This window comes from Phodopus roborovskii, unplaced genomic scaffold, assembly GCF_943737965.1.
Source record: "Phodopus roborovskii unplaced genomic scaffold, PHOROB, whole genome shotgun sequence".
Classification (NCBI taxonomy): Eukaryota; Metazoa; Chordata; class Mammalia; order Rodentia; family Cricetidae; genus Phodopus; species Phodopus roborovskii.
The window spans coordinates 15,875,952-15,995,614 of NW_026126547.1; the positions used below are offsets into that span (position 1 = coordinate 15,875,952).

At 40.9% G+C, this 119,663-nt stretch overlaps 2 protein-coding genes across 2 annotated transcripts; one reads left to right on the forward strand and one right to left on the reverse strand.

Moving 5' to 3' along the window:
- Nucleotides 1-4,633: 4,633 nt before the first annotated feature.
- Pex13 (peroxisomal biogenesis factor 13) lies at nt 4,634-34,046 on the reverse strand. Its single transcript, XM_051200501.1, has 4 exons — nt 33,817-34,046; nt 19,356-20,050; nt 6,570-6,695; nt 4,634-5,402 (listed from the first exon to the last, which is right to left on the reverse strand). The coding sequence occupies exons 1-4, from the start codon at nt 33,912-33,914 to the stop codon at nt 5,104-5,106; spliced, it is 1,218 nt and encodes a 405-aa protein (XP_051056458.1). The 5' UTR covers nt 33,915-34,046; the 3' UTR covers nt 4,634-5,103.
- A 2,595-nt stretch (nt 34,047-36,641) lies between these two features.
- On the forward strand, nt 36,642-109,313 carry Pus10 (pseudouridine synthase 10). The gene is made up of 17 exons (XM_051200513.1): nt 36,642-36,777; nt 45,401-45,649; nt 46,358-46,444; nt 68,170-68,204; nt 83,302-83,413; nt 85,787-85,848; nt 86,312-86,357; nt 87,891-87,955; nt 90,393-90,478; nt 91,248-91,373; nt 95,884-95,940; nt 96,863-96,939; nt 97,027-97,082; nt 98,651-98,768; nt 102,972-103,114; nt 107,013-107,112; nt 108,870-109,313. Exons 1-17 carry the CDS (start codon nt 36,652-36,654, stop codon nt 108,906-108,908), a joined length of 1,584 nt encoding a protein of 527 aa, XP_051056470.1. The 5' UTR covers nt 36,642-36,651; the 3' UTR covers nt 108,909-109,313.
- Nucleotides 109,314-119,663: the final 10,350 nt, after the last annotated feature.

Consider the following 119,663-nt stretch of genomic DNA (forward strand, 5'->3'; position numbering starts at 1 on the left):
GTTAGTAAAGCACACTCTAGAGATGTTTAGATTTAGAGGTCTCTGATCAAATAAGTGGGTTAGCTCTTTTATGTAGTGAAATATGACGGCATTGGTGGGGGTGAAGATGAGGTGGGCTTACTTTGAGCAGGTAGGTAGTTGGGGCATGCCCTTGGCTCAAGCTTGCCCTGGCCCTGTCCTGCATTTGCTTTACTTTCTGGAGAGGACCCACTCTGCTGCTATGATGGACTGACACTTTTCAAACACTGAGCCGAAACAAGTAAACCTGTAAGAGGTACAGCTTACAGAAAGCTGTCTGTGCTTTCCATCTTTATGTGGCTTTTTTATTACTCTATTTCTTCTGCATCTATTTTTTCATTTTTTGAGACAGGGTTTCTCTGTGTAACTTTTATCTGTCCTGGAATTAACTCTGTATACCAGGTTTACTTTGAAATCACAGAGATCTGCTTGCCTCTGTCCTTCGAGAGCTGGAATTAAAGGCCTGTGCCATGACAGTTGTCTAACAACCTGGTCAGGTTTTGCTATTCTATAGCACAGCCTTCACTTGCCTCTGCCTCCCAAGTGCTGGGACTAAAGGCGCGCACCACCATCACCCGACATGTTTAGTGCACTCTGCATTCTCAATTAACAGGAACCACCTTTATGCTCATGACAAATCCTTTCTCCTCAGGCCCTTATCCTGAACACTTTCTCTGTGAACAGGAGTCCATCCCTTGGAAGAGATGCACTTTGCAAGGGCCTTTCCATGCAGCAATGTCTAAAGCTGTGTTGTGTTAGCTGTCACTTGGAAACCTTTCCCCAGAGTTCTACTATGTATGTTTAAAGCTTGGTCAGTCTCTACAAGTTTTTGATCCAGCACAGGCTCTCTCTGTGTATCCCTTACTGTCCTAGAACTCAGGCTGGCCTTGAACTCACAGGGATCCACCTGCCTCTATCTCTGGAGTGCTATGAATTACCTGGCCCAGGTTCCATTCTTAACCTCAGGAGGATAACCAGCCGTGATGCCTGCAGGGACCCCAAACACAAACCCTCGAATTAGGTTATTTCTGTAAGCTCACCACAGTGAGAGGAAACTAATACACATTCCCAGTAACCAGACAGTGCAGATTAAGGGGAAAAAAATTTACATACATCAGATTTTAAAAAATCCAGTACTGGGGAAATATAAGAGAAATGATAATGCTCATGTCTTGCTGGTGGATGGAAAAACTGGAACAATCTTTCCAGCGAATACAGGTTTATCTTCTAAATTAAATATGCATATGTGAAAGACCTCAATCACTCTAGCACAAATAAACCACGAGGTGAGCAACTAAACTTACGGAAGACAAATCTGCAGACACAGGAATATACTGAATGACAAGGACTTAGAACTAGACAAAAAGGTGAACTATGGTATGTAAACACAATATAGGAACATCTGCTAGCCAAAAGCACACAGATTAGAAAAACCAATTTTATAAAAGTAATAAGCAGAATAAAATTTACGCCCCAATATAATTTATATAAAACTTAAAAACTTCCAAACTTACATGGCCTTTTAAGGAACTAGATACCTAGGAAGACAAACACTGAACACAGGTGGGGGTGTGAAGTAGAGATGAAATTGGTGTCACCAATGATGAATATAATCAATAAATTATGAGCAAAACCCAAAACTTACTTTTTAAAATTTGTTTGTTTTTTGGGACAGGGTTTCTCTGTAGCTTTGGAGCCTGTCCTGGAACTCATCTGTAGACCAGGCTGACCTTGAACTCACAGAGATCCACCTGCCTCTGCCTCTGGAGTGCTGTCATTAAAGGTGTGTGTCACTACCCAGCTGAGCAGAAACACTTAAGTTAAAGACTCACTTTTGAAATGTGATGTACAATACAAAATATTCTTAGTTGTCACATGATTTGTAAGTAATTGATTGACTTTAAACAAAGTTTACTCTCCCGAGAGAAAAACTAAAATAAAAATGACATTTCAAGGCAACACTAAGAAAAGAAAATTTCTTGAGTTTGGTAAATATTCCACTTGTTTTTCACTTTTTGGCTTTTAATTTTTACTTTTTGAGACAGGGTCTCTCTTGTAGTCCTGGCTGTCCTAGAACTCACTAAATAGACCAGGCTGGCCTTGAAAGCAGAGATGTGCCTGCCTCTGCTGAGACTAAAGGTGTGTGCCATCACACTCAGCTTCAACTTGTTAAAAACGTTACGTTTTTCATTATTATGCTCAGCACTAATTTAATTGTTTTACTATTTATATGTATGTTTGCATGCGTGTATGTGCACCACATACATGCAGCACCTGTGGAGGCCAGAAGGGGGCGTTGGCTCCCTTGAAGCTGGAGTTACAGATGGAGGTGGCTGTTGGGAACTGAGCCTAGATCTTCTGCAATAATAAGTATCTGACTGCTGAGTCACTTCTCTAGGCCTAGCTTTACTTCTTAACTAAGTACATCTGAATCCGAGGCTTTAGGATGGTATACTCTGTGACATTTACAAAGGATTTAAGATGTTTAAGTGCATAAGGAAAGCTTAAAAAACATAAAATTGTCACACCATTTTACTTTTTAAAGTCCTTAATAAAGGAAGCTTCAGTAAGAGAGGCAGTTGTGGTAGCTATCTTCAATGCTACCAATGAAGAAACTGAAAAATAACGGAACTTAAAACTCAGTCTGGAATGTAGGTCTTCAAACTCAATTACATTTTTGTTTATTGTGTGTGTATGTTTATGACACAGCATACCTGTGGAGCTTAGAGGGTGGCCTGCTTTTGTCAGTTCACTCTTGCCACATGGGTTCTGGGGACTGAACTCAAGAAGTCAGGCTCCATGCCAAGTACGCTTTTACCCACTGAGTCATTTCACGGGCCCAGGTCACCCAAAATCTAAATTCAAGATTTTTTTATTTAACTCACCTGTAGATAATTTTTCTACAAATGTAAGTCTACTATTTTCTTTAAATAAAAATGTAATAGAACAAAACTCATTGGTTTATAGTAACATAACTATATACAACATCATTAAAAAACCCTGTAGACTATATTAACTCCTATTTGCAAGTTAATATTTATCTTGAAAAAAGAAATCAAGTTTAAAATATTTTTATTTCTCCAGTAAAAGTATTTTTACAGTCTATTAAAAATAAAAAGTTAACTGTAATTTGTTTCTTTTTTCCATTAAAGAAAGCAGAAAATAAACATTGGCTGTGCTCAGGAAGTGAGTAACTGTGATACCCGGACAGACTGGAACAGGGCTCTGAATCAGGGTTAGATCATGACAACTTATTTCTAGTCCTTGTATCATTTGCTTTCCGAGCTGAAAAAACAGTTTAAAAAGTTTGAATTTTATTTTCTTACTGTACCTTCTGATTTCTTTAATTGCAAATGTAGTTTCCTGTGAGGTAGTACTACTTTAAAGAGGCCCCGAAAGTAATATTGGAGCTGTGACCAGGACATTTCATTTCCTCACAAAATTACTTTCAGTCTGCTGTGATTAAAAAGAAAATAGCTGCAGAACTTTTCTGACTTTCTAGTCCTACAGTTGCTTTTCTAAAATTTTACTGCAGAATGGACACAAGTAGCTATCAGGTTAATACTATAATCTAGCATAGTCAGCCAAATAATAAAGACCCTGGAAGAAGCAGTTTTGCATTTGTTTGCCTAAGTTCTCTTTTCTATATAGCTTCTACCAGTCACAAATCCTATCTTAAATCTCATCTTAAAAAAAAAAAAAAAAAAAAAAAAAAAAAAAGTGCTGACTCAACATTTCATTGAGTGGTAGAGTATTTAATCCACTTTCTCAATGGGAAGGCTACTTCCTCAATGTTAGTAAACAGGCCAAAGATGAACTAGTCCATAAGTACTTATCTCTATCTAAAGATAACAGGATATGTTACTTATTATAGTGATTATACTGTCACTTCAAAAGGCATGAAGTCTCTAGTTCCTTTGTGCCTATTATATATTGGGTTAGATATGGCTTAATATGAACCGCTCTAGAGTTACTTATTTGACAAACATATCTGTATGAAAGATATAAATACAAATCACTGTTATCAAAAACACAGCTTTTAGCAGTATCTGTAAATGTATTCTTGTGTATATTTCTGACAGTATTAATTTGTGGTCCATTTACAGCAAGTGTATGAATCTTCCAACTCTGTGGGGACAACTATACTAAACACATTAAAATTCATTAAGACAAAAAAGTTAAATAATATATTTGAAATAGCAAGTGAATTATTTAGTCTTAGTAGTAAAAACTAAATCTACCCAATGTGACACAGTTTCAATGTTTAAAGTATATCGTGATTATAGACTTTATAAAAGTACTTGTCTTATGTAGAAGCAGAAAATTCATGAAGATTAAAAATCATTACTGCCAGAACTGATTGTATCATTAAGTGCAATCTTAAAGGATGTACATTTTAGTTGGAGGAAAAGAAATAAAATCTATTCTGATTTACTTAGGATAAAAACTAGTTATATTGAAAGAGATTAAGGAACTCTTGTTCTAGAATGTTCTCCTTCATAGTACTCCCAGGGACATTTAAACAATAAATCTTTATAAGTACAATAAAAGATAATAGTATCAATTGTTTGCAGGTAGAAACCTCTCACCTAAAGTAAATCCAACACTGGACATATACAGATCAAGAAAATTTTATTATTTAGTTTACTTAAAAGGTTATAAAAAGTCAGCCTTTTTGCCTATTCTTGTAAGTAGATGTTATCACTCACTTTTTGAAGACTTCAAATCAATTAACTCAGAACTTTAAAAAAGCATTAATAATCCCTTCTGAGGCAACTTGTGTACTCTAGTGTTCATCAAATTTACTGTTCCAGTAAGCTTAGGGATTTAGATAAGATGAAACTGACAACAATCTCCATAATCTAAAAGCTAGGTGAAACAAATGTCCTCATGGTCCAATAAATGGTCAGGTGTAGCCCGATCACTAGACCAGCATACTAGTGTGACTAATAACTTCTAGCAGCAAAACGCCTGGGACGGCCATGAGCAAATGCTTTCATTCAACTGCAAATTGATTTCTCTGTAAGAAATAATTTTTAAAAGTAGTCTAAAGTATTATTCACCTGCACACAAACATAAAAGATATCAAAGATCTTGTTTCTCTCCATTATTCCCTGTAGAATCAGGTGCACCTGGAACCTTATTAGTTTCAACAAAAACAGATTCAAAGGCAGCTTCCTGTTCATCCAAAGAGTTGGCAGTAGTGACTCCTTTAATTAACGTTGGGTTGGTAAAAGACTGTTGCTGCTTGGGTATTTTACTCGATTCCATTGTTTTTCTGCCTCTTCTTTTACCCAGAATTTTGACATAATTTGCAGGTATCAGTCCTGTTGTTTGACCATCAAGACTAGCCAGAAGCCAACCACGAACTTTGGGCTGTCGTTCTGAAGAAAGAGAAAGATAGCTTTATAATTATGCTTTGGAGTCTAACAGACTATTAATGATAAAGTATGGTAAACAAAATTCAAGTCTCACAGTGAAATATATAAACAAGTAGTGTGTATATGCACACCCAAAAGCAAACTCTAGCACACTTAACTGTTCTGGATTCATTTTTTTTTTTTTTTTTTTTAAACAAGAGATGGAATCTCACAGTTGCCCAGGCTGGCAATCCTCCCAAGTAGCAGGGACTACAGGTTCCATCCTTAAAGTATAGTGATGTAAAGTAATAAACATACTACGTAGAAAAAAGAAAGTGTTATAATACTTAGCTAAATAGCCCTACCCTGAAGAACATTAAAGTTTTTATCTGTTGGTTCATTCAGTCAGGAAGGAGAATCAGTTCTTTCAAGAGCTGGAAATTAACATCAAAGTTGACCCTGGCACATGCAAGTACTCAGGAGGATGAGGCAGGGGGATGACAAGTTTGAGGTAGCCTGGATTCAGACTTTGCTTGAAGCAAACAAATCAACAAAAATTCATCAATGTCTTTTAGAGTTTGAGTCGGAATCTGAGACATTATTACTTCAATACCATATGCTATGTAGGGATGAGCAGAGCTTGGAATTCAGGAGTTTTGATTTAGAAGAGAAATCTAGAGGAAGTGTCACTGGGACACAGCTACGGGATATGTTCTCTGACTTTACTGGTTTTTGACGAAGGGTCTCATCTACATGATATTAGGAGGGGACTAGTTGGGACAAACAAGGTGGGTAAGCAGGGGTAGGAGGGGACAAGCGGGTAATGGGGAGAGTGGAGGTTAACACGTGTGATTCTAGCCCTTGGAAGGCTGAGGGAGGAGGATGGCTCTAAGTTTTTGGCCAGCCTGGGCTAAATAGTGAGTTCCAGACCAGCCTACAAAAATCAACCAACCAACCAACCAACCAACCACCCACCCACCCAAAACAGCACACAGACACACAGACACACAGACACACCACACACACACACACACACACACACACACACACACACACACACACACACCAGGCAAAAGTGAAACTCTAGTAACTATTTGCAAGTTAACTGGTAAGGTTGTATGTCTGTTTCCAATACTACCTTAACAAGTATTAAAAATTCAAGATAATTACAACTTATTCATGATTTGTTACCTCTGAGAGCTAAATTTAGCATATCTCCAGCACGGAAAGAAATTTCTTCATCAGACATGGCATTAAAATCATACTCTGCTCTAGCAACTACATGGTCATCCTCACCATTCGCCCAGCTGATGTTGTCTATAAACAAAATGAAGATTTAGTTAATAAAGGTTGCAAAATGCAGACAAATAGTCATTGGCTGTGGCTTGTAAACTGCATAAATTTATTTGCCAAGTTGACAGGTCTCCTTTCCAAAGTAAATCTCACAACAAACCCTGAGCTAAGTGAATGTTTACAAACCTTTGCCTTTTCTTAAACTCTTACTTTCAGTCAGGGGTTGACAATTTTTGTTTTCCTTTTCCCTGTAGAAGGTCAGAAGTATACATTTTAGATTTTAAAGGCCAGGAGGGAAGTTTCCTGGATACTATATAACAAGAAAGAAAAAGTTTTAGGTTTTATTTGGGACAAAATTCAAATAAAAAACTTTTTTTTAAACATCAGTACATGTCTACCAACAAGAAAGGAATAATTGGGGAGGGATAATATTTCATTTATTTTGGGTTCAACTGAAACTATTCATCTGTGAATGTAGCTGGTGGTAAGATTTGAGGTACACTTTCATAAGCATCCAAGTTTAATGAAGCATATTCATTTCTTGAGTGAACAGACTATCCAAGTCTCTTGGTTATGATGTGAACCATGTTAGTACACTGCTGACTAATCACTTACAAATGACAAATAATGAGTGGGAGCTCTTCAATTACAGTTAAAGACATTCTGAAATATGGATATTCCCTTTGCATTTGGAAGTCCAAAACTGACTTTGGCATCACGGTTTGCACTTTGAAACCTGTATGGGTGGGGAAATCCCACTTATTTGAACACTTTTATTAGCATATACTAAACACAGATAATAATGAACATCATTATGACATTTTTATAAATTACTTAAATGCATTTTGATCATATATGCCCCTTATCCTTTTGTCCCCTCCCATTCCTGTTGACCCCTCGTTCTTCCAACTAATCCGTCTTCTACTTCCATTATGTACATGAGATCCTGCCAAGTGTTAAAACAAGACAAACTAATGAGACAAAGTCAGGATTTCCGCCATCTACTTAAAAAATCATTTAAAAAGATTATTTATATGTATGTATATGTCTGTGGTGCCAGCAAGGCCAGAGGAGAGCCCCTGTGAGGTACCAAGGTAGGTGCTTGGAAATGAATAGGGTTCTCTGGGACTACTGCATCATCTCTCCTTCCCACTTCAACTTTTGACACAATACAACTGACAATAGTTATATATCATAAAAGTAAATGAAAACTTATTGTTGAAACTACGGCTCAATAGTATCTAATAAATATCCTCTGTTACTGAGTAAAACAATGAATAGTTATACATTTAAATTTGTTTTTGAAAGATTTGAAAATTTGTTTAACTAGACAGTTTTAGACTCCACTACAAATAGTGTAACCCCAGTTGCAATATGTCTTAGTGGAGTCTACCTCGGGTGGTAATAAATTAGTGCTTTCAATTCTAAAAATAGTCATACTGTATAGATTATTCATAATGGCCAACTACATCATTGTCTCAAATTTACCACTGTCTCCTCAAGCAACGGAGAAGTATCAGGTTATCATGAGCCAGAGAAAGCTACACAAATAATTTGTTCCTTTTCTTCTTTTGGGAGGTGGTAAGGTCTGCCACCAGGTCCTTGTGCATGCTAAGCACACGCTCTGACACTAAACCACACATACCACCCTTCATCTGTCTTGTTTATAGTTGACTGTGTCATTCTCAAAGAAACTGTTCTCCTTGTCAGGCTAACAATCACACACAGACTTACTGTCTCTGGATAAATTTCTTTGGCTGTTGCAATAATTATCAATAAAGACTTCCTCTACTGGCTAAAAAAGGAAACCTTGGTTGTAACTTCTATTTCCTTCTTTCTTTTGTAAGAAAACTTTCTGATAAGAGTTCCATCTTCAGTTTTCTATGTGTTTATTGATTTCTGTGAATACTAAAATCAAGTTGGGTATGTGTATTCATTTAACACAGCTATTGTGCCACTACATAATAAACACAGTACTCTATTGGCACGTACTGTACTGTGTCTTTAAAGTGTAACTGTCAAAATCGACTCTTCTTCTATTCTTGCGTGCAATGTATAACATCATGAAATGTAGTATGAGACGTTGCTCAGACGTAGAGTACTAGCCTAGCATTCTTAAGGGTGTAGGTTTAATCCCCCCCCACCACCAAAAGACACTATATTTGTCTTAGTTCTATTGCTGTGAAGAAACACTATGCCTATGGCAACTCTTAAAGGAAAGCCGTACAGTTTCAGAGGTCCAGTCTATCATCAAGACTTGGAATGTGTGGCCACACACAGGCAGACATGGTAACTGACAGTTCTACATCTGGATCTACAGGCAACAAAAAGAGAGCCACTGGGCCTGGCTTGGGCTTTTGAAGACTCAAGGCCCTAATCACTAGATACACTTCCTCCAACAAGGCCACACCTACTCCAAGAAGTTCACACCTCCTAATCCTTTCAAATAGGGCCACTTCCTGGTGGCTATGTTTTCAAATCTATGAGCCTATGGGGGCCATTCTCAACCACTATAATAGTGTAACAATGTATGTGACATTCTATATGCTGCCAAAGTGTAACTGAGTTTGCAGATTTGTAGTATACAGACCAGTGTGAAGTAATTATGGTACTACATAAAGTTTTTATAAGCTATTCTGTTGTTTCAACACAAAGTTAGCCACAGCAATGTATAACTAGGATACATTTCAATACACTAGGCTACATTTCAATACAACTTTATTAATAGATATTGACATCTGAATTTCCTATAATCTTTACATGCCAAAATTATTCAGATTTTTAAAAATGTATGTCATTATGTGTTCATGAGAGAGAGAGAGAGAGAGAGAGAGAGAGAGAGAGAGAGAGAGAGAGAGAGAGAGAGAGTATGCAGGTCAGGGGTTGATGCTGGCTGCCTCCTCTGTAACTGTGGACCTTGTTTTCTGACACTATGCTTCTTACTGAACCTGGGGTCAGGGATCTAGCTGTGTCTGCCCACCCCAGAGCTAGTGCCACACACACAAGGTTTTTACATGGGTGCTGGGAATCCAGACTCAAGCAAGTCTTCCTGTTTGTGCAGCAAGCACTTTACTGACTCAGCCATCTCCCCAGCCTCTCTTCTGATTAAAAAACAAAACAAAACATTCTTTTTTTCTGATTACTGAAAATTATAAACACCAATTTTAAGTTGCATGCCAACAGCAGCAGGAACTGTGCATGACCAACAGAGGCCTGCTTGTGGATGGAGTCTGCTCTAAGTACAGAGAACTGAATATATGAACCAAGTTTCCTTAGTTTTGTTTACCACAAATCCACCCACCCACCCACCCACCCACCCATCTCAGACACCATTCTTCTTTTACCTGGTTCCTGTGCCACATTTTTCTTCTCTTTCCAGTAAAAGGCTTCATTACATAATTCCTCTGCTGATCCCTGTCTATAATCACCCCTTTCCTAGTCCTTCCCTTTTTTTTTTTTTTGAGACTGGGCCTACTTTGTGCTCTGGGTGGCGTGGAACTTGTTATGTATGCTAAGCTGGCCTCAAATTTCTATCAGTCTTCCTGCCTTTCCCCCATGCTGAGATTATGTGGCATGGGCATCACCATGCTGTTTTACCTCTTTCCTTTGGCCTAAAACACCATGAGATCTAACTTCCTTTTGTTTCTTTTTCCCTTTTTTTTTTTTTTTTTTTTTTTGAGACAGGGTCTTACTATGGATCCCTGGCTAGCCTGTAACTAGTTACATAGATCTGCCTGCCTGCCTTTATCTCCAGAGTACTGGGATTAAAGGTGTGTGCCACCGTAGCCCTGGGAGATCTAATTTCTAGACAAAGCAAGGCTAAGAATGCAGCTCAGTCTACATGAGCATGAAAACCAAGAAACAAATACACTGATCCTGTTCTGTTTTTCCCTCTCATATTCACTGCTTACCTTCCCCAACTCAAAAGTTTGTCTTTTCCATGTGTCCAGAAGTACTTCCTGGGGCCCGAGGTGTTCTATTGCCAAATCTGATCTCTACTCGGTCCATTACCTTACTACAGAGCAGCATTTGCCAACCTCCCTGAAGGCTCTCCTCCTCCCCTTAGCTTCTTACAGAAGCAATAGCATGCAGCAACGGCATGGCTCTTCCTGCTCTAGGTGATGTCTATCTTGTCTCTTCTCTTGGTTTCTCTAATACAATGATGACCACTCAATATTTCAACTATTACTTCTATGTGAATGACTCATAAATCTTATTTCCTAAGATGTTGGCTTTCCTTTTTTCTCTCCTTCCACCATGTAGGTAGGTCCCAGATATCAATGTTAAGTTGTCAGGCTTGGAAGCAAGCACTTTTACCTGCTAGCCATCTAAAAGCACTGTCTGTCACCCCCAACCCCACGCTGTGAGTGCGTGCGTGCATGCCTGTGTGTGTGTCTGTGTTGTCCACCCCCATGCTGCTTACCTATGTTAGACACATTGCCACCTTTAAAATTTTACTGTTTCAAACTTTTCTTCGGTAGCTAGAGGGCAATGCTAACCTCTTTCTGGAAGGCCCTTCTTGAATATTGCAGCACTATAACCCCCTCCCCTCTTCTTTCCTCCATGGCTCCCCAACACCCTTCTTGATTATTTCTCTTCCCCACAGCACTTACTATTTTCTGATTTACTGCCTCTCACCAGACTGCCATAAAACATGCTTCATAGCTGTTTTCTACAATTATCATTATCCTGTATGAGGCATTCAGCAAATATTTGTTTAAATAATGAAATATCTATAACAACTCTTTAAAAGTCTATGGCATCTTGATTCCTTCTTTGCTCTTATAAACCACATCTAATCAGCACCTGAATCTACTGTATTTGTCCCTGCTTCCCACAAAGCCTGACTCAGGTTTTCAATCTCTTTCGTCAACTCTAATTGAATTTCTCAATATGCCAAATATGTTACTACATACTGAACATACTCAACCTTTATAGTCTTACCATTATTTATCTGCAATTTGCTTCAATCTGGATTTGTTGCAAACACATTGGACAAATTTTTATTCTCTCGGCAGAAACATCCTGAGTATCAGCCCAGCCTTTGTCCCCTATCGCCAGGCCTTGGCTAGAGGTTGAGTCTGGGACCAATTCGGGTGGACTCTCCCCTATACCCTCCCCCGGGAATTCCCTGGGTTGGCCCCAGACCCCCCTGCCCCTGTGTCCTGTCCCCATCAAGAGCGCTCTTGGAGCTCGGTTACACCCCACTCACCCCCCACCAAGAGCTTGCCCTGTGCCTTACCCTGCACACTGTCCCAAGGCTCTGGTTGAACACTGGGACAAAGGGTGGAACCAACAGTCCAGACACCTTTGGGGAACTTCCTGGAGTGGCTCTGAACACAAGAGACCTGACTATCCATGCGGGACCACCCGTAATTTCTACCTGCCTGGTTTCTGATCCTCACCGCTGGTCCTCTACTGGAGTCCCGGCATCTCCCAGAGATCCGCCTATCTCTGTGGGATCACTCTGAGTTCCCTAGGTAGGATCCTTGACCCCCATCACAGGGAATCTACTAAAGAGGCCTCAGCTGGAGAGTGCCAGGTCCAGGCTAGATCTGCCTATAGGTACAAGGAACATCCTGAGTCCCAGCCTTTGGGATCTTTGACCTCCATCGTTAGCCTTCTGCTGAAGCCTGATCGCTGACCCCCATCCTCCGGCCTCTACCTGTGGAGAGCTTGGACCACCCAGAGCTACAGACATCAAACCTCTGACCAACATAAGCCTACCGGGGAAGTACCACAGAGAGAGGGAGAGACCCCACCAACACCTACTGGAAGAAGCTATGGGAAGACGGCAATACAAGAAAACACCTAACAACAGAAAGACAAGCATGACACCACCAGAATCTAGGGAATCTACACCAACTAGACCGGAATACAACAAAGCAGATGAAGCAGAAGGGAACGACTTAAAAATTATCGTCATAAAAACGATAGAGGCCCTCAAAGACAATGTGAGAAAAATCCCTTAAGGAAATGGAAGAAAAAATAAACAAAAAAAGTGGAAGAAATGAACAAATTTCTTAAGGAAAGTAATGAAAGTACAAAAAGCCAAGAAAAAACAATTAAGCAGGTGAAGGAAATGGTTCAGGACTTAAACTGAAATAGAGAAAATAAAGGCAACACAAACCAAAGGAATGCTGGAAATAGAAAAACTGGGCAAAAGATCAGGAATTACAGATGCAAGCATAACCAACAGAATTTAAGAGATGGAAGAGAGAACTCAGGCGCAGAAGATAAACTAGAAGAAATAGATTCATCGACCAAAGAAAATCTTAAATCCAACAAATCCTTAATACAAAACATCCAGGAAATGTGGGACACCATGAAAAGGCCAAACCTAAGAATAATAGGCATAGAGGAAGGTGAGGAAGCCCAGCTCAAAGGTGCAGAAAACATATTCAACAAAATCATCGAGAAAAACTTTCCAAATCTGAAGAAGGACATGCCCATGAAAGTCGAGGAAGCATACCGAACCCCAAATAGGCTGGACCAAAGAAAAAAGGCCACTAGACACATAATAATCAAAACACCGAGAATACAGAATAAAGAAAGAATATTAAGAGCAGTGAAGGAAAAAGGCCGGGTAACATATAAAGGCAGAACTATCAAAATTACATCTGATTTCTCCATGGAAACCCTCAAGGCCAGAAGGTCCTGGATAGATGTTCTACAAGTACTAAGAGACCATGGATGCCAGCCCAGGCTACTATACCCAGAAAAACTCTCAATCACTATAGATGGAGAAAACAAGATATTTAATGACAAAAACAGATTTTCCCAATACGTATCTACAAATCCAGCCCTACAGAAAGTATTGGAAGGAAAACTCCAACCCAAGGAAGGTAACTACGCCCACAAAGATGTAGGTAACAGATAATCTCACTACACCAGAAACCAAGGGTAAAGCAGGACAAATATATTCACAACACCACTGCCAACAACAAATCTAAAACAAACAAGCATTAACAATCAATGGTCCTTACTCACCCTCAACATTAATGGTCTTAACTCGCCTATAAAAAGACACATGCTAACAGAATGGATACGAAGACAGAATCCATCCTTCTGCTACATACAAGAAACACATCTAAGCTTCAAAGATAGACATTACCTCAGGGTAAAGGGTTGGGAAAAGATTTTCCAATCAAATGGATCCAAGAAGCAAGCAGGGGTGGCTATCCTAATATCAACAAGTTAGACTTCAAACCAAAATTAATCAAAAGAGATGAAGACTGTCATTTCATATTCATCACAGGAGAAATCCATCAACACAAAGTCTCAGTTCTGAACATCTATGCCCCTAATACAAAGTCACCCACATTTGTAAAAGAAATGCTACTAAAACTCAAACCTCACATAAAACCTCACACACTTATAGTGGGGGACTTCAAAACACTACTCTCACCACTAGACAGGACCACAAATCAGAAACTCAACAAAGAAACAAAAGAACTAACAGAAGTTATGTCTCAACTGGGGTTAACAGACATCTATAGAACATTACATCCAAACGCAAAAGAATATACCTTCTTCTCTGCACCACATGGAACCGTCTCTAAAATCGATCATATATTAGGTGACATAATAAACCTCAACAGATACAAGAGAATTGGAATAGTTCCCTCTATCTTATCAGACCACCATGCTTTAAAATTGGAATTCAACAATAACACAAATCGCAGAAAACCTGCAAACTCATGGAAACTGAACCATGTGAAATTGCACCACACCTGGGTCAAAGAAGAAATACAGAAAGAAATTAAGGACTTTCTAAAATTCAACGAGAATGAGGACAAAACACACCTGAACTTAAGGGACACCTTGAAAGCAGTATTACGAGGGAAGTTCATTGCACTAAGTGCACATATGAAGAAAACAGAAGATAGTCACATAAGAGAATTAACAGCACAGCTGAAAGCCTTAGAACAAAAAGAAGCAAATTCACCCCGGAGGAGTAGACGCCAGGAAATAATCAATTTGAGGGCTGAAATCAACAAAATAGAAACCAGGAAAACAAAAAACAAACAAAAAAGAAATCAATGAAACAAAGAGTTGGTTTTTTGAGAAAATCAACAAGATAGACAAACCTTTATCCAAACAAACGAAAAAGCAGAGAAAAAACATGCAAATTAATAAAATCAGAAATGAAAAGGGGAACATAACAACGGACACAGAGGAAATCCAGACAATTTTCAGGTCATACTTTGAAAACCTGTATTCCACAAAAATTGAAAATTCAAAGGATATGGACAAATTTCTGGGTAACTATCACTTACCAAAATTAAATCAAGAACAGACAAACAACTTAAATAGACCCATAACCCGCAATGAAATAGAAGCAGTCATTGAAAGCCTCCCAACTAAAAAAAGCCCAGGGCCACATGGCCTCAATGCTGAATTCTACCAGACATTCAAGGAAGAACTAATACCAATATTCCTCAAATTGTTCCACACACTAGAAACAGAAGGTTCATTGTCAAACTCTTTCTACGAGGTCAAAATAACCTTGGTACCCATGCCTCACAAAGACACAACTAAGAAAGAAAACTACACAACAATATCCCTCATGAACATTGATGCAAAAATACTCAATAAAATACTGGCAAAACGAATCCAAGAATACATCAGAGAAATCATCCACCATGACCAGTAGGCTTCATCCCTGGATTGCAGGGATGGTTTAACATACGAAAATCTATCAACGTGATCCACCATATAAACAAACTGAAAAAGAAAAACCATATGATCATCTCCCTAGATGCCGAAAAAGCCTTCGACAAAATTCAACACCCTTTCATGATAAAGATCTTGGAGAGATCAGGGATAACAGGAACATACCTAAACATAATAAGAATATACAGTAAACCAACAGCCAACACCAAACTGAATGGAGAGGAGCTTAAGGCCATTCCTCTAAAATCAGGAACAAGACAAGGCTGCCGTCTCCATATCTCTTCAATATTGTACTTGAAGTCCTAGCTAAAGCAATAAGACAACAAAAGGAAATCAAGGGGATCCGAATTGCAAAGAAAGAAGTCTAACTTTCTCTATTTGCAGATGATCTGATAGTTTACATATGCGACCCAATAAACTCTACCAGGGAACTCCTACAGCTGATAAACACCTTCAGTAAACTAGCAGGATACAAGATAAACTCAAAAAAAATCAGTAGCCCTACTTTATTTAGTCGACAAAGAGGCTGAGAAAGAAATCAGAGAAACATCACCCTTTATAATAGCCACAAGCAACATAAAGTATCTTGGGGTAACGCTTACCAAACAAGTGAAAGACCTATATAGCAAGAACTTTGTGGCTCTAAAGAAAGAAATTAAAGAAGATACCAGAAAGTGGAAAGATCTCCCATACTCTTGGATAGGTAGGATAAATATAGTAAAAATGGCAATCTTGCCAAAAGCAATCTACAGATTCAATGCAATCCCCATTAAAATCCCACCACAATCCTTCACTGACCTTGAAAGGATAATAATCAACTTTATATGGAAAAACAAAAGACCCAGGATAGCTAAAACAATCTTATACAATAAAAGAACTTCAGGAGGCATCACCATCCCTGACTTTAAGCTCTACTACAGAGCTATAGTTCTGAAAACAGCCTGGTATTGGCATAAAAATAGACAGGTAGACCAATGGAATCGAATTGAATATCCTGATATTAACCCACCCACCTATGAACACCTGATTTTCGACAAAACAGCTAAAAGAATACAATGGGGCGAGGAAAGCATCTTCAACAAATGCTGCTGGCACAATTGGATGAGGGTATGTAGAAGACTGCAGGTAGACCCATGTCTGTCGCCATGCACAAAAGTCAAGTCCAAATGGATCAAAGACCCCAACATCAATCCAGCCACATTGAATCTCTTAGAAGAGAAAGTAGGAGGTACCCTTGAACAAATTGGTATAGGAGACCGCTTCTTGAACATAACTCCAGGGGCACAGACACTGAGAGAAACAATTAATAAATGGGACCTCTTCAAACTTAGAAGTTTCTGTAAGGCAAGACCAAACGGCAGCCCATAGACTGTGAAAAGATTTTCACCAATTCTACATCTGACAAAGGGCCGATCTCCAAAATATACAAAGAACTCAATGAATGAGTCGATAAAACACCAAAAAACCCTATTAAAAAATGGGGTACAAAACTGAAGAAAGAATTCTCAATAGAGGAAATCAAAAAGGCTGAAAGACAATTAAGAAAATGCTCCACATCCTTAGCTATCAGGGAAATGCAAATCAAAACAACTTTGAGATACCATCTTACTCCTGCCAGAAAGGCTAAAATTAGAAACACTAATGACAACTTATGCTGGAGTGGATGTGGAGAAAGGGGCACACTCCTCCACTGCTGGTGGGAGTGCAATTTGTACAGCCATTTTGGAGATCAGTATGGCGGTTCCTCAGGTAAATGGGAATTAGTTTACCACATGACCTGGCAATCCCCCTCTTAGGCATATACCCAAAGGATTCACATCCATGCAACAAAGACTATGTTCATAGCAGCACTATTTGTAATAGCAAGAACCTGGAAGCAACCTAGATGCCCCTCAATTGAAGAATGGTTAATGAAGATGTGGCACATCTACACAATGGAATACTATGCAGAAAAAAATAATGGTATCTTGAAATTCGTAGGCAAGTGGATGGCACTTGAAGAAATCATTCTGAATGAGGTAACCCAGTCACAAAAGGAGGAACATGGTATGCACTCATTCATATATGGATCTTAGACCTAGAGCAAAGGATCACCAGCCTATAATTCACACCACCAGAGGAACTAGGATACAAGGTGTATTCTAAGAGATTCTTATAAAGTCCCTCACAGAAGGGGGAAGGGACAAGTCCCCCAGAGCACATGGGAAGTGGGGGGGGGCATTGAACGGAGAGAGAAGTAGGAGAAAGAGAGGGGGAGGAGAGGAAAGCACGTGCGACTAGGAAGATTGAGTCAGGGTAGGAATAGAAGACAGGAGACAGAGAGAGAGAGAGAGAGAGAGAGAGAGAGAATATAAGAGAGGGAGCCATTATCCACCATCTTGGAGCCCTCATGAAGTACCTGTTGGAAACAGAAGTAAACACCAATCCTAAACACTGAGTCGAAGTAGAATCCAGATGCAGAGGGAGAGGACAAAACCAGGTTGCAGAAACACATAGAGACAGCTGACCAAAACAAGGAGGAGCTAACGGGCCCCCAGAATGATAGCTGAGAATCTAGCATGGGACTGACTGAGGCCCCCCCTGAATATGGTCTCAGCCAGAAGGACTGAGCAGTCTAAGGGACCTCAGATAGTGGAACCAGGATGCATTCCTGGTGCACAAAAGGACCTTGCGGACACATCCCCCATGGAGGATACTGCCTTAACCTAGAGACAGGAGAGAAGTCCTAGTCCCTACTTCAAATGACTTGACAGATCTATAGGACCCCACCAGGATGGGCACTGCCCTACATGTGGAATTGGGGTAGGTGGATGGGAGGGGAGGGTGGTCAGGGTGCATGTGAGGGGACAGAGAGGGTAAGAGGGAGGGAGGAACTGGGATCGACATGTAAAATAATAAATAAAAAAAAAGTATAAAAAATTGTTATTCTCTCTCTGTCTATGTCTCTCTGTCTCTCTCTCATGCTGGGCATCAGACCTAGACCTAGGGCTTTACATATACATGTAAGCAAGCAAACACTTATATCTCCAATCCTCAGTCTGAGCTCTTTAGAAAACTATTTGTTGCAAATACTTAACACAAAAATTACCAATAAAAAAATCACCAATTTCTTACTAAATGAAAGTTGAGTTTCATAACAGCGATTAAGATCTTTCTCTATTAGACTTCAATTTTAATTATCCTTTTATTCTTTGTATAAAGACAACTGTTAGCCAGGTCTTACATTTTTAGCCCATGCAGTTTTGTCCAAACTGTTACACTTGCTTGTATTTGATTGACAGTCCTGTTTTTCTTTTCTTTCTTTTTTTTTTTTTTTTTTTTGGGTGGAACTATAGATTTAACTCTAGGGTTCACAAATGCCAGTGAGGTACATCCCTACAATAATAAAAAGCTAGCAAAAAGCTAACTCAGATGCCATTGCCATTTCTTCCTAGTTATCATGGCCAAAATGTTGGCTTCACTCTTGTGACAGACTATGGGTTTAATAATCAGCTAGTTAGACACAGATTTGCTCCCCCCCCTTTGTCTTATTAAAACCATCTGATACTGTCTTAATGACTCTCCTTCCATACATTTTAAAAAAAATAGGGATTATGCTCTTTGGATCTTTATGTTTCCAAGTTCAGTACTCTGTAAACAAGTTAGGTTAATATGTACTATTAAACATCATAAATAGTCAGCAAGCCTGCCTTTGTAACATAAGTATTCCTCTTCTAGTTTTGGAGCTGCTAACTAAAAGTATAATTGCATTAAAATCATAAATGCAAATGAAAATAAGGAACGTTAACATATTTATTCTTCAAGTCTGAGACTGTTTTTTTTGAAGCTGTTTAATTTGTCTTGTTTTTGTTTTTTGAGACAGGGTTTCTTTGTGTAGTCTTGGTTGTTCTGGAACTTGCTCTGTAGACCAGGCTGGCCTTGAACTCCCAAAGATCTGCTTGCCTCTCCTCCTGAGTGCTAGGATTAAAGGCGTGCACCACCATGCCTGACTTGTTTAATTATTCTTACCTGTTACTTCATCACTGTGTGTAGACAGGAGTTTCCAGATCAGGTAAGGACCGCCAAGGATAACAGCAAAGAACAGAAATATTGGCCAGGATTTTGCAGAGTTGGCTGCTTGATCCTCAGCGCCAAGGCAAGCTACAGTTCTTTCACTCTCTGCCCATAGGTCCTCATTCTCAGAGCCTCTTCTTAAACCCATCATCCACTGCAACCGTCTATACAGGTATCTTATAGTCCTAACTAATGCGAAGGCGGAAAACACCTTTGTGAAGTGTATTTTTAACCGGGAAAAATGATTTGCTACATCCAAAACAGCCCTGAAACTGTTATAGACAGCTGAAAAGGTAGCATCCATCATCATGCTGACAGAGGCGAACGCATGCACAATACTCTCAATGGACTGAAATGCACCTCTACTGCTTTCTTCAGCTTGCTGAACAAATCTACTGGGTGGAAGGTCATCTACACGGAGGCGGTTAAAGCCCAAACCATTATATCCATAACTGTAAGGGCTATAGCTTCCATAAAATGAATTTCCATAGGCTCCGTATCCAGAAGAAAATGAACTGTAAGCAGGTCTGAAAGTGTTTACGCTGCTGCTCCCCGTCTGCTGGGATGGCCTGGGAAGAATAGGTGGGGGCACTCTGGTGAGTGCTGGTTGTCCAGGTCTTGTCAGTAAAGCAGGGCCCAAATCAGCAGATCTAAAACACACACACACACAAAAATTCTGAGTTACATAAGTACAAGCTTTTAATTATGGCTACTGTATTTTTGTTTGTTTTACAATTTCCATTTCTTTTTAATTATATATAACTTGCTGTGAAAATCGTTTTTTTAGAAATGCATTTTTTTTAAATTAAAAAACTGTGTTTACTATATTAAGCTTAATGACTTTTAAAGTCTGCATGCTGGGTGCTGGAGAGATGGCTCAGCAGCTAAGAAGAGCACTGGCTGCTTTTCCACAGAACAGATTTGGTTTCCAACACCCATATGGCAGTTCACAACCATCTATAACTCTAATAACTGGAGTCACAGGGAGTTAACCCTTTTCTCACCTCCATGGGCACCAGGCTTTAACACTTTTTTGTTTGTGACATGCTTAAATGTATCTAGGGTCCACAGCACTTTTTTTTTCCCCCTATTACAACCAGCATAGTAAAGACGACTAAGCAAGCCTATGAGAGAAGGACAAATGGTGTGCTCTCAATGCTGGACTTTCCTCCACTCAATCTTCTTTTGAAAAAAATTAAACAGAAAAAAAAAAAAAAAAAAAAAAACCCCTGGCAGAATACATGCACATTTTTAAGTAGATTCAATAACTACTATGATCTTATATTTACTTTTTCTCTCTTGTTCACAAATTAACTTCTAAACTTGATACATTAACTCTAAATATCTGAGAATACATTACTCAAGAAAAATACACTTCAGACCAAATCATGAAACTAACCCATCACTGAAAACTAAAAGTTTCATATATTTTTCAATTAATATTACAAACTAATCCATTTCCCAGAAATGTTCTAACAACTTTGAAGTAAAACTCAGTTAATTTAAAACTCACTCATTTAATATAAAATTCAATGTTTGTGTTTTTTAAGTACTCCCAGTTATACTATCATTATATTTGATTTAATTTTGTAACACTTTAATTTCCTCCAATGATATCCTAAATTCACAGGGAGGGCAATGAGAATGTGGACAAATTATAACAACACATATGAAAACACTATTCAACCCACTGCGGATCAAGCCAAGTTAGTTTGAAAATATCCTATATTCACTAGTAGCCACTTCCAGTTTCTTTCCCATCTCTAACTTTTGTTAAACACAAATCTACTTTGTCTCTACAACCTTGTCTATCCCAGATATTTCATACAGAGTTGATTTTAGTTATTGAAGTAGTTACATCCTTAAAAGATTACTCCTGGGAGTAATACAAATATATAGGTTCCTGCAGGCTTCAGGTCACTTTGTTTGTTTGAGATAGCTCATTCTGGCCTATTAACAGTCACTGTGTAGTGCTGACCTCTCTAGTATAAGAACTAAATGCATGTGCCACCATGCCTATTGTTCAGGTCATGTTTTCATCAACCAATTAGTACATATACTTGCTTCCTGTGCATTTCTGCTAAAGATATACTGTTAATGCATCCATAACTCACAGCCATCAGCACAATAACAAATCTAATACACACTTTTTCTTTAGTAAAGCCTATCACAGCCATCTTGTACTTTGGAATGTTAGACAGAACTATACTTGGGAGCCACTTTAAACAGTGGAATCAATTTGTTACTGTGAAAACCCCAGAACTAAACAGACTATTAAATGGGCATATGTCCACAGTGTGAGCGCTGAAGTAAGTTTGAAGACTGCTTTACTCCACTTCAGCTGGGATGACAGATCTTCCTGTCTTGTACATGCATACAAATGACCAGGTTATAAATGAACTTTGGTGGGTTGGCAAATGTGAAAACATGCAATCTACAGATAATGAAGGTCTATGGTAGTCTCATAGTACGTGTGTTTTGTGACTTGTTTCTTCCCCTTCAGCATGTCTCCAAGGCTCACTGAATGCAGAATGTATGATGAGACTCATTGACTTGTTGGGAACTGAGGCTGGGTCTGTGATCAATTATGGAACGAATCTTGGCTGAACTTTGGCTGTTTCTTTTGGCTGTACATTTAGAGCCTTCAGTTATATCACAAAGTTTTGGTGATTTAGTAACTAGCCCTATTTACTAAGATCAGCCTAGCACATAACCATTAGCCCCATTACTATAGTAACCTTTCTTATTTGATCTTTCCACCATGCCAACATCCATTCTTTGTGATTTTCTATATTCTGCCTGCAAGATCACCTGGTCTTCAACTATTCTTCTTACATCCCCTGCCCCCTCTCCTATATCCTGCTCTGCTGGCCTATATAAGCTCTGGGTAGAAAAATAAAATTTTCCACTTGATCAGAATCCTATCTTGTGGTCAATCTCCTAGTTTCTTGCCCCCATCTCCCATCCCTTGGGTCTTTGGGTTCTAGGTTGAAGTCTCTCAGGTAGAGGCACTGACCGACTGCAGAATGTATGAGCTCAGGTGAGCACCTCTTCCCCATGCCTCAAGGCAGAGTGCTTCAGATCTGACATTTTGGAACATGTGCATTCATACAGTAAGGTGTCGTAGGGATGGATCCAAGTCAAACATGAATTACACTCGTGTTTTATATGCTTTTATACTCATAATCTGATGGTTTTAGTATGCTTGTAGTTTTCATCTGTATCTGAGACAAATTTTTGCAGTGCTGGATGGCCTAGACCTGGCTATGTAGCCTGGGCTGGCCTTGAACTCATGGCATTCCTCTCATCTGAGCATATCTATTTAATTTGTAATTCATGTATTTTTTTGAGACAAGATCTCACTATTTACTACAGGCTGGCTTAGGACTAGTCTAGGTTGACTTCAAACTCATGACCCCTCTGTTTCAGCCTTCCAAGTGCTTCAATTACAGGTATGTTACATTCAGCTTATCACCTGGCATTATGTCATTACTCATAAAAGTTTCAGATTTACAAACACTCATTATTCATTATAGCCAAGGCATATTTATTCATATATATATCAGTTGGGGACATCTGGGCTGTCTCCATGCTTTGACTATTTTGAGTAATGATAATAATTAAGACTACATACAAGATTTGTAGGACATTTTTGTATCTATTGGGTCTATACTCATAGTGAATTGCTGAGTTGTATATTAAATATTATATTTTATCTTTGCAGGAACTGCCAGACTAGTTTCCAAAGCAATCATACCATAACTTTACATTTCCACCAGCAGTGTTTGAAGGTTAGGGTTCCCCACATTCTTGTTAATGGCATTGTTAAGTAGTTGACTTAGTGACTGAGGAGTGGCATCTCACTGTGGCTCTTTTGTTTGTTCTGAGACGGGGACTCATGTAGCCCAGGCTGGCCTCAAACTTACTACAAAACCAAGGATGATTCTGAACTTCTGATCTTCTTGCTTCAACCTCCTAAGTGCTGAGATTACAGGCATGTGCCACCTCATCCAGTTTCACCCTGGTTCTAATTTGCATTTCTCTGAAGTGTAGTAATATTAAGCATTTTTTTTATGTCCTTTTGGTCACTTTAAAATCTTACCAGTAGAATCAGCTACATACTTGCCTCATTTAACATTTTAACATTGTTTTCTTTGTGTGTGTGTGTGTGTGAATATAGGGAATAGGCACATGCCATGGTGTGCATACGGAGGTCTGAGCCAGCTGTCAGCTTGTAGGCGGTATATTCTCTCTTTTCCCCATGTGGGTCTCAGAATGTGGCTGAAGTCACTGGGCTTGATGACAGGCATTCCATTTTTACCCACTAAGTTACCTCACCAGGTTACTTTCTCCACAATTAAATGTGCTTTTTATCACTGTCTTTTTAGTATTTATCTCCATTAATGAGTTAGAAGAGTTAAAATGTCTTTAAAAAACATTTTTTTTTAATGTCTTGTCTGTGTGTCTGTATATGCATTAGGTGCACTCAGTGCCCATAGAGGCCAGGAAAGGGTGTTTAATCTCTTGGAACGAGAGTTACAGAGGGTTATGACATGCCATATGGTTGCACCAAGTCTGGGTTGGGTCGTCTGCAAAAGTAGTAAGTACTCAAGTGCTGAGCTCTCTCTCCAGCTCCCCTGAAATGTTGAAATGTATGTTTTTTTTTTTTTTGTCTTTTAAAACTGGTTTTGGAATAAAAAATTTAGTTAATTTACAGATTACATTTGACTTGTTCTTTCCAGTCTATTCTAAAGTAGGTCAATCAGGGCTGGCAAGAAAGCTCAGAGTATAAAAATGTTGCCTTGCAAGCCTGATGATGTCAGTTAGATCCCTGGAACCTCAGTGGGGGAAGCAAACTGACTCCCAAAGTGGCACTCTGATCTCCACACATGTGGCTTGGATGTGTATTTCCCCATTCACACTTGATTTTTGTTTATATCAAATATTTCATGTCTAATTACAAAATGGTAACATCTGACATCAGGATAAAGCTTTAACTTAACATTATAAAAAAGTTACTAGAAATCTTACAAATCTTAGGTGGTTACCTAAAACCAAACAAACAAATATACAAACAAACACACAAACAAACAAAAACATGAAGCAACTGAATCCAACATTTTAAAAAGGAAAGAGAACTTGAAAAGGGTCAAATAACAAACTACACATTTAGACTCTAACAAAGCAGTTCTGATCCAAAGTGAAAGAAAGCATAGGGGAAAAGCTGATGTGTTTAGATTTGGTACAGATAAATACACTCAGGAAACAACACAATGTGGTTGGAGGCTGTGTTACAGGCCTACTGACTTCTGGGTCAGGAAACTAGAAGTAACAAAATGAAGTGTTCTACTCAAGTGAGATTGAGAGTCAGGTCCTTGGTGCCAAAAAAGATACTACAGAATTTGCTGTCAACTTTTTTTTTTTTTTTTTTTTTAAAGAAAGTCACATACCTTCCCAGAACAACACAGGTTATTGCCATTATTCTCGGCTGCCTTCCAGAACTAGATAGTAAAATCCTGTTGCTAAAGAGCAGTACATTCTGGTTTCAGACTATGTAGAAATCAAGCTGTAACTCACATGAAAACTGTTCCCTGCTCAATAGCTTCTGTGCCACAAGATGGTATGCAGGTCATGGGGTGGCAGGTGGGGGGGGGGCGACTCATCAGTGGTGGCCCTAGCATGCTACAATACTAACCTGCTAGGCAAAATGCACCCAATAATAAAATAATGGCAAGGGTAATCAAACACTTTTGGATTGGATGAGAGGCCTTAGAGGTCTTCTAGAATTCATGTCTGGTGCTATAAATCTGGGAAAGCCCATGACTAATTAGATCAAAGGCCTGGCAGGGAGCAAACAGACACATACCTGATACTATTGGCTTTGCTAAATAGACACATTGTAAATTACCTTCTAAACACTTGTGTTTACACATAGGGCTGTCCTCCCCTGGCCAGAGAAGCTGGTCTCTGCAGTGGTCAAGAGCAGAGACTCTTAACTGTTCAAAGTGAGAATCAGTGACTATTGATTGCTTAGCCCTAAATGGGACATCTCTATTAACCCCTACTCTACAAACTTAGGAAACACTGGGCAAGAGGCAGGGAGGAGGAATAAAATGAAATGCTGTCCTGTGGACATGACATGGCCATCACAACTCAGGAACTCATTGCAGCTATGGCAACCTGTACAAGGTCAAGCAAACAGTATCGGCCAACATTCCAATAGGCAGTGCTTAGCTGTTTACAAAAAAGATGTGGAGATGGGAGGTGTGTGCTGCAGATGCCTGGGAAGAGTGGGTGGTGCATATGATCAAGATGCATTGTTTATATGTAAGAAAATATAAACACACACACACACACACACACACACACACATACACACACACACACACGCCCAGGAAACAAGTTAACTTTTGCAGTCAACATGTAATATCATTGGTCATGTAATATGGTGTAATCCTCTGCTTTTATATCTGATTTTTCAGTGGGATTGGGTACAAGGGGTACACACAAGTAGAAGCAAGAAAACTACTCTGCAGAGAGAAAAATGTGGACGAAAGTAAAATTCTAAAATTCCTAATTTTAGAGATGCCATATTTGAAAAAAAAAATGAAAAGAAAAACTAAAGACACCAGGTTAACAAAAATCAAAAATCAGTAATAAAAATAAAATTAAAGAAAAAAATTTAATAGCCCCAAACAAAGATTCTAGATATTTAAAATGATCAGTGATACAACAGTCAGATGATACCAGAGATGCACGGATGGTTCAACATATGAAAATCCATCAATGTAATCCACCAATATAAACAAACTAAAAGAAAAAAATGATCATCTCAGTAGATTCTGAAAAAGCCTTCAACAAAATTCAATACCCCTTCATGATAAAGGGAGAGAACAGGGATCCAAGGAACATACCTAAACATAATAAATGCAATATACAGTAAACCAACAGCCACAAACTAAATGGAGAGAAACTCAAAGTAATCCCACTGAAATCAGGAACAAGACAAGGCTGTCCACTCTCTCCATATCTATTCAATATTGTACTCAAAGTTCTAGCTAGAGCAATAAGAAAACAAAAGGAGATCAAGGGATACAAATTGGAAAGGAAGAAATCAAACTTTCATTATTTGTAGACAATATGATAGTTTACATAAGTGACGCCAAAAATTCTACCAGAGAACTCCTACAACTGATAAACACTTTCAGTAATGTAGCAGGATACAAGATTAACTAAAAACAAAACTGTAGCCCTCCTATACAGATGATAAATGGGCTGAGAAAGAAATCAGAGAAACATCACCCTTTACAATAGCCACAAATAACATAAAATATCTTGGGTTAACTCTAACCAAACAAGTGAAAAACCTGTATGACAAGAATATTAAGTCTTTAAAGAAAGAAATGAAAAAAGATATCAGATAATGGAAAGATCTCCCATGCTCTTGGATAGGTAAGATCAACATAGTTAAAATTGCACTCCTACCAAAAGTAATATACAAATTCAATGCAATCTCCATCAAAATCTCAGCACAATTCACAGACTCTGAAAGAACAATATTTTCATATGGATAAACAAAAAAACCAAGGATAGCCAAAATAATCTTGTACAATAAAGGATCATCTGGGGGCATCACCATCCCTGACTTCAAACTCTATTACAGAGCTGTAGTAATGAAAACAACTAAACTTAGTGTTGGCATGAAAATAGACAGGTGAACCAACAGAATCAAATAGAAGACCCTGGTATCAACCCACATACCTATGAACACCTAACTTTTTTTTAAACAAAAATTCCCAAATATTGTTTATAAATGTTTGTTTTCATTTAAATGGGGTTGGTTATAAATGGTTAATGATCACAGCCAATTCTTTTTAAAGGTAAAAGGGGATTATGATATAGATATGAATACTTTGCTTTGGAATGGATTTTCATTTATTGATACTATTTAAGGTCAATTTTGTGATATCTATATTTCTCTTGTTTAGGTATTGTGTTTATATAGCTCAGTTAGAATGTAATGTATAATGTAGTACAGATTATAATTACCTATGATAGTCAAAGCTTAGAGTTTAGTTAGGGTTTTCAAGATACACAGAGATGTATTTGAGATAGATGGGAATTCTTCAAACCTTTCAAAGACCTACAGAATATGGCATTTAAAATGGTTTAGGGTTTTTCTTGACAGTGAGACAAAAATGCTCCTGGCAACACCACCTATGTAAAAAAGAAAGATGGACATCAAAGAAACATGCATGAAGTTTGCTTCCAATATGGCAAGACTAGCCATTTGGACAAGATACAGCTCTTGTCTGGACTGTTTGACTTTATGCTGTATAAACTGGACATGAAGGACCCACAGAGAAGTGACTGCTGATTCAAGATGGACATTACTACAGAGTTCCTGCTTCATGGAAGAGTCTGCCAGACAGTCTGCAAGACACAAAGAAAAGTGACTGACAAACTGCCAATACAAGAAGACAGTTTAAAGTTTCCTCCTTTGCTGAAGAGTCTGCTAGACACACCATAGCCTATGGGCTAAAGATGGAACATTACAGAAGAACTTCAGGTGACTGGCAAGGCAAGATGTCTCTGTCATTTCTAGAGTTTATATACTATCCTTCTGTTGTCTTTGAAAGAGTTGAAGACAAGTAGTTATGGTTATAGTTTTCCTTAGTTAGGCTTAAAGATAAGTTCTATATAGGACTTTAGACTCACAAATATAGGATAGATGATAGAATAGTTTCTTAAATCTTGCTAAATGTTAATGGACTAAATAGTGTTAACTGTGATTCTTATTTGATAACTGTTATATGATATATTTTGCTATGTTAAGGTTAAAACCCTTCTTTTTATTTAGACAGAAAAGAGGAGATGATGGGAGATGCCATTATGTATATATGTTTCTCATACTGGTTAATGAATAAAGCACTGTTGGCCAATAGGAAAGGAAGATAGGAGGGATTAAGAGACAAGGAGAAAAGAGGAAGTAGGAAGGAGTAGTCAAGATGGAGAGACTGGGGAGACAAGATGCCTGCCCCATTCCCCGGTAAGATTAGAGCACGTGGAAGTACTTATATTTAACAGAAATGGGTTAATACTTAAGACAGAGCTAGCCGATAAGAAACAAGTAACTGGCCAACAGCATTATATCAAATACAGAGTCTCAGTGTGTTAATTGGGGCTGGCGCGGTGGCGGGACAAGACCAGCAGCAGGCGAAAAACATACTCCTTACAATAAAATGAACAAAAGAAAGCATATTCAACAAATGGTGCTGGTCTAACTAGCTGCCAACATGTACAAGAATGAAAATAAATCCATACCTACTGCCATGCACAAAACTCAAGTCCAAATGGATCAAAGACCTCAATATAAATTCATCCACACTGAACCTCACAGAAGAGAAAGTGGGAAATACATTTGAACACATAGGCACAGAAGGCCACTTCCTAAATAGAACACCAGTAGCACAGGCTTAGAGCAACAATTAATAAACGGGACCTCCCAAAACTGAGACACTTCTCTAAAGCAAATTAACACAGTCAAGAAGCCAAAACAGCTCCCTACAGAATGGGAAAAGATCTTTACCAACCCCACATCTGACAGAGGGCTGATTTCCAAATTATACAAAGAACTCAAGAAACCAGACATCAAACTACTAAATAATCCAACTAAAAAATGGTATATAAATCTAAACAGAGACTTTTCAACAGAACAATCTCAAATAGTGGAAAGACAGTTAAAGAAATGCTCATCATCCTTAGTCATCAGAGAAATGCAAATTCTTATACCGATCAGAGGGCTAAGATCAAAAATATCACAGAATCAACTGACTCAAGCTAGTGAGAGATCACTGACTTCAGGTCTGACAAATGGGGAATCTGCATGAGACTGAACTACACAACTGGTGACAATGGTGTGTCTGGGACAATATATGAGGCCATTGGCAGTGAGTTCAAGATCTAACACTAATGCACAAACTGACTTAGTGGAGCCCATTCTATATGGAGAGATACCTTGTCCAGACACAGGGGTGTGGGGATGGAGAGATGCCTTGGTCCTGCCTCAATGAGATGATGAGACAAACTTAATAGACTTCCTAGGGAAGGCCTTACCCTCTCTAAAGAGCAGATGGGGAATTGGGGGGTGGGGTGGGAAGAGCAGGAGGAGAGGAGGGAGGGAAACTGGGATTAGAATGTAGAAAATGAATTAATAAAACAATGTTAAAAAGAAAAGTTAAATGAGCCGTGCATGGTGGTGCACACCTTTGATATCAGCACTGGGGAGGCAGAGACTGGTACATCTTTGTGAGTTTGAGGCCAGACAGACAGTCTACACAGCAAGTTCCAGGTCTCCCAAGGCTACATATACACAGTCAGATCTTATTTTAAAAACAAAACAAACAAATGAAATAAAAAACATGTAAAGGTGAAGAAATGTAGGAATTGTAGACATGGCATCACAGTTTGACACAATACCTTACAAGTATGACCCAAGGAGAAAATGAGTTGCTGCATACTGAAGAGAGAGGAAACCTGAGAACTGAAACTAAGGGTTGACTTCATCATCAGAATTAACTAGAAAGCCAGTTGGGGGGTCACAATAGAAAACCATCTTGCTTAAAGCATCAGAGAATGAGGTACTGAAAATTTTAAAGCCAGAAAAGAAGAAAAGAAGAAGAGAAGGAGGAGGAAGAGGAGGAGGAGGAGGAGGAGGAGGAGAAGAATCCAGAGTTTAACATTTTCAGATTTTTGTCTAGGGCCAGTGGCTAATCAAGGAAGGGATGGTTGATGGAAAACAGTTTAGTGCTGTTTAACACAATGCCTAGAGCAAGAACTAAAGGATACAAACTACCGTTCAGAGTCCTAAAGAGGAGTAAAGGATTGGGGCTTTAGAGGACCACATGCTAGAAGGAGAAAACATTGAGAGCAAATAGACCAGCCTTGGTCTAAAGAACATGCTTCAAATCAGCTAGATCCTTGACTGAATTAAGTCAAGATTGCTAGTGTCCTGACCACTGTAAGACTCTAGAGGAAGACAGTTTCTCCATCTCAGTTCATCCTAAATACCTATATGTAAGGTTCAGCTCCCATTTAAAAAATAACCGGCCAGTACAATGACAAAAATATATGTATTTTTTTTTTTTTAAAGAGCAACATCAGACAATACAAATAGTTCCATACTTATAGGGAAACCCAGAAAATGGAGCAGATTTTCAAACTTGAACTACGCTTAGTATATTAAAAACAAAAAAGATAAGGATTTTTCATCAAATCATAGAAGACATAAAGTCAGACCCAAAGGAAATCATAAACAAACCCAAAACGCTTCAATCTATGAACTCCATGACTGATTTAACAGGATACAGGGTCCATCAAAATAAAGGCCTATGGCTGGGGAGATAGATGGCTGTGCAGGTGAAGTCCTTGCTGTGTAAACATGAGGACCTGAGTTTTGATCCTTAGCACTTATGTTCCTGTAATCCCAGAGATGGGGACACAGGAGGTTCCCAGGGTCTTCTGAGCCAGAAGTCTAGCCTAATGGGCTAGCTCCAGGTTCAGTAAGAGACCCTGTCTCAAAAAATAAAGTGAGAGTCATAAAGGAAGACATCTGAGCTTGACCTCTGGCCTCTAGACAGACAGACAGACAGACAGACAGACACACACTCACTCTCTCTCTCTCTCTCTCTCTCTCTCTCTCTCTCTCTCTCTCTCTCTCTCTCACTCACTCATGAGAACCCTGCCTTAGCCAGGTGGGATTGCTAAGCCTATAACCAGTACTTGGGAGGCTGAGGTAAGAGGATCTTGAGTTTGAAGTTAGCCTAGGCAATTAATTTATCAAGACTGTCTCACAAAGACAAAAAGACAAAAAAAACAAAGAGAGGGGAATATGTAAAGAGACAACAAAGCCAGGCGTGGTGGTGCATTCCTTTAACCCTAGCATTCAGGGAGGCAGATGCAGGTGGATCTCTGTGAGTTCAAGGTTAGCCTGGCCTACAAAATGATTTCCATGATACATAGGTCAGTTACACAGAGAAAGCCTGTCTTAAAAAACGCAGAGAGAGGGAAAGGGACAAGAGAAGAGGAAGGGAGGGAGACAGACAGACAACAAGCAGAAGAAATATTCTAAGGAAAAAAAAGATTGAAAATTTTCTGAAATTCATTAAAGGCACCAAACCCAGAATAATACAAAGAAAACCATAGGAGGCCTAAAAACAGTTCACAACTCAAAACAAACAATCAGAAAAACAGTGAAAGCAGACAGCAGGAGGTGGAGGGAGGAAGACATTCTTAGGCAAGAATAAGTCAAGGATGATTGAAATTATCAAAAATAAAGCAAAACAACAACAAAAACCTATCAGAAAGTCAGGAAAAACTTAGGTCTCTTGATGTTAAGACCTACATATCTCTTGGCAATCAAAGAGTAGGTATTTTTTAGAGTTCAAAGCACATTAAGAGTCTGACAGTGGTGGCAGTGGTGCACCCCTTTAATCCCAGCACTAGGGAGGCAGAGGCAGGCAGATCTCTGTGACTTTGAGGCCAGCCTGGTCTACAGAGCCAGTTCTAGGACAGCCAAGGATACACAGAGAAACCCTGTCTCGAAAAACTAAAAACCAAACCAAACCAAACCAACCAACCAACCAAAAACCCCAAAAGATAATGCTTCTTAGTTTAATATAGAGGTTCTCAACCTGTGGACCATTACTCCGTTCCCAAAAAATATTTACATTACAATTCCTAACAGCAGCAAAATGAAATAGCAACGAAAACAATTATGGCTGGAGGTCAGCACAACATAAGGAACAGTATTAAAGGGTCATAGCATTAGGACAATTGAGAACCACTGGTTTAATAGCTGGGATAGTGTTCAAACAATGTAAAAGTTATAACTGTTGCAAACTTTTCTGAGTTGAAGAATACAGAACAAGGTAGTTGCCTGTAAATTCCAACACTTGGGAAGCTAAGGCAGGAGGACCACTTGGACTTCAAGGCCACCAGCCTGGGCTCCATGAGCAAGACACTTGTCTGGAAGAAAGAGATGGAAGCGAGGAAATAAATAAGTGAATTCTTAAACACTCTGGGTACTGAATACAGTAGCTACTGACATGAATGAAAAAAAATACAGGTATATGTGTGTAATTATGTTAAAGAGGACCTAAGTATCATATAAAACCTTCAAGAGAGAACCACCTACCTATAAAGGAATAAAATGGAAAGCTTCCAATAAAAATTTTCTCAATGCAAACTTTTCTCAAGTTATAAAACAGATATAAAGACAAAAAGTATAACTTTTAAAAATAATTCAATTCCACATAGAACAGAAGACCTTAAAATAATATAGAATTCAGGACATTAAAAAAGAGCTAGGCACAGTCACCTAAAAATACAAGATAAATTGGAATAATCTGTATTTGCATACTAAAGGTAAAATATAAATAGGTACAGAAAAGTCAATCATAAAATTTACTGCTTCAACACACACACCCCAAAACCCAAGAGACGAGTTTGATGGGATAACTGTAAAAAGCAAAGAACACACTTACAAGCGTTCTAATGAAAGTACCAGTACAGGTGTTACTCTGGCGTGACACGATAAATACAGTTTGCCAATTAGTTACTGAGTCCAAGTGCTTTAGCCCTTTAAAAGATCACCAGATTTCACAACAGAAGAGAAGCGCTCCAATATACTGAGATTTTCACGTGCCAGGAAAATGTACAAATGTGCCTTGGAATCACCTCTTCTGGATTAAGATATCTACCTACCCAAAAGAAAACACACAGGTTGCTGAAACTCTAGTTCTGCTGTAAACCTTTAAAAGTTGCAGACCCATTTGTTAACGGACTTAAATCAAAGCAAATAAAAACTTTACAGGCCTTAGACACACAAACACGCATAATCTGGCACACAAAGGCCACCCGCAGATTTAGAATTCCTGTTTTAGAGTTGTTCTTTCAATTCTCAACCCGAAACCTTAGCTACTTTGGCCGAAAAAAGAAAGCCAAGGGTACACGCTTGGGTTCTAGGTTGCGTAAAAGTGACCTTTGGGGCGTTCAATCAACTTCTGGAGCGGCTCTAAATAGCTTTCCCAATGACTTTTGCTCCCTATCCTTGTCCGTGCTGGCCCGAGGTCGCGCTGGGCCACTGACCCAGGCTCGAAGCGGCTCAGGCTGTCGCGCTCCCGACGTCCCGCAAATAAAAAGCGGCCGGTTTTCTTTCAGGCACCGCACCGGTGAAGCCGGCAGGGCGCCCCGGGAGAGAGCTCGAGGTGGCACCGCCAGCAGATGTCAGACCCGTAGACCCGCTCGGCGCTCGCCCGGGGCGGGCGATGCTTCCTCTCCCAATAACGGCTTCAACCGCCTCCTGCCGGGTCCCTGCTCTGGCCCAAAACCCGAGTCCCAAAGGTTTCACACTCACTGGAAAGCGGGGCCGGGGCCCGTCCCCGGGCCCGAGCCGGCCCCGGGAATTCGGCGGGTCTCCCAGGGTTTCGGGGGCGGCGGCGGCTGAGACGCCATCTCTCCGCCTGCTCGGCTACGGCTCAGGGCCGCGACTGCGACGGCTAGGTGAAGGAGCGCCTCGCTTGCCAGGCACGATGGGCAGAGCGCCGAGCCCTCCACCCCCGCCCCCGCCCGACATCAGGCCAAGGATTGTGGTCGGCTTGAGCTGAGATTCGCGTGAGGAAGGGGGCATTTAATTCATGCGGGAGGGGCGTTCCTTTTTAGTTTCCCTAGTTTGGGTTTCAAAGAGTCCGGGCTCATCGACATTTCTGGCAGCATCTAATATTCCCTAGATGCCGAGTCCCACGGAGGCTGCTTTGCGGGTCGACCCTTAGGGCTAGCAGTGAAGGCCCTTGCAGTCTTGCGTTCTCGTAGCTAGCCACAGTACAAAACTGCAAGCCCGACAGCCTTACAGATCTCCCTGTAAACAAGAGGGGGACGTTCACGCATTCCTTTCGCGAAAGGCCTGGTACTTTCTTTCTAAAGCTCTCGTTTCCTGGGGGAACAGAATTGTTAGGCGCAGCAGGTGCGCTGTCTTTAGTCTTCCCCATCCCACCTACGGACCAAGGGGGTTAAATCTTGTTGGCTCCAGCATCTCGGGCGAAGGAAGGTAAGGTGAGGTATGAGGTGAGGGGTTAGGGACTGGGTGCCAAAAAGGTGTGGCTGGAATCTTGTTGGTTTGTTAACCAGGAGTGAGTGGGAAGTTTCTACAACCTTAGCAAAGACTGTGAACATTTCCCATGCCTCTCCTCTCTTGTCTCTGAGGAACCACGCTTGCGCATGTGGTAGTGCAGTTAGAAAGAACTTATGGTGTGAAACTCAGACTGTTTCAGGGTTGTTTTAAGCCCCTGTGCTTTAGTCTTTCTTCTTTTTTTCTATTATTTATTTATTTATTTATTTATTTTTTAAAAAGGGGGGGTGTCTTTCCTCTTTTCCTCTCCATTTGATGAAAGTCTTAGCCTGGTTACTTGGCCTGTGGAGAAGGGAATCAGTCCCTGTAGAGATTCTGAGGGGCTTCTGTTGCAACATTTCAGTTCAGACTGTGGAAGAAACAGCAAAAGTCTTAGCAGTGGAAATTTAGTGTGAGAAGTTCAATATCAGATCACAACTCATGACTTTTTACAAAATCCTACCATCTCATCACATCAAGATGAAATAACCATCTTTAAGGTGTATGTAGGTTTAATGTTAACATGCTCGAGGAGTCGCTGGAGTATTGCCGGGTGAGAATGGTACTGAGTCCGTTTACAGCTTCTTTCTTTATTAACACACTCATGAGGGTTTTGTTTGAGCTTTTCGAGACTTCATCCGATCACTCAGGACAGGAGGTTTGGCAATTCTCAACAGGTTTGGTAACTTTGCAGAGTCTGGAGATTGTGGTTGTTATTTATTGGCTTTGCATGATACCTTTAGTCCACTGAGCTATGGAGAATTAGCATTCAGTCTTTAAGCCAAAAGGAAGAGCCTAAATTTGAACATTGTTAAGTGAGTTTAGAGGTAAGGCTTCACTGTGAAGTGCCCTTTTAAAGAGTTTATTGATTTTTTTTTTTTTTTTTTGACGAAGGTGTATTGTTTCTTTTTTGAGTTACAGGTTAATTCTGCATTGAACCAAATGCTTGATGTTAATTAACATTAAAGTTTCTCTGTAGGTGGACTTTTGTGTCTAGTCAGCCTGCTCCCAAATAACCACACACAGACTTATTAATTATAAAAGATCAGCTGATACTTTAAGCTTGTTTTTTAGTTAGCTCTTCTAACTTAAATTAACCTATTTCTATTAATCTGTTATTATTAACATTATTATTTATTATATCATCTTATTTACTACCTATTATATTAATCTGTTATTACTATTATAAATGCTCAGCTGATAGTTCAGGCTTATTTTAGCTAGCTCTTGTATTAAATTAACCTATTTCTATTGCTCTGAATGCTGCCCCAAGGCTCATTTACCTTACGTAAGTACTTCCTATCTTGCTCTTCTACTCTGCCCTTTTTCTCTCCAGCATTCTCTCTGCCTGGAAATCCTGCCGACTCATTAGCCAATCAGTTTTTTTTTTTTTTTTAATTAACAATGAGAGCAACACATCTCAGTGTACAGAAGGATTGTTCCACAGCATTTCTCTGTTAAGGGATTCTCCCTCCCCCTCCTTCTCTCCTTACCTCTCTCCTCTCCACCTCTTTTTCTCCCTCACCAAAGTCTCACTCTGTAGTCCAGGCTGGCTTTGATTCACCATTAATGCCAGGTTGGTCTTGAATTCATGGTGACTGCCTCAGCCTCTTGTGTATTGAAATTACAAGTGTGAGATACCACACCTGGCAAGAGGATGCATTTCACATAATTCCTTTTCAGTCTTTACTTGACATTGACATAGCAGGTTAACTGAGATGGTGGAAGGGATTCAGATACTGAAGTAATACTTGATCACACAGAGTTTTGTGATTTTTTTTTTTTTTAAGCACTTTTGAAGGCTTACACAGGCAACCCTGATGGTCCCCAGGCCTGGTGTCTGAAAGCTCTTACTATCATGTCCAGAATGAGCTTGGCTTCTTTGTTCCTCTCTCCTATATCTCACATACTCACGTAGTCAAGTTTGTAGTTTAGAATATAGATACAACAAGCATTGTTGCAGAGTACGAATAGAATTTTTCAAGTGAAAGCTAGTTTTACTTCTTAAAGTCATATTTGTATGTAGCAGTAAAATACTGAAACTGCCTATTTTGTTTTTCTTTCTTCTACCTATAATTATTCAGTATGTTTCCACTGACTGAGGAAAACAAGCATGTGGCCCGGTTGTTATTCAGTTCTGGTACCTGTCCCAGATGTATCTTCAGATTCTGTGGTGTGGATCTTCATGGACCTTACAAACGCCCATCCAAGGTATTTTCTTTTTAAGTTAAGGGATATCTTTTTATAGTTTAGAATGAATGTCACTAGCTTTGAGTACAGAGGTCCATAACTCCACTAAAGAAGGGAAGTTAATAAAACTATTTCTACTAAGGTAATCTTGGAACTGCAGTTACCTTAAAAATTTGATGTAGGAATATTGTTTTTGTTTTTATTACATTACCATTTAATAGTTAGTGTAGAGAGGGATCTTTGTTGGATTTTTTTGCTATATTCATGTATAGACATTTTATAAAGGGCATTTAAACAAAATATTCAACATAATGAATGTTTCCTACCTGACATTAATGCTATGCAACAGGAGGGGACAGGTCATAGTCCTGATTTCTTTTAAATAGAAAATGAGTTGGTTACTTTTTTAAAAATTAAATTATATATATATACATATATATATGTATGTATATATGAGTATGTACATATTTATGAGTATGGGATGTGTGTGTGTGTCTTTGTGTGTGTATCTTCTCGCTCACACAGATGTATATGTGGAAGTTAGTTCTCTTCCTTCTACCATAGACCTTGGGAAATCAAGCAGTAGGCTTGTGTGCCAAGTGCTTTTATCCAACAGGCTGTGTGGCTTGTCCTGGTTATTTTTCCTGCTGTGTATTACCATATGTATATATGTGTTCATATGAATTTTTCTGGTTCTGGGCATTGAACCCAGGTCTTCACATGTTCCAGTGAATCATGTCACTGATCCATGTCCCCAGCCTACCGCTTGTTTCATTCAGTGAAGGACATATGTTCTGAGAAATGTGTCTTTTGATGACTTGTGTGAATCACTGAGTATACTTAAATGAATTTGCAGTGTTACCAGGCAGTGTAGTCTAGGACCCATCATCCACAACCAGGCAGTCTGCATTGTCAGGAATATTGTATGATACATGGATGTGTCAGGAAGCCTTTAAAAGTAAGTGCTTAACGAGAGGCAGAGCTGGGAAAAGAGAGGCTGAGGAGGCAGAGAGGTGGGGGCTGGGCAGTGCAGAGCGACCCACAAGCTCCCCAGCAACCCACAACAGGGAGGACAGGAGCCACGCATCGCCCCACCCCATGTCCCTGTCCCCGTCAGTCAGCCACACTTTCCACACTTTTGTCTGGCCTGCTAGTCAAGCGGGAGAACAGGTCTCGACTCGGGTTGTGCCCAGCCTCCCCCCCCCCCCCAAGGGCTGGCCACCATGACCAAGAAGTGGGCCAAGGCCTCCAAGAAGTCCATGGACCATCCCAAGTATTCAGATATAATTGTGGCTGCCATCCAAGCAGAGAAAAACCACACCAGTACAAGGTGGGCGAGAATGCCGACTCCCAGATCAAGTTGTCCATCAAGTGCCTGGTGTTCGCAAGCAAACCAAAGGGGTGGGCGCCTCGGGCTCTTTCATGCTGGCCAAGGGTGATGAGCCCAAGAGGTTGGTGGCTTTCAAGAAGACCAAGAAGGAAGTCAAGAAAGTGGCCACTCCAAAGAAGGCAGCCAAACCCAAAAAGGCTGCCGCCAAAGCCCTAAGCAAGAAACCCAAAGCCACCCCTGTCAAGAAGGCCAACAAGAAGCCGGCTGCCACGCCCAAGAAAGCCAAAAAACCCAAGATTGTCAAAGCCAAGCTGGTCAAGACAACCAAACCCAAGGAGGCCAAACCTGTGAAGCCCAAAACCAAGTCCGGTGCCAAGAAGGCCAGCAAGAAGAAATGACAATGAAGGCTCTGCTTGTGACACTCTTCCTCCCTCCTGTTTTCTGTAAATACATTTCTCTCTTGAGCTCATCTGCACCCTTTGCCCATTCTATTCTGACTTTATAAAAAGGACAGAGTTTGGATTCCTCAGACAGACATTGTGGAACGACTCCCTTTCCTTAACCATTGTGCAAGGACATCCACAGACATTATCTTTGTAATGATGAAGATGTACTTCTTTTCTTGATTTGATATTTAACCTTATGGGGTTGGGGTGGGGGTTTCGTTGGGTGGTTTGTTTACTGTGAAGGCAAATGGAACTGGAAAAGTTCTGTCTGGCTAGATGATGGAACCTAGGAACAGAAGTTTGCCTTTTTAGGGCTTTAAGTTGCTCATCCATCCATCCCTTGTGAGAGCTTCAGAACCGTTGGTGCAGAGCAGAGGGTGACATCCCCCTAGCTGGCCAGGGAGGGAGGAAAACTCCTGGGCTGCCCTCAGCAGTGGTGAGCAGTTGGGGACCTGGCGGCGCCTCCCCATTGTCTAGAAGGGGAAAGGGATTGCTTCTCACACTCAGGGTCTTGCCATTGGGGAGGTGGGGGGTCTTTTCAGCACAATTGATGAGTTGTGTTGTTCTTTCCTTTCCCTTCCTGTATAAGATGTGGCTTTGTTTGGTGCGGCTTCAGTTCTGTCAGCTGCCACGTAAAACCCCTCCAACCGCTTTTACCTTTTGAACCTTTTCTGAGTAGCTGAGGAGGGGGAGAGGCAGCGGGTGGACTGTAAGATAGTACAGTTGATTTGAATTTGCTAGGTAGCTTTAGAGAGCCAGGATTGTGTGCATGTGTGTTATGTATGTATCCATATCTAAGACTAGTACTTAGTCTCACTTCAGAAGCTGGGAGAAAAAAACCTGTACAGTTGTCTTTCTCTTCTTTTAATAAAATAATAAGAAACTCACACTCCTTCCTCCTTTTTAAACAAGTGTTATAATTGCCGGAAAAAAGTTGCTGTGGTTGTAGTTTTAAACTTTAAAATAATAAAACTGGGGAAAAAAGTAAGTGCTTAGTGTAATCGTTATTCCTGGTACTAGTAGCATTACAACCTTACACAATTTTTCACATTTATAATAATACACAAAGATCTGGGTGCTGAATAGAATGTTTTCATATAAAGTATAGGATATGCCTGTGACATACAGTTGATATTAACACTGAAATTCTTTTCAAAGGCCAATAATTGTATACATGTGTAAATATATACATTTATACACACATCCTCAATTTTAAAAATTGCCAATAAATGGTGCAGCAATTGCTACTGTTTTCTATATCATTGTGTTGTTTCTACTATGTTAGAAATAACAATAGTTCCCGGTGCTTGTCTAGTGTCACTACATGTCAGGTTTTCATTTAATCTTTTGTAAGTACATGCAGCGGATTATCTCAATTTTCAGACTGAAGCATAGAGAAGTTAAGCAGCTATTAAATGAGCAAGCTAGGAATTGAACAGTGTGTCTGAATCCAAAGCATACACAGCTTCAGGTTACTTCTTTGCACACCGGCATGGTGATAGGCTCACTTCACAGGCTTATGTCCAGCTTTGTGTAGTCTTCCTTATATACTTTTTCCATATACACCACACTATCTATCTATCTATCTATCTATCTATCTATCTATCTATCTATATATATATATATGTACTAGATTAAAAATACACTTGTAGAGAGAGACTGTCAGCAACTTTGACTTGTAATATTCTTGGTGAATAAATATAAACAAAATATTTGAAGGCTTTTTTGAAATTTTTTTTCAAATGCTGTATTTTTTATTATAAATCATCTTACTTTACATATCAGTCCCAGTTCCCTCTCCTGCCCATCCTCCCATCCTCCCACAAGCCCCCCATCCCTTCTCCCATCCTCTCCCCAGGGAGGGTAAGGACTTACATGAGGGATCATCAAAACCTGTCAAGTTATTCCTCCCCCGTGTGTCTAGGCTGAAAGAGTATCCCTCCATAGGGAATGGGCTCCCAAAGTTCATTCCTGCAGTAGGGATACATCTTGGTTCCACTGCCAGAGGTCCCATAGACTGCCCAGTCCTCCCGGCTGACATTCATGTTCAGAGAGGGCCTGGTTTGCTCCTATGTTGGTTTCCCAGCTGTCAGACTGGGGTCCATGAGCTCCCCCTTGTTCAGGTCAGCTGTTTCTGTGGGTTTTCCCAGCATGGTCTCGACCCCTTTGGTTATCACTCCTCCCTATCTGAAACTGGATTCCAGGAGTTCAGCTCAGTGTTTAGCTGTGGGTGTCTGCTTCTGTTTCCATCAGCTACTAGATGAAGGCTCTAGGATGGCATTTAAGATAGCCATCAATCTCATTATAGGGGAAGGGCATTTAAGGTAGCCTCTCCACTATTGCTTAGATTCCTAGTTGGGGTCTTCATCTCTGTATATTTCTCCAGTGCCAGATTTCTCTTTAAACCTATCATGGCTCCCTCTATTGATGTGTCTCTTTTCTTGCTCTCCTCTTTCATCTCCCCATTCAGTCTTCCTGGTCCCTCATGCTCTCCTTCCCCTCCTCTTCTTCCCCCCTCTTTCTCCTACTGCTCTTCCTCCTCCCCATCCCATGCTCCCAATTTGCTCAGGAGATCTTGTCCCTTTCCCCTTCACTGGGGGACCATGTATGTCTCTCTTACAGTCCTTGTTTCCTAGCATTTTTGGCAGTGTAAACTGTAGGCTGGTGATCCTTTGCTCTATGACTAAAATCCATATATGAGTGAGGATGGTTTCTTCTAGTTCCATCCATTTGCCTGCAAATTTCAAGATTCCATTGTTTGTTTGTTTGTTTTTCCCATTGTATAAATGTACCACATCTTCATCCATTCTTCAGTTGAGGGGCATCTAGGTTTCTTCCAGGTTCTGGCTATTACAAATAATGCTGCTACGAACATAGTTAAGCAGATGTCCTTGTTGTGTGAATGTGCATCCTTTGGGTATATGCCTAAGAGTGGAGTTGCTGGATCTGGAGGAAGACTGATTCCCATTTTCTGTAGAAACTGCCATACTGATTTCCAAACTGACTGTACAAGTCTGCACTCTCACCAGCAGTGGAGGAGTGTTCCCCTTTTTCCACATCCTCCTCAGCATAAACTGTTGTTGGTGTTTTTCATTTTAGCCATTCAGTCCAGTGTAAGATGGTATCTCAGAGTTGTTTTGATTTGCATTTCCCTGATGACTAAGGGTGTTGCACTTTTTGTTTTTTTATTTTACATGTCGATCCTAGTTCCCCCTCCCTCCCTCCATTCCTCCCTCCCTACCTTCCTTCCTCCCTCCTTCCCTGCCCCCTCACATGCACCCTGACCACTCTCCCCTCCCATCCACCCACCCACATTCCACATGTAGGGCTGTGCTATCCTGGAGGGGTCATGTAAATCTGTCAAGTCATTTGAAGTAGGGACTAGGACTTCTCTCCTGTCTCTAGGTTAAGAGAGTATCCCTCCTTGGGGGATGTGTCTGCAAGGTCCTTTTGTGCACCAGGGATACATCCTGGTTCCACTGTCTGAGGTCCCTTAGACTGCTCAGTCCTTCTAGCTGAGACCCATATTCAGGGGGTCTGAGTGAGTCCCATGCTGGATTCCCAGCTATCAGTCTGGGGGCCATTAGTTCCTCCTTGTTCTGGTCAGCTGTCTCTATGGGTTTCTAGTGGATTCTAGTTTGACTCAGTGTTTCGTTATGGGTGTTTGCTTCTGTACTAGATGAGGGCTCCATGATGGTGAATAAGTTAGTTGTTGATCTCACTATCAGGGAAGGGCATTTATGGTAGCCTTTCCACAGTTGTGTTGAGCACTTTCTTAAGTGGCTTTCAGCCATTAGATTCCTCTGTTGAGAATTCTCTGTGTACCCCACTTTTTAATTTAATTATTTGGTGTTTTGGTGACTAGGTTCTTGAGTTCTTTGTATATTTTGGAAATCAGCCTTTTGTCAGATGTAGGGTTGGTGAAGATCTTTCCCATTCTGTGAGCTGCTGTTTGGTCTTGTCAACTGTGTCCTTTGCCTTATAGAAGCTCCTCAGTTTGAGGAGGTCTCATTTACTAATTGTCGATCTCAGTATCTGTGCCACCTGTGTTATGCTCAGGAAGCGGTCTCCTGTGCCAATTTGTTCAAGGGTACCTCCCACTTTCTCTTCTAAGAGATTCAGTGTGGCTGGATTTATGTTGAGGTCTTTGATCCATTTGCTCTTAAGTTTTGTGCATAGCGATAAATATAGATCTATCTTCAGTCTTCTACAAGTCAGCATCCAGTTATTCCAGCACTATTTGTTGAAGATGCTTTCTTTTTTTCCATTTATAGTTTTAGCTTCTTTGTCAGAAATCAGGTGTTTATAAGTGTGTGGGTTAATGTCAGAGTCTTCAATTCAGTTCCATGGGTCTGTCTGTTTTTTTGTGCCATTACCAAGTTGCTTTCATTATTATATCTCTATATTAGAGTGTTTTTGAAATGTTTTAAGCTTTGTTTTGTTTTGTCCCATTCACATAGCTGTACATGAACACACACATGTATATACTATGTTATACTCATGTTACAGATGTTAGGTAGTAATGAACACTTGTGTGGGTCATAATATGTGTATATGTAATTTTTTGTGAGAATTGGAGTGCTAATGCATCAACAAAATGAATTTAATGTTTGAATGAAAAACATTTTCTTAAGTTAGTCTAACTGAATTCAAATGATTTATCCAACAACTAACAGTCAAACTAGCCTGATTTGGAAGAAGCCCAAGGAAAATTCTTAGCTTTAGATGTGGGAAAGCAGAAGTGTTAGAGTGTTTTCAAGGGGAAGCTTGTTTTTACATTCTAATACAAGGAATTACAGAAATTAGACAAAAAATGTAGAAGAGGCCTTCTTTTGCTTAACGTATATAAATGGATTGTAATTATGGTGCCAAATTTTGCACTGCCAAATCTATGCATCTTGGTAAATTGTCTCAAAATTTTTTTTTACTTGCTCAACCTCTAAATGATGAGGTTTCACATTAACTAATTCACTGTGCTGTGAGGTGTTAAATAACTTAGCTTGTACTTTCCTCTTTGTGTGTGTGCGTGCGTGCTGTGCATGTGTGCGTGTGTGTCTGTCTGTCTGTCTGTCTGTCTGTCTCTGTTTCTTTGTTGTTGGAGCTGGAACCAGGGACCTCATGCACGCTAAGCAGGTATTGCAGCACTAAGCTACATCTGCATCCTGGTTCTTATGTTTTAATATTTAGACTTGAATTAGTTTTTTGAATTAGTAGTTCTACCTTCCCGGTGGAACTACAAGCCAGATTTGTAAATTTGTTGATGGAGACTTTGTGCTTAAGATTAGAGTTTTAGCTTCATTGATTTGTGAAATTCTTTTCAAAAAACATTCACATATGTAATATATATATATATATATATATATATATATAATAGGTATTTGACTAGTATATAGATTGAATACATTAATAATAAATTCAAAGTCACCAGTAACACATTAGTGTTGCATTAAGGACAGAAATTGAAACTCTCCTTGGTGTCATTTAACCAAGAGGGAGTGTGAGTCAGAATCTATGCTCACCCAAAAGCTGTCCTGTAAATTTATTATCCCTATATCTGTGTTTGTCCTTATAGAGCTGTTCCTAACAAAGGGCTTTGTTCTCTTACTTTTTTTAAAATATATTTTTAAATTTTATTTTTAGTTGTGTGTGTGTGTGTGTGTGTGTGTATGCCATGGGTGTGGATGCCTATGGAGGCCGGATTCATCGGTTCCCCAGGGGCTGGAGTTACACAGTTGTGAGCCACCTGAAGTGGTCCTCTGGAAGAATAGTACATGTTCTTTACCACTGAACCATCTCTCTAACTACTTCTTTTATTGAACAGCATAGAAATCATCGCATGGAGAAGAATTGAATAGTACTTTACAGAAATATTTAACAATTTTACAAGGAGTTAATTCCAACTGACCCAGATAGCAAGCCTAACAGGCAGCACGTGAATGCTGCTTTCAGCATTTATGGTGGGCATTCATTTTATAAGGCTACTTTTAGCCTATTTGCTGTTTCTAGCAGATGATTATCATAATACACATGCAAACACATGTGCATTTCTCTTAGGTCCAGGGTATGAGAGAGTACATTAGCTTATGTTTTAGAGGGTTACTTGGGAAAGCCAAGGCAAATAAGGTTGGTTGTTAGTTGTTCCCTTAAAGGCAGGTTAAACAGATAGGCTGAGTACACAGTAGGACAGAAGTCTGAAGTGACTTCAAGGTACCTATTATCTTTGAGTTCTAGCAAAAATCCAGTGTCTTAGAATGTAAGAGATATTTCTATCACAATTCATCACTACAGGTTAGTCTCTCAGATTCCCTGGAAAGCCATTGTTGTAGTAAATTGGTTACTCCTGAAGTGAAACACCAGTGTTGTATGAGTCTGTACTGTTATAATCCTCTCCATACCTTGTTTTGAGACAGGGCCTCATTATGTAACCCTGGGTGCTTGAACTCACAAGGATCTGCTGCCACTGCCTCTAAGTGCTCTAGTGGGACAGAGGGTTGGGATCCAGGACAGGCATTGCCATGCAGGGCAGTATATGCCTTTAATCCCAGTGCTCAGACGTAGGCAGATATCTTATGTGACATCCATGTGTTACAGATGACTGAATTTCTTATTAATGCATTTAATCCACATACCAATCAAATGCCTACTTTATATGTTTTTTCCAAAAGAATTTCACAAATCAGTGATACTAAAACCCCAATCTTAAGTAGAAAGTTTCCATCAACAAATTTACAAATTTTTTGGGAAGGTCATTCACTATTAATTAAAAAAAAAAAAAAAAAAAAAAAGACATGTAGCCACACCTGACTGACTTCATCTTACGAACATCAAAACCACTTTAAAATGTTTCTCCTTTTTCTTAACTTTTCAGGAGTTGTTCAATGATCTACAGAAATTTCTAGAAACTGAAAAAGATGAATTAATTTTGGAGATTCCAAACCCACCATTGAAGAAAATCCGTCTTCAAGAAGACGGGATGGATAAATTGAGTGAAAATGGAGAGGAGGGGATCTCTGTCACGGAAGACAAAAGCATTGCTTCTGAGCCTTCAGATTTGAGTGTGTGCAACGTCTGCTTAGGAATTCTTCAAGAGTTCTGTGAGAAAGAGTTTATAGCAAAGGTAAACAATCTGTCTGTCATTGTAGATCAGAGATGGTGTTAGCCTTAACGCTAGGATTGCTATACCTACCATTCTTTTTTTTTTTTTTTTATCTTTTTTTATTTAATTTTATATAACAAAGTCCAATTAAATGAAAACAAACATTTATACACAATATTTGGGAATTTGGGCGTCGTTCTTTCCAAACTACTTCCTGCTGGTAAGGGGTGCTGTCTTGGGGGATTCGAAGAAGATTCAGATATCCTAGCTGTAGTCTGTAGGGCTGTTTTTATACCTACCATTCTTAAACAGTGTCATCCTTTTCAATTTGGTCTATACCAGTTGATCACTGAAATTTCTTCTTAATTAGAAAAGACCAACTATTCTGAAATCGCCATATCACATATTTCGAAATCAATAAGAATTTACTGACATGCAGTGTGTTGTTCTAAACCGACATGTGTGTAGGGTGAGAACTAGCAAACGCTGAATGTCACGAAGTCTGTGAAGAGTGCTCCACTCACATGCATCAGTTTTGTTTGCCTTTGTTTTGGGCAGTGCTAGAGATTGGCTTGCCAATGCTAGGCAGCACAGTGCTATAGAGCCTCAGCCCCCAGCTCCTACGTGAATATTGGGAAGTTGTGCAGTGTCATCTCCTGGGAGGAATTTTATGATGAGAGCCACATTGTCAGCAATGCTTGGAAGTTTACATATTTGTAATTTTTTTAGGTGTGTCAAAAGGTTGACGCCTCTGGGTTTGAATTCACCAGCATGGTTTTATCTGTTTCCTTCCCACCACAGCTGTCTGTGAGAGAGGTAAGGCCATTTGCACATGTCAGAGCATGTGTGAAATATATGCTGGGTATGTCTAACTTCTAAAACAAAAACAAGCGAAAAAGGGAATGTGAGCTGAACAATGAGGCTCACACTTGTAATGGCAGCACTTGGTATGAAAGTTGGCTGCTGAGGAGTTTGAGGGCACCCTGGGCATACTGTGTGTACAGGACCAAGGCTGCAGTACAGTTGCATGATGGTATGATATTCATGGCCAGAAATGCCTCAGATTCATTACACGGTTGGTTTTGAATTAATTTTGTTCTCAATTTTTTTTTTCTTGCAACCCCTCCACCTTCAGTTGCATGACCCCAGATGTGGTTGCCACCCACAGTCTTAGAAGCTGGGTTGATAAAAATGCCATTGAGCTAAAAGTACATAATTTGAGACTTTCCAAATTTTAAGTTTCTTCTCCTAGATCTTGGTTAGGGTTTCTAATGCTGTGAAGAGACATCATTACCATGACAACTCTTATAAGAAAACATTTAATCATGGTGGCTCACTTACAGTTTCAGAGGTTCAGTCCACTGTCATCACAGCAGGACATGGCAGGGTGCAGGCAGACATGGTGCTGGAGAAGGAGCTGAGAGTCTACGTCTTGAGCACGGGAAACCTCAGAGCCCACCCCCACAGTGACACACTTCCTCCAACACAGCCACATCTATGTCAAGGCCACACCTCCTAATAATGCCACTCCCTAGGGCATGGTAGCTTCTGTCCATAATCCCAGTATTCAGAAGGCCGAGACAGAAGAGTTGTCAGGAATTTGAGCCCAACCTGGTGGATTTCCTAAGCATCATTCCATAGATTTGTGTGTATTCAGTCAGGTAGGGTCTAGCAGTTTGCATTCTAACCACATTCACTGGTGCTATTGTTACAGAGACTATAGTTTGAAAAATTAACACTCTCAATTTGTTTTTACCTTTTTAGTGTGAGTATGTGTGTGCACATATGTATGTATTTAATTTTATATACATATGTGTATATGCATATATGTATGTATTTAATTTCATGTGTGTGTGTTATGTGTGTGCATATATGTATGCATTTAATTTTATGTGTGTGTATTATGTGTGTGCATATATGTATGTATTTAATTTTATGTGTGTGTGTGTGTGTGTGTGTATATATACATCTGTAGACATCCGGACAACTTGTAGTAGTAACTGATTTTGTCTTTCTACCATGTGGGTCTCAGGTATTAACTTGACAGGTGGCTTTACCTGCTGAGCCATCTTGCCAGTTCAAAATTAAAAATTTTTAAAAAATTATGTTCCTGAGAGAGGGGAGAAGGACATGGGATATACATTTTGGATAGGTGAATTCTAAACAATGCAAGAAAAACAACATAAGCATCTGGGATAAAAGAGAAGTTATAAGTCTTAGGAGGTTCAGAGAAAGCAAAAATTCAGATTTTAATCCAAACCAGACTATTCTAATCAATAAAAGAAAGTTTGGAGAAAAGTCCCCATAAAGAATTGGAAAGCTTGGTAAGGTGATTTATGCCTGTAAATGAAGCACTTGGAAAGCTGAGGCAGGGTGGCTGCTGTGAGCTTGAGGCCAGCCTGGACAACATGGGAAAAGTATCTCAAGAAATAGTAATTTAGGAAGAGTAAAAATGAGAAAGGGGATCATGAGTTCATCTTGGGTTATATAGTAAGATCCCTGTTGAGAGGGGGAGGAAGGTGAGAGAGGCATTTTTTTCTTTTGTAAAACTAAAGAAAATTATTGTGAGTAGCCTGATTGCTCAAATTGAATGATCAAGTTTTATTTTGTAAAGTTGAGGTCAGTTACAAAAAACTAAAACAAAACAAAAATCTGAAAATGACAGAGTAACATTAATGCAGATTTAAGAAGGGGGCTTAGATCTGTTCAAAAACAGCCCCTCCAGTGAATGAAGCTTGCAAGAATTGCCAAGGAAGATCTGTGTAGGTTAGGGGACAGGGGACAGGATAGGCCTGTTTGGAAGGCTAGTACACTGCAGATGGATGGTGGAGAGAAAGCCGAGTTCTGAAAATCCTATTTTGCTTCTGGCCTTTCTGTGAGGGAAATGTGATCTTTCTCAAAAACAAGAAGTTGAATGATCGTTTTAGGGAGAACAAAGGTTCCACAAAGTGAAGCTTTCCTAGGTGGGTTCCAGTGTTCTGGCTCAGCAGATTGCATTTCAAGATAGAGTTAAATCCTGCAGCTGCCTGTGACCCTCTGGGTCCTAGAAGGTGGCTCTTCCCAAGTGGTTGCAGACAAAGTGAATAATTCTGAAAACTAACAGCTGATGAGCTTACTGCAAACCTCAGTAAGATTGTGGACCAGGAACTCCAGGGGTGAACTGTGGTCACTACGCATGAGGAAGAACAACCCAGAACAAGCGTGTCTGCAGCATCTAGCAGAGCTGGTAGAGCATGGCGGCAGCAGTACCCGCTGGCTGACCACTCTTCTTCCTTATGATAACTTCCCAGAAGTGGCTGGAACACAGGCAGGGCCTGGATATGACTGGCTGGATTGTGCTGGACTGTCTGTCTCCAAAAGGAGCTAAATGAATGACTAGTGGTAAGCTGGGCAGTGTGGCTAAAGATGGCCCGAAGGTCAGCCACATACCACTGCACTGAGGGAGGTGTTGACAATAGTGGCTGGGTCTTGACTCTCCTCCCAATCCTAATCGCCAGAGGTAGGACACTGCAGTCCTTTGCTGACTCTTTCCCACCCTCTCTGAATGGTTTCTTGTAGAGAAAGAATGGTGAGAACCCTCACTGTGAGCTACATGGCACAAGCGTGCAGCCCACATCCCGAATGTCATAGTTAATACAGAAGAGCTTGTGAACAAGAACAGTCAAAAAGATGAAATAACAACAATAAGTATCGGTTCTTTTGCTTGAGTTTAAAAAGCAGCTTCCAAGTAAAGGAATACATGTTAACAGAGGCATCTCAGGAATGTAGGTGAGAACTGGTTAGGCAGACAATGAGCTAATTGGATGATGCCAAGTGGGGTACAGTGTAGATAATGTTTAGGTCTCAGCCAATCTGTGATGAAAGGGGGGCAGTTGTGTTTGTTTAATGCTCCCGTTGTTAGATTTCTGCTTGAGAAGGAAAAGACAAGTGAGACAGCACCTTGGCTGGTCCATACTCAGAAGGTAGATTCAGGGTGGAAGTAATTCTCGTCCCAAAGGACTTAGCCAGAGAGGGTAAGTTTCCTAAAACAGATGAAACCGAGGGCAGTGACCACCTGGCAGGTAGAAGGGAAGTAAAGCCCTTCCAGCTGTTTTAACACTATTGCCTTCCCTCTCCTGGTAAGTCTACATCTTTTCAGTACAGTTTAAGAGAATGATTAACGATTCCAGTCAGTGAGCTTGGTGAGCCAGGAATTACTTACAGGCCACTGCGAAGGCCACCTCAGCAAGAATGGTGACTCATGAAAGCTGCACCATGGAGTCCCTGTACAGCCTGTACCCAGCTGCTCTACCTCAGAGCCTCTTGTCTCATGAATCTATAATTTTTGTGAGCTTCCTTGAGTTTACTGTCCCTCCCACCCCCCTTGGTTTTTTGAGACAGGATTTCTCTGTAGCTTTGGAGCCTGTCCTGGAACTCACTCTGTAGACCAGATTGGTCTCAAACTCACAGAGATCTGCCTGTCCCTGTCTCCCGAGTGCTGGGATTAAAGGCGTGTGCCACCAACGCTCTTCTAAATTCACTGTTTCTTTTAAAATATTTAGCATGTGTATGTATGTGTATGCATATATCATATGTCACAGGTGTGTGTGTGTGTAGCACATGTCACAGGTGTGTTGTGTATAGTATATGTCACAGGTGTGTGTGTACCATATGTCACAGTGTACCTGTGGAAGTCAGGAGTCTGTTTTTTCCTTAAAATGCATGAGTACTAGAGCTCAAATATTGTTAGGGTTGAACATGAGCCTTAAGAGTGTCTGTCCCTTCTGGGACAGAATGTTTCAATGTAGAGGAAATGGCTACATAATAGTGTCCCCTTTCTGCTGGCTTTCACACCCTTTGCCCCTTCCTCTCTGATGTTCCCAGACCTTGATGGGGAGGAACAATGTAAATGTGTGATTATTGTCCTGTTTCTGGCTGAGCCTTTGGTCACTATGCCACAGTAGTAGACAGTTACTCTCAGACATTTGACTATTGAGTTGCTGCAATAACCATCTCCCAAAAGAGAACTTTTCTTTCATTATTGAGGCTGAGTGCAGCAGCAGTCTGAGTATATACACAAATGTTTGGAAATCAATCTGATACACATATCACATCTGTTTAATGAAACAGTAACAACTCCCCATTGTAGCCTTTGTAGCCTGTGACCGCAATCACAAGTGTTTGTCCTCGGCCTGCAGCATGGTACATGGTTCCTACCTGTGATGTGAGGCTTAATCCAGTTGGGCCTTTGCTGCTGCTGTTGTCCTGCATTTGTGATTGGCTTCTGTAAAGCCACATCATAGCACTACCCTGAAACTGCTAATGGTGGAATGCCCCAGACTAGTATTAGGCTAAATAAACTGTCTTGCTAATTCTTTGAGGTTTATCTTTACCAGTTGAGTCCAGCAGAGGGCGATATTGTACCACCAGTTTGGTTTATTTCCCATTGCTCACCCTAGTGACCTAATTAAATGAATTATACTGTCTCATAAATGTTATTCTGATCATATGAAACATCTTGCTTCTCAATATGTAGTATGGTATGGCTGGAGTCTTGTTTGTCATAGCAAAATATTCTATTTCTTTTCTCCATGCTTTGTATTAAATACCAATTCTGTAGCAGTACTTTTTTTTTTTTTAACTTAAGAAGTTACCTTTTCTTAAAATTTTATAAATGGCTGTGAGGCCAGTGCTTTCTAGGGCTGTGTAGTGATGCCTGCACTAAACCAGACGAAGGAAAAAGATAGAGAATGCACATTCAGTTTTGCAGGTATTTACAGATCCTAGGACTTTTCTGAATTGGATTCTTCAGGAAAATCAACCCCTATGCAAATGTCCATACTTATTCTAAAGGGCAGTGGTTTTTCTAATAATGTTTTGTTCATAGTTCCAACTGCAAATATAGAGAACCAATCATCTAAGAGTGTAATTTGTGTGTAGGCCTGAGCTAGCTGTCTTCTGATTCAGCAGTTATATTTTTTCCTTTCCATTTTCCATGCTTTTTCAACTTATAATTTGTTTGGCAGACACCCTTTCTAGACATGACACACCGAAGGTCCACTTTAGTCTACAGCCCTTTCTGAGCTTAGAAAGGTGGTGTACAGTTGATTTTAGCATCAATGACTTTACGTTTGGTTCAGTTAGTTGGTTAGAACTGGCTAAGCTGGCTGGCTGGCCAGAGCTCTGGGATCCACCTGTCACCACTGCATGCCAGCATGTCTGGCTGTTTTACATGGGATCAAACTCAAGTCCTCATGCTTTGGTGGTGGCAAGCATTTGACTCCAGCCACAGCCTCCTGTCCTCATATCCCACAGAAATGGGATTACACATTCATATTCAGCCACAGGTGGCCTCTTAAATAGGAACAGGAGATCTGATCTTACTCTCCTGCCAGGCTTATGCAGAAAGCACCTTTACTTGCTAAGTCATGTAGCCAAGTATTTTCTAAATTAGTATTGCATTTATTTATTTATAGTTATGAATGTACATATGTATGTGTATGTGTGTGTGTGCCATGGTGTATATGTGCTGGTCATAAGACAACTTTACAAGTCAGTTCTCTCCTTCTGCCATATGAGTCCTGAGGATTGGATTCTGGTCATCAAGCTTGGAGGCAAGTGTCTTTACCTGCTGAGCCATCTCAGTGGTCTTCAAGTTTAATGTGTCTTTAATGTGTGAGTTAGCAACAAGGTAATTTTTCCCTATCCTTAAGGGCAGTGACCACGTATGTAGCCATTTCCATTTGAAGAAGAGGTTATGTAACCTCCCGTGTCATGTGTGGTGGGATCTGAATTTTCCTTTAAAAAAGTCTCTTCATCTTGTAAATTTATGTGTATTTTACTTTACCTAGTTATCTTGGCTTCATGAGAATGAGAATGTCCTTTTCTCAATGTCTCAAATTCTTTTAATTTTACATACCAACCCCAATTCCCCCTCCCTCTCTTCTCCTGCCCTCCCCCCCATCCCACCCATCCCCCCCATCCCCATCCACTCTTCAGAGCAGGCAAGGCCTCCTTTGGGGAGTCAAAATTTTTTGTCTAGCATACCAAGTTGAGGCAGGACCAAGCCTGTTCCCCTTGTATTAAGGCTGAGCAAAGTATCCCACCATAGGAAATGGGTTCCAAAAAGCCAATTCATGCACTCAGGACAAGTCCTGGTTATACTGCCAGTCCTCCCCCCAAACAGCCAGCCCCCCCAACAGATCAATCCACATAACTGTCACCCACATTCAGAGGGCTTAGTTTTATCCCAGGCAGGATCCCAGCTGTCAGTTCGGGGTTCCTGAGCTCCCACTAGCTTGGGTCAGCTGTCTCTATGGTTTTCCCCATCATGATCTTGACCCCCATTCCCCTTGCTCATATGATCCCTCCTCCTTCTCTTCAACTGAACTCCAGAAGCGCAGCCCAGTGCTTGGCTATGGATCACTGATGTGCTTCCATCAGTTACTGGATGTAGATTCTACAGTGACAATTAGGGTAGTTACTACTCTGATCATAGGGGAAGGCCCATTCAGACACTCTCTCCACAAATTGCTGGAGTCAGTTTTAGTTGGGGTCATCTTTGTGGATTCCCAGGAACTTCCTAGCACCAGGTTTCTCCCTAACCCCATAATGGCTTCCTCTACCAAGATCTCTCTTTCCCTACTCTCTCTCCCCCTTCCTTAACTCAACCATCTTGAATCCTCATGCTCCCATCCCCCACCCCATCTCAAATTGCTTTTAATATTGTTTTTTGTCTGCATGTGCCTTGCAGGCCAGAAGAGGGCACCAGATCCCATTATGGGTACTTGTGAGCCATCATGTGGTTGCTGGGAAATGAACTCAGGACATCTGGAAGAGCAGTCAGTGCTCTTAACCTCTAAACCTTCACTCCAGCCCCCTGTTTTTCTTTTCTTTTCTTATTACTACTATTTTGGTTTTTGGAGACAAGGGTTCTCTATAGCTTTGGAGCCTGTCCTTGAACTTACTCTGTAGACCAGGTTGGTCTCAAACTCACAGAGATCCACTTGTCTGCCTCCCAAGTGCTGGGATTAAAGGCGTGTGCCACCAATGCCCGGCTTGTTTTTATTATTTAAGTATACAAAGTGATAGGCTTCATTGTGTTTTCATAATGTGTCATTATATTGTTGTAACTCCACAGTGGTCAAGTAGGCCTGGATCACCATGGAAGTATATACTCTATATATTGGGTTCCAGAATGCAGTTGAAAGCATATTCAAGCATACACATACACACGCACACCACACACACACACACACACACACACACACACACACACACACACACTTCTAGCTTTGTCTTTTTTCTTGGCCTGTCTCGAGCTAGTCTGGGTGGAGGAAGAGCAAGAAGGAAGAGGTTGCTATGGTTTTCCACTGTGTGGATGTGCAGGCTGCATTAAGAACATGAACAGCCCTTAAAAATGTGTTATTTCCTGTTTGAATTTGCATGGTCCTATCCCTGTGAATTATCACATAGCATCTTTAGAATTTATAGGAAGAATTGACAATATAACAGACTTTAAAGGAAAACAGGATGAAGCAAATCCCTTAAAACTGTTTGTCTAGTGAATATATCATATTACACATGGCCACTTACCAGCTGTGGGAATGCTTATGAGATGGTCTGGGTTACATTCATTTTTAGGACTGTGGCCTAAGTTTCAAAAAAGGGAACTTCTAATTTAGGCTCTTCCTATTTCTGATTTGAGTTTTCACGTCACATAGAGAAGTCATGTCAACCATCTTTTAAAAATATTTTTATTTTGACTGAAAAATGGCTTTGCTTTAGATTTAGTAATTCTGTTAGGATTACTTCTGAAAAGTCATGTATGCATTATAATAGTGATAGTAAATTGTGATTTATACTTATATGAATTTATAAAGTGATAGGTCACATATAAAATAGCTACATAAGCACTATGCTTTTTAGGAGCAGTAAGATAAAACTCCTTTCTTAATAAAGTAAGCCACACCACTTATTGGGTATTTGTGTAGTGCTGTCTTAACCAGCCATCCCAGCCCCCACTCCCCCCAAAAAAGCCACGTTTTTATCTCCATTTTACTGTGATGACATTGAAACTGAAGGTCACATTGCTGATAATAGTAGTTACCCCAAGCTCCAAGGAGAATGCTTTCAATTATTCCTGGCCATACTGCCTGAGTTGTGATTTGGTGAGAATTTTAGGAGAGATGGACTTTCTTTGGTCTTCTCTCCAAATGCTCTGATATCTTCAGAGTTAGGGAAAGAATCCTTGGCTTTTTGTTGGTTTGTTTTCAAGTGAAACAAGGGCTCTTGTATTATTTTAACAGGAGAAATGATTTAAAGGTGCAGGGAGGTGAGCCAGTCAGTAAAGTGCTTGCTACGCAAGCGCGAGGGCCTGAGTTCGATTCCCACACCCATGTAAAAAGAGCTTGCTGGCCAGTCAGCTTAGTCTGATTAGTGACCTCAGGTCCCCAGTGGAAGGCTGCCTCAAAGAAACAAGGTGGGGAGCTTCTGAGGAATGGCACCCCAGCTTATTCCTGACATCCACAAGTGCAGCACACACACATGATAGGATGGGTGGCTATAAGTTGTTGGCTTTGTGTTCTTAAAATAAACTTTAGTAAGTAAGGTCACAATTAAAAATTCAAGCTTTGTTAGATGACTAGAATTTGTACAAAAAAAGTTTTAAAATAAAATACATTAAATTATTTTATTTAGTATCATTGTGTGTGTACATGATGCATGATTCTGTGTGTGTATATGTGTGTGTGTTCATGTGCTTGTGCCATGGTGTGCCTTTGGGGTTGGTCCTAGGGACAGAACTCAAGCTGTCAGGTGCATGGCATGCACTTTTACTTCTGAGCCATCTCATTTTGCTGGCCCCTGCTAGCACATGACTTAGCAGGCCAGCCAGTTTCCTGCAGGGTTGTCAGGAAGTGTTGATGTACAAGCGTGTGCGTGTGTGCGTGCGTGTGTATGTGTGTGTGTGTGTGTGTGTGTGTGTGTGTGTGTGTGTAAGTGAGAGAACACCATTGTTCACTTGTTCTCTCCTTCCGTCTCTGTGGATTTCAGAGTTTGAACTCAGGGACTGGGGTTGCATAGCACATGCCTTTACCCACTGAGCCATTCATTACATCAGCCTAAACTTTTAAAAATTGTTTTTATGTGTATGTGCCTGAGTTATCTGCAGTTATATGTAAATGCAGCACGGTGTATACAGAAGCCTGCAGAGGTCAGAAGAGAGTGTTAAATCCCCTGGAACTAAAGTTACTGTTGGTTGTGAGCTGCCATGTGGGTGCTGGCAGTCAAACTCAGGTCCTTTACAAGAGCAACAAAAGCTCTCAACTCTGAGCCGCTTCTATTTTTATATCTTATTATTCAAAGTTAATGATGGCATGAATATCTCATCACATAGCCATTCTTTAAAAATTTAATTAGAATTTCTTATACTCCAAACTTCTCTCACTAGACCTAGCTTTTAGCTAGATCTTCACCAAATTATTCTTAGGAATCTGGGGTTTTTTCTTCTTCCTCCTTTCACTTGTTCTTATACTCTGCTCTCTCCCGTCCCTAGTTCCTTTTGCTTTCTTTTGTACGTACTATGTCAATGTGTCCAAATAAAGATATTGGCAGGCTTTTAACTGATTTTTTTTTAAAGGATCTTTTTAAAAGTTTTTTTTTTTTGAGAGTTTCATACAAGTGTGCAGTATTTATGCATTTCTTTCCTTCCTCCCCACCCCCAGCTTCTGTGCCCCCTTTCAAGTTCACAATTTCTTTCCATAACTATTATCATGACACACGTTTGCATCCATGTGTGATTTCCCAGGGTCTATGGTAGAAGAAAACTAACTTCCACACATATATGTCTGTGTGAGTGAGCACACACACACACACACACACACACACACACACACACACACACACACATCGAAAGAGAGAGAGAGAAAAACAGAGAGAGAGAGAGAGAATACCTCCTGAGCCTATTAGTGGTGTTCTTATGTACAGTTGTTTAGAGCTGACCGCTTGAGACTGGATAACAACCTATGGGGACCATCCCTGGAGAGACTGATTTTCCCTCTCAGTAGCCATTGTTTGCCTGTAGCTCTTCATATGTGGTTGAAAATCTATTATTGTGTTAGCTTGTGGACTGGTGTCGTCCTTATGCAGGTCTGTCTTAGACAACCTATTGCTGACTTCATGAGTGCAGCTTCCCTGTCATATCTAGTAGACACTGTCTAGCAGCAGGCGCCCTGGCTCTCTCTCAGGTTCTTACTATTTTCCCTTTCTCCTTCAGTGATGCTCCCTGAGCCTCAGGTGGAGAGGGCTTGTGGTGTCGATACAGGGGCTGGGCATCCCTTCGTCATTTACTCTCTGCATTTTGACTAGGTATGGGTCTCTCTGGGCACCTTGCATGCTGCTATTGAATACTATGAGAACCAGTCCTCAGGGAAAAATGCAGTTCCAGCTCAGTTCCCAAGTCTTGTGTCCAGACTGTGTGCCATCTTCACAATAGGATCTTACCTTCAAGTTCTAGAAGGCAACCAAGGAAAGACAGTAGCTTATATTGTTTGTGGGTGGGGGGATCTCTTAGACTCCACTGACCAACAACTTGAAAAGGTTTCCCATGTCCAGCATGGGAGTTTCTGTGATTCTCTTTTTCCTTTTCTTGAGACATGGTTTGTCTGTATTGCCTTGGAACCTCTCCTGGAACTAGCTCTGAAGACCAGGCTGGTCTTGAACTCACAGAGATCTGCCTGCCTCTGCCTCTGCCTCCCAAGTGCTGGGATTAAAGGAATATGCCACCACCTCATGGTTTAGTATGTGATTCTTGAAGGGGAGCAATATCATCCCTAGGTATATGCATGTTTCTGAATGTACATATATACATATGTATTTTAAATAAACACATAACATAACGTCTCTTTATGGCCTTTTTAAACATACTTAGTGATATCTATTGCCCTTTCTTCATTCTCCCTCTGTCTAATCCTCCCTCTGCCCTCCCTTGTTTACCCTTCTCCCCTCGTAGCTGGTATATCTGTCTTACTGTTAGGCTTTGCTAATAGGTGTAGTTAGGTTTGCCTTGACCATTGCCTTTTTTTGACCTGCATACCTCTTGACAAACTCTAATAGCTTGAAACCAACCCACTTTAGATGCCGTTCCCTTCTCAAAAGTTATGATTAAATTCAAATATTCATCATGTCACTTGCTTAAAGTTTTGTCTTAAACCAGAACTAAGCATTCAGAAAAAACAAAGTCCCCAAAGTTCCCCTTTCTTATTTAATGACTTCAGTAAGCCACTTAGAACCTGGGTGTGTTGGCACATGTCGTCCTGGTACTTGGGGGGCTGAGGCTGCAGCCCTGCTGCAAGTTCCACGTCAGCTTGATCTACATTGCAAGTTACAGGCCAGCCAGGGCCGCATAATGAACACCTGTTGCAAAAGAAGCAGATTAGAGCCAACCCTGGTAGACCTGACTGTAATCTCAGCTACTTAGGAAGCGGAGGTAGGGAAATTATGAGTTCAAAGACTCAGTGTTAGAGTGGTCGGCCTAGTAGATGTCAGGCCCTAGATTCAATCTCTAGTATCACAAGAGGAGAGGTGGGAGAGGAGAAAGAAGAAATAAGTAAGCATCTTTATTTTAAATTGTTATACAAACATTGAGGGCATGTGTGTTATAAAAACAATGAGCAGTTTTGTTTAACTTTTCAATTATATAAGAGCCACATTTTCCCCAAAGGTACTTAATTTGCCTTAAGTCACTTACTGTAAAATAGGAAAGAGCTTGAACCCAGTTCTTCTGTCTTAGAATCTTAAATTTCCCAGAATGATTTGCTGCTTCCTGGTTCTGGTGCTGGGCCTCCATAGGCGAATCCCCCCTGGAAAGCATGCCAAACCTCAGTGGGCAGAGAAAGCTTCATCATCTACATAGAATGTTTTGTTAGAGATTTCTGTAGTAAATTTAGAAAGTACAGGTATCAGTAGCTTGGCCTGTAGCCTAATTTTCACATTATAATAATCAAACCCACTAATTTGGAGAAATATTTTCTTAATGATGAGCTTGTGCTGTATAGGAGGTTATGGTGCTTTTTATAATTTACAGATGATTTATTCTACTGTCATGGCTCTCAAGTTGCTAGTGCAGTTGGGGATGAAGTTTACAAAGAACTGGGGAGCCGTTCTCTTGAATTGAAGAAAGTAAATCTCAGAATATTTTAAAATAGTGGAACGCACTGTCTTTATAAATACAAATAATAAGTACATACATTGACATAGTCCATTGAAAAGGTCATTGAGGGTGTCTTCTAATGAGCAGATAAAAGCAAATTTGTACTCAATATGTTAATTATACGGTCTCTAAAAATGTCTGGAGAGCCTGTTGTTTGAGAGTCCTTTAAAGCCACTTATTTATCTTTTTAGACACAGTCTCCTGTCACTTAGGTTGACCTTGAGCATTCTAAGTAGCAGAGGATAGCCCAGAATCTGGATTTCCCCCCCCCCCGCCATCTCCCTAGTGCTGGGATTATAGGTGCACAGGCCCGTTTTTAACATTTAAAAACTTCTCTGAGTATAGTTTGTTTCTCAAAAGAAAAAAAGATAAGCTAAAGAACGCTAAAGTTCTGTGAAAGAGTATAAGAACAGCTAGTTTACATAACAAGTTTCAGGACAGCCTCCCCTCCAACCAAACAAACAAAGGTTCTTCTAATAGTTGAACAAAATTTATGAAACATCACTTTGTGCAATGACCATACACTAAAAATTTAAAAAAGAAAAATAAGTTAGGCAAATATTCTTTCTGCTCTAGTCAAATCAGTAACAGGGTTCTTCTGCAGGCAAATATACTATGTAGCGTTTAGTTTCTGATTTCTTTGAATTTTTGTTTAATAAATGAATTTGATGATGAACTGAGATGTGCCATTATACAAGATAACTTGGATAATTATGAGTTCATGAAATGATTGTTAATATTCATGAAATTATGTGAAGCTCTTTGGTTAGGTTATAACAGTAATAAGTACATGCTTATTGGAAAAGAGAAGTTACTCCAGAAGTGATGAGGCTAACTTCCTCCCTCCTGCCTTTTGGAGTAACGTTTTAGTGTCTTTTACACTTGTGCTGTGTGCATAAAACACAGGGATATACTGTGCTTTAGTTTGGGTTTTAATGGAGCATTCAAGCTCTAGAAAGTTCGACATCAAGTTATGGACAGTCTTCAGTACACAGCTCACATATGTACAAGGAGTTCTTAATTGGTGTAAGTAATAAAAATCCAGAATCAGCTATAGCGAGAAATGCTGAGAGATCAGAGAGAAGAAGGAACAAGCCCCAGCCACACCTCACCTCCTTAGTGTCAGCAGACAAGAGAGCGAGCCCCTGTTTCTCCCTGCTTATATCCTGTTTCCACTCAGCCATTTCACTTCCTGTCTGTCTGTACAGACCTCCAACCTCTATGGTTAGCTAGTGGCAAGCTCCATTCCCTAACCTTCAGACAGGCTTTATTTGTACAAAAAGATTTATATATATATATATATATATATATATATATATATATATATGGTAAATTATAGTGCCTTAAATTAGTTCACTTAACCAATTAGACAGTAGTTAGATCACCTTCAGTTTTTATTACAAATAAATTTTCAAATGAATGTCATTGCACAAAGAACTTAATGTATTTCTATTTGCTCTGAAATTTTTTTACAATGAGAAATGCTGGATCAAAGGTAGCAGACATTTTAAAATATGGTAAATGTTTACAAACTGACCTCTTAAAAGGAGGGAACATATTAATGGTGTGTGCTGTGGCCTTGTACCTCCACCAACCCAGTGTTGTAGTTTAAAATACTTTCTAACCAGCTTGCAAATGTCACCTTGCTTTAATTTACTTACTTGATCTTCAATCAGAATCTTTTATTTTTGCCAGCTATTTTATTTTTAAAATTTTATTTATTCCTAGCACTTGGGAGGCAGAGGCAGGTGGATCTCTATGCATTTGAGGCCATCCTGATCTACAAAGTGAGTTCCAAGGATTGTTTCACAGAGAAACCCTGCCTTGAAAAAAAACCCAAAAAAACAATAAAAATTATTTATGTGAATGAAGGTTTTGTGTGCATATGTGTCTATTGCCCAATGTGTGTCTGAGAAGATAAGAAAAGGACTTTGGGTCCCCTGGGAGTGGAGTTACTATTGGTTGTGAGGTACTACTCAGGTTCTGGGAGTTGAACCTCTCCAAGAGCATACCATTGCCCTTAACTGCTGAGACAATTTTATTTTTTAAACAAGTTTTCATGTAACACAGACTACCTCAAAATTTGTTGTGCAGCCAAGACTAGCCTTGAACTCCTGACCCCCCCCCCCCCCCCCCGCTTCTCCCTGCCAAGTAGTGGGAACTATTTAGTTTTCTTTTTCCACATTTTAATCTTATTATTATTTTTAAATTGAATAGTAAGAGTTGTTTGGGATGTAATTTTTTCCCCCTCCAAGACAGGGTTTCTCTATGTAGCCCTTGTCCTGGAACTCACTTTGTAAACCAGGCTGGCCTCAAACTCACAGAGATCTGCCTGCCTCTGCCTCCTGAGTGCTGGGATTAAAGGTGTGAACCACCACTGCCCAGCTAAATTTACAATTCTTATAAAACTTTTGTCTAGGAAAATTTTCTGTGTATTTTTCAATTTGTTTATGCTTCTCAGTTATGTAATATTTAATCTTTAGTGTTTGGGAGTGTGTATATTTTAAACCTTAGCTGAAAGTTTAGTGGGATCTATCTTGTCCTAGAACATTTTCTGTTTGGTTATTAGGAAAGTTGTGTGTGTGTGTGTGCACATGTGTGTGTGCCACTCATATACTTGTTGTTTATCTTGTAACTGACGTCTTATTAATGTCACTGTTTTTTAATTGTCTTAAGTATTATAATGACATTAGTGATTACCAAATTGTTTTGTTTGAAATGTATGTACATCTTTGCAGAATGTTGACAGTACTGTGCTTGAGGTAGGAACTCAAAGGACTCCTAGGATAAAGGTTTGGTCACTAAGTTTCGTAAGGGTGCTAGTGTTCCAGCATCAGATTGAAAGGAGAAGTATATTTGTACATCTCAGCCACACCTGTTGGCAACAGATGTTCCGTGCTTCACTAATGTTACTAGAGAATTCCCTGAGTTCAGGATCTGAGTTGTATGTAGCCCATGAATGGTCTTCTTGACAGGTGTTCTGCCTGTTCACATTGCCCTCCTACATCTTCTCCCAATAATTCCTATTGGAATTATTTCCAATCAAATATTTTGGAGCTAAGCAAGCAGCGGTTTTGGAAGTCACAGTGGAAAAACCTTAAAACTCACAGTGTAGAAATAGACTTTATGGGACCTGGGTTAATAAACCTTTAACCTAATTTGGCTTTGCAGATTCATTCTGTGTGTGCTGATTGGGCCTTGCTTTGTCCTAGAAAGGCAGTGTTTATTTAGTCTTTTAACATTCTTTTTATGGGTAACATAGTGGAGAACTTAAAGAAAGTCTTAATGTCTTCTCTGTCTGCCACCCAATCAGAGATTAGCATCTTCAGTGTCTCTCACTGTACCTGGAGCTTTTCTGAATCGCACAGCTCGTCAACTCCTTCACAACAAAGATGTACAAATACAGACTCCTCCCAGTGGGGAATGCGATTCAGAAAACTTTAGGGTCTCAATGACATTGGTAGTATCTAGAAACTCCCAAATGCTTGCTAGTGTGGAAGTCTTGGTATTCTGTGCCTTCCTTACATTTTAAAAAAGTTTTTTTTTTTTTTTTTTTTGAAGTGGTTGTTTTGTGCGCGTGTGTGCGTGCGTGCGTGCGTGCGTGCGTGCGTGCGTGTGTGTGTGTGTGTGTGTGTGTGTGTGTGTGTGTGCATGCAGTGCCCATGCCAGCCAGAAGAGGACATTGGACCCCTGGTTATGGGAGTTACAGAGAGTTGTGAGCTGCCATGTGGCTGCTGGGAATTGCTCTTCTGGAAGAGCAATGAATGTGACCCCATACCTTACTGAAAACTTTCTTCTCCACCTACCCAGCAATTCAAATCAGACCAAATCAAGCCAAATTAGAAAAGGCCCAAGTTTAATGGGTAGAACACTCTGGGATGATTTTCTGGCTCCTCAGACAGGAGATGAGGAAAAGAGACCAGTTTAAAAATCCTGTGGGAGTGGTCTTGAGCATCTCTGGGGGAGGGGTCATCATTTGTCAGGCTTTCTGAGATGCAGCAGGGTTTGGAGAGAGATGGGGGAGGGGACTTGAGGAAGAACCTCCACCAGGATACTTCTTATCGTCACCTCTTCTGCTCCATCCTCAGTAGCTGTACTGCATGCAACACACTATGTCTTGCCTGAACCACTGACTTATTACCAAGCATCTTCACATTGCTCAATTCCCATCTTCCTCCTTGATTCTCAATCACAGTGAGCATTCCTGGAGACAGATAGACTTCGTTTGTCACATGGGATTCTTTTAAATTTGCTTTAGTGTGAAATTACTGTGTCCCTGTGTGGGAACAGTGGTCCTGTGAGCTAAGCTCTGGTCCGCCTTTGCATCCCCAGCCACACAGCCTAGGGACAGCAGAGTCCCAGAGCCTTACTAGCACCCTCTTGGCTTTGCACCATAGAATACACCATTTGGAGGACACTTTCCTCACTGATTACCTAGCTGGCCAGTTCCTCCAAACTAGAGTATAGGACAGGACAAAGGGTCCTTTACCTGTCCCTCAAATATAACCCATTAATGTTGTTAATTACTAGTGCTGCTGTGTTGTCATTTTACTCCATCTTCCTCTTTATTTTATGGGTTTGCTCATGGACAGAGACTTGTCTCTCCACATATCAGCGAGATACCCCAATAGTAAAATGTTGAGTCCTTTTACATTATAGTCAAAGACTGTAAGCTACCTTGCAAGTGATTTGTGATATTCGGGGCTATAGTGCCTAACTTATGTACAGTGTTTGTTTCTCTCTACCAGGAATTACAGACCCAGATGTCTGTAAAGATTAAAAAGCTGGAGAGATGGCTCAGTGGTTAAGTTCACTCACTAGCTGCTCTTTCAGAGGTTCTGAGTTCAATGCCCAATAACCATATGGTGGCTCACAACCATCTGTAATGAGATCTGGTGCCCTCTTCTGGCATGCAGGAATATATGTAAGCAGAACTCTGTGTGTGTGTGTGTGTGTGTGTGTGTGTGTGTGTGTGTGTGTGAAATGAAAAAGTAGGCTGCTCATATTTTCTAGGATGTGTGACTTTATTTTTTAGAATACTTTTTATTTATTTTTTGACAATTTTATACATGTATACAGTGTATCTTGATCATATCCTCCTCTCCCACTCCCCCAGACCCCTGGATTTAGGACTTTTCTTATGCTAAATTTCTACCTCCTGTGATACATGTTTTGGTACATGTAATTCTTTACCTTTTTTTTAAATTTAAAAACAATTTTATTTTACATACCAATCCCAGTTCCCTCTCCCTCCTGTCCTTCTTTACCCCTCACCAACCCCCCCCATCCCACTCCCCAGGGAGGGTAAGGCCTCCCATGTGGGATCATCAAAGTCTGTCACATCATATGGGGCATGTATCTAGGTTGAGAGAGTATCTCTCCATAGGAAATGGGCTCCCAAAGTCCATTCTTGCGCTAGGAATAAATACTGATTCCACTGCCAGAGCTCCCATAGGCTGCCCAGGCCTACCAGTTGACACCCACGTTCAGGGGGCCTGCTTCTGTCCTATGCTGGTTTCCCAGCTGTCAGACTGGGGTCCATGAGCTCCTACTTGTTCAGGTCAGCAGTTTCTGTGGGTTTCTCCAGCCTGGTCTTGAGCCCTTTGCTCATCACTCCTCCCTCTCTACAATTGGATTCCAGGAGTTTTGGCTCAGTATTTAGCTGTGGGTGTCTGCTTCTGCTTCCATCAGCTACTAGATGAAGGCTCTAGGATGGCATTTAAGATAGTCATCAATCTCATTATAGGGGAAGGGCATTTAAGGCAGCCTCGCCACTGTTGCTTAGATTCCTAGTTGGGGTCATCCTTGTGGATCTCTGTACAATTCCCTAGTGCCAGATTTCACTTTAAACCTATCATGGCTCCCTCTGTTGATGGTCTCTTTTCTTGCTCTCCTCTTTCATCTCCCCATTCAGTCTTCCTGGTCCCTCATGCTCTCCTCTCCCCTCCCCTCCCTTGTACTCCTTCCTACCCAGTGCTCCCAATTTTCTCAGGAGATCTTGTCCCTTTCCCCTTCTCTGGGGGAGCAAGTATGTTTCTCTTAGGGTCTTCCTTGTTTCCTAGCTTCTCTGGGGTTGTGGATTGTAGGCTGGTGAGTACATACCATGCTTTTCTTTCTGGGTCTGGGTTACCTCACTCAGTATTCTTTGCCCCTTTCTTACACTGCCTCTTAAGAAAAGCGATAATGGGATAATGTGAATATAAATTGGTTAGTTATGAAAGACTTAAGGATAAAGTGTACCTTTTGTTCATTTCTTGTGAGATGCTGTTTATGTGTAAATGTGGCAGTTCTTAAATTCTTTTTTTTTTAAATGTTTATTTATTATGGATAGTATTCTGTCTGTATGTCTGCCTTCAGGCCAGAAGAAAGCACCAGATCTTATTACAGATGGTTGTGAGCCACCATGTGGTTGCTAGGAATTGAACTCAGGACCTCTGGAAGAGCAGCCAGTGCTCTCTAGCTCAGTTCTTAAATTCTTATGTTATGGTTTTAGCCTTTGGATTCATGTCCTGATTGGACACTCAAAACTATTCTGATTTCGTTTATCTTACTTGTCTTATTGCTGTGACAAATTAACTGACAAAAGCGACTTAATGGGTATGTGTGGTATTTTGGCTCAGAGTTCTAGGAGATACATGGCAGGAAGATGTGGAAGCAGGCACAGCAGGGGCAGAGGGAAGAAGGACACCAGTGCTCAGCTCTGTGGAATGCCCAGCAAGCAGCATTTAGGGTGTGTTATCGGAGCACACCATCTCAGTGCGCAGTTAGTTAACTTCCCTCTTTAGGGTCTGCCTAGCTAGAATTATCAGATAAAGTTAAACTGAGTCTAGGATTAAATTGTGTGGCTCCTGAATTTTCAGGAGGTGACATGCTGCCTGTGGTATCACATTTGATTAAACTTGATAGCTTTAGTGCCATTTGATTCTGTTGGGGCAGAAGACTTAACTTGCTAGAGCATTGTTAGCATGTGGTAAAAGTTGAGTAACTGAGCAATACTGACTTTTTTCTACTCAGCCTTTTATCTCATCTGTGTGATTAGTTTTGCACAACCTTCAGCCTGCTTGAACAGGGAGCCTGCACAGGGTTAGGAAGGAAAACTGAGATACTGAGGACTTTTAATTTAATTTTATGCTACCCATGGTTATCTGGTTTTCCTTGTCAACCTCCAGTTTTCTGTTACTTTATAATCATAGTAAGAAAGGATACTTTGTATACAGATTACATCACCTGGAAATAAATCAAAAGAAGAAACAAAAAGGTCACTAGAAAATACAGAGGAGCCAGGCATGCTAGTGCTCACCCTTAATCCCAACAGGTTGGAGGCAGAAAATTGGCAGATCCCTTGAGTCTAAGGCCAACCTGGTCTACATGGTGAGTTCCAGACCAGCCAGGACTACACAGTGAAAACCTGTCTCAAAAGAACAACAAAAATGCAGAGGGGTCTGAGATTGTGTCAAAAAGAAAGTTTTCCATAGCTCAAATTTGACCAATGAGAGAGATTGCAGAGTTACTGTAGCAGTTTGGGGATATGGAGGAATAGATCAAACCCTGCAAACTTTTACGGGGGACATCTGAATTATAGTGTTAGTAAACTGTAGATAAGATTTCAAGATAACAACAGTTGGGTTTTGGTAGTCTAGATAGATAGAATTCCCACAATGTAATAGGTACTGCTTATTAACTATATTAAGTATGTGCCAGGAGTCCTACTTGGTTGCACAGATGATTTCATAAATTGTTACAATATTCTTACAGGGAGAATATTAATAAACTGTATAGAGAAACATGATTATTGATCTATTATAAAGAGGACAGGATAGCATTATTATCTAGGACACTTCAGCTTTGGGAAATCATTATTATTTCTATAATCTTGAAGTCCTGTCAGTGTCAATAGCATTTATTTTGCAACAGTATGGGCAGTGCCTACTTGGTGTGGCCTTTAGTCATCCTGAAGTTTAAAATTACAATGCTTAGTTTGTTCTCTGATTGTATCCATTAGATTTATGCCCATCCTCTGAGGAAAAGTTTTGAGTAAATGGAAGAAATGGACCAGTTTTGTAGTGCAGAAGGTGTTGTTAGAGAGGGAGCAGACCCAGCAACGGACTAGGCAAACTAAGTACTTCCTCTTAGCTCGCGAGCACTTTGGGGTACTTGGCTTAAGCAGGGACATGTAACGTTTCTGAGGTCCTGTGGTTTGGGAGTCTCTAGTGGCCTGCTAGGAAGGACAGGGCTCTGCAATATGTCACAGTGTCTAACCGCTTGAAGAGGATGTGAATGGCAATGTCTGCCCATTTTTGTAATATGTGAGAGCAGAGACTGTGGGTATTTTGTTGATCTCTATGTTCACAAAATGTCGTATGCTGAGGCACAACAGGTGCTGGCACAACTGTTTGTAAGCTGGAAAAGTGTCGTTGAAAATGGAGATGTTTGTGTCACACGTTTACAATGCAACGCATTTTGCATTATTTTCATTTACTCATAAAAGGAATGTATCTCCAGTTTAGAAATTTTGCAATTAAAAATAATTTTTAAAAGGTTTTATGTAAGTGTTTGCCTATATGTACATATTGCATATCTGGTGTCCATGGAGGTCAGAAGAGGCCTCTGTATTGCTTGGAACCAGAGGAAATGTGGTTGTGCTATGTGGGTGCTGGGAACAAGAGCAGCCCATGTTCATAATCCCTGAGCCATCTCTTCAGCCCCCAACTCTTTGCAAGTTTTAATTATTCTTCCGAATGTTTTCCCTAACATAGAATTTTTAACATGAAAGGTTAAAAGAAGCATCAACCCACATTAGATTCTGTTTTACTATATTTGCTTTGTTATGTATCTACTTTTTCATTTACCCACTCTCTGATCTGTTTAGCTTTCATTGTATTTCAAAGAGAGTTGCAGGTAGAAGTTCTACATTTAACTCTTGACCATATAAGCATCAATATGATGAGCCAGATAGAGTTATTAAAAAATAAAACACAGACCGTTTAGATCTATGTTTTAGAAGCTGTGTGTGTACTTAGTCACTCTGGGCTGTTTGTGTTTGAGACAGGGCTAAGGCTGGCCTCAAACTTGTTATATAGCCAGGGCTGGACTTGAACTCCTGATCTTCCTTCCTCCTGATCTCTACCTTCCATTTGCTGGATTTGTTATACCACAAGGTTTTGCTGCTTTGAATGCCTCGATCCCAGCGAGTCAGCTGAAATCTTCCCCCACGGTTACCGCATTCAGTACTGACCTAATCAGAGGAGTTTGGTAGCAAATGATTGGAGCACTTTGATAATGATGTTGGAACTTTACTTAACTGAATACTTTTCCTTTTTCTTCTTTCTGGGTGTGACTAAATTGCCTACAGCATGCTACATGGTTGCTGGTAAAACAGGAGATGGGGTAAGTAGGGAGTTTTTTCCATTATTTAAATATAAGCTACCTGATTCTTCAAGTACTTTTACTAGTATTACCTCTATTTTAGAGTACATTTGGCAGCTAGAGAAGTTGGTACAGTAAATGCTTTCATTATGCACTGTGTCCAGTTTGCTTACTTACACAGTGGCCTTTTATCTTTTTTTAAAACTGGAAGCCAAGTATTTTTTTGTTTGTTTGTTTGTTTTGGTTTTTGGTTTTTGAGACAGGGATTCTCTGTGTAGCTTTGGAGGCTGTCCTGGAACTAGCTCTGTAGACCAGGCTGGCCTTCAACTAACAGAGATCCTCCTGCCTCTGCCTCCAGAGTGCTGGAACTAAAGGTGTGCGCCACCAACACCTGGCTTAAGGGGACTTTTTAATGTGATTGTAATTCACATTTATAAGCATTAGGCATTTATTGAAAGTGGTTTGAGTGGTTATCATCAGGTAATAAATTTTAGATTTGTACTTGAAGCTAAATTATAAAAGTAGATGGTAAACCATGAAAAGTCAAGTCTGGTTGAATCAGAGTAACAATGAGTTTACAGATAATATATGGAAAGCAGAAATTGGCAATCCATCCCTTATCTGAAACTCTTTGAAGATAATTTAGATTTTTGGGTTTTAAGAATACTGTATATAATGCACACCTTCCTTAGGGTAGTACCACATAATTAAATGAACTATTTCTATACTGAAGGAAAAACATACATGCCAAATTCAGTCTCAGGTGTTCAAATCAAGTACATGTAAACAAACTGTTAATCTTCAGAGTTTTTGTTTTTGTTTGATTTTTAAAACTAAGCGCTTTGGGCCTGGAAGGTTCCTGCGTGCTTTGGTGAGAGGAACCCAGGAGATGTAGAAAGACTTACGATTTAGGTCTGGCAAATTTTGATCTTACATTTTAGAAAATGGGTGCCATCACATTGTTTGTGAGTTGTTGCTTCCATCCCTCATCAAAGCGTTTGTTCCAAGTTGTGTTTCTGTGACTAGAACTTGTCCTGGGTGGGAATCCTGGGACAGAAAATGCAATTGCTGTTCCTCCTCCCTTCATGGCTCTCAGCTCATTTAGGTTGAAAAGATCACAAAGAATTTCTTTTAAGGAACTGATTCAGGGAATTCAGCTCAAAATAACTGCTAGGGTGTTCCATACCTTTTCTTCAGACTGCTGACTCTGTGTCTAGAGTGAGAGTGACCGCCTCGGATTGTCCCCTATGGGGCACTGGAGGGGAGTGTGGTTAGGGAGGGTCTTAGAAGACCACATTTGCCAAAAGCAATCTACAGATTCAATGCAATCCCCATCAAAAGCCTAGCACAATTCTTCATTGACCTTGAAAGGATAATACTCAACTTTATATGGAAAAACAAAAGACCCAGGATAGCCAAAACAACCCTGTATAATAAAGGAACTTCAGGAGGCATCACCATCCCTGACTTCAAGCTCTACTACAGAGCTATAGTCCTGGAAACAGCTTGGTATTGTCACAAAAATAGACAGGTAGACCAACGGAATTGAGTCAAAAATCCTGATATTATCCCATACACCTATAAACACCTGATTTTTGACAAAACAGCTAAATGGGATGAGAAAAGCATCTTCAACAAATGCTGCTGGCACAACTGGATGATAGTGTGTAGAAGTCCGCAGATAGACCCATGTCTGTCGCCATGCACAAAACTCAAGTCCAAATGGATCAAACACCTCAACATAAATCCAGCCACACTGAACCTCTTAGAAGAGAAAGTGGGAGGTACCCTTGAACAAAATGGTACAGGAGACCGCTTCCTAAACATAACTCCAGTAGCGCAGACACTGAGTTTGACAATTAATAAATGGGACCTCCTCAAACTGAGAAGCTTCTGTAAGGCAAAGGACAAGACCAAACAGCAGCCCACAGACTGGGAGAAGATCTTCAGCAACCCTACATCTGACAGAGGGCTGATCTCCAAAATATTAAAGAACTCAAGAAACTAGTCACCAAAACACTAAATAACCTTATTAAAAAGTAGGGTACACAACTGAAGAGAAAATTCTCAATAGAGAAATCCAAAATGGCTGAAAGACACTTAAGAAAGTGCTTCACATCCTTAGCCATCAGGGAAATGTAAATCAAAACAACTCCGAGATACCATCTTACTCCTGTCGGAATGATTAAAATCAGAAACACCAATGACAACTTATGCTGGAGAGGATGTGGAGAAAGGGGAACACTCCTCCACTGCTGGTGGGAGTGCAAACTTGTACAGCCATTTTGGAGATCAGTATGACAGTTCCTCAGGAAAATGGAAATAAGTCTACCACAGGACTCGGCAATTCCACTCTTAGACATATACCCAAGTGATCCACATCCATGCAAGGAAGACATCTGTTCAACTATGTTTGTAGCAGCACTATTTGTAATAGTAAGAACCTGGAAACAACCTAGATGCCCCTCAACTGAAGAATGGATAAAGAAGATGTGGCACATTTACACAATGGAATACTACTCTGCAGAAAAAAAAAAACAAAAACAAAAAACAAAAAACAATGGAATCTTGAAATTCGCAGGCAAATGGATGGGGCTTGAAGAAACCATCCTGGGTGAGATAACCCAGTCACAAAAAGAGGAACATGGTATATACTCACTCATATATGGATTTGAGACTTAGAGCAAAGAATCACCAGCCTATAATTTATACTGCCAGAGAAACTAGGATACAGGGAGGAACATAAAAGATTCATACAAGGTCCCTCACAGAAGGGGAAAGGAACAAGATCTCCTGAGCATATTGAGTGGAGAGGGAGTTAGGAGAAAGAGGAGGAGAGGAGAACATGTGGGACTAGGAAGATTGAGTCAGGAGATGAATAGATATGTGTGTGTGTGTGTGTGAGAGAGAGAGGTACCATAATAGAGGGAGCCATTATAGATTTGAAGAGAAAACTGACTCTAGAGAAATATTCAGAGACCTACAAGGATGACCCCAACTAACAACCTGAGCAACAGTGGAAAGGCTACCTTAAATGCCCTTCCCTGATAATGAGACTGATGACTAACTTATCTGCCATCATAGAGCCCTCATCTAGTAGCTGATGGAAACACGCAGACACCCACAGCTAAACACTGACCCGAACTGGAATCCACATGCAGAGAGGGAGAACAAGACCAGGCTACAGAAATACATAGAGACAGCTGACCTGAACAAGGAGGAACTAATGGACCCCCAGACTGATAGCTGGGAATCCAGCATTGGATTGACTCAGACCCCCTGAACATGGGTCTCAGTTAGAAGGCCTAGGCAGTCTAAGGGATCTCTGACAGTGGAACCAGGATGTATCCCTGGTGCACGAAAGGACTTTGGGAGCACGTCCCCCATGGAGGGATACTCCCTTAACCTAGAGACAGGAGGGAGGGCCTAGACCCTACTCCAAATGACTTGACAGATTTTGTTGATCCCTCCTGGAAGGCATCACCCTCCCTATGGAGTGGATGAGGGGATGGGATGGGAGGGTGGGGGGATATGGGAGTGAGGGAGAGGGAACTGGGATCGATATATAAAATAAGAAAAAATTATATATATTATATATGTATACATAATATATATGACCACGTTTGCTTCTTGAGCACTAACTAATTCCTCTAAAGGGCAATCAGATACAGGCAAGGACCTCTATGGAGACATGTATCCAAAATTGTACTAGAAACGTTATTAGCCACATTCACATTTCATGATTAGAAATCTTAACTTTTGTTTTGTTTTTTGTTTGTTTTGTTTTTGTTTTGTTTTTGACACAGGGTTTCTCTGTGTAATCTTGGCTATCCTGAACTGGATCTATAGAGTAGGCTGACCTCAGACTCAGAGAACTTTCTGCCTCTGCCTCCTAAGTGGTAGGATTAAAGGTATGTGCCACCACTACGCAGCAAAAAAATCTCAGCATAATATTTTTTTTTGCCCTATGTATGATTAAGGTTTTCAGGCTGTCAATTAAGCCTTTACTTTGTTGTTTTAATCTGGAGGAGAAGAGTACCTGCACTTGGACGGTTTTTAGCTAGATTACCAATTTTGAAATTCTTCATATAAACCAGTTTTCTGTGTGTGTGTTTTGTGACAAGGTCTCTATGGGCTGGAACTCATAGAGATTTGTGATGCTATTTTGTTTATGATTTAATAAAGCTTGCCTGAAGATCAGAGTGCAGAGCTAGCCACAGACACAGAGGCCAGGCAGTAGTGGCACATACCTTTAATCCCAACCAGCACTCAGGAGACAGAGGCAGCTGGATCTCTGTGAGAGTAAATTAGTCTGAAGAGAAGCAGAGCTCACACCTTTGATCCCAGCACTTGGGATCACATGTCTTTAATCCCAGCACTAGGGAGATGGAGACAGGAGTGCTATGACTGGGCAGAGAGGAGTATAAGGCTGGTGAAGACAGGAGCTCATTGCAGTCTAGGCAGTATGAGGAGCAGTGCAGTCTGAGGATGCAGTCTGAAGAGCAGTGCAGTTGGAGGATGCAGTCTGAGGAGCAGTGCAGTCTGAGGATGCAGTCTGAGGAGCAGTGCAGTCTGAGGATGCAGTCTGAGGAGCAGTGCAGTCTGAGGATGCAGTCTGAGGATGCAGTCTGAGGAGCAGTGCAGTCTGAGGATGCAGTCTGAGGATGCAGTCTGAGGAGCAGTGCAGTCTGAGGATGCAGTCTGAGGATGCAGTCTGAGGAGCAGTGCAGTCTGAGGATGCCATCTGAGGATGCAGTCTGAGGATGCAGTGCAGTCTGAGGAGCAGTGCAGTCTGAGGATGCCATCTGAGGATGCAGTCTGAGGAGCAGTGCAGTCTGAGGATGCAGTCTGAGGAGCAGTGCAGTCTGAGGATGCAGTCTGAGGAGCAGTGCAGTCTGAGGATGCAGTGCAGTCTGAGGAGCAGTGCAGTCTGAGGATGCAGTCTGAGGAGCAGTGCAGTCTGAGGATGCCATCTGAGGATGCAGTCTGAGGATGCAGTGCAGTCTGAGGATGCAGTCTGAGGATGCAGTCTGAGGAGCAGTGCAGTCTGAGGACAGGATTGCCACTTCAGTCTGAGTATTGATAGAGATGAGAACTCCCTAGTGGCTGGCTGCTTTGCTTCTCTGGTCTTCAGCTTTAACCCAAATATCTGTCTCTGAGTTTTATTATTTGTGCTCAGAGATCCTCCTGCCTCTGTTGGGATTAAAAGCACAGCAGATTTTTTTTTTTTTTTAAGTGTAATGAACGTTTTAACAGGATTGACTTTTACTGTAGCTTTTTTAGATTCTAGGATCTATAAACAATTTTAAAATTGTTTATTTTTCTGTTTCTACCTTTTATTCTTTAAAATATGTCTTCTTGGGGCTGAAGAGATGGCTCAGCAGTTAAGAACACTTGTTGCTTTTCCAGAGGATCCAAGTTTGATTCTCAGCAACCACAAACAATTCACAGTCATCTGTAACTCCAGTTCCTCTGGCCCTCGTGGTGTTCATACGTATGTGCAGGAAAAGCATACACATAAATAAAAATTGTCTACTGTATTTTCTTTTTAAAAAGATATATTATTTGTGTATGTGTATGTATGTACACATGAATGCAGTACTCTTGGAGCCAGAAGAGGACCTGTGGTCCCCTGGATTAGAGTTGCAGACAGTTGTGGGCAGTGTAATATAGGGGCTTGGAACTGAGCTTGAACCCTCTGCAGGAGCAGTGCACACTCCTCACCATATTCTCAAAGACATACTCTCTTATACACTTCCAACTTTGATGCCAGTTTATGCAAATGTAATTAAACTGTTGACACAATATCACAGTAATCCTTTAAAACATCTAAGTGTAGGCTGGAGAGTGAGCTCAGTGGTAAGGAACACTTGTTCTTGCAGAGAACCTGTGTTCAAGTCCAAGCACCGACATGGAGGCCCACACCATCAGTAGCTCCAGTCCCAGGACATCTGGCACCCGCTTCTGACCATGGTCACCAGGCATGGACATGGTGCACAGACATACAGTTTTTTATTTGTTTGTTTTGTTTTGTATTTTGGGACAGGGTCTCGATATACAACTGGAGATGTAGACCAAGCTGGCATTGAACTCAGAGAGATCCTCTGCTTCTGCTTCCTGAGTACTGGTATTAGAGGCCTGTGTCCCCACACCTGGTGACATACAGTTTTCTAGTTTCCAAGAAAAACAAATACACATAAAGTAAATAAGCCTAATATATATCTAAATGTTTCTGATATTCAGAGAAGTAGGAACAGTTCATAAAACTCCGAATAAGCTCTTGAAAATAGATAAGTGACTTGCTAATCTGTCAAATGTAAAAATCTGGGTATTTCATTGTTAAACTGTAACCCCAAAGCAACTTAACTATAATCAAAGTTATATTCTCAACTGGATATAGAATTGTTGAGTAACTTTTTTTCTTTCTTTTTTTTTTTAATTCTTTATTAGTCCTTGTTTTGCAGTGCAGTTGCAATCAAAAGTCAGTACAGTCTGAGAAAGTCTTTGAGGAAGTAGTAAAAGTTATTACTTTTATGAGGCTCCGACCTCAAGTTACACTGCATGGATGAAATCCTAAGAACATGCCCAGCTGTTGCTGCTGCAATCACTAGTGCAATGGTTGCTTCACTGCTGCAATAATGTGATGGTTGCTTCGGGAGAGGAGGCTATGCTTACGCTATGAGCAGAGTGTAGTGCCTTTCCTTTATTAGAACACAATTTTCACTCTTTTTTATTTATTTTATATAACCAAGTCCATTTAAATGAAAACAAACATTTATAAACAATATTTGGGAATTTGGGCATTGTTCTTTCCAAACTACTTCCTGCTGGTAGGGGGCGCTGTAATGGGGGATTCTAAGAAGATGCAGAAATCCTGGCTGTAGTCTGCAAGGCTGCTTTGTCCAGCTGTTTTGAATGTAGGATCACCTGGTACACTGTTTCAGGTGGTCTGGCTTGATCAAACCATATTAGTCTGGAAGGAATCCACAGCTTTTCATTTTCTGTGGAAACAAAAATAGAAATCCTTTTCCTCAGTAACTTGTCCTTGAACTTAAATTTTGAAGTCAAAGCATTTTTTTTTTTATTTTTTTACATGTCAATCCCAGTTCCCTCTCTCTCTCTCCCTCCCTCCCTCCCTCCTTTTCTTCCTCCCTCCTTCCTTCTCTCCCTTTTATCCTCTCTGCCCTCTCACATGCACTCTAACCACCCTCCCCTCCCATCCCCCCACCCCAGTTCCATATGTAGGGGAATGCCATCCAGTTGGGGTCATGTAGATCTGACAGGTCATGTGAAGTAGGGACTAGGGCTTCTCTCCTGTCTCTAGATTAAGACAGTTATCCCTCCATGGGGGATGTGTTAGCAAGGTCCTTTGTGCACAAGGGATACATCCTGGCTCCACTGTCTGAGGTCCCTTAGACTGCTCAGTCCTTCTGGCTGAGACCCATATTCAGGGGGGCCTGAGTCAGTCCCATGCTGGCTTCCCAGCTATCAGTCTAATGGCCCATTAGCTCCTCCTTGTTCAGGTAAGCTGTCTCTATGTGTTTCTACTGCCTGGTCTTGTCCTCTCCATCTGCATATGGGTTCTAGTTTGACTCAGTGTTTATGTATGGGTGTTTGCTCCTGTTTCCAACAGACTTTAGTTGAGGGCTCCATGGATAAGTTAGTTGTTGATCTCACTATCCGGAAGGGCATTTATGGTAGCCTTTCCACGGATGCTCAAATTGTTAGTAGGTGGCAGTCTTATAATTATCTAGACCTTTCTTTGTGTTCAATTTTATCTTCAAACCAATATTGGCTCCCTCTTTTATGTTCTCTCTCTCTCTCTCTCTCTCTCTCTCTCTCTCTCTCTCTCTCTCCTGTCTTCTATTCCTAACCAGGCTCAATCTTCCTAGTCGCACATGTTTTCCTTTCCTCCCCCTCATTTTCTCCTACTTCTCTTTCCATTTGCTGCCCCACCCCCCACTTCCTCTGTGCTCTGGGGGACTTGTCCCTTCCCAGTTCTGTGAGGGACTTTATATGAATCTCTTAGAATACACCTTGTATCCTAGTTCTTCTGGTGGTGTGAATTATAGACTGGCGATCCTTTGATCTAGGTCTAAGATCCATATATGAGTGAGTACATACTGTGTTCCTCTTTTTGTGACTGGGTTACTTCATTCAGGATGGTTTCTTCAAGTGCCATCCACTTGCCTGCGAATTTCAAGATACCATTATTTTTTTCTGCAGAGTAGTATTCCATTGTGTAGATGTGCCACATCTTCATTAACCATTCTTCAATTGAGGGACATCTAGGTTGCTTCCAGGTTCTTGCTATTACAAATAGTGCTGCTGTGAACATAGTTGAACAGATGTCTTTGTTGCATGGATGTGAATCCTTTGGGTATATGCCTAAGAGGGGGATTGCCGGGTCATGTGGTAAACTAATTCCCATTTTCCTGAGGAACCGCCATACTGATCTCCAAAATGGCTGTATGAGTTTGCACTCCCACCAGCAGTGGAGGAGTGTTCCACTTTCTCCACATCCTCTCCAACATAAGTCATCATTGGTGTTTCTAATTTTAGCCATTCTGGCAGGAATAAGATGGTATCTCAAAGTTGTTTTGATTTGCATTTCCGTGATAGCTAAGGATGTGGAGCACTTTCTTAAGGTCTTTCAGCCTTTTTGATTTCCTCTATTGAGAATTTTCTTCAGTTCTGTACCCCATTTTTTAATAGGGTTATTTGGTGTTTTGTTGACTAGTTTCTTAAGTTCTTTGTATATTTTGGAGATCAGCCCTTTGTCGGATATAGGATTGGTGAAAATCTTTTCCCAGTCTGTGGGCTGCCATTTGGTCTTGTCCACTGTGTCCTTTGCCTTACAGAAGCTTCTAAGTTTGAAGAGGTCCCATTTATTAATTGTCGAACTCAGTGTCTGCGCTACTGGAGTTATGTTCAGGAAGCGGTTGCCTATACCAATTTGTTCAAGGGTACCTCCTACTTTCTCCTCTAAGAGGTTCAATGTGGCTGGATTGATGTTGAGGTCTTTGATCCATTTGGACTTGAGTTTTGTGCATGGTGATAGACATGGGTCTATCTGCAGTCTTCTACACACCATCATCCAATTGTGCCAGCACCATTTGAAGATGCTTTCCTCCTCCCATTGTATACTTTTAGTTATTTTATCAAAAATCAGGTGTTCATAGGTATGTGGGTTAATATCAGGATTTTCTATTCAATTCCTTTGGTCTACTTGTCTATTTTTGTGCCAATATAAGTTTGTGTTCAAGACCATAGCTCTATAGTAGAGATTGAAGTCAGGGATGGTGATCCCTCCTCATGTTCCTTTATTGTATAGGGCTGTTTTGCCTATCCTGTGTCTTTTGTTTTTCCATATAAAGTTAATTATTATCCTTTCAAGGTCAGTGAAGAATGATGCTGGGATTTTGATGGGGATTGCATTGAATCTGTAGATTGCTTTTGGCAAGATTGCCAATTTTACTATGTTTATCCTACCTATCCAAGAGCATGGGAGATCTTTCCATTTTCTGGTATCTTCTTTAATTTCTTTCTTTAAAGACACAAAGTTCTTGCTATATAGGTCTTTCACTTGTTTGTAAGCATTACCCCAAGATACTTTATGTTGTTTGTGGCTATTGTAAAGGGTGATGTTTATCTGATTTCTTTCTCAGCCCCTTTGTCATCTGAATATAGTAGAACTACTGATTTTTTTTCTTAGTTTATCTTGTAAACTGTTAGTTTGCTGAAGGTGTTTATCAGCTGTAGGAGTTCTCTGGTAGAGTTTTTTGGGTTGCTTATGTAAACTACCATATTATCTGCAAATAGTGACAGTTTGAATTCTTCCTTTCCAATTTGTATCCCCTTGATCTCCTTTTGTTGTCTTATAGCATTAGCTAGAACTTCTAGTACAATATTGAAGAGATATGGAGAGAGAGGGCAGCCTTGTCTTGTTCCTGATCTTAGAGGAATTGGCTTAAGTTTCTCTCTATTCAGTTTGATGTTGGCAGTTGGTTTCTGTATATTGTTCTTATTATGTTTAGGTATTTTCCTGTTATCCAAGACCTCTCCAAGACCTTTATCATGAAAGGGTGTTGAATTTTGTTGAAGGCTTTTTCCACATCTAGTGAGATAATCATATGGTTTTTCTTTTTCTGTTTGTTTATATGGTGGATCACGTTGATAGATTATCATATGTTAAACCATCCCTGCATTCCAGGTATGAAGCCTACTTGGTCATGGTGGATGATTTCTCTGATGTATTCTTGAATTCGGTTTGCCAGTATTTTATTGAGTATTTTTGCATCGATGTTCATCAGGGATATTGTTCTGTAGTTTTCTTTTAGTTGTGTCTTTGTGAGGTTTGGGTACCAAAGTTATTGTGGCCTCATAAAAAGAGTTTGGCAACGAACCTTCTGTTTCTATCTTGTGGAACAGTTTGAGGAGTAGTGGTATTAGTTCTTCCTTGAATGACTGGTAGAATTCTGCGCTGAATTCATCTGGCCCTGGACTTTTTTTGGTTGGAAGGCTTTCGAAGACTGCTTCTATTTCATTGCGGGTTATAGGTCTATTTAAGTTGTTTGTCTGTTCTTGATTTAATTTTGGTAAGTGATAGTTATCCAGAAACTTGTCCATTTCCTTTGAATTTTCAATTTTTGTGGAATATATATTTTCAAAGTATGACCTGAAAATTGTCTGGATTTCCTCTGTGTCCGTTGTTATATTCCCATTTTCGTTTCTGATTTTGTTAATTTGCATGTTCTCTCTCTGCTACTTCGCTAATTTGGATAAAGGTTTGTCTATCTTGTTGATTTTCTCAAAAAAACAACTCTTCGTTGCATTGATTTTTTTTTTTTTTTTTTTTTTTTTTTTGTATTGTTTTCCTGGTTCCTATTTTGTTGATTTCAGCCCTCAAGTTGATTTTTTCCTGGCGTCTACTCCTACGGGGTGAGTTCGCTTCTAAGGTTTTCAGTTGCACTGCTAATTCTCTTATGTGACTATCCTCTGTTTTCTTCATATGGGCACTTAGTGCAATGAACTTCCCTGGTAGCGCTGCTTTCAAGGTGTCCCATAAGTTCGGGTATGTTGTGTCCTCATTCTCGTTGAATATTAGAAAGTACTTAATTTCTTTATTTCTTCTTTGTCTCAGGTGTGGTACAATTGCACATTGTTCAGTTTCCATGAGTTTGCAGGTTTTCTGCTATTTGTGTTGTTGTTGAATTCCAATTTTAAAGCATGGTGATCCGATAAGATATAGGGGAGTATTCCTATTCTCTTGTATCTTTTGAGGTTTGTTATGCCACCTAGTAAGTGGTCGATTTTAGAGAAGGTTCCATGTGGAGCAGAGAAGAAGGTATATTCTTTTGTGTTTGGATGGAATGTTCTATAGATGTCTGTTAACCCCAGTTGAGACATAACTTCTGTTAATTCTTTTGTTTCTTTGTTGAGTTCCTGATTTGTGGTCCTGTCTAGTGTTGAGAGTGGTGTATTGAAATCTCCCACTATAAGTGTGTGAGGTTTTATATGAACTTTGAGTTTTAGTAGTGCTTCTTTTACGAATGTGGGTGACTTTGTATTAGGGGCATAGATGTTCAGAACTGAGAGTTTGTGTTGATGGATTTCTCCTGCGATGAATATGAAGTGACAGTCTTCATCTCTTTTGATTAATTTTGGTTTGAAGTCTAACTTGTTAGATATTAGGATAGCTATGCCTGCTTGCTTCTTATTTCCATTTGATTGGAAAATCTTTTCCCACTCCTTTACCCTGAGGTAATGTCTGTCTTTGAAGCTTAGATGTGTTTCTTGTATGCAGCAGAAGGATGGATTCTGTCTTCGTATCCATTCTGTTAGCCTGTGTCTTTTTATAGGTGAGTTAAGACCATTAATGTTGAAGGTGAGTAAGGACCATTGATTGTTGATGCTTGTTTGATTTAGGTTTGTTGTTGGCAGTGGTATTGTGAATATATTTGTTCTGCTTCACCCTTGGTTTCTGGTGTAGTGAGATTATCTGTTACCTACATTTTTGTGGGCGTAGTTACCTTCCTTGGGTTGGAGTTTTCCTTCCAATACTTTCTGTAGGGCTGGATTTGTAGATACGTATTGGGAAAATCTGTTTTTGTCATTAAATATCTTGTTTTCTCCATCTATAGTGACTGAGAGTTTTTCTGGATAAAGTAGCATAGGCTGGCATCTGTGTTCTCTTAATACTTTTAGAACATCTATCCAGGAACTTCTGGCCTTGAGGGTTTCCATGGAGAAGTCAGGTATAATTTTGATAGGTCTGCCTTTACATGTTACCTGCCCTTTTTCCTTCGCTGCTCTTAATAGTCTTTCTTTATTCTGTTTGCTAGGTGTTTTGATTATTGTATGTCAAGGGGTCTTTTTTCTTTGGTCCAGCCTATTTGGGGTTCGGTATGCTTCTTGTACTTTCATGGGCATGTCCTTCTTCAGATTTGGAAAGTTTTCCTCGATTATTTTGTTGAATATGTTTTCGGCACCTTTGAGCTGGGCTTCCTCATCTTCCTCTATGCCTATTATTCTTAGGTTTGGCCTTTTCACGGTATCCCACATTTCCTGGATGTTTTGTGTTAAGGATTTGTTGGATTTATGATTTTCTTTGGTCGATGAATCTATTTCTTCTAGTTTATTTTCTGCGCCCGAGATTCTTTCCTCCATCTCTTGAATTCTGTTGGTTATGCTTGTGTCTGTAGTTCCCGATTTTTTGCCCAGTTTTTCTATTTCCAGCATTCCTTTGGTTTGTGTTGCCTTTATTTTCTCTATTTCAGTTTTCAAATCTTGAATCGTTTCCTTCACCTGCTTAATTGTTTTTTCTTGGCTTTCTGTACTTTCTTTGCTTTCCTTAAGGAATTTGTTCATTTCTTCCACTTTTTTGGTTGCTTTTTCCTCCATTTCTTTAAGGGATTTTCTCACATCTCCTTTGAGGGCCTCTATCATTTTTATGACTGTAATTTTTAAGTCTTTACCTTCTGCTTCCTCTGCTTTGTTGTTGTGTTCTGTTCTAGTTGGTGTAGATTCCCTGGATTCTGGTGGTGTCTTGCTTGTCTTTCTGTTGTTAGGTGTTTTCTTGTATTGCCTTCTTCCCATAGCTTCTTCCAGTAGGTGTTGGTGGGGTCTCCCCCTCTCTCTATGGTACTTCCCTGGTGGGCTTATGTTGGTCAGAGAGTCAATATCTGTAGCTCTGGGTGGTCCAAGCTCTATAGGAGGTCTCTCCGCAGACAGGGACCCAGGGATGGGGTCAGGGCTGAGGATCCAGTAGAAGATGCCACTAGCCAATGGCTCTAGCCAATGGCCGGGCGGAAGAGGACAAAGGCTGAGCTGAAACTTGGGAAGTTTCTGCAGGATAATCTGATCTCACTGGAAACTGGCACTCTACAGCTGAGGCCTCTTTCTTTAGCAGTGGCCCTGCTTTGGGGGTCAAGGTTCTTGCACGCGGGAACTCAGAGTGGACCTGCAGAGATAGGGGGATCTCTGGGAGGGGCCCGGGACTCCAGCAGAGGACTGGAGGTGGGGGGTCAGAGACCAAGCAGGTGGAAATTATGGGTGGTCCCACGTGGATAGTCAGGTCTCCTTTGTTCAGAGTTGCTCGGAGAAGTCTCCAAAGTAGGGTGGACTGTTGGCTCCACCCTCTGTCCCAGTGCTCAACCAGAGCGGCAGGACCGTGGGTGGGGCACAGGGTGGGGGGGGCAGGCTCGTGGTCAGGATGGGTGGGGGTGTATCAGACTCCAAGGGTGCTCTCGACGGGGACAGGACAGAGGAGCAGTGGGATCAGGGTCCATGGGTAACTTTTTCTAACTTTTCATTTTTAGAGGAATAGTGGCTCTCTCTGTGTGTGTGTGTGTGTGTCTGTCTGTCTGTCTGTCTGTCTGTCTGTCTGTCTGTCTGTCTAGAAATATATAGATAGATAGCCATGTATGATATATGTCATACACTTTGTTTCCTAAAGACTATTTTCTTTTGCATGGGTATGGGCAACTTAGCAGTGACTATAACAGGATAGTAGTTTATATATATATTTTTTTCTTCCAGATCAGTTAATTTTAAATATTAGTTAAAAGACTTTTTGTGTCTTCCCTGCAGTTGATCTTGCAGAATGAAACTGTAAGGGGTAGTGTTTTTAGGTAATAACTCTAGACATTAAAAGGAATGACTCAAAGCTGGTCATGATAGTGTGCACTGTTAATCCCAGTACGCCGGAGGCAGAGGCAGGTGGATCTCTGTGTGTTCTAGGCCAGCCTGGTCTACAGAGCGAGTTCCAGGGCAACAGGGCTACACAGAGAAACCTGTCTCAGAAAAACAACAAAAACAAACAAATGGATGATTCGAGACCACATTCTGTCCTCTCTGTCATCACAAGCAGTCTTATTACCAGCCATTAGGGTGTTCCATATTTTAATTACTTGAATGATACAGGCTTGTTAGTTTGGTAGTAGCAATTGGGTTTTTCAACAAAGAATGACAGTTTCAGTGATATATACTAGAGATGTCCTATGTGTTTATTCCCTCAGTCCCTTTTTATTACAACTGTAGGCTCCATACAAAAGCTAGTTTTCATGATGGGCATTTGTCAAAACCAGGGGATTGGCTCTTGAGTATATTTTAGGGGACTGTGAGATTTTTATTTATCTAATAATACACTGGTGAGCATTTTCAAATGCACATACTTCTTGATTTGATGTCTCTTAAGCAGTAAGGTGGGGAGTGTCCAGCTTTTACTTCATTTCCCATAAGTAAGCCCCATTTTCAGTAAGGGGGAGATAGAGACATTTGTAACACGAGCATAACTATTACAGTAGATGGTTGTGTAATTTCCCAGCAATACACATTCATATTTTTTGACCTTTCCAGAATATATGAATCTTGGAATCTGGTGATTCCAGCTCAGAAAAATCAATGTGCTTTTATCATTGAATCCTCAAATGTGGAACTTAGTTCTTTGCTCTCTCTAGAGTATAGGCCCATGCGGTGAGGAATTCTTGTTTGCTTTGTTTGATGTTCTTTGTACTGCCTGACACATAGCATAGTAAGTACTTACTGTTGTAAGATAATTGCACACACCCTTTCCTTTAACACGAACAGTGATGTTTTCCATTCTTCTCTTATTCAGAAAGCGGAGTCTGTCTCTGGGAAGAAATGATGTAGTTCAGCTGAAAGAAGCCTACAAATGGATAACTCACCCCCTGTTTTCAGAGGGACTGGGAGTTCCCATTGATGGAAAGGTATCAGACATGGGCACCATTGATCTCTGTGTTCCTGGGTTCCCTTTGTTATTGCAGACACTTGGTGAGCCAAAGCTTCTCCTCTATATAACTTCAAGAAAGCTCCTCTAAGGCTTTGGGCTTGTTTTTTTGTTTGTTTGTTATGGGGTTTCTATGTTCAGCCCTGGCTGTGCTGACCTTTGTGGCTGTGGTTGTGTAGTCCCTCTGCCTCTTGAGTGCTGGGATTAAAGGCCTGTGCCCATGCTGGCTCAGCTAAGTCTTTAAATGTTCATTTAGAACTGTCCAAACTGATGTTAAGGCCTCTTGTTTGTTTTTACTCTTTGTGATCCAGGATACTTAAGAAGGTAACAAATAATGTGAACACATTGACTTTAAAAGGCTAGACATAAATCTTCACCTGGGAGTTTTTGTAGTTTGGCTGAAAGGACAGATTTACTGATTCAAAGCAATGAATTACAAACTGGCTCAGTAGGTAAAGGTGCTTGCCACAAAGCCTCATGACCTGAGTTCAAGCGGTCACTCAGGGAAAGGAGAAAACCAAGTACTACAGGTTGTTCTTTGACTCTCTCTCTCTCTCTCTCTCTCTCTCTCTCACACACACACACACACACATGCACCCACACATGTGCATGCACACGCACAAATGCAGACACACGCACACATTTTTAAAAAAAGCTAAGCAAGTGTCAAATCAATTCCAGACTATTTGATTTTGGTTTATCTGTGGCTAGTCTTGCTTTCAAATATATAGACAGTAGGTAAAATGAGCTCATTCTGTAGTAGCTGGTGGCATCTCAAGGCCCTCTGTTTCCAGACAGGGACAGCCTTTGAAACCAGGATACCTGGCCACTTCTCCAATTTTAGAGAAGACCTGGCCTCAGTGTGGGAATGGGTTGAAATCAGGGGACAGCTCAGCAGGCTGCCTTGTGTAAAAACAGAGCCAGTTCCCAACTCCTCTGAAGTCTGTAGTGTAGACTCATTTCTCATTTCACTAGAGGAAGTTTCCTGAGTATTATATATAGATATGCCCCCTACTCAAAGTCTTTAAATCCATTCTAAATTATATACTCAGTCTCTTAGTATAAATAATCCCTTTCAGCTTTTGGCTTTTTGAGACAGGGTCTCATAGCTTAGGCTGACTTTGAACTTACTATGTAGCTGAGAACTCCTTCCTCACCCTTTTGCGTCCCCTCTCAAGAGCTACGACCAGCCAGGGTAAGCGCTTTAAATTGAATACTGAAAGAATAAAGAGTAAAAATACCTCACAGATGGTCTGAAAAGGAAACAAAGTAATGAAAGTACTTTGGAAATTAGAGAAGTCATTGATGTAAGCTGTTCTTACCTCAAATTTCAGTTTTGAAGCAGCTAACTCTAAAATTTACATACTGAGTCACGGAACAGAAGGCAAGAAACAAAAGACCTAGTGATATTTGAGTAGATTCCAGCTGGCTTTCTTTAGTAGGAAACACTTGGTTCGTCTTACTTTTATTATGTGTATTAGGACAAGGGAGCAAAACAGAAGCCATTTAGTATAATCAGCTTGGTAAAGGACCTAGTGAGCCCAGGGGAATAAGAAGACAGTGTGGAATTCACAGTGTTTTCTTCAGTAGCAAATATTGAATATTCTCTGCAGAGATGAGACATATAACATGAAATTATTCACACACAGAATGCTTGTTGAAGCAATTTTTTAATTATAGGAATATTTTCTTTAATATCTTACAGTTCTTACAGCTGCAAGGTATCTGTGATGTGAGATTAACAGGGCAGCTTTCCAAAACATCTAATAAAAGTGGCTAGTGGGAAACACACTGAATGGCTTATGGCTCTGCCCTGGTAGAGAGAGGGGGTGGGTGGGGGGGCTTCATCCAGAATTCTTAAAGTTTTGAACAAAATGTTTTTACCCTGCTAATAACTGGTCAGCAATAGCCCAGGAGTTCTCTGGGACTTTTTAGATATCTCTGTCCAGCTCCCTAAATTCACATTTATCTTCATTCTAATATATGCATTTTTCCAGCATAAATTGATTTAGAAACTTAATTTAAAGAAGGGATATTCGGGGAGGTTTGGATGAGAAAAGGGAAGAGAGCAGTGTTGGGATTATATTACAATCTCAAAAGAAAACAAGAGCCAGTTTTGGTAGTTCTGTTGGTGATTGGGTTCAGAAGTTACAGAAAACAAAAGCTAATGCAAGCCCCCCTCCCCTCCCCTCCCCTCCAGTTGCCTGCAAACAAGCTTGAGGGCATTAGTGTTTCTAGTTTCCCCATAGCTTTTCTGAGCCAGTCTTTGGGAGTTAACTTCTATTTCCATTCAGTAGCTGTTAGCTGTTAGTTTCCTTTTGCTCATTTAAAAACTGTTCTTTATAATTTTTAGAGCTTGTTTGAAGTGAGTGTGGTCTTTGCTCATCCAGAAACATTTGAGGACTGCCACTTCCTGTAAGTTGCCCCATAAAAACAGTGTCAATTATGTAAAATGTGAGTGCTTTCTTTTTCGTGAAGATAGTATTTTTTCTTTCTTGTAACTATTTCAGAACTTAGATTTAAAATGTAACTTCTCATAGAAGAGTCCTCAGGGAAACCAACGCAGCTCACAAATGTATGCACACAGAGATAATATGTAAATATAAGTATATAAAATGTGTTTGAATTGTGTCCATCTATTATAAACTCATTAAACATTCTTCTCCTCTAATTTTTTCCTTTCTTTCTTTTCTTTCTTTTTTTTTTAAGACAGGGCTTCATATTTAGCTCTGACTGTCCTAGAAATCACTATGTAGACTAGGCTGGCCTTGAACTCACAGAGATCCACTTGATTCTGCATCCCAAGTGCTGGGATTAAAGGTGTGTACCACCAACCATGCCCAGCCAAACTTTTATCTTAACTTGAATTGTATTTCAGAGGTGAAGTTTGCCGAGATTGTTTCAAACCAGCCAAAAACAAACAGGTAAGGATTTTACTTCTTATAATTATCAATAAAGTGAATATGGACTGGAAATGTGATAAGAACTGGTCTTTAAATATTTCTATTTGGTTAATAGATGCTTTATTTTATTATTTTGGGTCTTTTGAGATAGCCTCACTCAGGGTCACCTGGAACTCACTGTGTAAGCCAGTTTGTCCTGGAACTTGTAGCCATTCAGGGGCCTCTTTGCACACACATTTCCCAGCCTCAGCTGTTCTCTGAAACCACACAGCAGGGCTCCGTGACCCCCTTAATCATGCATCTTCTATACCTACAAGAACAGTGCTGTGTGCATGTGTTGCTGCCCAGTTCTGCCCCTCAAACTGACATCTGGCTCCTTTGGCCCAGGCTGTCATCTGTGTTCCAGGCCTGGGGAAACAAGTCCATTGGCAGCTCCTTCCAGGAGCTGAGAACTTCTTCAGTTTAGGTTTGTTTCCTTTGGATGCATTTGAATCTTCACAAGATGGACCCTCCAGTGGTGGGGTTTTTGTTTTCAGCCTTTCCTATTGGCCTAGGGCAGGCAGGAGGTTTCTCTTTGTCTCTTTAATAAATACAGCTGCTTTCTCAGTCAAATGTTATGTCTTGAAATTTCCTTTGCCAAACAACTTAATCCATTACCTTTAAATTCAATTCTTACATGGGAAGAATGAAGCCAGATTCTTGTCCAAAATATACCCCGAATAGCCCCTAGTCCAGTTCCTGGTGGAAGCTTTGTCCCATGCTGATACCTCATGAACCAGGCCAGTACTGGCTCATTTCCTCACCAGTCTTTCCTTTTAAGCCTCTGTGAGAGTGGACCATTGGGCTCTGCTTGGAGCATTCAAGAGCTTCTCTAACCCAAAGCTCCAAACTTCCACGTTTCCTCCCACAAAACAGTTCCAAAGGCTTAAGAACTTTATGACCTGGTTCATCACACAACAGCGGCTGAAGTGCTTACCTAGTTATCCTTTATTAGTAAAAACTTGGAGTCAGATATTGTGTAAGAACCTGATTGATCAGAGAAGCAGTGGAGAAGTGATGAGCGATCTCCCCTTTCTCTTCTTCCCCAATCTACAAGAGCCACTCTACTACTTCCTGTGTTTCCTCAGTCCTCCAAAACCTCTATGGCTAATTTTGGTCAGCTAGTAGCTAGCTCCACCCTCTGATTCAAAGCAAACTTTATTGACAATTTCCAGAGCATCAGATTTCAATCAAAATATCCCACAAAAAGTAGCCCTGATACTTCCTCATTGCTCATTTTCCTATTGCTCTGATAAAACACCCTGACAAAAGATTTTGGTGCACAGTATTGAACAAAAAGGAGAAAGTGAGCTGAACACAAGTATTCAGTACTCCGTTCTTCCTAATGCCTTGATGTGCCTGGAGAGGCTTGTCTGCTACAGACCAAAATCATGAGCACTTAAGCTGGCCTTGCTTGGTTGATTTTAAATATGTAGGATGGTATAATTCCTCTAATGAGTTGTGTTTTAGCTCTCATCTAGATAAAATTTCTTCCTTTTGTTCCACCCTATGTAGTCAGTGTTCACCAGAATGGCCGTTTTGAAAGCTTTGAACAAGATAAAAGAAGAGGATTTCCTCACGTAAGTCTAGAAACACGGAAGCACTGTGTTACTTTAGGGGGTGGGAATACTAAGGGCACTCTGGATTGTCTCTCAGACAAGCCTGGATGCCTCCCAGGCTGTTTGTTCATCTCAATCCTCCTCATAGTCTATCCCTACAACAGTCCCTGAGTGTGGCAGTATTCGGTAAACGTTTATCATACTAACATGTACGAGTCAAGCTTGACTTCTTTACCTTACTGATGAGTGTGACTCACTGATCAGTGCTTACCTGGCAGAGATGAGGCCTGGGTTTAGGCCCTGGAACTAAAGCCCAAGCTTTTGAATTTGAGAAGATTTTGATTTCCAAAAACCTTGCCTGGGTTTTTAGCTGAGCAATTAGCAGCCCATGGGCAGAAAGCTGTTCCTGTTGCATCCCAAATACTTTCTAGTGTGTCTATCTCTAAAAGAAGAGAGGAGGCTTGGGAGTGTCCTCGCTTGCACAGAAAGAACAGTGGCTTGAGAGTAGGGTCCTGGCTTCACAACCAGTCTATCTCACACAGTTGGAACTTAGCTATGTCAGCTGCTTCTTTCGGCCTCAGTTCTCTTTTCTAAAATATAAATTGTTAAGATATATAGAAATACAATAAATTTTATGTTTGAATTACCAGTGCTTTAAAAAAAAAAAACTAATTATTGTAGTTTTCCTTCTAGAAAATCCTTGAATAAATACAAGCAATGACATCATGATGAGGGCTTATCATTTATTAACTAAAAAAAAAAAAAAGAGTCTCGTGATGGAAATATTTTCATTAAACTTTAAAAGTAATGAGTACTTTATCTAGGGCTGGAGAGGTGGACCAGTCCAGTCCCAGCATCCGCATAACAGTTACCAGTCAGCTACAACCCCAAGTCCAGGGGATCTGACACCATCTTCTGTCCTCTTTGGACCCTAGGCAGGCACATAATGCACAGACAAATGCAGACAAAACACTCATACATACAGAATCAAAGTTAAAAAGAATACTTTATGTAAATACCAGTTCTTGGGTTTCTGAATGATTTCATTGTTGAAGCATCTTAGGAAATCATAGAAACATTCCAAGCCACCTGTTTGGGTTAAATCAGAACTTAATTATTTACAGGTGGCCTCCAGTTTGTGGCTTTGGAAATTCCAAATGATTTGGATAGAGGATAAACTGTTGTTCCCAGTTGTCCACAATTGAAGTCCATTAGCTAAGAAAATGGCAACCCCAACTTCCCATCTTTTCCTGGCTTTGTGTCATAGTTGAGATGAAAAGGAAGAAGGGGGACAGGCAGGACAGACCCACAGGCAGGACAGACCCCCACAAGTGGGAGCAGTTACCCAAGCAGTTAAGCCTCATGCAAGACAGCAGCACGTGACCAGATAGAACAAAATGGTTGACGAGCCTGGAGGGGCTTCCACTTTGTATATGTGGGTTTTCCCCTACATCTGAAGGCTGTTAGAAATTATCTCTGGGAAAGATAAGATCTCCTGACTGAAGAGCAACATCAAAGTCCCAATTTACCTTGTGCCACTGCTGTGTGTTAGAAGTGGTGCTCTAGGGGCTGGAGTGTTGCTCAGTGGTTTTTTGTTGCAAAGGACCTGGGTTCAATTCCCAGCACTGACATGATGGCTTGCTACCTCCTTGGGCACCAGGCACACATCTGGTGCACAGATGTACATGCAGGCAAAGTAGTTATACACATAATAAAAATAAATCTTTGATTTTTGAGACAGGGTTTCTCTGTGTAGCCCTGGCTGTTCTGGAACTCACTCTCTAGACCTGGCTGGTCTTAAATTCTCAGAGATCTGCCTGTCTCTGCCTCCAGAGTGCTGGGATTAAAGGTGTGTGCCACTACTGCTCAGCGTAATAGAAAAAGTCTGGAAAGAGAGGAAGAGAAGAAGAGAGGGACAGAGGCGGGGGTGGGGGGGACGGGGAGGTGGGGGGATACTCTGCAGATGATATGGTAGCTTATGCTTGTAATCCTAGGCCTCAGGAGGCTGAAGCAGATGGGTTGTGGCCAGACTGCAACACAGTGAGTTCCAGACCAACCTGGGATACAGAATGAGATCCTATCTCAAAATAAACAGAACATAGATAGGGACTGGAAGATGACCCAGTGATTAAGAGCCCTAGCTGCCCTTTCAGAGGACCTGGACAGTTCCCAGATCAGTGACCATTTCTGGCCTCCATAGGCACTGCACACATGTGGTACATAAACACACATTCAGGCAAAAATATCCATGCACATAAAAATAACCTTTAAAACAAAACAGTAACATTTAAAAAGTAGTGAAGGCCTGAAGGCCCCCTTTTGCTTTAAAACTTGAAGGTAGTAGGAGGGACAGACAGTCCTTGGGGCTCAAGTTTTGAGTCCTGACAATGCTGACTCCTCTTAGCTTTGTTGTGCTTGTATTAGTATTAGTGTCCATAAAATTTATTTTGTTTTGCAGGCAATTTCCTTGTCCTCCAAACTCACCAAAGACCGTATGCACTGTCCTTGAAATTGAATGTGCTCATGGTGCTGTTTTTGTTGCTGGTAACTATCTCCTCTAGAGTGTACATGCCCTGTGAGCCCCTGCCTGGACATGCCTGCGGCGTCTCTATAGCCACTCTTCCGCTCTGTCCACACTGACGACCAGAAGCAGAGAAACCAGGCAGAGGTGTTCAGTGACCTGGAAAACAGACTTCAGAGAACTAACGTTACTATATTCTCCTTGACTAAACCCTTGGCCTTATCCAGAGAAAAAGACAATGTTGTATCAACCTTCCTGATTGCTATACAGCAGGCAGGTTTTTGTTTTGTTTTAAAAGTTACAGTTGCTTCCTAGTGAAAGCTGAATGAAATTGCTGTGTCATCACTGTCTCCTCAGGCAATGGCAGCGGCAGCTGCTTTCTTGTGGGTGTAACTTTATTCATAAGACAGTGAGTCACAATGTGTTAGGAAGTTTTTTGGGTTTTTTTTTTAACTTACAAATTCTTAAACTTTTCACACAATTTTTTTTAATGATCTTTGTTGTGTTCCACAATATCTTATAACTCTTCCAGTCAATGAATCAAATTATTAAATCATTTCACTCATTTGATAAATTCTTTTTGTTTCTAAAGTATCTATTCTGTTCTATTAAATCTTATTATCTCCATGTCTATGCTATGGCTTTCAAGTTAGTCTGTTTCTTAGTTGAAGGCTAGTCTTCATTTTATAACCTAGCATGTAGAATATCAAACTTACTAAATAGTTAATTTTATTTTTATCCTAATATATTGATCACAGTGTTCAATCCAAGTACCTGATATTTCTTTGGCAGGCAGATATAATAAATACTCCAGGAATCTACCACAGACTCCTTGGATAATTGATGGAGAAAGGAAAATGGAATCTTCTGTGGAAGAACTAATTTCAGATCATCTGTTGGCAGCATTCAAAGCAGAGGGTGAGTGTTACAGTGTTCATGTTTTATGTCCACTGTAAAACATGAGTAGATTTTTCCAGTCAGCCACACCTGAGCCTGGGCTCCCTGGCTTCAGGCTTCTCCAGAACAGGCACCGTTAATATGCAGGGCTTTAGAGCTCAGGCTAGATTTTAGTGGAGATACCCAAGGATACCTGTCCTTTCTCAGTGACTGCTCTCTCTTGGGAAACTCAGAACAACCAAGACTGCTTTAGACAAATGCAAGTCCTAACCTTGGAGTACCTCAGTCTCAGCTTCTTCAGGGAACTATGAAGAAGTCAATCGTAGAGCTGGCTTCTTTCTGCCCTAACCTACAGAGTGATTTTGGATGAAGTTCATGACCAAAGGAAATAGATCAAGAACAACTATTTTACTGAAGTTTTATGGGGTGTAGTGTGTTTTAATTTCCTATTAACGAGCCATGTTTGTGTGATGAGTCAGGTACGTGTTTCAACAGGCCTGTGAGTCAAAGGCAGTTTAGAGTCTGTGATTTATGTGAGGCATGGAAGAAGGAGAGGTCTAAGAAGATGTCTATTGTAAAGCAAAGCTGCAGGCAGTGGGCAGTGTTAGTCTTGGAGTGAGGCTTGCAACACAGCAGAGGTCTTCGATGGACCAGCTAGGCACTACTTTTCTCTATGAGAAACACCAAGGCACCTGTTCCCAAGTCCAGCAGAGGTCATCATAAACACTGCTGCCTCTTCTGACTTGTTAGGAAGAAAGAGAATCACTTTAAACCACATCTTCTTCATGATTTATTGTCTGCCATGGGCAAGCTCTCCCTTTTATTATTTATCTTTATTATTTTCATTCATGTTTCTGTTGCTACTCACACATGAGTGTAGGTGTCATTGGGTCCCATGGATCTGGAGTTACAGAGGGCTGTGAGTTGTACCATGTGAGTTCTAAGAACTGGACCCAGGTCCTCTGCGAGAGCAATGCCCTCTTAACTGCTGATACATCTCTCCGGTATGCCCCTAAAGGGTTATGCAAATTGCTTTCTTCTGTGTATGTGTGCATGTCAAGGCCAGGGGTCAATGTTGGGTGTCTTCCTCAGTTGCTTTCTACCTCACTTTGTGAGACAAGGCCACACTGTACTTGGAGCTCACCAAGTTGGCCAGACTGGCCAGCCAGTGAGCTCCAGGGATCTGCTTGTATTGACCATGCCCACCAAGTAGAAGGGTTAGAGATGCGTTGTTGTCACACTGCACTTTTGTTTTTAGGATTTTATTTCCTTAAACTGTGCGTGCGTGTGTGTGTGTGTGTGTGTGTGTGTGTGTGTGTAGTGGGCTTGTGCACATAAATGCTGTGCTTGTGGGGATAAGAGCATTGTGCCCCTTGGAGCTGGAGTCTGGGTGTTTGTGGGCCACCTGGTGTTCAAGAGCAGCGAGTGCTCTTACTATGGAGCCATCCGCTTACACGGTGCCTGTCTGTGAACTAGGCTCTCCATGCTTATGCAGAAGACACATGACTCAGCTGTTTCCCTAGCTGCTATAAATTATTTTCTGAATAGAGGAGAAAAGTAACCTAGAATCCTAATATTTTCCAAATTTTCAGGAAAAAGACTTTGCAGCATTTTAATGAACTTTTACCTACTTAAGCTCTGAGTAAAAGTATCTCTTAGGCTGAAAACATCACTCTGTGTGCACTAGGTTCTGGCTTTGCTTCATAGCACTGTACCAAAAAGAAAAAAATAAACAAGTCTTGCTCAATTTTGGGGGAGGGTCTGGGGGTGGGGACTGCCTCGCTTCCTTTCTATGAGAATTCAGGGATCTTCAGTGTGCACTATTTTGGTCCCAAAGAGCCCCTAGCTTCTTCAGGGCTCAGGGACTGCAGGAAGCTCTGAAACTCCCCTTTCAGGTTTTCATGAAGGTATTTGTAGTCATTTTCCTTGTGAAGAGGAAAATACTGTTCCCCAACTGAAAATAAAGCGATGTAGCTTAGTTGCCCTGGGATCTATTCCCAGCACCAATAAGTTAGGCATGACGACGCAGGCCTAGAATCCTGGTTCTTGAAAGATAGAAGAAGAACCAGAAGTTTAAGGTCATCCTTACTAAATAGTGAGTTTGACAACAGGCTGGGCTCACTTAGACTGTCACAAAACAAACAAAACAACAACAAAACACATCCCAACACTCAGGAGGCAGAGGCAGTTTGATCTCTGAGTTCCAGGACAGTCAGGGCTACACAGTGAGACCCTGTCTCAAAACAACAACAAAAAAACCAAAACATGAAACGAAAGCAGATGGTATGTTCGATGTTCTCACTGAAAAATTGATTAAGAGCAGCAGTTGTCTGGACCTGGGTGCTAACTGCTCTTGTGTGTGGGGCGGGTGGTATAAGCTTTTCAGAGTTCCTGACTGATAACAGCATTTACCAGCCATGTTTCTCAGCTGGGTGACATGTTATTTCTGACCAGTGGTTCGTATCTGCGGGCCCTGCAGTTGCCTCCTTGAGTTTGAGAGCTGGATGAGCATCTGTGTTTCATGACAACAATTCTGTACCCTGAGGAGGACATACAAACTTGTCTCTCCTTGCTTTGAGTTGGACGCCCTGTTATGTACTTGCTAAGTCTGTAGTTAATGAGTGTTAAATGTTGACACACTCAAAATCAATGAATCTAGGAAATTTTTCCCTAATACTACAATTACTGACTCAAGTATTTGTTGGGTCATTTGCCTGTAGACACAATGAGTTACAAGGTAAAATCCAAGCTATGTGTCTTGGTATTCTGGAGCCTTTAAGCCTTTAGTCAGCTGGCACCTCTCTGGGTCTGAGAACCACTGTATAGCTGAATTACTCAGTGGTCCTAGATAATTACTGCTCTTCATTTTGTTTTTGACATACTTAAAACCTGTAACATAGGGGACAAGGCAAGGCACAATTTAGGTTCAGAAAAGTAATTTTTAAGCATGTATCCTCTAGTACTAAAGATTTTTTTTCAGCTTTTCCTCATCATACACCTTATAAACTTTTAAGGTTTTTTTTTTTTTTACCCCCTATAAATGATTTCTACTCTAGGGTCCAAGCTGTTTTCTTAAATTACAAATTTGAAACATTTCTGAAAAGGGAGTTGATGGCATGACTCAGTAGCCAAAGGCATTTGTTGCTAAGATTCATGGCCTGAGTTTGATCCCCAGGTCCCACATGATGGAAGGAGAGAATGACTCTGCAAATTGTCCTCTGACCTCCACATGCTCATCATGGCATATGCTTGTACTCACACACATCACACTTCCACACGTACACACATGTAACACTACAATAAGAAATAGAGTAAAGGGAAAAATGTAGAATTGTGCCCATAGTGCGGGGATGTTCTTACATCCGTTTCCTGCCCTGGGTCTATGTGTCACATTATGCTCTCCAATTCTCCATGAATGGTGACTCTGAGGATGGGGCTGTGTCCACCTTGTCTACCTCTGTCTTCCTATCGTCAAGCACAGTGTATTGCCAGAGTAGACTTCCTGAATGAATACTCTGATGCTTTTGTGGACTACAGCCCTGCTGGCCTCCTTCCTCTTTGAGCAGAGACCTTACGTGTCATCATTGTACAGACTACAGGGTTCCTGAGCCCTCACAGCCCTTCTGAGCCCTTTTGTCAGCTCCTCTACTTGGTGGTTCAGTGTAACCTGGGTTAACTAGTTCTGGTGTCAGAGTGTCTAAGCCACTGGCCTTGCTACCAGATATGCACTTGTTAATCTGATGTGGTTTTTGGCTATGGATTAACCCTGCCTATCTCACTTTCCTTAGAAGGGAAATGATAACAGTGCCAGTGGCAACCTGTGTTAAAGCATTTGGAGTAATGCCTGTTCACGTGTTTGCTGTGGTGATGAAGTCTGTTTGATCTGTATCTCTGTGCATTGTCATGTAGGTCCTTGAAACTATTTCCCTGTCTGACATCTCAGCTTTTGGTCTGTGATGATAAATTCTTGGATTGTACAGTGGTTTTAATGTGGCTCCATATTGGGTTTGGTTATATAATTCATTTGCTTTTTAAAGGTCAGACCTTTCTTTTCTCAATTTTTTCCCCCATAGAGTTTAATGTTAGCATGATTGGTCATGTTGTTATGCTTGCTTACTTTAGAGAAAAAGACAAAGTTATTGCTGCAATCCAGTGGTCAGGGAAGTGGGACCTTCCTTCCAGCCTTGCCTTTCTTTGAGATGGGGGGCATAGATGCTAGTTAAACTCTGGCTTTGACATCAGAAATATGTAGCTCTGCCACTAGATTGTTTGACCCTGGGAATATTGTCTAAATCTATGAAGTGTAATATTTACTTAGTGCTTCATGATAATTTTACCCCAGTACCTGGCATATAATGAGTAGTATTTATTATCGTTATTGTTTTTAGCCAAGATTGAGATTAAAGATGGAGTAATCGTTATCCCTTGAAGTCCTCTCCCATGGATTGCTGGGATTTCTGCCAGTGGTTGAAACAAAGTAGACTAGGGCTGCTGTCTCTCATCTTTTCTCCTCTTGTTTTGCTTCTTACAGGCTTTAATTTCTCGTCCTCTGGAAGAGAAGATGTAGATGTGAGAACTTTAGGAAATGGTAAGATGGTGTCAGCACCACCTGATGAGACGTGGCTGCTGATAATCCCCTGCACGGCTGTGGCTTTCTGTAGCCACTTAGAACCACAGTGGGAGAGCCCAGGCTGCTCCAGAGGGGGTCATGTGGGTTGTGCAGCTGCCTCTGCAGACTGATTTGTGTCTAACAGCACTCCCCCTTTTTTTTTTTTTTTTTTGGAGACGTCCTTATCACAGGCCTTAAGCTATAATGGACTTGCATGTGCATTAAGGAATATTTTTCCCTCAAAATTTATTAGTTACTACATTTTCAGGCCAGTTGGTGGTGGCCCATGCCTCAGGAGATCTCTGAGTTCGAGGCCAGCCTGGTCTACAGAGTGAGTTTCAGGATAGTCAGGACTATGTAGAGACCCTGCCTCAAAAAAACAAAGAAAGAACACCTCAGAAGTTACCAGTTTTCAATGTGTCTGTCTTTATTTCAAAATGATTCTGCTCTTTCTGCCTTCATTCCTCTCTATTTTACCTTGCTGAGTTATAAGAAAGATAATGAGAATTAATTCTGAGCTATTTGATGTTTGTAGTTCCTTCCCCTTGTGGGATCCCAGTTCCATGTCACTGGTAGACTAACTAAGACAATGGATCTCACCTTGTTATATCTGGGCATTGCTCTCTGTGACAATTTTAGTTCCATTAGTTAACCAACTTAATTAGTGGCTATTTGAATTTCATTTTGTAATTAACACAGGGGTGTTTGTGGGCCTCAGGGAAGGCAGTCATTTTCACATACTGCCTATATGGGGTTTAGCATCTTCCTGCTCTCATCCCCCAAAAGCCCCTTTACCCTTCTCACACATTGTCCCACCCCAGGTATAGTCACGCCTCCTGCATTTGCCCAAATGTTAACTCCATCAACACATTTCTGTTTCATGCTGGGCGTGTGCTGCCAGGAAGGCCTTTTGCAGTGGAACTGCTGAACCCTCATAGAGTGCATTTCAGTTCACAAGAAGTTAAGGAGCTCCAGCAGGTAAACACTTGTGTGGGACGACCATGTTTGTGCAACCCTGTGACTGAGCTAGAGTTGATAATTGTTTTTCTTTCTCTGCTGCTACAGAAAATTAATAACTCATCTGACAAAATCCAAGTACGTGATTTGCAGCTTGTCACCAGGTGAGGCTGGGCGTGCTGGGGAGATTTCAAAAGGAAAGTTTCATAGAACATATATTTGGTAAGGGAATTGCATACAGAATATATTAAGGAAAAAAATCTAACTCCAATTAAGAAATGGGAAAGTGATGAAGTAGACATTTCTACAAGGAGGATGTCTGAGTAGTCCATGAACATGAAACAGTGGGCGGTGCAGGTCAGAGCTATAGCCACACCCATCATAAATAATAAAGTAACAAGTGCTGGCAAGGGCATAGAGAAACTGCCATGTGCATTTGCTAATGGGGTTGAAAGAATGGCACTTTGATAGCCTGTCAAAAACTGAAACATAAAATGACCATATGACCTAGCAGTTCCATTAATTATATCTACAACAGAAATGGAAACATACATCAACCAGAGGTCACACATGGATGGTCTTGGTAGTATTTTCACAAAGCAGAGAAGTAGCTAGTGGTGGTACAGACCTGTGATTCTAATTGGAAGGTCAATGCAGGAAGGTTGTAGTTCAGGGCTATCCTTAGCCAAGTACTGAATTAAAAAAAAAAAAAGATACCATTTGTCTATCTATAGAAAAACACAAGGTGTAATTGTTCATCCTTACCCTTGAAAGATGTGTTTCAAGATTTGCAGCAGACACCTGAGACTGCAGATAATGCTGAATTCTATAAATAGTATGCTAATTGATGAACAGGTTTGACTAAAAAAAACTGAGCACAAGTCAGAACTAGAGAGAACACTGGCTGTTCTTGCAGGGGACCTGGGTTCAATCCAGCACACAACGGTGACTCAACCTGTAACTCCAGCTCCCAGGGATCTGACTCCCTTTTCTGGCTTCCAAGACCACCAGGCACTCATGTGGCATACATACATACATACATGCATACATACATGTAAGCACTCACACATACACATAAAATAAAAATAAATCTTTAAACAGAATAAACCAACCATAAAAGAGTAATAGCTAATAATAAAACAGGGCAATTGTAGCAGTATACTAAAATTTAAAAAACGTAATCATCAATTACCTGTTCTTAAGCTTTTGCACATAATACTTTGGGTCTGAGGTTTCCAGCAGGAAGAGTTAGTCCATGGGAAGGGGAACCTATTACACACCCTCCTGTGTAGTGTGGTTTGTTTTGTTTGAGGTACTGACTCAGTGCACTGCAGGTACACCGTGACCTTGACAGTGTATGAGAAGACAAGCCACTCACCCCTCTGTGATGGCACTTGATAGGAAATATTTGGAGAAATGATAAAGATAGAACAAATAGTGAGAGTAGTGGGCTTGGGAACGCATGGAAAGAAAGTGCTGATAGGCACGGAGGGTCCTCTGAGGGCCGTGGGAGTGTCGTGAGTTAGGTTATACTAGATGCATAGCTCCAGAAACACAATTCATAGAATGTACAGTGTAAGATTATATATGGTAGATGCATAGCTCCAGAAACAATGAAATTCATAGACTGCACAGTGTAACTGTGTGTGTGTGTGTGTGCTGTAGTAAGGGAGCAGAGATTTGGAGCAAGGTTTATGTAGAGACAAATCTCCCCTTTTTTATTGGTGTTTAGAGAGGCAATAGGGTATATGAAGGAAGGAGAAGAAGAGAAGACCAAGACCTATAGCGCCCTGATATGGACCAATAAAGCTATACAGAAGAAAGACATTGGATTTCTAAACGACCTAAAGGTACTTTACCTGCAGTTTTTTGTCTGTTTATTACCAGCAATCCATAGTTTGCATTCAAGTCCTGGTTTTCCAATTCACTAGCAAAATGCAGGTGCTTATCTAACTCTTTGGAGAAACAGTGTTTTTGTTGGGCAGTGGTGGTGCATGCCTTTAATCTCAGCACTGGGGAGGCAGAGGAGATGGATCTCTTAAGTTCAAGGCCAGCCTGGTCTATAGAGTGAGTTCCAGAACAGCCAGGGCTCCACAAAGAAACCCTGGGCGGCGCGGGTGGGGTGGGGAGGGGGTATGGGTAGTTGGGTGGGTGGGGTGATGCTGACTCTGAAGACAGAGTCATCGGGCCAAACCCTGAGTCTGTATTTCGTAGTTATGCGATTCTGGACAAACTCCTTAGCCTCTATGCTTCATCTGTAAAATTAGGTTAGAAAAACTAAATTAGTTCAGTTTGTACAAAGTACATAGCACAAGCACATAGAAAATACTCAGTAGTGCTATTATGTTTTGTTAACTAAAATGTACTTAATAGAATAGATACTAAAATTACATGTATGAATGAATAACATGTAATATTTATGTGAAGCACATGTATTTTGTGAGCATGTCATTGTAAAGGACCTGCTTGTTCTGTTGACTAGTTCTCATCTCTGTCTTGTGAAGACTGTCTCAGTGGGTAAGGACTTGCTGTGTAAGCATGTGGGCCACATGGTAGAGCCAGGCGTGGTCACGTGTGCCTTAACAGGAGATGCTAGTGACTGGAGTTTCACTACACAGACCTTTAAAGACAAGTGGTAGAGCAGGGTGCGGTGGCTCAGAAGGTCCAGGCAGGAGGACCACAGGCGTGAGGCCAGCCTGGGAACATAGCAAGACTCTGTCGCAAAGAATCAATTACTTACAGTTATACTGCTAACATAGGGAAAATGTTATCCTAAGTGCTAAGGGGAAAGCTGTAAGAGTCACCAGCCGGTAATGCCTGTGATCTCAGCACACAAATGTGCCGGGCGTTGGTGGCACATGCCTTTAATCCCAGCACTCGGGAGGCAGAGGCAAGCGGATCTCTGTGAGTTCGAGGCCAGCTTGGTCTACAGAGCGAGTTCCAGGACAGGCTCCAAAGCCTCAGAGAAACCCTGTCTTGAAAAAAACCATTAAACAAACAAACAAACAAAAAACCAATAAAGAGTGTCTGAGTAGATGGCTGAATAGGAACAACTGTACATGGCCGAGAACCCTTTGGAGCACTGCCCCACCTTAACCCAGTAAAGCAAACTGTGGCTGTAGTAGAGGGAGAGGGGTTGAAGGCGTGGAAAGTGCTTCCCACTTGAGGCGGTGGCAGAGACTGGAAAGGGGAAGGCAGTCCCCATGTCCCCACCTTCTGTTGACTCCTCACTGCAGAATGTGGCTTCTGCATAAGGAGACACATGGAAGGAGGGTTTCTGACTTAGTTCAAAGTGGCCAGATCATCAATGTCAACATTGATGTAGTGGCACAGCACATAAAGGGTGTGAGTTCAGGACCAGCCTGGACTATATAGTAAGGGTAAGCAAACAAACAAAAAACTTTGAATGAGCTAGTGGTAGAATGAAAAATAGCATAGTAGCTAGTAAAAATAAAACCGGAATTAGGCTATGATTTCCCTTAACTTGGGTTAGTGTGTGTCCATACATATCAAAATGTTGGAAGACATACAGTGTCTGAGTCTGACTCATGGGACACCGGGGTGAGAGCTGCAGGGAAAGCACACGTCATTTATCCCCTAGAGACACCTGTCACCTCCACAGGAGAGGAGTTTGGGTTTTGGTTTGTTTTGTTTAATTGAGACAGGTTGTCATGTAGCCCAGACTGACCTCAAGGATGGTGCTACACTTCAGACCTTCCTGTATCCAGCTCCTGAGTGTTGAGTCCCTGGTGTGTGTCACCATACCTGTTTCCCTGCTCTGCTAGGGACTGAGCCCAGGGGTGTCACACATGCTATGCAGGCACTGTGCCAAATGAGCCACATCCACAGCCCCAGATAAGTAGGTGCAATACAGACCTAACTTTAAGGATGCAGACAGATTTATGGATCTTGTATAGCATATATTCCCTTATAGATGTATAAATCTATACATCTGGATATAATGGTGCACACCTTTAATCCCAGCATTTGGGAAGCAGAGGCAGATGGATCTCTGAGTTCAAGGCCAGCCTGGTCTACATAGTGAGATCCTGTAAAAAAACCAAAACCAAACAAACAAAATTTGTTTGTTTGCCAAGAACCCACCAAAAATGTAGATGTATGAATCATTTAGAATGCTGTTTAAAAAAAAAACAAAATTTATTAAAAAGAATAGGTTTAGGGGCTGGCATTGAGGCTCAGTGAAAAATAACTCCATAAAAAGGACTGGGGGCATGGCTCAGTGGCAGAGTGCTTGCCTGTGCAAGGCCCTGGGTTTGATTCCCAGCACTGCAAAAACAAAACAAAACAAAACAAACAAACAAACAAAAAAACCCTTAGTTTAGGGGATTACCACAGCTCTAACTAAAAAGTTACATAGAAAGGTGATTTTATAGGGACATGGGAAGTGATAAGAGACCATTCCCAGGCACATTGCTGAGCCTGGTTGGTTTCTAGTAACACTGTTATACTTTACAAAATTCCCATTCGTTTAGAGATAAAAGCTGAGTTACTTCTCTATTCTGAGAAGAAGAGAAAAAAAAAAAAAAATGCTGCAGGCTGGCTGCTTGCCTCCTCTTTTTAAAGGGCAGCCTACTTCTAAGGAAAAACTGTGTTTGTGTGTTTTTCTGAAAATTCAGCAGCGTGGGGTAAAACAGTAAGAGCTAAGAGTGGGTGTGATGGTTTCCTTTTGTGGTCTAAAAAGCAGACCAAAAAGGACACATGGGCCTGGGTGCTGAGGGTTGCTGTGTTAATGGGTTTTGCAATTGGTTCATAGTCAGTCCTGGGAGTCAGGTAAGAGAAGCTGGGAGAGAAGTTCTCACTGGGTAGCTGCTTTTATTTATTTGTTTGTTTGTTTAGCTGTCTGTCCATCCATATATCCATCTATTTTTTCTTTTTAGACAAGATCTTACCATGTAGCTCTAGCTGTCCTGGAACTCACTGTATAGACCAGACTGACCTCAGACTCACAGAGACCCACCTGCCTGTGCCTCCAGAGTGCTGAGATTAAAGACGTGCCACCATGTTAGGCCAGAGCTGCTAATTTAAAGGCTGGCTGTTTCTGCTCTCTGAGTCTCTACATTATTATAACTCTTCATCACAGTTCATTATTGAAAATATTTGTCTTTTTGGCTAGAGAAAAGTCAAGCCCCATAGAGACAGCTCATCTCATAAGAATTTTAGAATCATAAAAATTACAGTGGGGAGGGGCTGTTGACTCCTGCTCTTGAGCATCAGGCATGGCCTTCACATGTGGTCCTCTCAGAACTTGTTCTTCATCCTTGGTGTCTAGAAGGGAGTGTATGCTGGAGCCTTTCCCTCCTCAGCAGAGCTGTGACTACTCACTCATGCAAATCAGGAGGAGCTGTTCCAGCAAGAGACTGCTAAGTTCTGAAGAACCAACTTGTCTGCTTTGCCTAAAATCTATTTTTAAAAGTTTGAAATAGCTGACCTTTTATAGTATTAATCCCAGTTCTTAATTTATATCACCTAATATATAGGGAAATCTCTAATTTGATGTAATTATAAGAAAAAGCAACCTGTATCACAAAAAAAAAAAAAACAAAAACAAAAAAACAAAAAAACACAAAACCTGAATTGTTAAGATACATGCAAATATTGGGTTAAAAAATACTGGAAACATCTTCTGATCCTGCTGCACTTTTTCCAGATACAGCCTATTGTACAACAGACCCCAAAACAAAACAGGTGCATACTGTTTCATAAAATGTGCACACTTCCCACATGCACGCAGTGACACTTAGGTCCCACCTTCTACCTGCTAAATCTTCCAGTCCAAAATCCTCACTTTTATGTCAACTGCTTTGTGGCATTAGAAGACAAAGGTAACAATGTTGTCTCCTAGCAAAGTCCTAAGCCAGAACCCTTCTCTTCTGAGCCCCTTATGATAGGGTATGAGAGGGGAGTGGTATTCAGATATTGAATCAGAGCCTAAGGAGATGCATCTGCTCTGAGTCCCCGTCCTACTCTACAATGATGGGAACTAATGTACTGAGCTATGGGTGGCTGTGTGACTGCATCATACCCTCCTCTAGGACTTAAAGATTGACCAGAAAACACCTCTCCGGGTCCTTCACCGAAGGCCTTTGGCTGTGAGAACTCGGGCCATTCATTCTATGGAGACACACTACCTGGATGAGCATCATTTTCGTCTGAATCTGAAGACCCAAGCGGGAACGTATCCTTTTGCCTCTACATTGCAGAGACCTAACCAGAATGGGATCCTGGTAGTTAATGCTGCCCTAGATAGCAGGTTTGGTTGATCTAGGAGATGTTTATTTGTTAGAGATCTTGTGTACCGCAGGTCACATGTACTCCAGGCTGTCCTTGAGCTTCTTTCTATCCTCCACCTCTTAAGTGCTGGGATCCAGGCCTGAGGTACCTCAGGTGGTCTGGGATATTCTGGAAAGGATTTGGGTGTATTCATTCAATATTTTGGAATGGAATCAGTACTTTTTTGTTTGATATCTGTTCTTCCAATTTTGTTTCAAAACAGTGCTTTAAACCATGAACTATCCATCAGTTAGTTCAATGGCAACTTTTAAAATTTGTTGTTCTGGCCAGGCAGTGGCAGTGGTGCACACCTTTAATCCCAACATCGGGAGGCAGAGGCAGAAGGATCTCTGTGAGTTCGAGGCCAGCCTGGACTACAGAGCAAGTTCCAGAACAGCTAGGGCTGTTACACAGAGAAACCCTGTCTCAAAAAACAAAAACAAACAAAAATTTACAGCTCTGTTATAGTGTCTTACCCATTATTTAGTATATAATATACTCAGAAACCACTTTTGATTGATTCATTTGCTGTCTTTACACATTTTGCAAGTCATATGTTCATAACCCTCTTTGTTTCTCTAAGTGTAAATGGAGTTCTTAATTGGTCTACATCATAAAACCTCAGTGTCAGATACAGCGGGAAATGCTGACAGATCAGAGGGAAGGAGCAAGCCACAGCCACACCTTCCCTCCTTAGCTTCTCAGCAGACAAGAGAGTGACTTCCTGTTGCTCCCTGCTTATATCCTGTCTCACTTCCTGTCTGTCTGTACAGACCTCCAGACCTCTATGGTTAGCTAGTGGCAAGCTCCATTCTCTGACCTTCAGACAGGCTGTATTTGTACAAGCAAGACATCACCAATCTAAGTATTTTAAGTGTTTGCCCAACTGATTAAACCCAGGTGATAGAAGGAAATGGGCATTTTACTGTCTTTAAAGTTTGGGACAAGTGCTCACCTTGTTGCCCAGGCTGGCTCATCATTAACCCTTGAGCAGTTCTGTCTCTGCCTCCCGGATGGTAGGAATACTGATACATGCTGTGTTCAGTGCTTCTTGACATGATTGTAACTTAAGTACAGGCCTGTGTGAAACCGAAACACTACGTATCACCTACTCAAGCAATAATATGTCAGTGTTAGGACAGAGTTCAAAACTCCAGAATTCTGACTCTGTTTTAAATAGAAAAGATTGGAACTGGACATTTTAAATGTCTACATGCCAAAGCGGGTACTTTGTTTTTAACCTGTTCCAACCTGTGGCTCTGGGGCCAGAACCAAGTTTCTAATAGAGTGTGTGAGAGAGCTCCAGCAGTCTCAGGCTTACTGCAGTATGTGCTTTCTTTTAGGGTTGCATCTCACTGACTCCTAGGTGGTTCTGATCTCATGATTCTGCCTCTGCTTCCAGGTGCTAGGATCACAGGCATGTATCACCATGCCCAGGTTTCTTATCGCTCCTCCCAATAGTGTGTGTGTGTGTGTGTGTGTGTGTGTGTGTGTGTGTGTGTGTGTGTTCCAATGGAATGAAATGATAAACCTCTTCTAACTGGTATGCAGGTAGGGACGTAGTTCTGTATAAAACAACACAAACCTCTCCAAAGTGGGAGGAGTCAAGGACTAGTCACGCATAGCATGCCTCTCCTCTCAATCTCAAACATCTTTCCCCTCTTTGCCACCTCTGAGTGGCCTGGACTGACCTCACTGGACTGGGGTATAGGCTATTACTCCAAATAACTCTTCAGTTTTGCAGTTTGTATCACGGATGATTTGTGTAAACTTTGGTGGACAGCTTCTTTATTGTTTGGAGCACATTTGGCTGTTGTAGATGGAATTCAAAGAAATCACAAGTGAAAGTTTATTTTTACTTTGCTGTTGGGGACTGAATCCAGGGCTCAAACATGTTAAGTACTTTGAGCTTCACGCCTTGCCTTAGATTATAAAACAAAATAAAACTATCCCATTTATTGAAAAATGGGACCAGATATCAAAATAGAAATGGAGTGCATGCCTTTAACCCCAGTACTCAGGAGGCAGAGGCAGGTGGATCTCCAAGTTTGAGGCCAGTCTGGTCTACATAGTGAGTTGTAGGCTAGGTCTACAGTGAGATGTTATCTCAAAAAAGAGGGGAGAGGCCATTGAGCTACATAGTCTTTAACTTTACATGCCAAGAAGAATGAGTTCTTTGTCTTTTGGAAAAACTACCACCTTTTGAATCCCATTAAGGCATTTTTGGAAACAGCTGTATATATGTATTTTAGCCAAGAAGAACTGGTAAAACTAGATACCATGTGGTTCTCACAGAAGGACCTGTCCTTTGTGTCCTCAGTTCTTCTTGTGCTGCCTCGGTATTGTGTGGCTCAGCCAGGCTCTCTGCCTCCAGCCTCATCCCCAGCATGGATACAGTCCAGACCTTCCCATTGCTTCTGGGGCACCTTGGTCTGCTTCCTTCTTTATTACTGGCTTTCTCTAAAGAATGTCAGAGAGAAAAAAGGGCAGTTGAAGAGAAATTATGAATTCAGGGAAAAAAGCTATGTCGTCTGTTGGAGTCAAAACACATAGTGGGTAAGGAGGTGAGGAAGCTTGTAACATTGTGTCTCAGCTAGTACTTGAAGATGCTTTTGTTTTCCTGTACAAATGCCATTAACTACTTACGCTGAATTCTGGTTTTACTAATGCAGTGTTTTTGTTATTGTTTCTCAATGAACAATGGGAAAGATGTGTATTTTTCAGATAATGTCAGGGCTATGGAATGCTAATCTTATTAAGAACAAATTCCAGATCTAACCATTGCCTTCAAAATGTAAAGACCTATGAAGAGAACACAAAGGTGCTAAAAACCAGACCCAAAAAGAATTTAGCTAGGTGTGGTGGTCCAGGATTGCTTTCTGCTCAGGACAGCCTGGACTACACATGCAAAAAGCAACTAAAAGCAAAAAAAAAAAAAAAAAAAAAAAAAAAAAGCAGAAACCCATCTTAATTCTTTTTCTCACTACCTGCCTGTAGCTGCAGCCTCTGACCTCTACCATCACCCATGCATGGTGTACATTCACAGCACACCCATGTGTGTGTAAATTAAATATAAGTTGATTTTTAAAGAAAACTAAATTAGTAATTTAACTCCTTTCCCTCTTGATGCCCAAGTATTAACAGGAGCCCCGTCATTGAGGCCACTTTCTGTGTGGTCCTGTGGAAACTTGCCATTTGGTAGATGCCAATTGTCATTATTGAAAAATGGGACCAGATATCAAAATAGAAATGGAGTGCATGCTTTTAACCCCAGTACTCAGGAGGCAGAGGCAGGTGGATCTCCGAATTTGAGGCCAGTCTGGTCTACATAGTGAGTTGTAGGCTAGGTCTACAGTGAGATGTTATCTCAAAAAAGAGGGGAGGGGCCATTGAGCTATATAGTCGATTTAATATATAGCAAACCTTGGCATTTTGAAATGAGCTAATAAAAAAACCTAAGGCTGGGGTGGGGAGTGCCAAAAGTTTCCCATCTCAGCAGTTGGAAGGTAGAAGCAGGAGAGTTCAGGTCAAGTTCATTTAGCCTGGGCTAGGTGATACCCTGTCTGAAACAAAGCAAAGTGTGGCCTCTGGGGAGTTTGATGTAACAAAGATTCTGTTTACTATGCTGGTACCCAGGCTGCTGGCATCCAGGCTGGTGGGATCCAGCTTATTTTCTGAGATATGCATCTCAAGACTGAGTTTAGAAATGACATCTATTTTGTAATATTTTTATTCTATTTATTTTTCCCTCCCATTTGCCAAAGTAGTTGGTACTGCATAGTCTTTTCCTTAAACAGACCTAGCTACATTAAAGAATTTGTGCACGGAGACTTTGGGAGAACCAAGCCAAACATTGGCTCTCTGATGAACGTGACTGCAGACATTCTTGAGCTAGATGTGGAGGTAAAGTGCTTTATGGGGGAGTGCACATCTGCAAATAAAATTCAGCCCACTTAGGTCTTTTGACACTAAACCAATAACACTTCCTGTCTCATGGGCTTTTTTGTACAAGGTTTTTTTTTTTTTTTTTTTTTTTTTTTTAAGGTTTTCGTTTGTGTATATGAATATTTTGTCTGCATGTATGTCTGTACACCGCCACATGTGTGTCTGGCATTCCTAGAATTGAGAAGAGGGAATGGAGCCCAGGTCCTCTGGCAGAGCAGCTGGTGCTCTTAACCACTGAGCATTCACTCCAGCCCTCTATAGGTATTTGACAATAGAAAACCCCACAGTAGCTTTGAAGTCCAGGGAAGAATTCTCTTTGTAACTATTTTAAACAGACAACAAAGCAGGGTCCATTTGTGATGCCTGAGGGTTATATAATTTACTAATTGTTAGCATGTATTGTAATTTATGGATTTACCTAAGGCATCAGATTAAACCCTTAAAGAAAACAAGAAAATAGAGTTGAACTACCTCTTGCATCCTTCTGAATGCTAGGGTTGTGTTTTATAAAGAATTTTAGAGCTGGGCATGGGGGTGTACACCTTTAAACCCAGCACTTGAGAAGCAGAGGCTGGTGGATCCCTGAGCTCAAGGCCACCCTGGTCTACATAGTTATTTCCAGGACATGGCTGTTGTGGCAGCCAGGATCCACTGTTCAGATTGCAGGAGCCTAATAAGGCTGTCAAAAGGAGACAACATAGTGTCACAGAAAGTGCCAAAACACATTCACTTTAAAAAAAAAAAAAAAAAAAAATGGTTATCCAATACCAAATGGTCAGTCCTTGAAACATACATACAAATAACATTGCAGACTGAGAAGGTTCTTTCTAGAAGTGTGTGTGTGTGTGTGTGTGTGTGTGTGTGTGTGTGTGTTTAGCAATGATTAATGACAATAGAGGCCATGAATTTGAAAGAGTAAGGAAGGGTATAGGGGAGGGTTTGGAGGGAGGAGAGGAAGGAGGAAATGATATGATTATATAGAATAGATTGCTTACTGTGATTTTAATCTGGAAGAACAAAGTGAGACTAAGTAGCAATAGAAACTAATTAGATTTATCTGGCTGTTTTTGCTGTTTTGGGACAGGGTCTTGTGTAGCCTGTGAACCCTTAATCTTCCTTCTTCCTGTGAAGTGCTAAGATTATAGCCATGTTTAATGACAGCTGGCTTGAACTGGATTTTTAAAGAAACAAAAATTCTGAAATGAGAAGATACTTGGGGCTTTTTTTAGTTCTAGTGATTTTCTGTATTCATTTGCTTTATGTTTAGTTACAGACTGCTTGACCCATATGCCATTTAACACTGGTCCCACTAGTTGATATCATCTACTGACATCATACCATAGTTTAAGTAAGTACACTATGGTGTTTGCCCAGTGATGGAGTCACCCAATGACACATTTCTCAGAATGTGTTCCCACTATTAAGTGATGCATAACTATATTTTGTTAAATATAAGGCGATACAGTGAAAAACTGATCAGAAGAAAAATAATGTGGCTATCCAAATTTGAATTTTACTCATAACTGACATTACGATTTTTCAGTTTCTTCTTTTAGGAGTCAAGAGGTGTAATAGTAATTGTCTCCTTTAGTTCAGAAATGGGCCTTCAGTGTTGCTGCTCTTATCAAATGTAATTTCTCTTGCATTACAGTGAAACTGTCCCCAGAAATGTTTGCCAGAATTTCTGTTTTAATGACTTGTTTTCTTCCTTTTAGTCTGTGGATGTTGACTGGCCACCTGCTTTGGATGACTAGCTCTCACATTTGGACACCGAGGGTTTTCCTAACACGATCCGAGTACAGGCAGCATATCCTGGAAGATCACTAACCCACCCCGGCAGTGACTTCAGAGTGACCTGGATCGATGGAAGATGACTAACCCACCCTGGCAGTGACTTGAGAGTGACCTGGATCGTGTTGATCTGTCCCAAAGCTCACTGTAGCATCTAGTACATCTCAGGGTCTGTATGTACATAGACCTCAGGGTCTATCTGTATGCATATTTTGTGTTCTGTTATTCTTAGGATGTCTTTTTTTTTTTTTTTTCTCTCATGCCCACAAAATAAAAATAGGAATGATCCAACCATTTTCCATTTTGATTCTGTCACTTAGAGAAGTACGCAGGGGAGACGGTGTTAAGAGGAGCTGTGACTTCTTCCATTGACGTTTCCTACAGGAGACATAATACCTTTACAGAAATGTGCTCAAGTTTTCAGATCGTCTGAATAAATGCTATTAAATAGACTCTTGTAGTGTTGTCTTATGGTATCCTAATATGTCATGTACATCTGATATTAATGTTTTTCCCAGTTACCATCAAGCTGTTATCAGTGGAAGTGCTTTAAGGTGTGATTTGTCTTAAGTCCTAATGACCTCAAGTTACTATTGTGACAATCTATAAAGTTGTCAGTATGTGCCTCCTGTCAAGGCAGTAACAGTGCCGGAGGTGTACCTCCAGGGCCATAGTTCTCACCTGCAGGTCACAATCCCCATAGGGGCCACACATCAGATACCCTGCATAGCAGACATTTACTTTGCAATTCATAACAGTAGCAAATTAGTTATGAAGCAGCAGTGCAATAATTTTATGGTTGGAGGTCACCACAGCGTGAGGAACTAACTGTATTAAAGGGTCAGAGTGTTAGGGAGGTTGAGAAACACTGGCCTAGACACTTTACTACACTCTTCAAGTAAGGCAAAATAAATTCCTTTAATGACTTCTGTCCCTGGGTTACAAATTAAAAATTTTGAGATTGCTAAACAAATACAAATGTATTTTACAGTGTTTCAACTACTTTCAAACTTTAAACATTTTAAGAAGGTGTATCTAACATTATATCTAATGTCATAAACAAGGAGTCAAAATTAAATGACACCTAAGATATCAGTTAACTCCTCTTAGCCAGGTCTGGAACTGGAGTTGTGTTTCCAGGGTCCTTTCTACAAACTCTTATCATGGGCACCTGTTGTTTCTGTGGGTGACAGTGAGATGTACAATGCCAGGAGACTGAGTTTGGATAGCTAGCAACTCCCCAAGAAATGGCTAATGTATGTCTTATGTGATCTTGTACAGTTATTTGTAACGAAGGGCAAGATGAAGAAGAGAAACCCTAAACACATTGAACCAAAAGAAGAGAAGTTCAATAAAACTTAGATTTAAGTCTAATTTTTATCATCTGGCACAACTTCTTGACCTCTCTTTCTCTGGATACATTGATTTGAACAGTATTTGATTATTCATGTTTCTCTGCACACAATCCTTAAGATGTACTTTAGTTGATGGTCATGCTGCATCTGGGGTGGCCTGTGCTGCCACCTGGGACAATGTCTGAGTCAGTGGTCCTGCTACAGCTGGGGTCTGTGATGATGTCTGAGACCTGTGTTACCATATGTGTTGAAATTCAAAGGCCATGCTGAGCTGACTCTGCCCTTCACTGACTCTGGAATAGGTGGCCCTGTCCCTTGCTGTACATTGCAGCAGGAGAGCTGGTCCCACCACTCATGAGAGAGCTCCTATCACCACACACTCTGGAGAGATAGTCCCACCCCTTACCACAGTTAGGGGAGAGCTTGGCCCAATGGCATGAGTGTAGGAGTTTGCTCCATTCCTTGCCTGAGGGATTTGGTCCCAGTGGCCCAAACCAACAGCTCAGCCACCACCCAGGCCCACATCGTAGGCCTTAGGTTGGCCCATCCTAACTTCTACACCATCTAGACCTGCTGGAACATGTGAAGGGAATGTCCTGTGGAACGATACTTACAGGATCTCCATGCCTCGGGGGCACTAGGAGGTAATCTGAGAGGAGTTTCAGTGAGGGACCCGTGATGATGCTGTGCTGGAGGCCAGAGGCTTTGAACCACAACAGTGACACATTGCAATGAACATTTGCAGGTTGGGCTGATGGTACAAAAGGGTATATACTGCATGACATACTGCAGCTCCCAGTGCCACTAGGACAAATGAAGAGGTGTTGGAGAGGTGGGGGGTGATGGGGTGGGGGGTTGGGCACTGAAGGGGTGAGGGGCAGATATGGATTGACTGGGAAGTGAGTGAACTTAGAGTGCATAATGTGAAATTTCCAAAGAATAAAGACTTAGTTATTAAAAAGATGTATTTTAGATATTTTGTATCAAGAAAATGTTTTTGCTTGAGGTGAAAAGGGAAGCCAACTACTTTGGAACCATGTTTCATCATGTGTGAATAATACCAAAGGGCTTTCTTTCATTGTCTGAAAAATGTAAAGGGGATAGCAGCTGGTTAAAAGTTAAAGACTTCTGGTGAATAACTCTCAGCTTCTGATGAAATTTTGCTACCAAAGAAGTTTAAATCATGTAGGGAAAAGTCCTTTGTTTCTTTTAGCTCAGCCTTGAATCCAACTGATCCAAAACATGGCTTCAGTAACTTCCAGCTAACTCTTGAATTATTTCCTGTTGAAGGGTAAACTGGCTCCAGATGCTTATTCCAAATGTCTGTGGGACTTGGGGATACAGGGTTAGGAAGATGTGTAGGCTTGCTTCCCTTGGTCACATAGTGTTTCATTACCTTGGTTTCCCTTCTACATACTTTTGTTTAAATTAGAAGTGATGTTTGTCATTTGCAGAATGAGCTTTTTGCTCTTGGTTGCAAATTTAATCTGTAGTTTATTTTAGGAAAAAAAAAATAACTCTGAAGAGCTGGAGAAGTCAAGAGAAAAATAGAATTGATAAGTGAGAACTTTCCTAGTAGGGTAACTGGCCACCTTTGCAAGTTAAATTAAGTGAAATAAGTTAAATTTCCATTCCTAAGAGAAAAACAGCAGCCCCTCCCCTTCCTTGGAGCTTTATCCTTTGTTTTTGTTTTTTAAATTAAATTCATTCTTTGCCAGTTTCATACATGCACATAATACCCAGTGGTCACACTTATACCCCATCTTTTTTGTTTGTTTTTACTTTTTGAGACAAGGTCTCTATTTATAGCCTTGGCTGTTGTGGAACTGACCCCCAACATTCTCTTACCTCCCTTTCCCCAACAAACCCTCTCCCTTTCTGCTTTCATGGCTTTGTTTTGTGAACCACTTAGATGACAACCTTTGTGGGCATGGATGTGGAACACCCATAAGCAGCAATACTTGTGACAAAGCCTCTCAAGCATCCATCAACAGCTAGTAGTCCCTCTGGGAGGGACAGGTCCCCATGATCCGCCTCCCCGGCCCATGCAGGCAACTACAGATGCCGTGAGTTTATGATTGCTAAAGCCGTGTCATCTTGTCAAGAAGGTATGTCTCAGCATCCCTCATCAGCCATCTCAACTATTATATATGTTCCTGAGTTTTGGTTCCTAAGTCCACACATGAGAATGAACTGTGTATGGTAAGCTTCTGTGAGGCCTCATGTTATAGCTTAGGCTGGACTTGATTTTATGATCCTCCTCCCTCTGCCTCTCAAAGTGTCTGTACTGTACTCAAGGCCCACACCCCCTAGTCCAGGTGGAAGCTTTTCTGGATCAGTTTTCAAACTGTACCTGCTTACCTTGCAACTTAGGGAGAAAAAGGGTTCATTTCCCTTACACTTCCATCATTGAGGGAAGTCTGGGCAGGAACTCAAGGCAGGAGGCAGGAACTGAACCAGAAGCCAAGGGGGAGTGCTGTTTACTAGCTTGTTCCTCATGGCTTGCTCAGTCTGCTTTGACATAGCACCCAGGACTATGAGCTCAGGGGTAGCACTGCCCACAGTGGGCTAGGTCCTCCCACATCAATCATTAATCAAAATTGTATCACAGACTTGCCCACAGGCTGAGAAACATTTTCTCAATCAAGTCTCCCTCTTCCCAGATAGCCTATGCCAAGTTGACATAAAAACTAGCCAGCATAGTACCCTTTTTATTATGAAAAAGAATTACTTCAATATCTTTTAATTTTTTTTTCATTTCAAAATAATTCCAAACTTAAAAGTACTAAGGAAAGTACAAAGGAACTTTCCCAATAAGTTGCTGAGTCAGCAACACTCACCATCTCAAATACATCAGTGTGTAATTCCAGGAAGACATCTTGTAAATCACAAGACGCCCACCATACCAGGAAGTTAGCACTGACAGACTACTGTTATCTAACCTGAAGGTTGCCATTTGTCACAGTCTTCATGGTCAGTCACCACACTTGGTGATCAGTGGTTACGTTGACATTCATGAAGTGGTTTTCAGATTTCAGCCCAGTTATGTAGTAGACCACCTCCTCAGGTCTGGTTTGCCTGGCCTTCCTTATTAAATTTAGGCATGTGAGAATGCCACAGAAGTAATGTTTCCTTCTTGCATCTTACCAAGTGTCAGACAGTTTCCAAGTTTTCCAGTTACTAAGGGTTGGGTGTTGGTTATCCAACTTCTTCAGTCTGCAGTCAGTGCCTTGTAGATAGACCAAATCTTCAATCATCAGACAGCATCCACTGACGATCTCCACCTGACTCAGTTACTATTGACTGGTGAATTGCCAAATCCTGACATTCCTTTCACTTGTATTGACTGGCACCTCACTGAAGGGCAGGGCCTTTCCTTCTCTATTCATTTGCTGTATTGTTGTGGCTTTGGTTTTAATATGGGAGGTCTTTGGGATTGAACCAAGACAAAGCAGCATTTTGTCACTAACACATCCCGATCAGATTCCCATTTTATTCAGTAAGGTGGTAATTTGTTACTAATGTTATTTTTATTTCTAAGTATTGTTCTGAGCAGGTTGCCACCCTGAGACTTCTACCTTGTGGGAATAGAAGTCCCTTGAGGTAAGAGTACAGTGACACGCCTTTAATCCTAGCACTCTGGAAACAGAAACAGGCTGGTATCTGTGAGTTTGAGGCCAGCCTGTTTTACACAGTAAGTTCTGGGACAGGCTGAGCTACATAGTGAGACCCTGTCTCAAAAGAAAAAAAAAATGTTTGAAAAAGGCATTGCTTCTTGAGATTATCATTTCAAAGGGTAGTTAACAGATAAAAGCATGTTTTGCTGAGAACATTTTATAAAATGCCTAATGTTTCAAAACAACCCCAAACTATTCTGTATAACAAAAATATTACAAATAAAGAGAGTTCATTGATACTTTGTAGGCAAACAGCAAAATTTTTGCAAGCATTTTAGAAAATGATATATTACATCACCAAGAAAAAAATCACAGTATACAAAGATATCACAAAAAGTAACAATATTTCGTACAATAAAAGGCATCTTAACATTTTAAAAAATATTTCATCTTGATACAAAGCTTAACATCTTAGGAAACAGTACCGGAGAACTTTAAAAACTAGCTTCATCAGTGCCTTAAAATTCATCCATCACCAAGCATATGTTTTAAATGCAGACAGCTCAGAAATAGAGCCTTTGCCCAGCATGTATGAGACCCTGAGTCTAATTTCAGTATGATACCCCCTCCCTTCCTCTCAAAACTAACTATTTTAAACCAGGTGCAGTGGGGTGGCATATGCCTACAATCCCAGTGCTTGGAAGGAAGAGGCAGGCAGATATTAAATTCAAGGTCAAAACAACAACAACAGGTTTCACTATTTTGTTGGGATCTATTAACCATGGCCAACAGCATTTTAAAGTGCTTTGATTGGTGACTGTTGATTGAGGTCTCCAGTGTTGCCCAGTCTGATCTGATCTGATCTGATCTTGGAGTCCTACCCTCAAGCATACTTCCTGCAGCCCCCAGGCGTTGAAGCTATAGGCATGAATCAGCACAGCTGGTTCACCAAGAGCAATGAAGTCTAGTGATGACTGAATGTCATACAGTTATTCTGATGTACTCCAACCTCATCTTACTCTATCTCATGGGAAGTCATATTTTGATTTAAGAGCTTAAGAAGAAAGTGACACAAAATGAATTTGGTATTTTACCAGAAATTTACAAATTTACATCTTTGCTAATAGCTCTAAAAACTGTTTGTTATAGTATTGTGAACTCAAAGTATTCAATGAATTTTGTTTGTGATTCTTTGAAGGTCCAAAAGCTTAAACAACAATACCCTAAAGATATTTGGTAGGCAGAAGCAGACAAACTTCTGTGAGTTCCAGGCCAATCAGGGCACCCTGTCTCCTCTCTCAAAAGGAAAAAAAAAAAAAAAAAAAAAAAAAAAAAGCAAATCGAGACACACTAAGAGTCACTGCCCCTTTAAATAACTGGTGACAGGAGGCAACTGCCCTAGGGCCATCCTTAGAAGAGAATGGTTATTTATTAAAAGGTTACATCTTGTCTATTAAAAAGACTGTGAGACACAATGCAGAGTAGTAACTACTGTACTATCAATCTTCGGGAGGCAGAGGCAGGAGGATCTCTGTGAGTTTGAGGACAGCCTGGTCTACTGAGTGAGTTCCAGGATGGCCAGAGATGTTACACAGAGAAACCCTGTTTTGAAAAAGCAAAAATAAAATAACAAAATATGACAAAAAGATGGTGAGGACATGAGTAGGTTTTTGGTATTTATTATTTTTGCAATTAGATATTACTTTTGAGATTTGACCTTATCTGCTGTTAACCTTGCACTGTAAATCCTGCCGTGGTGTTCAGTTCAAATATTCATGTGAGTATGCCTTAAAGGGATGGACCTGGATAAACTTAAGAGATGCTTTCATCTCATCCCTTGGCCCATTGCTGGGCTTAAGAGGGTAGCACAGGCCTTTTCATGTATAGGATACAAAGGCATTCTAGACTCTTCTTTGCACATCCAGCCTCTGAAAACAAACCTGACACCTTGCAGAGGCAGCTTCATAAGTCAAAGCACTCCCAATTAAAAGCTCAATTTTTACAGAGAAATCAAGAGTCATAATTTTCTAAAGTAAATCCAGTAACTGATATTTCCCTCAATAAGGACCCAAAGTTCTCCCAAATCCCCTGTGATTTTTTTCTGCTGGGTATTGAGTGACTAGGAATGTTTGGACAGTAGGCTAATCGGAGTCATGTGAGAAACAGAGCTGTTGGTTTGCTATCTTTGACTCACACTTTGTAATTTATAGTGTTTCTTCCCAGACATTAGTTAGTACAAACACAGCCTGGGAAAGACAAGGGCCAGGTTTTTGTTTTTCTGGGGGTGGACACTGAATCTAGGGCTATACATGCTAGCTGTTCTACCACTGAACCCTCTCCAGCACTCACAAGGTTATTCCCATGAACTCATTCGGTAGACTGGGCACAGGCCTTGAATTTGTGATCTTACTGCCTGAATATCTATGATTGCAAGCCAGTAACACCACAGCCATCTAGGCTGACTAAAAACAGTCTCCCTTATTTATATTTTCCATGCTGTCTGATAGATATATGATAGCTTATAATAATTTATCAATATATCAATTTATGATTAAAACATGGTACAATTAGATAGCCTGTATCACCAATTCAAGTCTCACCATGGGAAACAGTTTTTCTGAGTCAGTTGAAACATGGCAAAGCATATTAAGACAAATGGACAACCCAGTTCCTCTGTACACCAAACTTTTTAGTAGGGAATCAATTAGCCAAGTAAAGGCTGTTAGGATAATAACTCAGCAAGCTCTGATAACAAGAACCAGAATAGTGGTTTGGAGGGCCTGATGAGAGCCTAGGGTCTCAAACATGGTGGTTACATGGCTTTTACATAAATAAAAGTTCATATAAAGTCCCTCACAGAAGGGGGATGGGACAAGTCCCCCAGAGCACATGGGAAGTGGGGGGGGGGCAGTGAATGGAGAGAGAAGTAGGAGAAAGAGAAGGGGAGGAGAGAAAAGCACTTGCGACTAGGAAGATTGAGTCAGGGTAGGAATAGAAGACAGGAGACAGAGAGAGAGACAGAGAGAGAGAGAGAGAGAGAGAGAGAGAGAGAGAGAGAGAGAGAGAGAGAACAAACATAAAAGAGGGAGCCATTATTGGTTTGAAAAGAAAACTGAGCCTAAAGAAAGGTCTAGAGACCTACAAGACTGCCACCAACTAACAATTTGAGCAATGGTGGAAAGGCTACCATAAATGCCCTTCCCGGATAGTGAGATCAACAACTAACTTATTCACCATCATGGAGCCCTTACCTAGTACCTGTTGGAAACAGAAGCAAACACCCATAACTAAACCCTTGAGTCGAACTAGAATCGAGATGCAGAGAGAGAGGACAAGACCAGGTTGCAGAAACACATAGAGACAGCTGACTTGAACAAGGAGGAGCTAACAGGTCCCCAGACTGATAGCTTGGAATCCAGCATGGGACTGACTCAGGCCCCCCTGAATATGGATCTCAGCCAGAAGGACTGAGCAGTCTAAGGGACCTCAGACAGTGGAACCAGGATGTATTCCTGGTGCACAAAAGGACCTTGTGGGCACATCCCCCATGGAGGGATACTCTCTTAACCTAGAGACAGGAGAGAAGTCCTAGCCCCTACTTCAAATGAATTGACAGATTTACATGACCCTACCTGGATGGCTTTGCCCTACATGTGGAATTGGGGTGGGGGTAGGGGAGGGGACGGTGGTCAGAGTGCATGTGAGGAGGGAGAGAAGGGAAGAGGGAGGGAGGGAGGAAGGAAGGAGAGAGGAAGGGAGAGGGAACTGGGATCATGTAAAAAAAAAAAAAAAAAAAAAGAATATAATTCAGAGAAGCACACACAAAAAAAAGTTCTCCAGATTATAGCTAAAAGCTTGTCCATATTTATGTGGCTGGTTATATGTGTGACTCCTCATGAGAAAACAAACCTCTCTGAGAACAAGAGTTGAATCTCACTCACCGCTGGTTTTCTACAGAATACAGTACCCTGTACAATATAGAGTAACAAACTGTCATATGACTTATTACATGAATACTGGCTACTGAAATGTCTCTGCAGGGTAACCTGCCATGGGGTACTTGAGATTTAAGCTGCCACTTCAGAGGCAGCCTTTCTACTTGATACTGTTGGCACTGCGATTTCCAAGAGAGCTGCCATGGGTCTCAAAGGGCCTCAGGGTGGTTATTACACTTTTGTTTTGTACTTAATTTTTTGTTGTTACAATTCTGGGTATCAAATATAGGGCTGTGCTGTACCATGAATCTATGGGTAATCGCTGCATGTTTATTAAAGAAGAGTGAGACAGCTGGCAGGAAGAAAAGTGTTTCTCACAAGATGGGCCATCTTGGCACCACTATTTTCCCATTAAAAACTATATCCTCAAATATGATCTTATAATCATCTTCCTCTCTCTAACAAATAGCTACCATTTATTCTGTACCAGTTATGCCAGAGTCTATGTCAAGTGCTGGAGTCCCAGATATGCTGCACCTCAGCTGTGGCCGCAGGACCAAACCCTGCAGAGAAGCCAGCTGTTGAAGGGAAAAATATTAGGAGCATAGCCAGAGTGAGCTACATATATGGAGACCTGAGGGGGAAACCAACATGCTCCAACCACAAAGTATAAGAGGGATGGGCTATTTAAAATATAAAACAAACAAACATGAACATATGAAAAGATATCCATTGGAGAAAAAGAATGGAAACATTTCCAGTAATGGAAGGGACAAATCCAAGAGACTATTAGTAGGCAGACTCAAAAGGACTGTATGAATTGAGGAAGACACTCTGGTGTCAGCAGTAACACCATTAGGAAAGTAGAGTGTAAGAGAAGGCAGCAGGAGAGAAAGCAGAGACTGGTACTGGTAAGAGAGCACACAGCCTTTGAAAGCTGGGGTTAGGAAGTGAGGGGACCCTGTCCATCACAGACACACCTGGTCAATACACAACAGACTGGACAGGAAAATCACGTAGAGTAACACTGATTAAAAAAAAAAAAAAAGACCTGGCATTTGACAAGGGACAGGAACTAAACCAAGAGATGGGCAGGGGAAGGAGGGACACAGAGGTGTCAAGAAGAGGCATGGCACTTTAAAGGTTAAGGGGTGGAAAGAAGAGGCATGATTCAGGTAGGGTTTGGTCCCTTGGGGGATGTTTTCACCCTTTCTGTTTAATCTCAAAAAGATATTTGTTCTATTTGTACAATGAAAGCATGAACTAAGTGAGGATGTGAGGACACTGGCAATGGGGAAAGATGTAGTGCACAAGGTGGAGTTTGGGAAGGAAGGCCCATTCCCTCAAAACCAAGTGAAATACAAATTCAACTAGGAAGAAAGGGGAAACAGGGATGGACGCATTGCAAATTATAAAATGAGTTCTGTGATCAGTAAACAGTACTCGGAAATAAAATATCATTTGAAAATATAAACACATACCTTAGTCCAACTTAGAAGAAAAGCTGAAATAAGTCAATGTGTATGTAACATCTGCTGAGCTTTCTAACAGTTGAGTCTGAGTTAATCAGTGCCAACTAAGACAAAATTACATGGAGTTCAATTGGTAGTCACTTCTCCAAGCAAAGCCCTCTCTCTGATACCTAGACCACATAAACTTGGTGTGGTGGTACATACTTGTAACTTGAAGACCAAGGCTATCTTTGACTACATAGCAGGTTTGAAGTCAGCTTGAGTGATGTAAAACCTGAGGCAGTTTGCTTCCAATATATACTGAGGAAAGGTCTTCTGGATTTGCTGCTGCATTGAAAG

Excerpts from the sequence above, each read along its gene's own strand:
- Pex13 (XM_051200501.1), bottom strand. The coding sequence starts at position 33,914 with ATGGCGTCTCAGCCGCCGCCGCCCCCGAAACCCTGGGAGACCCGCCGA. Across the intron at positions 20,051-33,816 it reads GGCCCCGGCCCCGCTTTCCA|ATCTGCTGATTTGGGCCCTG; the intron begins GTGAGTGTGAAA and ends TGTGTGTTTTAG. Across the intron at positions 5,403-6,569 it reads GCTAAATTTAGCTCTCAGAG|AACGACAGCCCAAAGTTCGT; the intron begins GTAACAAATCAT and ends CTCTTTCTTCAG.
- Pus10 (XM_051200513.1), top strand. The coding sequence starts at position 36,652 with ATGTTTCCACTGACTGAGGAAAACAAGCATGTGGCCCGGTTGTTATTC. Across the intron at positions 68,205-83,301 it reads CTGGTAAAACAGGAGATGGG|AAAGCGGAGTCTGTCTCTGG; the intron begins GTAAGTAGGGAG and ends TCTCTTATTCAG. Across the intron at positions 90,479-91,247 it reads TGGTGCTGTTTTTGTTGCTG|GCAGATATAATAAATACTCC; the intron begins GTAACTATCTCC and ends TTTCTTTGGCAG.